General features: G+C 40.2%; 1 protein-coding gene across 3 annotated transcripts; it reads right to left on the bottom strand.

Annotated features, from left to right (window-relative positions):
* Positions 1-32,127: 32,127 nt before the first annotated feature.
* Tfap2d (transcription factor AP-2 delta) lies at positions 32,128-96,444 on the bottom strand. 3 transcript variants are annotated; one of them, NM_001401661.1, is made up of 8 exons: positions 96,174-96,442; positions 94,613-95,110; positions 91,104-91,164; positions 80,346-80,511; positions 80,061-80,179; positions 60,548-60,689; positions 55,730-55,843; positions 36,293-36,662 (listed from the first exon to the last, which is right to left on the bottom strand). In NM_001401661.1, the coding sequence occupies exons 1-8, from the start codon at positions 96,210-96,212 to the stop codon at positions 36,443-36,445; spliced, it is 1,359 nt and encodes a 452-aa protein (NP_001388590.1). In that variant the 5' UTR covers positions 96,213-96,442; the 3' UTR covers positions 36,293-36,442. The 3 variants fall into 3 exon arrangements, with proteins under 3 accessions (XP_038939117.1, NP_001388590.1, NP_001100365.1); XM_039083189.2 differs by lacking the exon at positions 96,174-96,442 and having other exon boundaries at positions 32,128-36,662; positions 94,613-95,343; NM_001106895.1 differs by lacking the exon at positions 94,613-95,110 and having other exon boundaries at positions 96,174-96,444.
* Positions 96,445-130,154: the final 33,710 nt, after the last annotated feature.

The raw sequence follows: 130,154 nt of genomic DNA, 5'->3' as shown, positions 1-130,154 counted from the left end.
TTCTTCTTATGGGGTCTTCAGCATCTTCAATCCTTTCTCTAAATCTTTTACAGATTTATCCAATGATTTATTCAATGATCACACGCGGTATCAGAGTTATTTTGAGAGTTTCAATAATCTTTATCATGACTACAGTAAGGACACACTTAATAGAGAAGCTGTCTGTGGTGGTTTAAATGGAAAATGGCTCCCATATGGAGTAGCATTAGGAGGCCTTTTGGAGTAGGTGTGGCCGTGTTAAGGGCAATTTGTCATTGTGTTAGGCTTTCAGGCTTCAGAAGCTCAAAACTGGTCCAATGGCTCACACACACTCTCTCTGTTTTAGATTTAGTTATTTTATATGTTAGTACACTGCCGCTGTCTTCAGACACACCAGAAGAGGGCATCGGATCCCATTACAGATGGCTGTGAGCCACCGTGTTCTTGCTGGGAACTGAACTCAGGTCCTCCAGAAGAGCAGTCAGTGCTGTTAACCATTGAGCCATCTCTCCAGCCCCTCTCACTCTCTCTTTCTGCTGCCTTCCTATTGGGATATAGAGCTCTGCTCATGTCTACCTCCGTGCTGACATGTTTCACACCATGTTGAAAACAGACTAAACCTCTGAACCTGTAACCCAGTCATAATATATATATATATATACATAATATACATAATATGTGTGTGTGTGTGTGTGTGTGTGTGTGTGTGTGTGTGTGTAAGAGTTGGCATGGCCACAGTGTCTCTTCATAGCAAAAGGATTATTAGGAAATAATCCTTTCTGTGCATTCTTTCACTGTAGAGGAACTTAAAGATTTCTTACACAATTTCCTTTCTCATTTATCAAAACATTATGAAGAATGTCACTTCCTCCTTAGTTGGAACATTTTGGTATCTTATCACCATGGCATAAACAGAAAAGTATACAATACTGAAGGGGCCCAACCAAGAAGAGATAGACAGCTCTTCATGTTCTTTCTGGCGTTCTCCAGCTCCTTTGAGCCTGTAAAGGAAAATGGAGCTTTCAGAAGGTAAGCTATTTGGGAGCCAAATGAAATCCCAGCATGAGTTATGTCACACCTCCAGCTTCAGATGCCCAACTGAGACCCTCTCTTTGAAGAAGTATTTCTCAAGTGCCTATTTTTCCTTTCTCAACGAATGATCCATGCTGTAACGGTAAATCAGAAATATTGCTTAAATATTCAAGTATCAGAATACAGCATTCATATATTCATATTTGTGAGCTTACCTTCTACTTTTCTATATACCCTTTCTTAGCGTAACTCCCAGGTGTGTGTGTATGTGTGTGTGTGTGTGTGTGTGTGTGTGTGTGTGTGTGTTGGACGTGTGAGTGTGCTTGTGCACCCCACCAGTGTACAGGAGTGTGGTTGTCAGAAACGATGTTGGAGTCCTGCACTATTGCTCTCAGCTGGAGCTAGATCTCCCACTGAATCTGCTAGGCGTGTGCCTAGCAAGCCCCTGTCAGTGTCACGTACAGTGCTGGAGTTACAGATTCAAGCAGCCACTCCAACCTTTTATGTAGATGCTGAGGATCTTAAGTCAGGTCCCCCTGCTTGCTCAGCAAACACTATTACATGGTGAGCCATCCCACCAATAGTGGGACTCTCTTTCATTTGATTTCATTTTCCTTTGGGATCTTTGTGGGTTTTTTTTCCAATATACATTTCAATCGAGGCACCCCAAGGGATTAAAAGAAATATTATGAGCGGTAAATGAAGTGAAGCATCACACAGTGCAAAGAGAGCTTGCTTTAGGTGGCATTGGGGTATTTTTGGTAATGAGCCTAGTCTTTAAATTCAGAGCCTTCTCTCTAGCCCTTCAGTGACATTCTGTGTGGGGCTTAGGTACTCTGATTCTGAAAAAAATGTTTTTCTCTTTGCTTATGAGTTGATGTTTTCTTAAATAAAAATAAAAATCCACATCACTAATTAGTAAATTAGTAATTTACTAAACATTTACATTATAATTAGCTTGCCATGCTATTAGCAAATTCTCAAGAATAATACATGTGTCCATGCAATAGTTTGTGTGCTCTAGGTTAACTGTGGCAAATTCTGCATCTTAGCAGGGACCTGTATAAATTTCTTAGTCATATCTTACACCAAGTCTTACCTTGATTTTTTTAAAAATCTTGATTTATGCACTTACCACTCATGGTTTCACTATGGAATTCTACTGTGGCACATGTACTTGAACATGTTACCAACTGGTGGCACTGTTTTTGCAGGTTGGGGAATGATATTTAATCCAAGGAGTTTTGCTGGAGGATGTGGGTTCCTGGGCACTCAGCACAGCTCTGTTTCTTACCTTATTTCTGCTTCTTGACTTGCAGACACACCATGACTGGGTACCTCATTGTCCTGATCCCATGATTCTCTTATTATAAGGTGCTGAATCCCCTTGAACTGTTTGTTTAAAAATATCATTCTCCTTTAAGTTGCTTCTTTCAAGGTATATTTGGTCATGACATCAGTGAAGTAACTTAATAGAGTGTTGTGCACACACAGCTTCAAGACCTCATTCCTTGTCACCTTCTTACCTTTCGGGTTTTGGTCTAAAGAAATCATTGTGATTTCAACTGATAAGACGGCTAAGAATTGACTGGATAGAAATTGGCTGGTCATTTTTAGCATTTTGACTCTTGAATTCCAGAAGCCTGCCTGCCTTCCTGCCTTCTTTCTCTTCTTTCCATAATTCTTATGTCAACACACTCCTGTTCAACCAGCTTACATTTGAGAATACATACATTTGCTCACATGTGAAATGGTTATACTGTGGCATTTTAATTAAATCAGGACTTTGCGAATTTAAATGGGCAGAACAATGTGAAGAAATGGTGCCATCAACTCTATGTTTTATTCAATATAAATGCTTTCTTTTAAAAATATTGTATTATTGGTTTTGGGAATTTCACACATGCTAATATATTTGCATCATTTCCTCCTCCTCCCTTACACCCTGTAACCCATCTCATGCTCCCCAACTCCGTTTCAACTTTATGACATCTTTATTATTCTGTTTCTGTCTCTGTCTCTCTCTCTCACATACACATGTAAATACAACCTGAGTCCAATTTTTCTGCTCATATGAATATACATGTTTATCGCTGACCACTTGGGAATGGTCAAAACCTTTGTCCCCAAAGAAGACTGATTCACAGTCTCTTAGAGGTCATTGATTGTCTATACCTCTTCATGTAGGAGCCTTGGGATGTTTCTCCCATCCACACTATCATGCTAACTGGTTTTGTCATATTTACTCTCTTGAGAAGAAATTAGATGACCTGCTTTAGGTTGCTGAGAGTGGCTTGGAACCTCTGGTTTGTCTAGTTTGCCTCAGATGTGCTGGGATTCTAGTCATGTGAGGGATCAACCCCAACCTAACTATATCCCCAATTCATCCACTGGTTTTAATAATGACCAATGACCATGATTTCAAAGAAGCACATTTACTTCTTTGTGACACAAAAGTCCATAGGTCACCATTGCATAGAAGGATGGTGATGCTGATCCAGGAGGAGGCATCAAAATGCAAGGTTTTGCAAGGTAGCCATTCTTCTGCTCCTAAATTGTCCAAGATTGAACTGTGTCTCCAGCCATCACAGCCACATCCAGGTAACAAGAAGGAATTGGGGGATGATGGAAGAGAGGTGATATAGCATGTGCCAGTTAGCTTTAAGGAAAATTTCAGTCTTAAAAAAAATTAATGCTTCCTTTTATTTTTTATGTGTACTGGTGTTTTGCCTCCATGTATGTCTGTGTGAGGGTGTGGTGTCCCCTGGAACTTGAGTTACAGACAGTTGTGAGCTGTTATGAGAGCTCTGGAATTGAACACGCATCCTCTGGAAGAGCAGGCAGTGATAATAACCTCTGAGCCATCTTCCCAACCCCTTAAGGAATATTTCTTGAAGTCATGTGATAAACTCTGTTGGAAAGAGTTCTAACTTCTGATATGAAAAAACTGCATCACACATTGGGGGCAACACAGCTTCCCTGTTTTATCAATATTTTGTTTTTTAACATGGACTCAACTCATTCTTAAAGTCTCTTTACTGAGATTACAATACAGTATCTTTATTTCTAGTAATCCAATAGTATTGATTAATTACCTGTTGATACCTCATTCTGGAAGTAAAGCTAATGTTAAACATTTTAACTCATTTAGTATTGTCTTCAAAAATTCTTTTTGCATTTTGGTGTGTGTGTGTGTTTGTGTGTGAGGCTGAAATCAAACTTGAAACTTGATAGGCTCCAAGTGCTTAGTCTCTCAACAGGCTACATCTTGCTTCAAATCTTAATAATGCGTTCTTAACACCCCTTACAAAACAAACAAACAAACAAACAACACCGAAGTATAATTACTTCAAATTTTCAGATCAGAAAATGAAGGTTCAAATAAATTAAATAACTTTCCAAAGTTTTGCTAGAAGTTTTAATAGCAGAAATGCAAATTCAGCCGTTCTCTGGCCAAAGGCCTCACGTTGGTTCCTTTAATTCCCATAGATGAGTAGTTTAGACAATGTCAATACTAACCGTCAGTAGTAGAGATAGGAAGAAGACCTAGAATAATAAAAGAGGGGATAAAGGGGGCTGGTGAGTTGGCTCAGTGGTTAAAAGCACTGGCTGTTCTTCCACAGGTCCTGAGTTCAATTCCTAGCACCCACATGGTGGCTCACAACTGTCTATAAACTCCAGTTCCAGAGGATCTGGCATCCTCACACAGATATACATGAGGAAAAACACCAATGCACATAAGAAAAAAAAAGATTTGAAGAAAAGAGGAAATTAAAAACAGATTGATGGGAAGGAGAGAGAGATGAATGGGAAGATGATACGTAAAGAAAAAAGAAGATTATAGATGGAATATGGGCTAATTTGTTGACCTCAGTGGTCATCAATATGGAGGATCACTGATCCCAAGGGGACCTTATGAAATAAATGTCTGAAGCATGTGGCACTGGTGATCAAACATGGAATCTCATGCCTGCAAACGTGAGCATTAGCACAAACAGAGCAGCATCCCTAACCCCTGCTGAAAATATTTTCAGCTGCCACAATAAGAGGCTGTGGGGTCCTGGCAAGCAGAAGCCTAGAGTGTTGGTAAGTTTCAAGCAATTTATTAAAGTGCCATCCACGCCAAGACTTGTCAGCATGTGAACAGTTTTGAGTTTGGGAAACTCTCGTTCAGCCTTCCCTAGCCATCACCTAGACATTCAGAGGAATTCCCTAACCATCTAAGGCAGTAGTTCTCAACCTCCTAATGTGGCGATCCTTTCAATACACTTACTCACATTGTGATGACCTGCACTATAAAACGATTTTCATTGATACTTCAGAACTGTTATGAATCAAAACATGTTTTCCAATGGTCTTAGGTGACTTCTGCAAAAGGATCGTTTGACCCCCACAAAGGGGTCTTGACCCACAGCTGGAGGCCCTCTGATAAAGTATCGTATTTAACTGTAACCCTTAAAACCTGAGTACACAAGACCAGGAGAGAAGACTTAGTACTATTAACATACTTTTTAATCTAAAATTCTACAGTGTTTGAGATAACAATTGAACAGATAATAGTTATTGAATATAAATTACACTCAACTAACTTCAGCCAACTCTTATGAGGCAGGACAGGGATGATAAGCATGTCTCACCTTTCTGTGTGAGGTTTTCAGAAACCTGGTACTAAAAGGCAGGTAGGTCTAGGGCTGGGGAGTCAGCTCAGGGGTTAAGAGTGCTGACTGTTCTTGAATAGAACCTAGGTTCAATTTCCAGCACCCTTGTGGTGGCTAATAGCTGTCTGTAGCATCATTCTTAGGGGATCTGAAGCCCTCTCCTGATTTTCTCAGGCACCAAGCACACATGTAGAATACATACATACATTCACTTATATACATTAGAAGTTAGGAAAACAAGTAACTCTAAACACTGCAAGCAAGTAAGCAAGCATCATACCAGGATCGAGGTTTTGTAGAGAAGGGAGTTAGGTCATGAAATGGAATGACCAAGGTTACTTAGTGACTGGGATTGACCAAAACTGCAGTTCCTAAAGCTTCTAACTTTTAGATTTGTCTCCATCAAATTGACTTCTGAAAATGTTTATCAACGGTTACCATCAGGAATGATTTGGATCGTTTCTTTTTAGTTTCTGAGGCCTATCAGTTAAAAATCACACAGACCCAAATAAATATCCTGGTATACAGATACTAAATTTATTGGGCCAAGACAACCATAACAGCCCCCCCCCCCCCGCTACGGCCCCTCGGCCTCCGAGAGATGACGTGAGAGGGTAGCGTAAGCTCAGTTGCTTGAGACTAGTTTGGGAAATGTAATGTGACTTCATATTGAGTTTTTAAAAGTCTCTTTTTTTAAGTTTTGTAATTGGGGCTGGAGGTGCGGTTCAATGGCAGAGTGCTTATACAGCATGTGTTGGGCTTATACTCAACTTCAGGGCAAAATAGAATTTTGTGATGATTGACAAGATACCCCCTTTCTTTTGAAGAAAAAAAATGGCCATGATATCAAATGAGAAGTGTGTTCTGTTGAATGTCTTGTAATTTTGCAAGTCATTAGTTTGTGGGTTTTTTTTTTAAAAAGATTCATTTTTATTTCATGTGCATTGTTATTTTGCCTGCATTTATGTCTGTGTGAAGATGTTGGCTCCACTGAAACTGGACTTACAGATTGTTGTGAGCTGCCATGTGGGTGCTGTGGATTGATCCCCTGCCCTCTGGAATAGCAGCCAGTGCTCTTCACCACTGAGCCATCTCTCCAGCCCTAGTTTGTGAGATTTTATAGAATCGATGCTCTATTTCTTTAGTTTCCTTTTTATTTAATACGTTTTGTAAATATATCTAACTTTCTCACCAGTTTAAGTAAAGAAATAATGGGAGCAAGATATCAGCCATTAAAATCAAATACAGGAAGGAATTACACGCCAACACATTTATTAAATGTCCAGTATGTATATTAAACACTGTCTGTCATGGCAGGGATGGCTAACATTTATTACCTGTACCAGGCAATGGTTAATGTGTTTTCTTAACTCATCCATTGCACTAGCTACACTGAGACCTGGAGGTGAGGATAAGAAAAGTGTATCCCTTCATTGTGGGAAGCATTGATTAACTGGAGAAGAGTACAGGAATGAAACCTAGTCGCTCATGATAATACCAGATCTAATTGTAAAGAGGAAAAGGGAAACTGCCAGTGCTCATTAGAGTGTGTTCCAAAAATGGTTGTGTAACCAAGGCTTCCCAAGGCACACCTCCAGGGCTCCTGGACCTGGCGACTGAAGGCTGAGATGGGAAGATCCAAGCTCTTGGGAAGGAAGAGTAAATGGCCAAAGTTGAATAGGCTCATCCTCCAAACTCTTCACAGCTTCCAGGATTCTGGCTATCCCTTTCAACAGAGCAGTAGGTAGCTGGAAGGCAGAGTTCTCCAGAGTTGTCACAGCAATTTTTGGAGTTCTTGGTCCTACTCACATGTGCTTCTCCTTCATTTCCTGTGTGTGTGTGTGTGTGTGTGTGTGTGTGTGTGTGTGTGTGTAGGAGGGTGTATCTGGATTCTCTCTATCATTGGGTGGGATTCCCCGGAGTATCTCTGAATACAACTGCCCGCTCCACTGGTGTTTCAGATGACCCTTGCAGCTGCAACAGAGAAATCTCTATAACGTTATTGCAATGCGTGCTTGACTAATGAGTGCTCTTCTGTAGTTATATATCACTGCAAATCTCTAAAAATGGTTAAACAAGTCAAGGTGAGATGAATGGATCTTGACTCACCTGAATACAGAACCTGAAGCCTTTGCATGCAAAGATTTTAATCTCTGTAGATGTGGAAATAAATGTGACTTTTCCTCCCAGGGTAGTTGTAAGGAGTGAGCCTCTACCACTAATACATAGCTAGCAGACATTTTTCTTCAATCCACCAATGATCTCATTCACTGTGATGTCAAAACATGAAGACAACAGCAAACATCACTACTCATTTTTTTCTTGTTGCTGTGACAAAATATCAAACACAAGAAACAACTTAAATAAGGAAGGGTTTACTTTGGCTCATTGAGCATGAGGCAGTTGGCTTCTTCCCTCAATAAGTAAGCAGAAAGAGATGAAGGGTACTGCTAAGTTCACTTGTTTCTTTTAAGTTGTCTCAGACCCCAGCCCATAGGATGAGTCTTAACTCCTCAGTTCACCTTCTGGAAACACAGACAGGCCCAGAAATATGTCTTCTCAGTGACTCCGATCCCAGTCATCTTGATCACAAAGAGCAACCAATACATAAATGGTTATTCTTATAGATGTTTAAAAATATGTATAGGATGAAAGATTAATTTGCTTACTAACATAGTCAACTAGTGTCTTTTACCCCTACTAGGTCTGGCACTGCAGTGCCCCAAGATATCTGCTAGATATCTCAATCTCAGTCAGCAAAACCTCTCACCCGCTTTGCTCCATCCCATATCACACTGTCAATAGCCTCTTTCGAGCCTGGCAACAATCTCTCTACCCATCCAGTTCTCAAGGCAGGCTGCCACCATGCCAGAAATATACATCTTAATTCCATGGTGGCTTAGTGTCCCAGCCACCACATACTCTCTTAAACTTAATTTGCCACAAGAAAGAACACATAATACAATAACCTCTGATCCAATTGATAAGATATAATTACCACTTAAACATATAAAGCCCTGTGCACATCCATCCTTTAAGAGCATTCATAACAAATAAGAGTGGAATCTTAACATCCACCTCCATGTTCTCTCGGCGGCTTCTTCCTCCAGTCTCCTTCCGTTCCAGTCTCCTCCTCTTCCCTCAAATTTTTCTCCCACCCATCCTTTCTCCTCATCCCATGACAGACCTCGTTCTATCTTCAGCTGTATGACATCACCCTACACACAGAGGCAATAAAAACCTGTCAATGGCATCACTTTTGATTTAACGTTAATAAAAACACGAAGATATTGTTTTAGAAAAATCAACAACAAACTGTAATAACTGCTTTTAGGGGAATATATAATTGAATTAAAACATGAAATCCTATTTTTCCCATTCTTTCTGTGTCTTTACGTTGTTTATGTATGTGTCTTGTGTTGGGAATTGATCTGGGGCATGGTATGCAATATGCTCCAGTCCAATGAAGGAAGACCTTGCTATGTAACTTAGTCTCGCCTTCAACTCATGGGCCGATGGCCTTTACCTTTACAGTGGTTGGAAGTACAGACATTCACTGCTCTAACAGGCTTTTATCATTGTATTTATTTTTGGATCATTATTTCTGTCTGCACGTAGAGAAAAAGGAAGAGAAATGTGAAAAGAGACTATCTTCGGCCTTCGATGTAAGGGAAGGACATGACCAGCTGGATCACCTCAGGGTAGCCTACTTGCTTGACCTGCATCGTGAGGATATGCATAAAAATAAAGAAAGGACCACACACAATTTTCTCTGCCTTTCCTAATTGCAGATATCACAGAGGTCTATAACCAATGAACTATAGATTTGACACTTTTGGAAGTATGTTCAATGGGAGTGTATTCAGCTAATTGCATCTCTGCCGAAGGAGGCAGGGCTTTTTCCTTACCCCATTTCTGCTCTCTGCATGGTGTGTATCATGCATCCATCTTTGACCTTGTACTAACACTGAAAGCCTGTACTAATCCTCAAACATCTGATAGGAAGCTCAAGGGCAGAGTGATCCTATACCATTGATGACTGGTGTCACTATATCAACTATCAAATATCCTTGGATTTCTTTTACACAATAGAAATATGTAAAACATTCATATTTTAAGTTTTCAGTTAAATCTCTTTTGCAATATTACCTTGAGAATGTAATAACATAGTTTTTCCAGAAACTTGCTCTATTAATATGAACAGTCTTTCAACTTTGGCTCTCCTGATGTCAAAAATTACTTAATAGACATAGGTTTCCCAAGAGAGGAAAGTTAAATTAAGAGTGTTGCTTCCTCTGTGTGTTCTCCAAGACAAGAACTGACAGGGGATCCAGAGGGTTAATGGTGAGACTTTTATTCAGGTACATAGGGGTAGTCAAAGTTTTCCATTTTCTTTAAAGACATTTATAATTAAGTAGACCTGGCAAGGGGAGACTGCTAAGTTTTTAAAGAGAGGAACTATGACAACACGTGTTCATGATGAAATAAATAGAAAATTGGCATCCTGGGTTGGCTCCATTCTAACCCTCTCAGCAGCTGAAGACCTCTGCTGATAGCTGTTATGTCAAACCTGTCTGCACGTCTGTTTTTCCTTGTCATTTGTTTATCTGATTATTGTTCCCATCCCTTATTAAGCAGCTCTCATCTTTGTGCCGTTGCTATTGAGTCCCATCTTGACGCTTTTCTTACTGTCATGATTTTTCTCTTACAGTAGTACAGATGAACCAGAAGACATTCCATTACTGAGCTACAACCCAACCTCATTTATTTATATATTTAGTTAAATATTTATTTCATATAGGCATCCATGCCTGGGTGTCAACGGGTGCACCATGTGCATCAGTACCCGTGAGTGACAGAACAGGGTGTTGGGTCTACTAGAACTGGAGTTGCACGTAGTTATCAGTCACCTGATATAGGTGAGTGGAACCAAACAAAGGTCTTTTGCAAGAACAGTATATTCTTCACTGCAGAGCCATCTCTTCAGTCCCTATCTATCTATCTTATCCATCCACCCATCCATCCATCCACCCATCTATCTATGTGTGGGGCAGTAGGTAGTGATCGGTACCCTGATTCTTGGTCGAGATAGGTTGAATCCCTGGGGGACCCTAAAAGGGATAGCAGGTGCATTCTCAATCTTTCAGGATATCAGGACCCCACATAACTGCACCCCCAAAGACCCCTGTAGAGAGGTTTGAGTCAGACCAGTCACATAGGACAATGTCTCAAGTCCCTCCTCCCCAGGTAAGCCTGTGACCACAGGCCACATAGGCTCAAGACAAATCAGACATCAGACCACACCTCCTTATATGTAGATAAGGTCTTCCCGCGCTCTCAGGCCAAACCAATAGGAAGTCAGACACTGACCCATCCAAAAAACTGTATTTAAGTGTTGTGTTCAGAATTAAAGGTGTGCAGGAATTATTCCATTGTGTGAGAGCTTCTGTCATAAGAGCTGTAGCACTGCTGCTTGGGGAAGAGATCTGCTCTCCCTAAATCGCTGCCAGAAGCTCCCCTACACCCCTCTCCAGCTAGTCAGTATCCTGCTGGCTCAGCACGGTGAGCTCAGCACCATGTGGTGGTAGAAGAAAGGAGAAGGACCAAAGCTGTTCCCCCTCCCTGTCCAAGTTCTCTCTGCCTCGCCCCAACGCCTGCATCTAGCAGGGCAAAAGATCACCATGAAATGCACCAGGCACCAGAGCCCTACATCTATGTATCTATGTATCTATGTATCTATATGTATCTATCTATGTATCTATGTATCTATCTATGTATCTATATCTATCTATCTATCTATCTATCTATCTATCTATCTATCTATCTATCTATCTTCTATTATTCTGAAGGTTGACTTGAAGTTCCCAATGCTTACTAGGCAAACAGACTTCCACCAACCTGTATCATTAACCCTTTCACGTTGCTTTCTTGAGATCAGACAGCCCAAGCAGGACTTCAAATTGATGGTCTTGCCTCAGAAGGTGGGATTACAGACCTGAGCTACCCAGACTGACTGCTCTCTCTCTAATCTTGACACTACTTTACCTAATTGTTCCCTGGTTAGACAAGGAGCACTTACTGATTTCTCTGGGAGTAGCTGGAGTAAACCACACTTGATTAGGATATTCACGTTTCCCAGCACAGCCATCTTCTTCATGATTAAGTCATCCTGGAGGATTATCCCTCAACATATGTGCAAACTGTCCTGATTTTGGGTATATCGTTGTCTGGTATTTTATGACGTTTCAAAACACTTAACTAGGTAGATAAAGGCACACAGAAATTGTAAAATGGGAAGCTATGAAGGCAACACAGGTGGATTAGATAATGGAGAATAAGTTGGAAAATGAGGACTAGAATCTAAGTCTTGTTTCCTCTATCTTCCTCCTGTGGGTAGTACAGGTTATAACGGATGCCTGGTGTGGATAGGGACATTTAGAATATTAAATTATATATATATATATATATATGTGTGTGTGTGTGTGTGTGTGTGTGTGTGTGTGTGTGTGTGGAGAGAGAGAGAGAGAGAGAGAGAGAGAGAGAGAGAGAGAGAGGCTGTGCACCATGTGCATGCTTTATTTCTGAAGAGGCCAGTAGAGGGCAGCAGAGCCCTGAGAGCTGGAGTCACTGATGTTTTTGAGCTACCAAGTAGGTACAGAAAATGGAATCCATCTGGCCAGCTCCATTGAGTTGTTTTTTGTTTTGTTTTGTTTTTTTTAATTTAATTGCATATATATTACCTGGGACTCAGTTGATTTTCCCTTAATATTTGCCGAATAGTTTTTGAACCTAAACAATTAACCTTTTTCTGATAATTAAAAGAGGGCTTGTATATGAAATTTCCAATGTTCTCACATCTTCAACATTCCAGAAGGAATTAGCTCCGTTTTGTGATGGGAAACATACACAGAAGGCATTTGTGGTGTGGGAGAGATGACTCAGCAGTTAAGAGTTCACGCAGCTCTTGCTGATGATCCTTGTTTGGTCCTCAGCACCCACGTCAGATGGTTCACAGTCACCGCTAACTCTAGCTCTAGAGGATCAGATGCCCTCTTCTATGGGAATCAATTTGCACTCATGCCACGTATGCATATACATGTACATGTTTAGAATGAAATCTTTAAAAATAACAGAAAAACTCTAAGTATATATACGCATTTGTTTATTTAAAATGTATTGTTCTGTGGCAGTGTATACAGTAAATAATAATGGTTTTCACTTCGGCATTTTCATGCATACTTTGCCCTTGTTTTCCTCCTCCTCCTCCATTCTGTTTTCTTGCCTACCGATTGTCCACTTTCTCTTTCCGTAGTCCCTTCTACTTTCATGTCGAATGCATTCCATCATTCTCTTTATCCTTCTTTCTCTCCTTCCTTAAGACCTTGTTCCCTCCTTCTCATAGTTTACTTTCTAGTTTTATGCCTACACCCCTCATACATACACATTTACTTACATACAAAAACTGCATCCAAGTGGGAACACACTGTATCTGTCCTTGTGAGTTCCCTTACTTAGTAAAATACTTTGCAGATCCATTCATTTTCCTGCAGATTTATAATTGAGTAAGATTCTGTTATATCTATCTATCTTATCTTTCTTTCTATCTTTCTCAAATATATATGAGATCTCTCTTCTCTTTCTATCTCTCTCAAATATATATATGAGATCTCTCTTCTATCTCTATCTATCTATCTATCTATCTATCTATCTATCTATACATTCATACTGTAATGATTTGTATATGCTTGGCCCAGGAAGTGGCATATTAGGAGGTGTGGCCTAGTTGGAGTAAGTGGGCTTTAAGACCCTCATCCTAGCTGTCTGGAAGCCAGTCTTCTGCTAGCAGCCTTCAGGTGAAGATGTAGAACTCTCAGCTCCTCCTGCACCGTGCCTGCCTGGATGCTGTCATGCTCCCGCCTTGATGGTAATGGACTGAACCTCTGAACCTGTAAGTCAGCCCCAACTAAATGTTGTTTTTATAAGAGTTGCCTTGGTCCTGGTGTCTGTTCACAGTCTATATACATGTTTTTATTACCCACTGATATGCTGATGGACAACTAGGTTCTTTGCATTTCCTCGTTAATTTGAATACTGTTGTAAAATATGTGGATAGGCAGGCATTTCCATATTAGAATGCAGAACTGTTTTGGGGGAAATATGCCCACTAGTGGTGTATCTGGGTCATAGAGTAGTTCAAATTTTGGTTTTTGAAAGAAACTTCCTTGGTGATGCTTACAGTCCCACCAACAATGAAAGGTAGTCTTCTTTCCCAAGTCCTCACCAATTTTGCGATCATTAGTTTTTGTGATAGAGGCCAAACTGAATGGACAATTTCTTCATGTTCTTAGTGGACAGAGTGATCCTTCAAGAAACTAGTTAATAAAGTGGTTATTTTCTTCGTATAACAATATTTATTTTAATACACTCTAACATTTCATTATAAAAAGAAAAATTAATTTTCTTAGAAAATAATTTTAAAATGTTCTATAATGTAACTCTACTCTCACCTGAATTTGGCCATGGTCGATTTAAAACATTAACAGGGTTTGAGGATCAGATTCTTTGACCTTTGAACTTTCTGCGATCAATTTTCTCGTATTAATAATTCATCATGATCGGCAAGCTGCAAAACACCTATCTGGAGATATTTATAGGGATAAGAAGTCAATGTTCCTAGGAAAACAAATTAAGACATCCAATGTAGGCTTATGAGCATCATGAGATCTGACCCAAACTGGTAATCCCCTCACAATTTCCAAGTTAGAGTCACAGAAACCTATTGCATCAGAGTTTACAAATGAATCATATAATTCGATGGCTAATAACTAATGTTCAGAAGGGACTATTTCCCACACACAAGGGGGAACGCTGGGTAAAGGGCGGAGCACTGGATTTATAAGAATTGGCTAGAGGCCAGCGTGAGTTATAGAGGGAATTCAGGAGTCATAGCTACGCAGAGAAACCCTGCCTCAAAATAAAATAAAATAAAATAAAATGGAAGGAAGGAAAAGATAGAAGGAAGGGAGAGAGAGAGAGAGAGAGAGAGAAGAAAGAAAGAGAGAAAGAAAGAAAGGAAGAAAGAAAGACAGACAAAGAAAGAGAAACTGGCAGGAGAACAACACTTGTTTCTTTGGAAGGTCTGTGACAAGTAGTTAAGACAAACAGGAGGTGTAAAAACTCTAAAAAAACCAGTCTGATGGAGGTGATTCCTCGATTCTTAACTGAAATTCCCTCTTCCCAGTAATGTTTACCTTTGTGCCAATCTGATGAAAAGTACCCAGCACAGAGAGGGGTGGAGAAGGAGAGAGAGAGACATGGAGAGAGAGAGAGAGAGAGAGAGAGAGAGAGTCTCACACACACAGAGTGGCAGATAAATAGAGATGGATAGAGATAGATAGATAGATAGATAGATAGATAGACAGACAGACAGACAGACAGAACTAGGTAAGGAATAGGAACAGATAAAATGAGTTAGAATAGACAAGAAAGAGTCAGGGCATCAAGACAGACAAATGTAGATCTGGGAATGCAGGCTCCCAAATGTGAAAATACCTCAGTCACATATATGAGTTTAGTATAAATTCTCAGCTTTACCTCCACAAATACTGATTCAGTTAATACGGTAAATCAGGAATAGGGTCCGGTGTTTTCCATTTGGCAAAGCTTTCAGCAAGAGCCCTGTGATGCAGTTTAAGGCTCATGCTTGAACCTCTCTCGACATAAATGCCATCCTTCTGGGGTTTAACAAGAGGGAAACACTATGTATCAGAGAAAGAAGGAGTGTATACACAATGCATTCAGCACAAGGAAGGGTGAATGTGCTAGGAATGAATCCACAAGGAAATGGATGTTAAATGGAGATGATTTTCTTAAATATAATAAACCAACCTAGAAAGAAAGACATCAGATTTTCTCTCATATGTGGAATATAGATTTCAAGAAAGAGACTCATTACAGTCAAAGGGGGGCCAATGGGAGGGGACAAGAGAGACTAAAAGATGAATATGCGACAAGCATTTTCTGTGAATATATAAAAATGTCACAATGAAATCCATTATTCTGTACAGTTAGTGGTGTGCTAATAAAAAGTTAAACGAGGGAAAGGCAAGCTGGGATTCTTCACATTTTTCAGGAGGCGGTAATGGCCAAACAGCAAGCTGTGTCAGTGGACAACATGGTGTGATGGAGTGACAAGCATCTGATGATGAGTTCTGGGGTCTAGTCTTTATGAGTTTTGTGGCAAGCCTTCTGCTCTTTAGCATTCGTGGTTTTACCTCTAAACTAAAGGAAAGGGAGAGCGGAGAGACAGTCTTCTGTTTTTCTTCTGGAGAACATTTAAGTGGGGGTTGCCACTGCTATGAAGAGACACCATTGGCAACTCCTACAAAGGAAAACATTTCACTGGGGCTGGTTTACACATTCAGAGGTTTAGTCCATTATCTGGTTGGAAGCATGGCCTGAAGCAGGCAGACATGGTGCTGGAGAGGTAACTGAGAGTTCTACATCTGGATCGGAGGCAGCAGGGAGAGGGAGTGAAACTGGGCCTGGCTTGAGCTTCTGAAACCTCAAAGCCCATCCCCTAATGACACACTTCCTCCAACAAGCACACACCTACACTAAAAGACCACACTTCCTAATAGTGCTACTCCTTGTGGACCTATGGGGGTTATTTTCATTTTTTAAAAGATTTATTCATTTATTATATATAAGTACACTATAGCTGTCTTCAGACACACCAGAAGAGGGCGTTAGACCCCATTACAGATGGTTGTGAGCCACCATGTGGTTGCTGGGATTTGAACTCAGGACCTCTGGAAGAGCAGTCGGGTGCTCTTAACCGCTGAGCCATCCCTCCAGCCCGGTTATTTTCATTTAAGCCACTACAGGATCTGTGCAGAAAGATTTCCTGGTAGCTCTAAGGATCCAGTTCCTGCTTCTAGAAATGCATTAGTTGTCTGGTAACACAATACTAATACCAATGCATAATAATTTCTAGCCCAGTGTCTGAGAGAACAATGCTGAGCAGGTTACAGCACTTTTTGCCTCCCCTTACCTCCCCTCCCCTCTGCCCCTCTCCCATCCCCTCCCTTCCCTTTCCCCATTATTTTCTATTTTATTTATGATCTATGTAGAATACAAGAATCAAAAAGTATATCTGGAGAATTCAGAGATGGCTCACTGGTTAAGAGCACTTACTGTTCTTGCAGAGGACCTAAGTCCAGTTCCCACCATAGTGGCTTGTAATTTTAGTTGCGGGAATATTGGCATCTCTGGACACCTACCGGCACAGGACTCAGAATATCCCCTCCTTTTCTTGTCCGTGTCCGCGCGGCATTGAGAATTGAACCTAGGTTAAGTTTTCACAGTTGACCTACATCCTGTACCCTGTCTGCCAGTTTGTCTGCCAGCCACCCTATTCATCCACATCAAGATATATCTTAGGCGATACATGACTAGGGGTGTTAATATCGAGCTGTTGAAATGTAATAAGAACAGCCATTTCTTCCACTTTAGCAATCTGCGTGAGAAGCGAGCATTCACCTTTTCTTCCAGCAGAGGGCAGTACAATACGCTCTGTAACTTAAACAGGCTTTGGGAGCTGTTGAGAAGCAAATCGTTATTTCCATTTCTGTTTGAACACAGAAACTTGAGAGTTTCTTGTGGGGTGAAAAGTTTAAGAAAAAAAAAGAGTAAGTAACATTTATTGTTGTTATGAATCAGGACAGGTTTTTTTTTTCATATTACTTTTATTTTTTTTAATGTACATTGGTGTTTCACATCAAGAGATTCCTTTAACCACACATCTCCGAAGAAGTCGAGTTGCTTTCATGTCTGGCTGAGTAGCTCACTCTAAAAAAACTGCCGTAATATGTCAGTGAAGTTTTGGGATGTTCCAAGAATTGGAAAAAATGGAAAAGACAATTGCTTGTTCTCAGGACTTTTCATTCTGCTAGGACTCCAAAGTAATGGAGAAGCATTATAAAGAACTACATTTCTGGGCATGGTGGCACACACCTTTAATCTCTGAATTCGGAGGCAGGGGAAAGCAGATCTCTGAGAGTTCAAGGCCAGCCTAGTATAGCAAGTTCCAGGCCAGCCAAGGCTACATAGTGAGACTGTCTCAAAAAAAATGCAGAAAAATTTATAATACATTTATAATCCAACACCTTTACTATCTGGCCAATATTTATTAATAGTCTAGTCCATGTTCCACCGTCACAGAAATAAAAAGTTACTAAAATGTAAAAAGCAATACTTCCAAAGAAAGCTGCAGGGGAAAGTGGCTATAGCAAGAATGAGGACCAGCAGGAAGGAGGTGCAGGGGTTTGAGGAAGGACCAATAAGAGCAAAGTACATATGAAAATGACATAACGCAACCTGTTACACTGGACCCTAACTTTAGAAAGAGGAGCAGACTACTTCAGGGAGTGAGCTTTGCCAATGAAGATGTCAACAGAGTAGCAGAATTTAGCAGAAGTAGAAGACAGCATTCAGTTTGAGACCAATCTTGATTTAGGCTGTACTTGTGGTATGATAGGAATATCCAGTGACCCCTATAGAAGGATCTGAACATAAGATAGGCTGAAGTTGTCATAAATGTCAACCCTGTATCATTCATGTGACAGTATTATGTTTTACTGAGCCCCACTTTCACAGCAAAAAACAACAGGAACCTTGTGCCTGGCCTGGAATGACTTGCACCAGAAGCAGATACCCTTCTCCAGGCAACATGTACACCTTCCCTTCCCTAACCCCTGTTTCAGCAATGATTACTACTTGTTTCTACATACAGGCTCCTCTGAATAAGAACTCTATTTGACCACTTTTCTGCAGGGCCCTGGGTTTGGAGCCATTCTCTCCTTGAGTCAAGAGCCCTCCTCTTCCTTTGCAGGGGGCCCTCTTCCCTTATGACATTGCTATAGGTAAATTAATGCTCTCAACAATTCAACTCAGGTTTGTGTTTATTAACACGTTTGATGCCTTATAGCATTCTTCTTTTGATCTTTTGATCTTCTTTTGATTCTTCTTTTGAAGCTATATTTGCACTTCATAGACACAGAAAACTAAACCGTTTAGGTGTGCTCAGTAATCTTGACTTGTGTTTCCTTCAAATATATCTAAAAGGCCATGTTTACTTTCTAAAGAATCCACAGAAGAAACATGAAGAAGCAAATCCTGCAAATATATTAGGTTTTTCTTTCTAACCTATGATGAACGAATGGCCTCTCCATGAGTGTAGAAACCTTGGCTTTCTGGCTCGGTGCTGCACTTTGGCTGTATGTCTTTCCTGAGGCCACAACAACGCTGCTTTTAAAATACGAGGATCATTTTTCTCATGGTTCAGTGTCTAGGGTCAAGGTAGAGTCTCGGGAAGGAAAGCTTACAATCTGCCCATTTAGTCTCTCTATAACAGCATCTTTCTAATAACGTCTTAAGATGTTTATTTCCTAGCTCCCCAGATAACTCACTGCTTTTCAAATATTAATGAGGGTAGGAGGAAAAAAAATGGCACAACTGTGAGTGTTAAGAGGCTTCCAGGTACAGCGAAGAAATTGGATTTCATCACTTTTGGATGCTAATGGCTTCCCAGCACCGTGGTTATCAACACTTCATACAGGATCCTCAGTTAAGGCCTTAAAACTCTGTTTTCTTCTCCATCTCCATTCCCCCACTTCTGCTCACACTAGCCTCTGAGAGTTCCATACACAAGAAGCTCTTCCCAGCTTCAGAGCAGATCTCATGATGCTTCCTCAGCCCTGGACTGCATGACCTCTATTCACCCTTCAGATCTTCATTCTATCCACTAGCAAGGTTTCTATTATTCGGTGTTTCTCATGCTTCAGCCGTTGCTTCACTGGATGGCTGGAACCTTGTCTCCTTTCTACAAATCCCCGTTTCCTCCAGCAGAAGAGCCCAGATATGTACCCTGGGTGGGTGATATGTGTGGGAAAATGAATGAGCAAGGCTGTCAGTGTCTCGTTTTCTGAGGAAATGTGGCTAAGTCCATGCTAATAAGGAAAAACACAGTGAAGTCATTGCTAAAAAAGGCAACATGAAATAGCAACTTACCTGTCACCCAGTACTTAGTGAAGCTGATAGGGGAACAGTGTTCTTAAGCTCCTGAAGAATGAGATTCAGTAGGGTGCTCTAACTGTGGAGTGCGTCAGGCCAGTAAAGGACTAAAGAATCAGATTATTGATCTTAAAAAATTGGGTCTTTTGTCACTAAAGACCTTTGATGTGATGTCATTTGCTTCAGAGACTGCCTCTTTTTAAAATAAAAAGAAGGCAGATCTTCCTGGTTGCTGCTGCTGCAGAGAGCTCGTGGGCAGCACCCCACGAGCAAACTAGAGCCTCGGGACCACAGGTAAGACAAACTTTTCTGCTGCAAGTGACCTGGCTGGTGAACTCGGGACACACAGAGGCAGAATTCCTCTAGGACCGGGCACTTCCTGTGTTTACCGGGAGCCCCAAACCCGCGGATCCCGGCCCGCAGCACCTCTCTGCTCCCAGACCCCATGGGAGAGAGACCTCACCGCCTGGTCAGGTGGGCACTCCTGAGGCTGCAGAGCGGAAGAGACCACCAACACTGCCCACCCCTGCCCACATCCCTGGCCCAAGAGGAAACTGTATAAGGCCTCTGGGTTCCCATGGGGGAGAGCCCAGGAGCGGCAGGACCCCTGCGCCTGAGACACCGCCATAATTTGAAGGAACAGACCAGATAAACAGTTCTCTGCACCCAAATCCCGTGGGAGGGAGAGCTAAACCTTCAGAGAGGCAGACACGCCTGGGAAACCAGAAGAGACTGCACCCTGCACACATTTCGGACGCCAGAGGAAAACACCAAATGCCATCTGGAACCCTGGTGCACGAAAGCTCCCGGAAAGGGCAGTGCAGATCTTCCTGGTTGCTGCGGCCGAGGAGAGCTCATAAGCAACACCCCACGAGCAAACTTGAGCCTCGGGACCACAGGTAAGACCAACTTTTCTGCTGCAAGTGACCTGCCTGGTGAACTCGGGTCACAGGCCCACAGGAACAGCTGAAGACCTGTAGATAGGAAAAACTACAGGCCTGAAAGCAGAACACTTTGTCCCCATAACAGGCTGAAAGAAAACAGGAAAACAGGTCTACAGCACTCCTGACACACAGGCTTATAGGACAGTCTAGCCACTGTCAGAAATAGCAGAACAAAGTAACACTAGAGATAATCTGATGGCAAGAGGCAAGCTCAGGAACCCAAGCAACAGAAACCAAGACTACATGGCATCATCGGAGCCCAATTCTCCCACCAAAACAAACATGGAATATCCAAACACACCAGAAAACCAAGATCTAGTTTCAAAATCATATTTGATCATGATGCTGGAGGACTTCAAGAAAGACGTGAAGAACTCCCTTAGAGAACAAGTAGAAGCCTACAGAGAGAAATCACAAAAATCCCTGAAAGAATTCCAGGAAAACACAATCAAACAGTTGAAGGAATTAAAAATGGAAATAGAAGCAATCAAGAAAGAACACATGGAAACAACCCTGGATATAGAAAACCAAAAGAAGAGACAAGGAGCTGTAGATACAAGCCTCACCAACAGAATTCAAGAGATGGAAGAGAGAATCTCAGGAGCAGAAGATTCCATAGAAATCATTGACTCAACTGTCAAAGATAATGTAAAGCAGAAAAAGCTACTGGTCCAAAACATACAGGAAATCCAGGACTCAATGAGAAGATCAAACCTAAGTATAATAGGTATAGAAGAGAGTGAAGACACCCAGATCAAAGGACCAGTAAATATCTTCAACAAAATCATAGAAGAAAACTTCCCTAACCTAAAAAAAGAGATACCCATAGGCATACAAAAAGCCTACAGAACTCCAAATAGATTGGACCAGAAAAGAAACACCTCCCGTCACATAATAGTCAAAACACCAAACACACAAAATAAAGAAAGAATATTAAAAGCAGTAAGGGAAAAAGGTCAAGTAACATATAAAGGCAGACCTATCAGAATCACACCAGACTTTTCGCCAGAAACTATGAAGGCCAGAAGATCCTGGACTGATGTCATACAGACCCTAAGAGAACACAAATGCCAGCCCAGGTTACTGTATCCTGCAAAACTCTCAATTAACATAGATGGAGAAACCAAGATATTCCATGACAAAACCAAATTTACACAATATCTTTCTACAAATCCAGCACTGCAAAGGATAATAAATGGTAAACCCCAACATAAGGAGGCAAGCTATACCCTAGAAGAAGCAAGAAACTAATCGTCTTGGCAACAAAACAAAGAGAAGAAAAGCACAAAAACATAACTTCACATCCAAATATGAATATAACAGGAAGCAATAATCACTATTCCTTAATATCTCTCAGCATCAATGGCCTCAACTCCCCAATAAAAAGACATAGATTAACAAACTGGATACGCAACGAGGACCCTGCATTCTGCTGCCTACAGGCAACACACCTCAGAGACAAAGACAGACACTACCTCACAGTGAAAGGCTGGAAAACAATTTTGCAAGCAAATGGTTGGAAGAAGCAAGCTGGAGTAGCCATTCTAATATCAAATAAAATCAATTTTCAACTAAAAGTCATCAAAAAAGATAAGGAAGGACACTTCATACTCATCAAAGGAAAAATCCACCAAGATGAACTCTCAATTCGAAATATCTATGCCCCAAATAAAAGGGCACCTACATACGTAAAAGAAACCTTACTAAAGCTCAAAACACACATTGCACCTCACACAATAATAGTGGGAGATTTCAACACCCCACTCTCATCAATGGACAGATCATGGAAACAGAAATTAAACAGAGACATAGACAGACTAAGAGAAGTCATGAGCCAAATGGACTTAACAGATATTTATAGAACATTCTATCCTAAAGCAAAAGGATATACCTTCTTCTCAGCTCCTCATGGTACTTTCTCCAAAATTGACCATATAATTGGTCAAAAAACAGGCCTCAACATGTACAGAAAGATAGAAATAATCCCATGCGTGCTATCTGACCCCCACGGCCTAAAACTGGTCTTCAATAACAATAAGGGAAGAATGCCCACATATACGTGGAAATTGAACAATGCTCTACTCAATGATAACCTGGTCAAGGAAGAAATAAAGAAAGAAATTAAAGACTTTTTAGATTTTAATGAAAATGAAGGTACAATATACCCAAATTTATGGGACACAATGACAGCTGTGCTAAGAGGAAAACTCATAGTGCTGAGTGCCTGCAGAAAGAAACAGGAAAGAGCATATGTCAGCAGCTTAACAGCCCACCTAAAAGCTCTAGAACAAAAAGAAGCAAATACACCCAGGAGGAGTAGAAGGCAGGAAATAATCAAACTCAGAGCTGAAATCAACCAAGTAGAAACAAAAAGGACCATAGAAAGAATCAACAGAACCAAAAGTTGGTTCTTTGAGAAAATCAACAAGATCGATAAACCCTTAGCCAGACTAACGAGAGGACAAAGAGAGTGTGTCCAAATTAACAAAATCAGAAATGAAAAGGGAGACGTAACTACAGATTCAGAGGAAATTCAAAAAATCATCGGATCTTAGTATAAAAGCCTATATTCAACAAAACTTGAAAATCTGCAGGAAATGGACAGTTTCCTAGACATATACCAGGTACCGAAGTTAAATCAGGAACAGATAAACCAGTTAAACAACCCCACAACTCCTAAGGAAATAGAAGCAGTCATTAAAGGTCTCCCAACCAAAAAGAGCACAGGTTCAGACAGGTTTAGTGCAGAATTCTATCAGACCTTCATAGAAGACCTCATACCAATATTATCCAAACTATTCCACAAAATTGAAACAGATGGAGCCCTACCGAATTCCTTCTATGAAGCCACAATTACTCTTATACCTAAACCACACAAAGACCCAACAAAGAAAGAGAACTTCAGACCAATTTCCCTTATGAATATCGACGCAAAAATACTCAATAAAATTCTGGCAAACCGAATCCAAGAGCACATCAAAACAATCATCCACCATGATCAAGTAGGCTTCATCCCAGGCATGCAGGGATGGTTTAATATACGGAAAACAATCAACGTGATCCATTATATAAACAAACTGAAAGAACAAAACCACATGATCATTTCATTAGATGCTGAGAAAGCATTTGACAAAATTCAACACCCCTTCATGATAAAAGTCCTGGAAAGAATAGGAATTCAAGGCCCATACCTAAACATAGTAAAAGCCATATACAGCAAACCAGTTGCTAACATTAAACTAAATGGAGAGAAACTTGAAGCAATCCCACTAAAATCAGGGACTAGACGAGGCTGCCCACTCTCTCCCTACTTACTCAATATAGTTCTTGAAGTTCTAGCCAGAGCAATCAGACAACAAAAGGAGGTCAAGGGGATACAGATCGGAAAAGTAGAAGTCAAAATATCACTATTTGCAGATGATATGATAGTATATTTAAGTGATCCCAAAAGTTCCACCAGAGAACTACTAAAGCTGATAAACAACTTCAGCAAATTGGCTGGGTATAAAATTAACTCAAATAAATCATTAGCCTTCCTCTACACAAAAGAGAAACAAGCCGAGAAAGAAATTAGGGAAACGACACCCTTCATAATAGACCCAAATAATATAAAGTACCTTGGTGTGACTTTAACCAAGCAAGTAAAAGATCTGTACAATAAGAACTTCAAGACACTGAAGAAAGAAATTGAGGAAGACCTCAGAAGATGGAAAGATCTCCCATGCTCATGGATTGGCAGGATTAATATAGTAAAAATGGCCATTTTACCAAAAGCAATCTACAGATTCAATGCAATCTCCATCAAAATACCAATCCAATTCTTCAAAGAGTTAGACAGAACAATTTGCAAATTCATATGGAATAACAAAAAACCCAGGATAGCTAAAACTATCCTCATCAATAAAAGGACTTCAGGGAGAATCACTATCCCTGAACTCAAGCAGTATTACAGAGCAATAGTGATAAAAACTGCATGGTATTGGTACAGAGACAGACAGATAGACCAATGGAATAGAATTGAAGACCCAGAAATTAACCCAGACACCTATGGTCACTTGATTTTTGACAAAGGAGCCAAAACCATCCAATGGAAAAAAGATAGCATTTTCAGCAAATGGTGCTGGTTCAACTGGAGGTCAACATGTAGAAGAATGCAGATTGATCCATGCTTATCACCCTGTACAAAGCTTAAGTCCAAGTGGATCAAGGACCTCCACATCAAACCAGACACACTCAAACTAATAGAAGAAAAATTAGGGAAGCATCTGGAACACATGGGCACTGGAAAAAATTTCCTGAACAAAACACTAATGGCTTATGCTCTAAGATCAAGAATCGACAAATGGGATCTCATAAAACTGCAAAGCTTCAGTAAGGCAAAGGACACTGTGGTTAGGACAAAACGGCAACCAACAGATTGGGAAAAGATCTTTACCAATCCTACAACAGATAGAGGCCTTATATCCAAAATATACAAAGAACTCAAGAAGTTAGACCGCAGGGAGACAAATAACCCTACTAAAAAATGGGGCTCAGACCTAAACAAAGAATTCACAGCTGAGGAATGCCGAATGGCAGAGAAACACCTAAAGAAATGTTCAACATCTTTAATCATAAGGGAAATGCAAATCAAAACAACACTGAGATTTCACCTCACACCAGTGAGAATGGCTAAGATCAAAAACTCAGGTGACAGCAGATGCTGGAGAAGATGTGGAGAAAGAGGAACACTCCTCCATTGTTGGTGGGGTTGCAGACTGATACAACCATTCTTGAAATCAGTCTGGAGGTTCCTCAGAAAATTGGACATTGAACTGCCTGAGGATCCAGGTATACCTCTCTTGGGCCTATACCCAAAAGATGCCCCAACATATAAAAAAGACACATGCTCTACTATGTTCATCGCAGCCTTATTTATAATAGCCAGAAGCTGGGAAGAACCCAGATGTCCCTCAACAGAGGAATGGATACAGAAAATGTGGTACATCTACACAATGGAATATTACTCAGCTCTCAAAAACAATGACTTTATGAAATTCGTAGGCAAATGGTTGGAACTGGAAAATATCATCCTGAGTATGCTAACCCAATCACAGAAAGACACACATGGTATGCACTCTTTGATAAGTGGCTATTAGCCCAAATGCTTGAATTACCCTAGATGCCTAGAACAAATGAAACTCAAGACGGATGATTAAAAATGTGAATGCTTCACTCCTTCCTTAAAAGGGGAACAAGAATACCCTTGGCAGGGAATAGAGGCAAAGATTAAATCAGAGACTGAAGGAACACCTTCAGAGCCTGCCCCACATGTGGCCCATACATATAGAGCCACCCAATTAGACAAGATGGATGAAGCAAAGAAGTGCAGGCCGACAGGAGCTGGATGTACATCGCTCCTGAGAGACACAGCCAGAATACAGCAAATAGAGAGGCGAATGCTAGCAGCAAACCACTGAACTGAGAATAGGACCCCCGTTGAAGGAATCAGAGAAAGAACTGGAAGAGCTTGAAGGGGCTCGAGACCCCATATGTACCACAATACCAAGCAACCAGAGCTTCCAGGGACTAAACCACTACCTAAATACTATACATGGACTGACCTTGGACTCTGACCTCATAGGTAGCAATGAATATCCTAGTAAGAGCACCAGTGGAAGGGGAAGCCATGGGTCCTGCTAAGACTGATCCCCCAGTGAACTAGACTGTTGGGGGGAGGGCGGCAATGGGGGAAGGGTGGGGTGGGAACACCCATAAGGAAGGGGAGAGGGAAGGGAATGTTTGCCCGGAAACCGGGAAAGGGAATAACACTCGAAATGTATATAAGAAATACTCAAGTTAATAAAAAAAAAATAAACAAAAAGAAATGTTTATAAGTGTTTTGCCTGCACCTGTATCTGTTTACTATGTGTGTTCAGTGCCTATTGAAGTGAGAGGAGTTCATCTGATCCCCTAAAATAGGAGTTACAGACTGTTGTGAGCTATTGTATGGATGCTGGACATTGATCCTGGGTTACCTAGGAAGAGAAGCTAGTATTCTTAACTGCAGAGCCATCTCTCAAGTCCCAAGATGTAGGAGTTAGGTCTTTCTTCCTCCCAGCCCCGTGTTCCCAGAAATAAGACTCAAACTTAAAATATATTTACAGATACTTTGGCCATATAGCTAGGTTCTTCTCTAATTATATCGTAATTTAAAATAACCCATTTATTTTAATCTACATTCTGCCACATGGCTACCTACCTGTGCTCAGACCCCATTTATCTGTCTTGTTATATCTTCTAAGGCAAATCTCCCACCTGGCACTTCTCCCAGAATCCCTTCTGCCTCCCGGATGTCCCACCTCCTCTTTCCTGACTAAGCCATAGGCTATCAGATTTACTACAGACAGGTGCCACACCCATACAGGCATAAGATATTTTCTCTGCACCAAGAGACAGTCTTTTTGTTGCCATACTGCATGGAATTATAGGGACATAGCTTGTTTCTCACTGGACAGCTGGCAATTGAACATTCAGTTGCCACAGTTGAAAGAGGGCTGCAGTCATCCGGTGTTCTTAGTGCACCATGCAGCCCCACAGGAATGACCATTCAGAGCCTTCCCATGTGAGGATCCAACCCATATTCATACAGCCACCAAATCCAGACAATATTGTTGATGGCAAGAAGTGCATCCTGACAGGAGCATGGTATAGCTGTCTCCTGAGAGGCTCTGCCAGAGCATGACAAATACAGAGGAGAATGCTTGCAGCAAACCATTGAACTGAGAATGGTATCCTCATTGGAGGAGTTAGAGAAAGGATTGAAGAAACTGAAGCAATCACATAAGAACAATGCCAACCAACCAGAGCTCCCAGGGACTAAACCACCATCCAAAGAGTACACATGGACAGACCCGTGGCTCCAGCTGCTTATGTAGCCAAGGCTGGCCTTGTTGGGCACCAAAGGGAGGAGAAGCCCTTGGTCCTGCCAAGACTGGATGCCCCAGTGTAGGGAAATGTCAGGTCAGGGAGGCAGGAAGGCATGGATGGTTGGGTAGGGGAAAAGTGGTAACATTTGAAATGTAAATAGAAAATATTCAATAAAAACTAAAAAAAGGTGTCAGGGGGACTGTAGCTAATGCTAATCTGATGAAGGATGTTAGGCTCAAGGACAACTATATCAGGAGTAGTTGCATTTTTGCCAAACTTTTTGGATTATTCTTAGACACAAACATAGCAAATAAAATAAATTTCCACTTTGCAATGGATATTAGAAAGCACAGAGTCATATTTATAACAGGGTCACCTATAGCACATTACACCCTATTCTTTTTTAATTTCTTCATATTTGGTTTCAGTTTGTAACTCATAATTAACGGGCCTTTGTCTTCTTCAGCTATTTCTAATTCATGATATTTTGTTCTTTTATAAGTTTCCGAAATTTTCCGAAAACTTAAATATCTTAAATAAATAAGTAAATGCACAAAATAGTTCTAACCTGAGACCAAGGACTTAATTAAAAATCAATACATAATGAAAGTTGCTAGTTGAGTGTGGTGGTGCAAGTTTATAATCCCAGCACAGGAAGCTGTCTCTGTTCTTAGAGTGCTTGATGTGCTCAATTCACAAATTGATCCTCCTTGCCAGAATCTTGCCCTTAACTTGCTTGTTTACAGTGATGCGCAGGGCATGCTGGGTAACATTGTAGACTCTTCCGATTTTGCCGTGGTAACACTTATGGGGCATTCCTTTATAAACAGTGCCCATTGCCTTGATGTCTAACAGTATCACCCTTCTTGTAGATTCGCATGTATGAGGCCAAAGGAAGAACTAACTATTGGACTGAGCACCAGGACCCCAATGGAGGAGTTAGAGAAAGGACTGAAGGAGCTGAAGGGATTTGCAACCCCGTAGAGAGAACAACAATATCAACTAACCAGACTCTACCAGAGCTCCCAGGGACTAAATCACCAACCAATGAGTACACATGAAGGAACCCATAGCTGCAGGTGCATATGTAGCAGAGGATGCTGTTGTCTGGCATCGATAGAAGGAGCACCCCTTGGTCCTGGGAAAGCTCATTTCCCTAGTGTAGGGGAATGCCAGGGCATTGAGGTTGTAATGAAAGCATCTTCATAGAAGCAGGGAGATGGGGGAGGGGATATGGGAGAGTGGGAAAGGGGGATAACATTTGAAATGTAAATACATAAAATGTCCAATAAAAATAAAAAGTAACAAAAAAAAAAAAAAAGCACGGCACAATTTAAAACAATGAATAGAACAGTGATGGTTTGCACATGCTCGGCCCAGGGAGTGGCACTGTTAGGTGTGTCCCTATTGGAGTAGGTGTGGCCTTGTGTGGGTGTGTCACTGTGGGTGTGGGCTTTAAGACTCTCATTCTAGCTGCCTGGAAGCAAGTATTCTGCTAGCAGTCTTCAGATGAAGATATAGAACTCTCAGCTTCTCTCGTACCATGCCTGCCTGGATGCTGCCATGCTCCCATCTTGCTGATAATGGACTGGACTTCTGAACCTGTAAGCCATCTCCAATTAAATGTTGCCCTTATGAGAGTTTCCTTGGTCATGGTGTCGGTTCACATCAGTAAAGCCTTAACTAAGTCAAACAGCAATGAATATAGTTAAGCATGCATCTCTGTGGTGGGATGAAACATCCTTTGGGTATAATGCCCAAGAGTGATATAGCTGGATATTAAAGTAGATTGGCTCCCATATTCCTGAGGTATGACCACATTGATTTCCACAATGGCTGTCCAAGTTTGCGCTCCAACAATAGATCACTGTTTCCCTTACTACATAGTCTTGTCAGAATGAGCTGTCATTTCCTTTATCAATTTTGTCCATTCTGATGTGTGTAGGATGAAATCTCAAGGGAGTTTTGGTTCTCATTTCCCCGATGACTAATGATTTGGAACATTCCTTTAAATGTTTCTCAGCCATTTGATTTTCCTCTTCTGAGAAGTATGTGCTTAGATCTCTACTGCATTTTTAAAACCTGGGTTATTTGTTTTCTTGATTTCTACTTTTTTAATTCTTTGGATACTTTGGATACTAAGCCTCTATTGGCTGTGTACTTGGTAAGATCTCTTCCCAATATGTCAGCTGCCACTTTGTCTGAATGATGAGGTCCTTTGCTGTGCCAAAGCTTTTCAGTTTCACGAGGTTCCATTTGTTAATTGTTGATCTTAGTCCCTGTGCTAAAGGTGTTTTGTTCAGAAACTCCTTTCCTGTGCCAGTGAGCTCAAGGCTATTCCCTAGTTTCTTTTCTATCAGAATTCAGTCTATCTGGTTTTATATTGATGACTTTGGTCCATTTGAAGTTGAGTTTTTTGCAAGATGGTAAGGGTGGGTCTATCTGGATTTTTCTACATGTGGCTATTGGTTTGGCCAACACCATTTGTTAAAGATACCATCTATATTCCAGTGTGTATTTCTGGCTTCTTTCCAAAATAAAGTGTTCGTATTTATGTGGATTTATGTATGGGTCTTCACTTTGATTCCATTCATCACCATGCCTGTTTTTTGCACCAATACCATGCTGGTTTTATCAGTATAGCTCTGTAGTATGATTTGAGGTTGGAGTTGGTGGTACTACCAGCCATTCTTTTATTATTCAGGATTGTTTTAGCTCTACTGGACTTTTTCATGTATTGTTCTTTCAATATTTCAGCAGGCTTCTAATTAGTTCTGCGGATGGGGAAACACTAGTTAAAATGGGGAAGAATGAGAGAGGGAATATATGATTCTGCCAGTCACCAATTCCAGCCAGCATCCAGCCAGAAGAAAAGGAAACTTAAGGCCGGAGCCTCGAGTGCTTTTACATATCTAAGAGCAGGATACTGTACTTCTTCACAAAAACCTTCCTCATAAATATTGATGTGATTTTCAGAGATTCACGCAAGGTCCACAGGTAAGAAGGTCTCTTTTCTTGAAGTTCCCAGATTCCACTCTTTACTTACACTCTCCTTTTATCCTACCTTGGGAGTTACTAATAAATGCTTGCTAATGTTGACATCTCATTTTCCCCCCTTTAGCCTTATTACATCTGTTTGTCATCTTTTTCTTATTTATGTCCTCTCTCTTTGAAATCCCAGAGGGGTTTCTAAATTTCCATCATGTGTTGGACACATGTCTGTAAATCCTTGTGTGCGATCTGTGAGGACTTTCCACAGTCCCTAGCTGTGTGGATTGATCCCTGCTGAGCTTGACATGGACGATGCAACTTCTCTATCCTTCTTTCAACCACTGTCATCTTCGTCTCCCTGTCCCATGTGGAGAGTATTTGGAGGGATCTCCAAGGCTCTGTAAGAACCACTCATCTAGACTAACACCACAACAGGCTATCCTTTTACTCTGCTTAATACAGGGCTTTTATTTTTGCTTGGTGCACCTTGACCTTTCCTTTGGGTGTAAGGAGTCCACCACCCCTGTATAAACTCACTTGTAGTTCATGGCACCATGTCAGAAATTCGTGGTACCTAAGCTGTTTAAATTTCTTCTTCCCTGTGGGGTTTCTATCCCTTTCAGGGCCAGAAATCCTCCTTCCTATTCTTCCATAAGATTCTCCAAGCTCCATCCACTATTTGTCTGTGGGTGTCTGCATCTGTCTGAGTCGGCTGACAGATAGAGCCTCTCAGAGGACAACATGCTCCTGTCTGCAAGCATAACAGAGTATCATTAATAGTGTTAGAGACTGGTGCTTGCATGTTGGGATGGGTCTCAAGTTGGGCCAGTTATTTGTTGGTCATTCCCTCAGTTTCTGCTCCCTCCTCTGTTCTGCATTATTTGTAGACAGAATAAATTTTTGGTTGGAAGATTTGTGTGGGGTTGGTCTCTCTATTATTGCACTGGAGTTCCTTCCTCACTACAGGGGGTGGCCTCTTCTAGACCCTTGGGTCTCTCAAAGTCTGATCTACCAACCAAAGAACACATACAGGCTGAACTTAGGCTTCCCTGCTCATATGTAGCAGATGTATAGCTTGACTTGAATGTAGGGCTTGAACAACTGGAATGGGTGCTATGTCAAAAGCTATTGCCTATAGGTGGGATATGTTCTAGTACCTGGGCTGCCTTATCTCCATTCAGTAGGAGAGGAAGTACCTAGCTTCACAGAGAGTTGAAGTGCCAGGGTTGGGGAAGGAGTCCCATGGGGGCCTCCACACACTCAGGGGAGAAGGGAAAGGGAGATGGGGAAAGGATTGTAGGAGGGGGTGAGTGGGAAGGGAGCAGTGAGTGGAATGTAAAGCGAATAAGTAATACATACATACATACATACATACATACATACATACATACATATATAAATAAAATAGAATTAATTTTTTTCCTTTCCCTCTTTTCCAAAATCACTAGGCTATTTTCTGGTTATGTGTGTGCACATGTGTGTGTGTGTGCGTGCATGCGCGCGTGCACCTGTGTGCATCTCCACTTGTGCACAGTATAACTAAATGTCCTTACTGATGAACGTTCAAACTGTAAGTCCCTGAGAGTCAAGGCTATATTGTTTTTTGGGGTTTCCGAGATCTCTCTCAGTGCTTCTGAGATGGGTAGTCAAGAGCCCTAAGTCTGAACTGTATCTCCTCTCTGCAAGGCGAGGGGTTGCTTCAGTTTTGAAACTGAAAACCTATATAAAAGTTTCTGTCTTGTTGCCTGAGTGCTTTGTGTTTGGGTCACACTTTCTCTCTGGGATAGTGTGGTAAAATCTTTATCACTGAAAAATAGAGGAAGCAGGAAGGGTCAGCCTGAAGTAGAAAGGGGATCTTCTGGGAATTGGCACAACACCCTTCCCCTGGTGGTTTAAGCTCTGCCACAGCCAGCATTTCTCCTTTGTCCTGATTTTCACTTTCTTCCTTCACCATTTACAACCTTCTTCCTTGAATTTGCTTCCTGGCCCCAGCTCCTGTTTTCTAGATGCTAGTCAGGTTTGCACCGTAGGTTTCCGTGTTTGTTTGTGCCATTGTACTTCCCGTATCTCAAAGACTGGTATCAGTTATATGAACTGGGATAAAGTTATATTTCCTGCTGCACCACTATACTTAATTTGGAAATAGTTTGGTATAGAAACTCCACAGATGAAGAAGAAGCAGATCTCTAGGTTAAAAAAAATCAGTTGTCTGAATTTTAAGTATTAAAGACAGTAGCTAACACTCACATAGCACTAATGTTTTCTTGTTCAGAGATAGCAATTCTGATAGTAATTTTTCGAGTAGATAACTAGCATTGTTTTCATTTCATAGAGGGGATGAGTCCATAAGAAAGTCCAACTATTTTTTTAAGATCACACCATACTACACACACAAAAAAAATCATCATTTGATCCCAGGTAACTTGATCTCAGAGTGGTACTGTCAGTCATTGGGTCTTGTTGCTTCTCCAACACTGCTTTTGGTAAGAAGAAAGCACACTCATTGTCTGATCCAGTTTACAAAATTCCAGTCATCTACCATGCGCTTACAAAGAAGAACAAAAGGAAGCAAAGAGAAAAACAGATTGTAGTTTTTCATTCATTATTAGTAAGGATAATGTATTGACTTATTTCTCTTCAGAGAACCAGGTGGCAAAGGGTCAGATTGTTACCACTGTCACCTTTGGATTAGGGTGCTTACAGCTTCTCCCAGCCAAGTTCAGTCTTATTGGTTATATATACCCCCAATTAAGGGTGAGCAGAGAACCTGCAAGTCCAAGGAGGGATTACTCCCCATGATAAGAAATCTACAAAGAAGACAGAGAGGAGAAAGATCAGTGTCTTTCCATGGCCCGAACTTTCAACAGAAGAGAGTAATTCAGAGTTTTTGTTTATCTTTCTAGAATCACCAAACGTCAGTCTAATTGTAAATCTAATGAAAGCCATGACTATGGCATCTAAACAGCTGTAAAGTAAGCATGTCTTCATATAGAAATTTAACTTCACCAAGTTTAAATAGTCTTATTTGCCTTAGAAATGTAGTATGCTTGTACAGTTGCTTTTGTAAGAGTAACAGGTAATCTGAACAGGCTCATATATTACTTATAACCTGGAAAACCATACCCTTGTCAACTATCTTTCTTTCTTGTAAACTATAATAATATTCTAGCTTCATTTTTATTAAGATTTTGATATCTAAGCACATTTTCAAATAATTCCATATTAAATATGTCTATATGCAACTAATGTGCTATGATGAAAAAATTTTCTTTATCCAAATAAAATTTAACCACAAATTACCATGGAAGGAAAGAAGCAAGCTCAATTGAAACATTGAGAAGAGAGAGAAAACATAAAATGTTAGAAGGTCCTTTGGCCCACGTTGGACAAAGAACAAACACACATTCATTTACTCATTTATTTAAAAAGTGTTGAGTACCTATTATATACAAGGCAAAAGCTGGTATTAACAATGTATATTAGAATATGATAATAAATGATGATTCTAAACAGGACCAGTCCATCAACTTGATTATGTTCTAATGGCTGGTAGAGTGAATTGGTGGGCGCTGTCCATGAAGGCTCTTGAAACACCCCCAATCCTGGCAAATAATATGCACTGTAGTTAGAGTTACACTTTGTTTCAAGGCTAATAAATAATGAACACCCCCCACTGAGGTGTTTAGAATCCAAACCAGTTACAACTAAGGGTGAAGAAGTCGACTTGTAACATAAGCCAGATCTAGTGTCCCATCTGAATATTTGTGAACATTTGACGTGGTTATAACATCAAGTACCTAGCAGTATGCATCATAAAATGCCATATTAAATACAAAGGTATTGTTAATAATAAATGGAGTAAAGAACAATTGATGTGGAAATTTCCTTGAGGATATAGTAGTCCACATTATCTAGATGTAACTTTCCTACCACTTACTAAACTCAAATATTATTTTTGTTTTGTGTGCATATTTTACAATATGGGAGACTCGTAACATGGTATCACTCACTTTCTGATGAAATTTGGAACTGTGGAAGAATGTTGGCTTCGTTTTATTTTATTTAAGAAATTAAAGCCTTTAATAATGATAAAATTGAAAAATGGAACTAAACACATGGTATCATAATTATTTATTTTTTTTATTTCAAGCTCTTCTACTGTATTACTATAATATCCTATTGTTATGGAATTCTTCAAACATGTCTCCTGTTGAATAAATTTAATCTAAAAACTTTAGGATTTCAGTGGTTATGGTTCATTTCTGTACAAGACTCAAGATAATGGTTTTTAAGAATTATTGTCAGGTAAAAATAGCTTCTTTGATTCATACATGAAAATTCCAGATATTTCCTCTCATTAGCTATAATGCTAATATTCTCGATAAAGTTATAATATGGCAGAGATCTTTAAAATAGTTGAAATATGCAATGAGAGGGTAATATTTTCATGCTAAACTAAGCGTTGAATATCCACACATGAAAATAATTCCTTTATTAGATAGTGACCTATGTTTTTATTTGCCTACATAGAAGTTTAATTGTTAACAGTAGAAAAGCTAGAACAATGTGTGGTGGCAAACAACGTTGTTGACATATACAGGCTTATGTGGACGAAACATTCTTTCAACTATCCCTGGCTTTTGCAGTCAGGAACTTCTTGTTTGTAGTGTCTTAAATGAAAGGTAAGGAAGTCATAAGAACAAGCTATGGAAAAAAGAAAACATCTGAAAAGCAAAGGTCTTCTCTAATTATTCTGTTTGCTTTCTTTATTGAACACAGCCTGGGTGCTTTTGTGCCTCTAGAGGTTTAGAACATATGGAACAGGAAGAAATAGCACAGAAGCGGGAAAACATGGCTCTCACTTCAACCACACAACCACTGCCACCAGCACTTTGAAGGGGCCCCAAGTCTTACAGGCAGGACTGCTCAGAAATACTACTGCTCCTATTCTTGTCATTTTCAGGCAAAATAATGTCATTGCATTTGACAGAGAGCCCAATAATGGCAAAGCTCTCCTCTTCTGCATCTTTATACCCCATCGACTAAATTCAGTGTTTCTTTGAACTGTGCAGTTGGCCTGGACAAATTCATCTCTTACATCTACAGTGTTGTATAAGTCTTCTGAATATCTTCTTAGAAATGGGGCAGGGGGGCCTAAGAGGAAATGAATGGTAGATAGAAGGGAGACAGTTTCTGGAATTTTTAAACACCACCAAGGCACGGATAATTCAGTAATCTGGGGTGACCAAGTATTTAGAACTGCTGTCAGCTCAAAGAGTTTGTGACTGTCCTTGTCAGTTCCCCAAACATGTACTAGTGGATATTTTCATATTGGCCTATTTAATGGAAAGAGGCACTGTTGAGTGACAGGGAGTTAAGTCAGGGAAGACTAGAGCAGCAGCCATTGGTGACAGACTCCAGTTTGGTCATGCTCTCTGACTGACCCTTAACTATAGACTGGATAAGAAAGTGCATCAGATATATGTGAGAAAAAGCATGTGCTGCCTCTCCAAAGTCCAGAAGGGCTTGAGAACTGTGGTGTATATGATTCAGAACGATCAACTACGTGCACAGAAGGAGTTTTATCATAGCAAAAAAAATAATAAAAAGTGACAATTTTTCATCACACAGTTACACTGCTGTTTTCCTTTTTCTCATTTTTTTTTGTTTTTGGATCTGTCATTTTTTTTGTTTCCTTTTTTTTCCTTTTCATTTCCACTTTTGACTTTATTTTATGGAGGGCTCGGGAAGGGTAAAGATTTGGTCCACTGAAGATTAGTCACCCCCAATGATATATATATTAGAAAAAAAATATGAGCAGCAAGACTCTCTAGAAATAGATTCTGTTTGATGTAGCTAGTCTGTCTTTTCTGTTTTGCCCTCTTTCACAGCAGCCTCTGAAGCTTTCCGCAGCGGGGCTTTCTCCGAGTTGGCATGTCCTTGGCCAGAGTCTGCAGCACCACCGTTTTTGTGAGTCGTGTGTTTTTCCAAGTAGTTAAGCATCTCACTGAGGACTGTTTGGAAAGTGCTTAGGGCTGCACATATTGCTGGTGTCCCAAAACCATGAGTGATCAAACTGGAAAGGAGAAGAAGTTGGAAAAATAGGTGAATACTTAGGAACAGAAAAATCCCTTTATTTAATCTAGAACATTCCACTGTGACATTTTCTGCTTATTACGGATACCATTCAATGCTTCCCCCTTGGCCATAAAAAGCTTAAGATCGATTGAGACAAAGGGTCATGCTGACAGACTGAATGAGTACAAATTATTAGCAAGTCTGAGTAACACATGGTTTCTCATCTCCTTAGGAAGTAGGGAGCAAATACATCTCTCTTGAAGCAAGGATCATCTTGCTTCCCAGCACATGTCACGTAGGTCTGTGTAGGCATAGATCACACTTGAGGAAGTCACTCTTGGAGACAAGCAAGAAGGCTGGCAGACGGTCACATTCAAGGACTGGACATGATTAGTGCATGTCATATGGATCTATGATATTGCTACAATAAACTATATGTCATTTTGTATATCTAAAATGACTCATAAGAAAATCAATGTCGGTTGAATGTGCCTGATAGCTGGTTCCTCTTACTTTCTCATTTCTTTGTTTCTTCCTTCCTTCCTTCATTCCTTCCTTCCTTCCTTTCATTCTTCCTTCCTTCCTTTTTTTCTTTCTTTCAGGACAATAGTGTTTTTCTAGGCATAAAATAATCCACCTATGAATTTAATTATTAGCTTCTTTTTCCTTCCTGCTCAGATAGACGACTAACCTGTCAACAGTAGAATAAAAACTAGATATAGGCAATTTTCATTCTTATATAGAAAATGATTGCCCTCTATTTCTTCCCAAAAGATCTATCCATCACACAAGTGAAGAGACTACCTTAGCGACAGAGACAAGTGGAAAGTCAGAAAGAAACTAGACTCCGAGATATTGAGGAATAAAGTTCTATTGTATGCAAGCTTTTTGGTCTGTCTTGGAAGATAACTATTAGACACCAGCAAGTGTATGTGGAAAATGCTGTTGGAAACTCAGCATCAGTAGGACTTGCAATTATAAGAGACATTTCTCATTGAGCAAACATAACTATAGATTAACCCTCTCATGAATAAAACCACCCACACTGCTCAGTTTTGTCAAATTGTCTTGAAATGATACTGTCAGGTTTCATTCCAAAGCTTGTATCTTGTAATAAAGAAGACATATGTGATGCATGTTATGCATCTAACATAGAATACAATATTCTGTGTATATATGTTCTATTCCAATAAGAAAAGCTACTGTGTAAAAATAAGGCTTGTTAAAGTAACAATAATAATAGCTTTCTGTTAGCCGCTATCATCTTAGTATGTTATCTGATACCAGATACCACATTTATAATATGTAGTCTTCATCATCAAAAATAATGAGATTTTAAAACAATGCAAACAAGGAAGGAGTACAAGTTAGCCTACAGAAACACCTTAGTGAAAGTCTAATAGGATTAGCCTATTGGATTTTGATGACATCAATGTATCAGAAAAGTAAAGATGATATTCTACTACAGTACGCTGTCAATTATAGGTGTTGACAGTTTAGATATATTCATTGAGGAAGAGTAAATATTTTGCATGTTCTTCATTCTGTTCTAGAGATTTCCAGCATCTTTAGGATAATTTACAAAACTTGTCTTATCCCTGAGCTGACATTAATGTATGTTTAAAAAAGCAATACTTCAGTCACTGCTAATTTAGTAAATAAAAGTAGTCAAGATTTAAAGATACTGTTTGCTAAAAAGTACTAGTATAACGCACAACCACAGTATGATCATATATATATGTATATATATATATGTATATATATATATATATATATATATATGCTTTTATGTTGAAAACTGGGAGGGTTTATTTAATTCCATTTCTATAAAGATTACATATGATGACTTGAATATAGCACCAGAAACACAGATCAACTACTAAGGCAAAAGTAAGCAAGTGGAACTGAGACAGCAAAATGAAAAGGTAGCCATGTAGAAACTATTACCAAATCATGAATGCAATGTGTTAATATCCAAAACATGTAAGTAGTTCATATACCTCAATCAAGGCATCCAAGAAATCTCATTAGTAGGAAAAGTATCTAAGCAGACATTTCCCCAAAGATTAAAGAACAATGGACAATAGGTTTGTGGAAAGACAACTCTATTAATGGAGATAGAGACATAGTCTCCTTCCCCATTGCTCTTTAGAGGATCTGAGAAAGTGGATCCTAGCATCCACACTGAGTGTTGTACAACCTCCAGTGACATCAGCTCCAGGGCTTCCAATGTATTTTTCTGGATTCTGTGGGCACCTGCACACATGTGCACGTGTGCCCATACACATTCATACATACATACATGCACACATGCATACATTCATACATACATATTTTTGTAGGAAAGTAACGCTACTCAAGATAACCCTGGCGGCAGTGGAGTGAGTTCTTTGCTATCTTCCCCAATGTTCTGGATTGCCAAATGAAACACACATATATTCAGCCTTCTATTTTAATATGCCTTAAACAGCTCAATGGCTGAGCTACTCCCAAACGTCTACTTTGCTAACATCTCCCTTCCTATACTCCTGAGTTATTACTTATTAAAACGTATTGCCCATACACATTCATACATACATACATGCACACATGCATACATTCATACATACATATTTTTGTAGGAAAGTAACGCTACTCAAGATAACCCTGGCGGCAGTGGAGTGAGTTCTTTGCTATCTGCCCCAATGTTCTGGATTGCCAAATGAAACACACATATATTCAGCCTTCTATTTTAATATGCCTTAAACAGCTCAATGGCTGAGCTACTCCCAAACGTCTACTTTGCTAACATCTCCCTTCCTATACTCCTGAGTTATTACTTATTAAAACGTATATCCTATATTTGCTACCCTACATCCAATGGGGGTGGGGAGACTTGGGTCTGCTCTTCCCCAGCTCCTACATGATCGGTTCTCTGTCTTCTGAAGCTCTAGCATCTTGTTCCTTTCCCAACATGGTGATGTTCCTTCTTCTCAACTTGTTCCCTTGCCAACAAATCCTAAAGTCCCAACTCTGTCTCCCTGCCCAGCTACTGGGCACTGGTAACTTTATTTATCAATTGAAACCAACTGAGGGCAGAGACCGTCAGTGTCTTACATTAGGATTTTTGTGCAGTCTTGGGAACCCAATTAATATAATACAAGTGTTAAGCCAAATCTATAACACATACATACATACATACATACATACATACATACATACATACATACATACACACACATAAATAAAAGTTAAAACAAAACCTCAAAAACTGTAACTAATCTGTAGCCTGCAGAAGCTAGAGGTGTTGGATTCTCTCTGGACCTGGGGTTAGAGGACACTGTAAGCCACCCAACAAGGGTATGGGTGCTGGGAATGGAAGTTGAGTCTTCTACAAAAACAGTGTAAGCTCTTAATTGCCAAGCCATCTTTCCAGCCCTTAGGTATGGATAAATTAATTAACTGGAGGTTAAATGCTTCTTGGTTTCATTTGGGACTCTCTGGTCTCTAGAGTAATCAGAGTGAATTTAAAAATACATTCTGAGAACAAGGATGAGGAACAACACAGAAGTAGATCCGGTGCTGGAGGCTGGTAATGAAAGCAGGTGATGGATTAAATAGTAATTAATATACTTTGCTTTCTTTCCAAAGAGCTTAATTGTGAAAAGTGTCAACAGTATAATTAATGGGGCTGAAGCTGTGTTAGAGTTAGGATAAAGAGTTACAGGTAGCCAAGTGTAGTAGTACATTCCTTTAATCCTTACACTTGGGCAGCAGAAGCAGGTGGATCTCTGAATTTGGGGCCAGCCAGCTCTACATAGCTTCAGGCTAGCAAAGGCCAGCCAGCTCTACATAGAGAGGGTCAGGCTGCAAAGTGATACCCTGTCTCAAAAACTCAAAACAACAAAAATTATTATTGTAGGAATTTATTATAGCACTTTCTACATGTGATTTAAAACCTGTATTTTCTAAAAGATCCCTTCTTAGCTGCTAAATCATGAGCATCTTTTCTTTGTTTTCCTTTTCCTTTTTGAAACAGGGTTTCTCTGTTTACCAACTCTGGCTGTCCTAGAACTCACGTTGTTGAGGACCAGGTTGGCCTTGAATTCACAGAGATCCACTTGCATCTGCCTACCAAGTGTTGGGATTAAGGGCATGCACCACCATGCCCAGTTTGTGCTTATCTCTTTTCTGTCTTCATAATTTCTCAAGGATGTCCGAGCTATTTCCTTTTCTTCATAACAAGTATCTGCATTTTTTCTCTCCCTCCCTTCTTCCCTCTCTTCCTCCCTCTCTCCTTTTCTATTTTCTTCCTGCCTGCTGTCTGTCTTTCTTTTTCTTATTTTTTTTGAGTCAAGGTTTCTCTGTGTAACCCTGCCTTCCTAGAACTCAGTCTGTAGACCAGGTTGACTTGATTCCACAGAGATTTGCCTGCCTCTTCTACTACTAATTTCACAGTGAGAAGAAAAAGGGCCTGACAGTCAACTGTGAATGATGTAGCCCTCTGCTGAGCAAACACAGATAGTTGTAGCTTATGGCACCTGACTTGGGGTGGGTGTAACATATTTAACAGTCATCTTCTTAATTTTGTTCATGGTTTTAAAAGCTTCTATTTTGCTCTACTTTCCAACTAACATTCTCTAGAACTTCATTCTACAGCCCAAGAAACCTTTCCCTGTCACTCAATTTCAAAGAAAGTGGGACTTTTCTGGATTCACAGGTAAAGCTCCATTTCCACTTTCCCTTAAGGATTAAGTTACCCCACCCTCCCAACCAGTTTCCATACTTCAGAGATCAGAAGGACACCACCAAGTAAAGTGGTATTTTCTAGAAACTGTGGTTTTGTGTGTGAGTATGGGGCAGATGGCTCATGTCTGCCCATGGATATGTCATATTTCTGTCCTCTACAAATTTGCACCTGAAGCTGATGGTGTATATTAGTGGTGGAATTTTTATGCCTGGCCCTGGGTTTGATGCCCAGCATAGTACCAATCAATTAGTCAGCCAATCAACCTTTCAATCATTCAATCAAAAAATCAGTCAAGCAATTCTTTACATGCCATCATCAGGTGAGTGGGATTGGCCTGATTAAGTTCTAATGATAGAACCTGTAATTTTTTTTAAGTAATTTATTTTTCGAGACATTTTACTATTTATCCCTGGCTAGCCTTGAACTAACAAAACTCCTCCTGCCTCTGTCTCTGCCTCCTAAGTGTAAGGAATAAAAGCTTGAGTGCAAGCTAGTAGTGACTTTGACATTTTGAAGAAAAATATATTTAAACACTGTAATTATTATTGGTTGTTTTGTTTAGTTTTTGGTACTGGGGCTCAAATAACCTGGGGTGACTTCAGATTCACTTTTTTAACTTTGGTTAAAGCTGACCTTGAACTCTAGATTTTCCTGTCCTTACCTCCCAAGTACTGGAATTACAGGCATGTGCCATTATGCTTGGTTCAGTAGTTTCTAACAGCAAAACAACAACAAGAAAAACAAAACACCATCATCAACAACAAAAACCAAACAACAAAAAACAGAACCAGAGACTCAGAAACAAAAGAAAAAACAGACCTTGTGTAGAACAGACGCGTTTGAGACAATAAGTTATAGTTCTGTTAATAGGACGGAAGTGACAATCCATGTTATGGCAGACACTGTTTACATTTATAATATATCTGAAAATCTAGCAAGAAACAACTATATAATAATTTTCTTCATACTTTGTATATTGATTAGTTTTTGTGTGTGTGCCAAATTGACACAAACTAGGGTTGCCCGGAAAGAAGAACTTCAATTCAGAAAATGCCTCTCTCAGATTGTCTATAGAGAAGTCTGTAGGGGCATTTTCTTGACTGTTGATGTGGGAGGACCCAGCCTGCCATGGGTGGTGCTACTCCTGGACAGTTTGTCCTGGATACTGAGCAAGCCATGGAGAGCAAGCTGGCAAGCAGCAATGCTTCATCATCCATGCTTCAGTTCCTGCCTTTGGGTCCCTGCCTTGATTTGAGTTCCTGCCTTGGCTTCCCTTCATGATGGACTATAATCTGTAAGCCAAATAAAACCAAGTTGCTTCTGTTCGTGACATTTTATCATAGAAAATTGACTATAATTCTTGATTAATTTTTTTACTTGTGTTCAAAGCCTTACCCACATTTTTTTTTGAAATATTGAAAGCTTCATTGCTTAGTCAGAATGTTCTCAAATCTAGGTAACGTAGTAGATATTTATCAGAAGAACCAAAGCTAATTTATTTTCCTTAGTATAAGTAAGTATGGCTACATTCTGCTAGTCTATGCTAGATCCATGTTACCAAGCTGGTTCCACATTTGCCATATTGTTCTTCAGAAATGCTGTGTCTATGCATGGATGTGTCTAAGCACCTCTGGGATCTCTCATCCCTTTCTGTCTTGAAAAGAGTTGGATCTGCAACCTAGAACTTCACATGTACCAAGAAAACACTGATTTAATATGTATTAAAGATAAAGCAAAGTGATTTTGCTATTTTTCTGCTAGACACTGGGCCACAAAGTTGTGGCTGCCAACCACAGATGGGTTTTCCCATTTTTTCTTCAGGCTACAAAATTGCTGAAAACAATCTATATCATTAGGCTACACATCAAAAAAATCTGAACCAAGATGGGAAAAGCAACCATCACTTAGATAGATGAAAGCTAATTTCATTTTGTAAAATTTTAACTTTTTCTTTTTTAACTGCACTGGGAATTGAATCTCAAACACTGCAAATGTCAACGAAGAAAGTATCTGAACAGGAGCTATACCTGCACTTCCAAATTTATACATAGACAATGTTTGGATGCTTAGGTTTCTTTCCTTCCATTCTTTGGGTCCATGAGAAGATTGGAGTAACTTGGAGGCTATTATTACTAGTGTTTTGTTACATTATCTTATATTGCTCATGAGTGGCTGCTCTCCTAGATCTTTTGATTCTTAGTGCTGTTCACAGGGGCTTCTTGTGCTCACCTCAGTCCTGCTCTTTTGCTTCTTGGAGACATACAAGCAGCAAGACTCCAAGGGAGAACCAGCTTCCCATTTTGATCCCCCCCAACCTACTTCCTCATTGAAAAAAGAAGATTGATCTGAGGCTCTGTGAGTGTCCTTACCGTTAGGATTAGGTGATGTCCACTACAAAAGTGTATTCTTGCAAGCATGAAACAACAAGAACAGATGTCTAGGAAATAAAATCCAGAAGACGCCTGTAAAGGGTTCTGTGTGTCTTCTCTGTCAAGTTTTACTTTTCTTTTTTTAGCACTTCATAGATGAGGTATTTTAGCTCCTGGATGTGGCATAATTTTTAAATACAGGCTAGGGGGAGAGACCCTTACCCTGGGGAAAAATGGGAAGCTTATTTTTTGCTATAATTTGAGAGATATCTATGTTTCATGGACTGAACAAGGAAACAGAAAAAAAAAACAGGAACCAGCTGAAGGTGCTTATTCCCTCCATACATTATCTTATCCTATGGCCCCAAGTGCTTTGTAAATGGAATTTAATTAAGGTACATAATGAAAATGTTTGGTTCCCTGGTGGCCAGTGGTGGGAAGTCACCCAAATCTGCTCATTGGAGTGGCCTTGACAGCACTCAAATATTCCATGATTTGCTAAGCTTTTTTTTTTCCCCTCAACCACAAACACACATTAAAAAAATCACCTCACCAAGCTTATTTCGTTTTGTGGATCTTACCCTAGAGATCCTGACTTACTGGTTTCGGACAAGATCCCTAGAATCAGCATTTAGAAAACTATTCCCATGCTTAAATGTATTCAAGGAATTAGGCTTATCTCTCTAGGGCCAAAGAACACTGCTATACTGCTTGAATGTCTTCATCACTTTAACAAGCACAGCGGTAGAGCTTCAGTTCTAGAGGAAGTTAGTATAATGAGATATAAAAAGTTACCGTGACCGAGTTTTATAAACACAAAGCTAAGCAACATTTCAGCTCCAGAAAGGTCCAGGAAGCCAACTGGTGCAACAGCCAAATGTCCTTCAACCAAAATGCTTAATCAAAAAAAACAAATGTTCAACGAAAACAAATGAGATGGACACTGTAAAATCTGTTTGGAGAATGGTGCCTATAATGTCCCCCTGGTGCTCTATCATGTTGGGAGATGGAAGTCTCTCTGCCACTGAAAGTCCACACTTCTTGATCAAGTCAGCCTCGTTGAGATCCCAGAGGGACAGGGTCTTTGCGATCTCAGATTATTTAAATCTAATTTATTAGCAAAATTGACTAAGAGTGAACAAAATATTGTGTGTACGAAGGGAGACCCAAGCGAGTCACAGCCTCATCTCATTTTGAAGGTGGTAATACCTTGACATCAGCACTGAACTTTTCCTTTCTTTAGGATCAGAGTGCCAGAGGCTAAAAACAATTAGCTATTTCCTTAGATTCATCAACCCAAAGAACATCACATTTTCTTTTTTTTTTTCTTGGTTTACTTAATTTTTATTTTTAATGAAAATGAAGCGTGCCTTCAACATAGTCATTGAATGTTACAAAAGCTAAACATTTGTATTTCTTTTATTAAAATACCGTACTCCTCAAATCATGAGAGATTACTTCTATTATTTGCTTTCATGTGATATTATAAAATGCCTCATATTTCTTATGTTTATATCACTGTGAAATTTCACATTGAAAGAAATAACAAATAACATCTTAAAAAGTGCCTCCACTGACAATTCTTCTCCAAACTGTAGGTCGAAGAAAACACAGTACTTTGGAAAAGAGGCAGGATAACTTTAAAGTTAGGATATGAGCCTTTGAAAGTGAAAGTCGCTGAACTTCCATTCTTAAAAAAATGTCTCGGGGTTGGGGATTTAGCTCAGTGGTAGAGCGCTTGCCTAGCAGGCGCAAGGCCCTGGGTTCGGTCCTCAGCTCAAAAAAAAAAAAAAAAAAAAAAAAAGTCTGCATTGGCGAACTAGAAAGAGAAGAAATAAGAACTTATGGAAATAAAGCATGAGGGGTGATTTTAAGTGGGACAATAACTCAAGAGTGGGAAGAAGTATATCATTATCTGGAGGGAGACTAAGACAACGTGCAGTTTGGCTCCATCAACTTCCAAAGCAACGTACAGAGAAAGATTAAATGGTTGTAGCGTGCTCTAAATCCAAGCATCTGGCTAAGGGTCCCAACTTAGAACTCTAGTAACCTTTCTCCTGCTTCTGGTCATACATGCCACCTCCCTGTGGTCATCTCTTCTACAGAAACCCCAGAGAGATATAAAAAATTTCATTGAATAAATGTTATAAATTTCCTTCAACGTATCCATTGTTCAAAGCCTTTTATTTGCACTGGCTATGACATGACCACAGAGACAGACTCTTTTCATTATAAACAGCTATCTCTAACGTTAGCCGTTTACATTATTCAATGTCCTACATGACAAAGACAAGGATCCATAAAAAAAAATGTAAGCAAGGAGCTGTAGAGTCGATGTTGTTTTTGGTTTGGGCGAGGGGTAGTGTGCGAGTGTGCATGAGTGTGAGCATGTAGTACACATTGCACGGTGCATGCAGGTGGGGTTTAGGGTAGGAGCGCCCGCACATACACAATGTGGAGGCCAAAGGACCACTTCCACTCTCTTCCTGTATCTCCTTTTTGCCTTCTTCCTTTAAGATAGGGTCCCTCACAGAACTAGAAGCCCTTCATTTCACTTAAGCTGTCTAGGCATTGAGTTCTGAGGATCCATCTGTTCCCATACCCCAAGACTGTGATTACAGGGACACGTACCACACCCAGCTTTTAATGTGGCCGCTAAAGATTTGAACACAGATCCCCATGCTTGCATTCCCACTCACTGAGCCATTTTCCCATTCCCTTCAATAAATATGTCTCCTGGCAAAGGTATTTTTGCTCGATCAAAATGCAGTCTCTTGAATTCTCTGTAACCATGAGCTCTCTCATAAAACCAAGTTTTAACAAGAATATTATGTTACTATATCACATCAGGAAAGCTCCCTACCTGGTATTTAACCATTGTTGGTACCTGATTATATTTTCTCATTCACCATCTTTACTCTGATTACCATAGCCTGTCGTTAGCAAGAATCCTGTTAGGTAGGCTTAGCTAGAGTCCCTTTACTCTGATGTTTCCTTCTAGTAACCTTTCGCCCACTGATTCCCATGCATCTCTTGTAGTAAATTACCACCGGTCCATGCCATGTTTCCATGTGAGCCATCCCCCTCCCCTATTGCCAGACCTTATTGAGATAATCCCACCACCCACTGCAGATATAGTGGCTATATATCTTGGCTATATAGTGCCATCAAATGCTTTACCTGTAAGATTTGGGCATGCCTGGTTAGATGCCACACAGCTTATACAGAATGATGAATACTGACAATAAATTTACTTTTCTTGATTTTCTACTTCATTTTAGGGAAGTGCAAACGATTTAACATAGATTAATTAAAGGCATCATGACTGCTCTAAATAAACTGAAGTCTTTGCCTGCTTTATGTTCACATTTATATTTTTGCTAGTAAACATTTTTACAAGGGAGGCTTCTTTTAATTGTCACAATCCTTACAGGCTTCTTTCTCTTTGCATTTGGATGCGACCTTCATTTTAAGAGTTTAAGTTATAGTTAAATGTCACCTTTATATGGATTTTTTATTGGGGAAACAGGATTTTTTTTCCTTCACGATTCACACTGACAATTTCTAGTACTCTTTAAAAATAATGTCGGGCTGGAGAGATGGCTCAGTGTTTAAGAGCACTGACTGCTCTTCCAGAGGTCCTGAGTTCAAATCCCAGCAACCCCATGATGGCTCACAACCATCTCTAACAGGGATCTGATGCCCTCTTCTGGTGTGTCTGAAGACAGCTACAGTGTACTCACATACATAAAATAAATAAAATCTTTAAAAAAATAAATAAAAATAATGTCATAGACTAGATGACCATTTATCCCCAAAGAACTAACTAAATATTTTGTGTATGTGTGCACATGTGCTTGAGTTCACAAAGCCACAGCACAAGTGTGAAAGTCAGTTCTTGGTAAAGTCAGTTCTTTCCTCCCACCTTGTGGGCTCTGCCAATGGAACTCGGTTCTTCGGGCCTGGTGAAATGTCTTCTTCCCCACTGAGCCCCCTGAAAGACCCAAGAATTCTTGGAAGAAGCCTTGAGAGTTTTGTCTCTTATGTGCTGAAATTAGCTGTTTTGCTTTCAGATTAAAGATTTAATCAAAATCTTTATTTTCTTGGGCAGGAGAGATGACTCAGTGCTTAAGAGCACTGGCTGCTCTTCCAAAGGAACCATGTTTAATTCCCAGCATCCACATGGCAGCTCCTAAATGTCTGTACTCCTGTTCTGGAGGGATCTGACACCATCACATAGATATAATACAGTCAAAAGACTAATATGAGACAAAAATATATAAGTTATAAAAAATGTGCAAACTGAAGGCTCCTAGGATGAGAATAAATATGCTCACAGCAGGGGTGGAATTTTTCTCTGGCTCTATTGACAAGGACAGAGCACTTAGAACCTCCCAGTGCAGTTGCCCAGAATGCCTGTCTTACGCAGGACACAGAAAGAAATGGAAGTGAATAACAGGAGGAGAGGAAGCTGGGGACATGAGAGTTGACTGCCTTTAGAAACTGGAAACAGGAGGAAATTGACTGTGCTAAGCCCTCAAGGAGACAGATGTTAGAGACAGAATCCTATCAATGGGAGGAAGACATTTCTAATAGGCTTGTTACCGATAGAAGAGCAGGCTGTCACGAAAAGGTTTCAAGCCTGGAAGACGTGACAGCTTGGCAGCGATGTGAGGCAAAAAGATCTGAATGTCGAAGAAGAGTCAGAAATGGAAGAAGCCTCCCAAAACTGAGGCTCCACCAGGAAATGAGAGTCACCAGCAAGTTTGCCTATGTAGTTCTTAGTTCCAAAGCCTGACAGCTATGGTACAAGAGACAATTTCTAAAGACAGAGAGGTATCAGTAGACCTTTTGACTTATGCTAGAGAATTAAGCAAGCTTATCAATTTCCTTCCCTGGCCCGTGGCCCTGGACATGGGGGTGAAACAATACAAGACGTAGCCAAGACTCAAGTGAAATATGATCATAATATCATTTAGTATAGATTAGATACAACACATACAAAGATGAAAGATTTTTTTGTTTGCCTCGGGTAATTATCAATACTGTGTCTATTCTTTGTCTTTATATGTTTTTGTTTTGATCGACTCTCTTTTTTGAGACAGTGTCTTGCTACGTAGCCCTGGCTCACCTGGTACTCATTATATAGCCTAGGCTGGCCTTGAATACTTGGCAATCTCTCTGCTTCAGCCTCTCAAATGCTAGGATTATAGACTAGAGCCACAAAACCCATTAATACATAAGTCCCAAAAGAATGTGCCAACCCCTCATCCTTATATTGGCCAAGTGAAAGAGAGAACTAAGTCTTCTGAGGTTTGTGATGAAAAAGAATTCTGCTTTTACTGACAGGTCCATCCTCTCAGAGTTGAGCATTAGTGGTGTTCTGACTTATTATTTATATGGACCCATGTGCTCCTGTGACCTCATACTCAAGATTATGAGAACATGAGATGCAAGGAATGGACACATTTTTAAAATCTCTTTGAATCCCAGAAAAGGAACTGTTAAGAGTTCAGACAATTAGGGCTGTGGTTTTGAGGTGAGTTATCTGCCCTCTCTTCTCCTCCTGCCTCATATCATCCTGCAGTAATTGACATCACCAGGTTCAGAAAATGTGAGTGCAGGGGAGCAGCCTGCAGATTTCAATCATATCTCTTCCCCTCTCCTGGTAGGTGTTGTGGTGTCTGCTGTGTTTGCCATGACAATTCTTACTGTCAATGATACTCAGTAAGGGATAAATGATGAATAAACCTGCCTTCTGTCATTCTGGTGGAAGCAAGCATCTCTGAAGGCTGTGCGTGACTCCTAAGAGCGGTCACTACTATTGTCAGAGCTTTCCAGAGCACAAGCATATGTCATCTGCAGTAAAAACTAGAGAGAGTTATTTTTGCTTTACAGGGCCAGGTCACCCCACCCATCATTGTTTAAACACAATCAGTCTGCCGAAAGTAAGTAACAATACTTAGTCCATAATCCTGAAAGGTATAATGTCAAGCACTCTGCACTCTGAAGACTTTGATTAAACAAAATAGTAACACAAATGGAAGTTACTAATTACAGAACCTTCTACACATATCCAGTCACGTTCTCTTTACACTCCTTGCCCAGCTAGTGCCCAGCATAAATTGTAGAGAATCCAACTCTTCCAATTGTTTGTGTTAACTGGAATGCAGGCTAGAGTGCTTCTCTTGGTCCTCTTTCCACTACAGTCAGTGGCCATTGTCAGCAAAAAGTATCAGCAACAACAAAAATGAGACACTCGTATCTAGTGCGTTTTCACCCACATTATTAACAAAATCATATATGAAAACCTTTTAGGGGCTAGAGATATGGCTTAGAGGTTAAGGGCACTGACTGCTCTTCCAGAGGTCCTGAGTTTAACTTCCAGCAATCACATGGTGGTTCACAAGTATCTGTAATGGGATCTGATGCCCCCTTCTGGTGTGTCGGAAGTGTACTCATATACATCAAATAGATAGATAGATAGATAGATAGATAGATAGATAGATGATAGTTAGATAGAGAAATGAAAGACCTTTTCAACATATCATTATCTAAGTCACGAATTCGCACAATTTTTTAATTGCCTCTTCTGAAAAATGTATTTGTGGGCCAGAGAGATGATTTTGTCAGCCAATGCTCTTGCTGACAAGCCTGATTTCCATTCTGAGTAGCAAAATGGTAGAAGGAGAGAACTGACTACATCAAGCTGTCATCTGACCTCCATGTATGTGATAGCATGTGCACACACATGTTTTAAAGCATCAGAATCACATTTTCGTTCAAAGGATGATAAGATTCTGAAAGCTGGGAAGGTCTTAGGACTATGTTTAAACCTAGCTACCAGAAATTGGAAACTAACATAAATTCCAGAGCCCCAATTTTTGGTACATTGACTCTAATCATTTAGGTTTGTAAAAGGGTTTCATCAATAATTTTGCTATGAAGCCAAATTTAATCACCACACTTACAAACTATATAGTCTTTTCAATGTTGGCCAATACACCACCATTTACTAACCTCCTGTTAACAGAGTTATTGTTAAAATTGTGAATTTGTTCAATTGTTACATTGGTAAAAATGCTATTGTTGCCTTTGAAATGCATGCAGAGTGAAATCGTGTATACATTGAAATCGTAGGAAGGTGCATCAGGAGCCTTCAATCTGGGTTGTAGCAGAAAATGACAGCTATGTTTAAAATGATATAATTTTGACATGGGAAAGAGAGAAGCTGCACACTCTAAATTATTTATAGAAATTAGCACAAAAGGGATCAAAGACCTAAATATAAGATCTAAAAACTGTAAAACTCTTAGAAGACAACATAGGAGAAAGCCTTGAGACATTGGATTTAGCAAGTATTCTCTGATGTGTGGCGGAGAGTGTAGACAATCATCGTAACAGTATACAAATTAGTCTACAACAAAACTGTAAAAATTTGCTTCGAAGACGCACATTCAAGAGAATGAAAAGGCAACCTTTTCAAGATAAGAATTTGCAAATTGTGAATCTAATATTTAATCTAGAGGGTTGATATAAAAAAAACAAAAATAAACAATGGTGCACTACAGCACCCAAGGAGGAACTTGAGACTACTGAATACGTGTCCTTGACGAACGACTAACAAACCTACAAACTCGTGTTCAAAATCATTGGTCTTTAGGAAGACGCAAAGTAAATGTGCAGAGAAAAGTGGGTCACTACTATTTTTTAAAAGTCAGCAGGAAGTGTTGGAGAGGATGTGGAGAAATGCAAATCTTTGTGTAAGCTAATAAATATAATAGAAGTTATACTGGAATATTATATGGTCTTAAAGGGAAAGGAACAATGACATATGTGACAACAGTTGTGCACCTGCAGTATATTGTGCCTGATTAAATAAGTAGTCATAAAAGACAGCCATTGTATAATTTGCAGTCCGAGGCCAGAGAGCCAGAGAAATATGGAATTGTTATAAGCGGATATGATGTGTAAGTTTTGTAAAATACAAATTCTAGGAATTTTTTCACAGGAAAATGTAAATATACTTAGCTATAGAGCTGAATTCTATTGAAAAAAAAGGGAATATTTTATTTTAGTACAGTTTACAAAACACAGACTTTAGGGAAATTTTCTTCAAAAATGAATTTTAACCCCAGTGACTTCCAGAATCATGAGAAATTAGAGGACTTTATCAAAATAAACAATCTGGAATGTAAGGAAAAATAAATGAAAATTCTGGTAAAAGTTTAAAAAGTAAAATAAACAAGAAATCACAATGAGATATTCAAAGTCCTCAAATATAAATACTAAAATTTAGAGATACTATTATTCTAAAGGTACTATTAATTACTATATTTATTAATTAACATTAAAACTGCTACTATACATTTAGTGTAATTAAATATGAAGTTTAGAACATTTAAACAGATAGCTTTATCTTTGAAATTGTGACTCGACACAATTGAGAATTGACAGCCACATATTTTGAGAGTTTTGAATCTCACCCATTATCTCGTTTTTCCTGAGAGTAGAAGCAGCCAGTTCCCTTTTTCTTTTGAGACAGGATTTCTCTGTGTAACCTTGACTGTCCTGGAACTCTGTAGACCAGGCTGGCCTTGAACTCAGAGATATGCCTACTCTGGAGAGCTGGGATTAAAGGTGTGCTTCACCACTATCTGGCTATTTAGTTCTTTAGTTCCTGGATAAACACCACCTTGTTACCATATTCTAAGTAGGGAGGTAAATAAGAGAATGTGAAGCTCAGAGGAATCCTGCTTACTTCTTATTTTAGAAATCAGAGTTTGCTCTGAAGAGTTCTGTGGATTTGGGAGATAGATGGCTTATAGGCAGAGTGTTTGCTTGAAGAAGAGAATGAGAAGTTTGATCCCCAGTACCCACATAAAAAGATATAGGTGTCTGGGCTCTGGTCTGTAACTTCCAGCACTGTGAAGAATGGAGACAGGAGGACAGTCTAGCCCAAAGGAGCAGGCTGTGAGTTCAGTGAAAGACTAGATCTTAGAGGTAGAGCTTGAAAAAGCAGGAGCCTAGACATTCTCTTCTGTCTCCCCCCTCCCCTGCACATCTGCACATAGAACACACACACACACACACACACACACACACACACACACACACACTTTTGTGACATTATGTGTATAGCTTGTAAAAGTATCAACAAGATAGCAAGCCTGTGCTAAATATGCAAGTCTTCTACCTATTCATTTCCTTCAGAAACTGATATTCAGGTTAAAGCCCATTTTTGCTCTTAGCTAGAAGAGATGAGGTCACTGTCAGATGATAGCATCAGGATGCCTAATTAGAAATAGACTCATCCTATGGCGTAGGCTCCTGCTTCTCTGCATCCTAATAGTAAAATCCTTGTAAATTTGTAACTTTGCAAACATCATTAATCACAATTTAAATTAATAATAATAATAATAATAATAATAATAATAATAATAATAAACAACTCAGCATGTGAATGCAACAAACCCTTTAACGTATACATAAACCAAACTGTGGCAATAACCCTGGGAGCAGCAATTTTTTTCAAGCTCACATCATTGGCAGAGACAAGCAATACAGCATTTACTAATTAGTGTTAAATTTATATCCTGTCTCATTTCAGCTCATTACTACGCATAATTATTACACAGAGGTTTTATATAGGAACCCAAGCAAAAGTTTGAAAGTTTCCCCACACAACCCACCTCATATGTAATGGGACCTGAGTTTGAAAAATAGCTCTCATGATTCCAAAATCGTGTGCTCTAAAATGTCTAGACTTTTTTAAACATTCTAGATTTATTGCAGTTTCTCCTGATTCTTCCTTTGAGAGGCAGATAAAATTCTGAGAAATGTATACTATGTCCTGAGTCATTTTGAAAAATAAATTCTAGGTAGAGTATGAAAAGATTGTGCTTATGGAATCTTGAGTAGAATTGTAGCATATTAAGAGAAAATACTGCATTTAGAATACTCTGTGCAAACAAAATTACTTAAGCATTTATTATGTAGATAATTGTGTATCATCTTCAACAGCCTTATAATCTTAAGCAGTTTTTCTGTTTGTTTTAGCCTAGGCTGTTTTGATTTTATTTATTCTTATTAAGTACTATTAATTATCTAATAATATAATTAATGCCTATTTGTATTCTAATGAGAGAGAAAAAGTGAATCTGGATAATTGGGGAAGTGGGGAGGATCTGGGAGGAGTTGGAGGAAGGGAAACAATAATCAGAATATGTTGTAAGAAAAAAAGCTTATTTTCCAGGTCCCCAGCTCCGAAAAAAAGAACCAAAAAAAAAAAAATTAAAGGAAATTTATTCATAGGTTCATTGTCTTGGACTTTTCCTTTCAAACGCTAATAAATAGTTCTTAACCTTCAAAAAAGAACTTAAGCAGGTAATGGAAACATTTTTTTTTTTATAATCTTTTTTTTTTTTTCCAGAGCTGGGGACCGAACCCAGGGCCTTGCGCTTGCTAGGCAAGTGCTCTACCACTGAGCTAAATCCCCAACCCAACATTTTTAATTCTTTACTTTTCGTTTGCTCATTTTTGAGACAGTGGCTCTCTATGTAGGCCATGAGCTGTCCCTGAATTCTCTCAATGCTTGCTGCCTCGGAATGCCAAGTATTACACGTGTGCTCACCATCCTAACTTGTGAGTTAATCTCTCATTAACGTTGTTTATACTTTCCAACAAATGATAACTAAAAAGAAAATGAAATGTTTTATTTTTTGTATAAATGAGAAATACTGTATCACACTATAATTTTAGAGTTTTGAAATGGAAAATTATTTAAGCAGCGGCTATTTTCTTTCTCTTAATAATCTGGAGAGTAAGTTAACCAAAAAGATAGTCTATTTATTTTCAAAGTGTCCCAGAAATGAAAACTTAAAATATGCTTTTAATATTTCATTTTAGTGTCCCATGTTTTAAGAACCATTTTTACAGGACTAGAGAGATGGCTTGGTGGTTAAGAGCACTGGCTGCTCTTCCAGAGATCCTGAGTTCAATTTGTAGCACACAGTGGCTCACAACCATCTGTAATGGAAATTGTTGCCCTCTTCTGGTGTGTCTGAAGATAGTGACAGTGTACTTACATACATCAAAGGAAGAAAGGAAGGAAGGGAGAAAGGAAGGAAGGGAGGAAGGAAGGAAGGAAGGAAGGAAGGAAGGAAGGAAGGAAGAAAGAAAGACAGAAAGAAAGAAAGAAATTTAAGTAAAAAGAATCATTTATACTTCTAAGTTTATAGAAATCATCAGTGCATTCCTAAAGATTTAGTCGTTGATATTTAGTTAGCTTCAATCAGATCTGATTTAACAATTTACCCTATCAACATAGTAACTGTTTTAAAAAAGATTTTAGAAACCTGGACAAAATTTCTTAGTATTCCTGATTTAATAATACACATTTTCATGAAGCCATAGCTTCTTGATGAATATAAAAAGATATTACATTTTCTGATCTAAAGTGCCTCAATCACTATGTTTTCTTAAATTGATAGTCTCAAAAATTCAGGCCGTCACTCCTGTGATCTGAATATTTGTTTCTTCTTCTCCTCAAATTCATACACTGAAACTAAACCTCAATACAGTAGTAAAAAGAGAAGCCTCAGGAGGTGATTAAGTTTTGAGAGGTTGGATTTGTGCCCTTAAGAAGAGTCTTTTGGAAGTTTCTTGGCCCCTTTCATCACATAGTACTGAGTTAAAGGATCTGAAGAGACAGAGCTCTCAAAAGATACTGATTCTGTCAGCACCTTGCTCTCAGATTTCCCAGTCCCGGAATCTGAACTACACACTTATATCTTCTATACATTATCGAGTCTAGAGTATCATAGCATTCCGAACAGAGTAGAACAGTCATTATTTTATTAACATAAGGATATCTCTAACTGGAATTATGATGACATCACAAAATCCTAGAGGATTGAGTGTGGTTTAGCTGCCCAGAGTCTAAGCAGCTGGGAAAAGCTGTCTTACCTGAAATGTGTTAAGTGCCTCTGGATGTCAAGGTCTAGAATGGGAGTCGGTCGGGAGGATCCCAGTGGTGATCTATCTTGACTCAGGAGGTCTTGGAATTCTTTACAAATTTGCCTACAACAAAAGGGTACAAAATTGAAATTGCACTCTCGAAACGGACTTATTTTAATTTCACGAGATATTATCTATCAAAGTCTGTTTCCCCTTAAAAGGAGACCAGGAGGATTTTTCTGTCAGCAGTCTCAAGTTCCATTGGACCGATTTTGCAGGGCCAGAGGACGATAGTAAAACATTTTTCGAGACACTCACCATGTTCATTTTTAAAGAGCATCTTTAGATGTTAATCTCCGGATAGAAGAAAATTCACGTGAGAAAATTTGTCCTTAAAATGTCTTTAAAAGGATTACAAATGCTGTTTTTTTTTTTAGAACATCACATCTATAGACAATTTTAACTAAAGTTAGAGGTTTACATCACTCAAAGTCGTAATACAAGCTAACTTTGGACAATTCTGTCACCCAGTATGGCAATATTTACTTTCTGACTATTTTCATGCTTCGGCATTTGGAGTCAATGATCTCTTATTCCCAAATTATTCCACCAGTCCTAAAAAAAAGTCGCTATGCACTGTTCCCTTCCAGCTGCTACTTTGCATACCTTCTCCAGCTGTTCTTTTTTTTCTAACATGGTTATGGATTTTAGCCTATGTATAACCAAAAACATTGCGGTGCGTCATGACTACCAGTTAATCCCTTGCAGTGTATAATTTTAAAGAAACATAACAGTTAAGAAAATGCTATTTTATTGTCTCTCTCTGTGTGTGTGTGTGTGTGTGTGTGTGTACATGCACGCACTCACGCATGTGAGCATGTGTGTGCACATGTGGGTGTTTTCGTGTGAGTTTGGGCACACACATGCCATGGTACACCCGTGGAGGTCAGTGGATAGCGTCAACTTCAAACTTCACCTTCTATTTTCATAAGGAAGTGCCTCTGCTGTCTTGCCCCTGCACACACCACAGTAGCTGGCCCATGATCTCCTGGGATTGTCTTGTCTCTGCGTCCTATCTCACTGTAGGAGCAATGGGATGACAAAACCAGTACTTGGACTTATGTGACTTCTGGGAATTCAAACTCAGTCCTTTGTGATTGCAGTGCAAGTAATTTTTATCCACTGGACCATCTTCCTGGGCTAGAAAATATGTTTTAAAAATATGCCTATAGTGAAATGAATGTAGCAGCTACAGAATGAAATCAATTAACAGGAAAAAATTTCCTAAAAGCATTCTTCATATATGGAGGAAATATCCGATATTCAATATAATATAGTTATTTTGTATGTATATCTGTTACTGTATGTAGGTTGTTGGAAAATACAGCAGTTAGGCTTTGCTTGTCATGATGAGCAAATGTAGAAAGGTCAAGTCACCCCAAATGACTGTGTGGGTAACAACAGCTAAAGCTGCTTGCCTCTGAGCCTTAGGGGTCAGTTTCATTTCCTGGATCCACTTGGAGGAGGATGAGAGCCAACTTCCTGAAGGTTGCCTTCTGACCTCCACTTGCATGCTTGGCATGTATGCACACATGTATGTATGCATGTGTGTGTGTGTGTGTGTGTGTTCGCGTGCACACACACACCATTTATTCAGTTCTGTTCACTGTGGCTTTATTCATAATTACTAGAAACTGGAAACAACCTAGATGTCTCTCAACCAAAGACTGGATAAAGAAACTGTGCTGTATTTGCACAATGGAGTATTACTCGGCTGTTAAATTTGTAGGCAAACGGATGGAACTAGAACAATAAATCGACTCGAATGAGGTAACCCAGACCCGGAAAGACAAACATGATATGTACTCACTTATAAGTGGATACTAGTCGTTAAGTAAATGATAGCCAAGCTGCAATTCACAGAGGCTTAATAACAAGGAGGGCTGTAGGAAGGATGTATAAAACTCCTGGCCAAGGGAAAATAGAGTATAAATTGTGTAGATGGACTGGAGGTGGGTGGGGATGGGTACAGGGTGGTGGTGGTGCTATGAGAGAATGCAAGAAGAGACAGCTGGAGCTAAAGGGGTCTAGGGAGGGAGGAAGTATGGAAACCTGGAATCTATGAGGTGACCCTAGTGAGGACTTTGAGTTATGGATGATTTGAAATTTGAACTGGACTTTTTTGTATGAAGGCAAGATAGTGATGGGCAAGATAGGGTTGCATTAGATTGAGTTGTTGGCTGAGGGGGTTTTATGGAGATCCTGAAACAACTCAGGTTGGTGCTAAGACAGACAATAACAGACAGAAAGCTGTCAAGAAGGCCCCATTGTTGACAACATCCAAACAGCTCATTGATCATAGAGAGGTAGAACAGGTGCCTTTATGAATCCTTCACCCCTATATTCTAGTCTCTTTGGTGCGGGAAGTTACCCTGCAGGTTAAGGAAAGTGTAACCTGGAACCCAGCAACAAATCTTATCACCAACAATCGGTCCTGTCTGCAAGATGTGCTGGGGAAATGTGGTGCAGAACTTGTGGGAGCTGCCAACCAATGTCAGGTTTAACTTGAAGCTGATACCACAAGAGGGAGCCCATGTCTGTCACTGCCTGGATTACCAGGGCTAGAGACTTGGACAGTTCAGAGACCTAGGATAGGTATCTTGTCTAGTTGTCATCAGATATGCTTCCTCTTGCAGTAGACTGAAGTGGGTGCAGAGACCCACAGACAGACATCATTTGGAGAGAGAGTCTAAATTGCACATCTCTGTTGGATCCCTCCCCTAGGAACTTAGGCACCCAATGGGAAAAGGGGAGGAAAGATGGTAGGAGTCAAAGGGGATGGAAGACACAAGGAAAACATGTTCCAGTGAATCAACTATGCAGGGTCTTACGGGCTCACAAAGACTAAAGCAGCAAGCACAGGGCCTGCATGGTTCTGCACCAGATCCTCTGTGTATGCTATGACTCTTAGCCTGGTGTTTTATGGAACTTTATGAAGTGGGAGCAGGTGTGTTTCTGACTCTTTTGTCTGCTCTTAGGACCTGTTTTCATGGATATTGAGACTCTTTTTTTTTTTTTTTTACTAAGTGTATGGTTAAAAATTTACTTTATTAATTTTAATGGATTCTGTCTCTCTGAAGTGAAACTGGATAGCTTTCAGGATAGTAATTGAGTGGTAGTAGTTGAGTTCAACTTTACTTAAACATTTAGTAGCATTTTGTGGTGCCACCATCTCCAGGGCTCCATGTTATATAAGAGCGATACATTGTTACATTTGCTTTAGATTTCTAACTTAAAAACATAAATATAGCCTATGTTCCAGATTTTTGGACAAATGTTATGAACTCTGATGAAATATTACATCATTATTGTCTCCCCCCACCAAAGATTAGGCTGGTTTTAAGTCTTCATTTTTCTCTCAGATTGAAACACATTTTAAGCAAATAAACACCAATAATTTTTTAGATCATTGAATAAATCAATTTATATTTCTGCAGACTGGCCTCATTCTTGTCCAAACAGGAATGCAAATTCTAGTCAAATTGGTGAGTGAATAACAAAAAGCAAAACTTGGCAAGCTTGAACTCTTGCTAGATAATTCAGCATAGGACATCGCTCTCTTGCTACCAATTGGATTTTATAATCTTGTCATTTGTTTCGAGGACATGGGACAGCTTATGTCCTTAAATGAAATATGACAATCCTGTAGGATTCAGTGGCAATTGCCACCCTCTCCACAGGACAGTTAGGGAATTATTATTCAGACTACTTTCATTCTTATTTAAATTCTTCTTTCTGAAGCTGAGATATGAAAAGACTCTTTTGTCTCAAAACAAAATGTCATATTATGAATTATGTAACAAAGATGATCTTCAGTGACTCACAGCATTCTAACTTTGTCACTTACGTCATTGTCCTTAAGGAGGTTAAAAATTTTAGTGGATTTATGGATTTAAAGTTTGGTGTTTCTACTAGTGATCGCTAATAAAGCAATATTTAATTAAGATCACTAGCTGTTCTGGCTTACCTTAGCGTGGATCAAGTGTTAAGCATATTTATTTCCAATCCAGTGAGGAGACCTTTCTGTGTTTTCTATCAATCAGTAACAAGTATCATGTCTAGTTCAAGATATGTCTAGTTTCTATCTTTCTGCCTAAACAATTTTCCTAATTATACCAAAATATTTGGTTAATTACCAACACTAGAAACAACAGTGCTTTGAGGAGGGTAACTGAATCTAACCAATTTTTTCCCCTGTAATTGTGTATTTTACAAAATATCCTGAAATACAGCGAAATATATTATTTACCAAAGATGGAAATCAGTAATTGGTTATGTCACTGAAGGAGTTTTGCATTTCATGTATATTTGGAACTTTTATTGTATTTTACTCTCTCTCTCTCTCTCTCTCTCTCTCTCTCGTGTGTGTGTGTGTGTGTGTGTGTGTGTGTGTGTTTGTGTGTGTGTGTGTGTGCATGTACATGTGATAACATATAAGTAGAAGTCGAATGGTAACTTGTAGGATTTCTTTCCATTGCATGAGTTCTTGATATTGAACTCAGGTTTGTGAGTACTGGTAGCAAGTGCCTTTAGCTGTTGAGCCCTCTAGTTGGCCCAGTTTCTGCATATTCTAATCATTGTCTTGATAGTCCTCTTTCTAATCATGTAAACTTTGATGCCTTGGTGCAGATGGTAGAACTCTGGGTTAATCTATTTCATTGCTGGAATGTGATCCCCCTTGCTTTTAGAGAACTCATGCTCTCCAGCCTGTCGTTCAAAGAAGAAAGGAAAATTGAAGGTGCATGGAGGTGTCCCTGCAGCTCTTACTTGGTCGCTAGGATCATCTTTTTCCGTGCTGTCTGTTCTTTCTGTTCCATATGTTGTCTGGCGAGATGTTCTCCTACTGCCTTGGCTGGAAACTCTGTTTCGCATGTGTAGCCAAAATCCCTAGCCAAGTGCAAAGCCTCTCCTGTTGGCAGAAAACATAAGTCACTGGTTTATCCATATCTGACCTTTCAAGGGCAACTCTGTGTCTTCTCCAACTCTCAAACATGGCTGGGGTCATGTGAAAACATTTTGATTCTATCTAATTTAAACAATGTTTCTATCTAATTTAAGCAAAGTTGGGGGGCAGGGATAGAATCTGTGAGGAATGGCAATGAAAACAAAGGAACGGGAACTTTACAGGTAAAATGTTGGAAATCTGAGAAGAAATGAGTACAAATCAGTAACTCAGGAGTTTTGACTCTTTTCTTTGAATGTCTCACTCCATTACAGAAGAATGACTTCCAGAGTTCTATTCATAATCACCAATGGAAAAGCTACACACACACACACACATTATATGCATATATGCAAATATAATATAAAATGTATATGCAAATATATATGCTTGTTGCTGCTAAGACCGATGTCTCTAATCTATAGACAAGCCATTCTGATGATTTTTTTCTGTGAGACTGATCAAAATATACAGCAATAGTCTCAAATACTTAGAAAGTTGTTATCACTTTATAAAATGAAGTACATGAATTTCACACTGCAGTGTTAGAGTTTATTATCTGACTATAATACTATCAACATCAGGCCTTCCAGAAGGCTCTGGTGTACTGTACTGTTTTGGAAAATGCAGAACACAGCAGAATCATAAACAACTTCTGCTTGTCCACAAAATATGGAGTGCAAGTAAAATTTTAATAAGTGGGATAAAAATATCTTAGTAAGAAAGTAGTATTTACTAAGGAAAGTCAGTCTAGAGCATATTGGTCAACATTTTTAAATAATGCTTAATCAAAAGTCTTATCTGACAAGTAAAATTTATTTTAAAATCCAAGTTTCTCAGTGAAAATACAGTTAGATCTTAAGCTGCCTGCCTAGAAGGCCTGAGATTTAATTTCTAGAAACAAGAATGCCTTTGTGAATAAGTACTTGTACACACACAATATATAATATATAAAGCATAGAAACGTATAAACCAATATATAAATCAAACCATGCTGTATATGTACTAAGTGACTACTTTACTCAGGGGAATCTTTTTTTAAACTTTTTGTTTTATTTTTCTATTTGCATTGGTGTCTAGCCTGACTACATGTTTGTATGCGAGTGCCCGACTCCATAGAACTGGGACCACAGGCAGTTATGAGCTGCCCCGTAGGTGCTGACAATTGAACCTGGGTCCTCTGGAAGAGCAGCCAGCTCTTAACGGGCGAGTCATTTTCGGGGCCTTCTTAATCAGACGTAATAGATGGAATAGAACTTTAAATACTGGTTTTCCTTGCTTGGGGATGGGATTAAAGAGCTTGCTTAACTGGTATGAGACCCTGGGTCTGATTGTGAGCTTGACACAAAATTAGAAAGCTACAGAGGGAGTTTGAGTCCAACTAGACCATGAGACCCTATCTAAAAGCAAGGCGTGGGGAGGATGACTGCGATGGTAAAATTCTTGCCGTGTAAACCTGAACTGTAAAGTCAATCCCTGAACCAACATGAAGGTGGAAGTAGGAAGAGATTTCCAAGGTTGTCCTCTGACCTCTATTTAGCACCTATTCACACATGTGCATAGACACACATGCGTTATGCACGCGTGTGGCATGCACGCGCACGCACGCACGCACATATACCCACACACACACACACACACAAATTGGGATGTCATAGCAACACGAGCAGTCATAGCAACAAGAAGAAATTAAATACTACAATAGCAATTTAAGATTTTCGTTGCATCGTTAGAAGCACCATATAAAATACCTACCCATGTGTATTGTAGAGATAGGAGATGTGGTACTGCAAACGAGAAATTATTGTTGTTAACGGGTTTTCCAGAAGTAAGGGAAGGTGGGAATCATGGGGCAGAGGTGACCCAACAGCCACAGCTAATCAAACTTTCCCATGAAGAAGTAAAAACGATTCAGACTTGATGACCACATCATGTGGTCCTTGTTTCATAACTGGCCAACGGAGCACTCTAAGAAGTTACTGTATTTGATGTTGCTGTCCACTCATAGAACAGCAGACTTGTTGATGGGTGAGCACCAGGAGGGCATCAAAATAGATAACAGGAAAGATTAAGAGGGGGGACAATCCAGTGAACTAGACTGTGGGGGGGAGGGTGGCAATGGGGGGAGGGTTGGGAGGGGAACACCCAAAAGGAAGGGGAGGGGGGAGGGGGATGTTTGCCCGGAAACCGGGAAAGGGAATAACACTCGAAATGTATATAAGAAATACTCAAGTTAATAAAAAAAAAAAAAAAGAGGAGGGACAATCAGACATAAAGAGGTGTACACAAACAGATTTGGCGACATCAATAAAATATTCTAAGAAAAATACTGTTTTTCTACTAAAAATAGCCTTTTAGTTTGAAAAAAATCAACCAAGTTAACAGCTGTAACGAACAGGAAGTCCATTTAAGATTGCAGGAAGCTGAGCAACTGGTGTTCAGGAAGTAGTTCCCCCTCCCGCAATGTTCTGTTAACCTTTCTTACAAGTAAAAGCTCTAGTCAAGATTTTTCTCAAACACATTTTTAAAAAGCATACAGGAAAGCTGAAAGAACTGTACAATAAAAAGACATATATCTATTCTTCATATACTAAGTGTACTCTCTCACACGCTGATCAATTATACTCCAACTCTATCCGCGCTATTTTCGGAGGAAATTCTAAATTTCATGCCTTTGTCAAAAGTATCAGTTTGTATGTAACTAACTGGGGTTCTACCTTTAGTCTCTTGAGCTCGCCCTCCACTATGCTAAATAAGAGACACAAAACTGGGGACACTTCGATCATGACTTGTTGGTATGGTGTGTATGAATGTTGGGTGTGAACGAAGGAGAGTGAGAGAGGATATCAAGTGAGGTTTGGGCACATGCCAGGCAAGCATTTATTCCACTAAGATACACCTTCGCCCTTATTTACATACTCCATAGCTACTGGCTACACAAGGCCAGGCAGAGGTCTGGGGGAGTGGCAGAGGAGTTGAGCCTTGGCTTTGCTCTCACAGAGGGTGGCAGTCCCTTTCTCAGCATGGGGTGGTCCACAACTGCAAACAACTTCAGCCCTTAGAGCCCTGCTCCATTCTCCTCAGACACCAGTGCTCATGCGCACACCTGCGCACACACAGAACTCAAACTGAAAATACATATTTTTTTAAAGGATTTTTTTGGGAGGGGGGATCGCTTTTGTCTATTTCAGAAAGGAGCATTTGGGCAACAGGGTAACCTGCTGATCTGATTCCCAGCCGTACTTGGGAACCTGCGTGGAATTTTCAATGTGAATGAGTATCAATCAAGGTTTAAAAAAAATAGCATGCAGAAGAATGCAGATCGATCCATGCTTATCACCCTGTACAAAGCTTAAGTCCAAGTGGATCAAGGACCTCCACATCAAACCAGACACACTCAAACTAATAGAAGAAAAACTAGGGAAACATCTGGAACACATGGGCACTGGAAAAAATTTCCTGAACAAAACACCAATGGCTTATGCTCTAAGATCAAGAATCGACAAATGGGATCTCATAAAACTGCAAAGCTTCTGTAAGGCAAAGGACACTGTGGTTAGGACAAAACGGCAACCAACAGATTGGGAAAAGATCTTTACCAATCCTACAACAGATAGAGGCCTTATATCCAAAATATACAAAGAACTCAAGAAGTTAGACCGCAGGGAAACAAATAACCCTATTAAAAAATGGGGTTCAGAGCTAAACAAAGAATTCACAGCTGAGGAATGCCGAATGGCTGAGAAACACCTAAAGAAATGTTCAACATCTTTAGTCATAAGGGAAATGCAAATCAAAACAACCCTGAGATTTCACCTCACACCAGTGAGAATGGTTAAGATCAAAAACTCAGGTGACAGCAGATGCTGGCGAGGATGTGGAGAAAGAGGAACACTCCTCCATTGTTGGTGGGATTGCAGACTGGTAAAACCATTCTGGAAATCAGTCTGGAGGTTCCTCAGAAAATTGGACATTGAACTGCCTGAGGATCCAGCTATACCTCTCTTGGGCATGTACCCAAAAGATGCCTCAACATATAAAAGAGACACGTGCTCCACTATGTTCATCGCAGCCTTATTTATAATAGCCAGAAGCTGGAAAGAACCCAGATGCCCTTCAACAGAGGAATGGATACAGAAAATGTGGTACATCTACACAATGGAATATTACTCAGCTATCAAGAACAACGAGTTTATGAAATTCGTAGGCAAATGGTTGGAACTGGAAAATATCATCCTGAGTGAGCTAACCCAATCACAGAAAGACATACATGGTATGCACTCATTGATAAGTGGCTATTAGCCCAAATGCTTGAATTACCCTAGATCCCTAGAACAAACGAAACTCAAGACGGATGATCAAAATGTGAATGCTTCACTCCTTCTTTAAATGAGGAAAAAGAATACCCTTGGCAGGGAAGGGAGAGGCAAAGATTAAAACAGAGACTTAAGGAACACCCATTTAGAGCCTGCCCCACATGTGGCCCATACATATACAGCCACCCAATTAGACAAGATGGATGAAGCAAAGAAGTGCAGACCGACAGGAGCCGGATGTAGATCGCTCCTGAGAGACACAGCCAGAATACAGCAAATACAGAGGCGAATGCCAGCAGCAAACCACTGAACTGAGAATAGGTCCCCTATTGAAGGAATCAGAGAAAGAACTGGAAGAGCTTGAAGGGGCTCGAGACCCCAAAAGTACAACAATGCCAAGCAACCAGAGCTTCCAGGGACCAAGCCACTACCTAAAGACTATACATGGACTGACCCTGGACTCTGACCCCATAGGTAGCAATGAATATCCTAGTAAGAGCACCAGTGGAAGGGGAAGCCCTGGGTCCTGCTAAGACTGAACCCCCAGTGAACTAGTCTATGGGGGGAGGGCGGCAATGGTGGGAGGGTTGGGAGGGGAACACCCATAAGGAAGGGGAGGGGGGAGGGGGATGTTTGCCCGGAAACCGGGAAAGGGAATAACACTCGAAATGTATATAAGAAATACTCAAGTTAATAAAAAAAAAAAAAAGAAGCAAATAAATAAATATTCGCAGATTGTCACGTCGCCCAAGCACAAGGCAAGTCGCAAGGACAACAAAATGAAAATACAGCATAAAACAGCCACATTGATGGGTCAGTCAGAGTTCTGAAGACACAAGGTCAGAAGATTCCCTCCAAATTGTAGTCCCAAAGGAAAGAATATTTATTATAACTTTCAAAAACCATCAGTATCATTTAAGAGGAAACATTGGCCAACCCTAATGACCTGAGTTCAATTTCTGGGACACATATGGCGGAAAGAGAGACCCGACTCAAACACAAAATAAATGAGTAAAACAAAAATATTTTGTTTATCTTTAAAAAAAAAATAGCATGCAGCTTCATCGGTGCAAATAGGTTTAAATTTTATTTATCAATAAATGCTACTACTGTTAGTGCTTTTCTCCTCTCATCCTGCATTTTATAAATATATCTCTCCTTCCTACAATATAAGACTTTGCAAAAGACCCTGACTCAATAGGAAAAAAAAATCTCAATGAAGTAAAAGCATATCATTGAGGTAACAGATAGCGTTTTGTGAATTAGCTGACTGAGGCATGCCCCACACACTACAAATGAGAAATGCTGTGACTCGTGTGTAGATTTTTTATTCGTGTATTAAAAAGTTTCAAGTCACCTCCATTTAAAGCAGAGATGATATGACTAAATGTGAAGGGTTTCTTTATTCTCAATATTCAATATTTTGTGTATTTAATTTCATTTATATTTAATTGACATGTAGTCAATTAATTCAATTATTAATCAATTAATTTAGTTACTATTTAATTATTTTCAGTAGTGTCATAATGAACAAGCAGCATTTAAAAAATGTTGATTTCCAACAGTTTATCACATGAAGATACAGGAAATGAAATATTGGTTTAAAAAGACATAGCAATGTCCTGTAGAATGCTTCCTTTTGCTAGAAAAATGACAAAATGGATTACTTGTGAAATTTCACATTTGAAGATAGAAATGTCAAAGTGGGAGCCAACAAATAAGGCTATTGCACCTGACCAGAAGATAAACTTGCAGTTTTTTTTTGAAATTAGATATATTCCTTTATTTACATTTCAAATGTTATTCCCTTTCCCGGTTTCCTGTCCATAAGCCCCCCATCCCCTCCCCCATACGGATGTTCCCCCCATCCATACCCTTTAACCCCCCCCCCCCCACGACATTCCCCTGCACTGGAGGTCCAACCTTGGCAGGACCAAAGCCTTCCCCTTCCACTGGTGCCCCAACAAGGCTTTGCACTTCTTAAGAAAGATACAAAGGTCATCTTTCAAACCAGCACAATGACCGTGTAGGTAGGCTGTCTTCCAGCAATATATACCAAGCAAAGTTGCATGCGTCAGATTAGTCGCACAGTTTGTCATTCCCACAGAAGCAGATACTTAAGTAATGTTTTAATACACTATTTCATACACCAGTGGCTCGCAACCTTCCTAATGCTACGATCCTTGTGTTTGTGGTGACCCCCCCCAACAAGAAAGTTATTTTCGTTGCTGTCTCAGAACAGTAATTTTGCTACTGTTTTTAGTTGGAATGTAAATACCTACGTTTTCCGATGGTCTTAAGCAAATCCTGTGAAAAGGGGTTAAATGGAGTCGCGACCCACAGGTTGAGAACCATTGACACAGGTAACTAGGAAAACTGCAACATGCCTTCTAGAGTTCTGTGCAGAGACCTGACTCTATGACGATTTATCTCATTTCATGCGAAGCTCAACCCTGTGGTAGTTTTAAAAAACAGTTTGAGAAGAACAGCTGGTATTTACATTAACACTGACAGCCAGATCCTCCCTTCCCCCACTTCTGTTTACTGCTTTCCATGGCTTGCAGTGTAACATTGTCACAGGATGTATAGTGATGCTACATCAAAGACGTGGCAAGTGAAGACATTCTGATATGTAGTTAAAATGTGTACATCACTGCAGAAAAGCTTTGTGTGTGACAATCCAAGAATCAACAAATAATGGATCGGTCCATTAAAACACACAGTCTTCTAAAACAAGAAAACCTATGAAGTACAATTCTTTCTAGTGGATGCCTTCATGTCTATGGGCTTAAGGAAAACCAATTTTAGGGTAGGAAAAATGTATGGATAAGCTTCTCTGAATTTTGATTATTTGTGCAAATAACGACATGTTTCTCTGAGTCTAAGCAATGGGCAGTTATCAGTGGTGTAAAGAGAATTCTAAGAAGAACCAAAACCATTTTCCCTCCTATTCTTATGGCCAAAGGATGAAATAAGTTGCCGTAGTTCTGAGAGGACTTAAACTTCCTGCTTATTTTATTGTGTCACTTGGATATCAACCCTCTAAGTGCGAGCAGCGAAACCGATAACTTTAAAACTAGATTAATTTCATTTCATATCAAAAACTTCTCAGTTTAGAAGTCTACGCTGATGAGACTAATGTTTACGAAAAACGCTTCAGGGTGCATGTGCCAACCAATAACTCATGCCCATCTTTAAAATGGGAAATTGCAGAGCAATGATTCAATGTTTTAGGTCGCAGCTTATTAGATAATGGTCTTAAATGATGGTCATTTACAAATGAATTCCAAACCCTGGCAAGGACATCAGCATGTATCGTGCTCGCCATGCCTCTGGGGATTCAGGTTTGCAACATACACCACAGCAAAAGTAAAATTTTCGGAGAAAACATTAGGAAAAAAAAGTGGAAAGTTAATGGCAAAGTATTTTCTGATGAAAAGTTAATTGACTGTTGTCCTGAGATTTGGGTTACAGAAGGAATGGGTCTAAACTTATTATTTTTAAAAATGTATTTTCATTCTCTTCCATGTGCCTCCGTGTCTTTGTGAGTGAATGCCATGTGCTTCTGGGAGACAGGAGGCCAGAAGAAGGCACAGGATGTCCTGCAGCTGGAGTTATGGGCAGTTTTGTGATACTGGAAACAGACCTCTTGTCTTCTGGAAAAGGTGCATGTGCTCTTAATTGCACATCCATTTCTCCAGCTCCTGGAGTTACTTTTAAGTTAGAAGTAAATACACCTGATTTTTCAAATGTGGGTACTTGTGAGGAATTTTTGTTTTTGCCTTGTAATTCCTTAGAAAATCTTTACCACTTGTCATTGTAATACTATTACCCCAATATTATATTTAATTTACTATTGCAACATCTAATGGCATTAAATAAAGGCAAAAATTATGTATTTTAAATACTGGTCATAAATCTATGATTTCAATGTTATTTTCACGTGTGACAAAAGAGCAGATTAAGCAAGGAGTATCTATTAGTAAATTTAACAAGAACCAAATCTTTACATTAATAAAATTAATAAATTCTTCTCTCTCTCTCTCTCTCTCTCTCTCTCTCTCTCTCTCTCTCTCTCCTGCAGTACTGGAGTTTCAACCTGAGACCTTCTGCATTCTAAGAATGTATTCTAGCACTGAGTTCTCCCCTCAGCCCTCTTCCAGTTTCCTTTTTGAGATGTGCTCTCACTGAATTGCCCAAGCTGGCCTTGACTTCTTTCTGTATCCACGGCTGGTCCTAAGCTTTGTCACTCACTCTCCTGCCTCAGACTTTTAAGGGGGCTGTGATTGACCATCTGCACTGCAAAGCTCTACAAATAAATTTTTTCTTTCTTTCTTCCTTCCTTCCTTTCTTTCTGATTTACTTATTTCATGTATGTGAGTACAGTGTAGCTATCTTCAGACACACCAGAAGAGGGCATCGGATCCTATTACAGATGGTTGTGAGCCACCTTGTGGTTGCTGGGAATTGAACTCAGGACCTTTGGAAGAGAGCATTCAGTGCTCTTAACCACTGGGCCATCTCTCCAGCCCCACAATTTTTTTCTTTTTTTTATAATTTGAACTTACAATTAGATCATAGAGCTGAAGCACCAAGAAACATGTTTGACTGTGTTCAAGCTTTTTCTGACAGGAATGCAGTCTACAACACAACTTCACTGGCGTAGTTACATGTCTCATAACTTGGCAATTCCACCAGGTAAATTTTGATTGTTTTCAAATATCTACATTGTGTTTCCCAGAGGAATCGTTCTGCACCCTTTTCAATGCCCCATAACTATCAGAAAACCTGATCTGTCTGTGACAACCAGGCTCCCAAGTATCATAACCGTCTTGTGAGGTATCCGAATAAATAAGGCACAAAGACAAAGAGAAACTTGCTAAACATTGGTTACATATTACAAACTAATAAATAAAACTCTATTACTATGTCAATGGGGCCATTTAATAAAACAAAGTACACTTGAAGACACAGTTTCGGAACAGTTCTAACTCATCTTTTTGCTTAAAAGGGGGATAAAAAACAAAACCACTAGATTTCACAAATATTAGTTAATCTCTGTTACTATGGCTTGAGCTTTTTGCGAAAGCTTCTGAAGTAGTTCTCTTCAGCTGTGGTTAAAAATCTCTCTCCTGGGGCTGGAGAGTTGCCTCAGCTGTTAAGAGCGCTGAGTGCTCTTCCAGAGGTTCTGAATTCAATCCCCAGCAACCACATGGCAGCTCACAACCATCTGTAATGGGATCTGATGCCCTCTTCTGGTGTGTCTGAAGACAGTGTACTCACATATATAAATAAGTAAATCTAAAAAACACAAAATCAAAAACACCTCTCCGCTAAGAGGTTGAGAAAGTTTTACACAGATATGTATATCTATATGTACATATAGAATATGTAGTCACACATATTCTCCTGTAGAAGAAGTCTGTGGGTTACATCAGGGGAAGGCAGAAGCCACTGAGTTACTAATAAATTATGAGTTCTATCTAGCTATATGTTCACAAGGGACTGACATACTTGGCTAATATAATATCAGTTCTGGAGACAAGCAAGGACACATGGTAGTAGGAACAAGAATAGCATGACCAGGAAAACGAAGACATCGCTCTACTCAAACAGTATACTCATGTTAAGAAACGTAATTGGAAGATGTAGCTTGTTTTTCAAATTAGTAGGGAAATGATGGATTATCAATAAAAGGTGTTGGGACAACTGGGTGGCCATCTGGAAAGAATTAAAGTTGGATCTATACCATAGATTCAAGAACAAAACAAATCCCAGATGGAACAAAGACTTAAGTATAAAAAGTAAAACCACAAAGTAATTTATAAAAAATGGGATGATGCTTTTGTGATTTTTTTAAACTAGAGGGGTCTTTTTAATATACTAAAGTCAGAACTGAAATTTCAAAAATTTCATGAGAAGTATGATCATATCATCAGGCATGCCAAATGCCTGAACATGGCTAGAAGAAAAGAAGATAATGGCATAGGGATTATGGTTAAAGAACACTATGTACACATATGCCTGAAACAATACCAAACAATAATTAATTTTAACGAAAGATCTAAACAAACAAAACAGCCCTGTAACTGTGAACAAGTGAAATCTGGAGGGCGGGCTGTAAGAAAGTTTGCAACAATAAGAAACTTAGCAACAATCAACTTCGTTATATTTTAAAAATATAAAGTTACCCTATATGTTGACTGTCCTAGGTCAGTGTATAGAAAGTACGGCTCATAAGTCTAAGCCTGTATTGAACCTAAATTTTAAGAGAGAGATTTTTGTCAAATCATCAAATTAGCACACACTAAAAAGTTGAGCTCACCTCTTTTATGTAAAAGCACAGAGAAGCGCTACCATGCAAACATCTTACCCACATTATGATAAGACTACACATTTACAACAATGACCAAGAATAAACTGCTTACAGTTTAGCAAAACCGTAGGCACATTATCCTGTGAAACACTGCTATCTCTGAAACACTGTTCCTAAGAATTTATCATAAATGTTCTTGGGTGTCTGTCTAAGCATACAAACAGGAGGTTATTCGTTGCAGCACTATTTAAATGCTCAAAACTAAAAATGCTTTAGGCATATTAAGTAGAAAACTCATTAAATTATTGTGTGTGTGTGTGTGTGTTTGTGTGTTTGTGAAAGACAGCAAGGGGAAGTATACGGGAGAGCTTGGAAGGCATAAAGGAAAGAGGGGAAATACTGCGATTACATTGTAAACTCAAAAATAAAAGAAATAATTAAAAATAAAAATAAACTGTCATGTTATGTCATCAATGTAATGTTACTCAATGTTATGTCATCAATGGTTAAAAGATTCATTAGCAATTCATATGTACTAGGAAAAAGAATGCCTAAACACTAAAACATAAAGCACAACTTCATGTCATAGAATATAATTAGTTTATAAATGAAGTAAATGCATACATACTTATATTTTTGGAGTGAAACAGAGGGACAAGTTGTATTTGTTTTCTTCTGTGAAAGTAAGTAGCTGCCTTGAAACAGAGTATATATCCCCGTGTAACATTTGGATTTTATATAATTTGCATGCGTTGCCTATTTTAAAATATATTAATTAAGGAGAAAAATCCTGCTCTTAGAAAGACTTCATTTTGAACGCAATGATTTTTGTTATTATCAAATTTAGACAATTTTAAGATTCTGTTGCTTCAATATAATCTACGATTTGATTAAAGACCAATGACTTTTGATAAATATAAGGAATGGAAAATAATCAGAAGTTAAGTGTTTGGACAGCCCATTATCAGAGATACAGTCTCTGAAAAGCAGAATTTTTAAAAGGAGGAAAGAAAAGAAAACCAAGAAACCATTGTTGTGATGGTTTGTATATGCTCAGTTCAGGGAGCGGCACTATTAGAAGGTGTGGCTCTGTTGGACTAGGTGTGTCACTGTGAATGTGGTCTATAAATAAGACCCTCACCTTAGCTGCCTGGAAGTCAGGCCCCCACTAACGGCCTTCAGATGAAGATGTAGAACTCCTGCACCACGCCTGCCTGGATGCTGCCGTGCTCTTGCCTCTATGATAATGGACCAAACCTCTGAACCTGTAAGCCAGCCTCAATTAAATATTGTCCTTAGAAGAGTTGCCTTGGTCATTGTGTCCCTTCACAGTAGTAAAACCTTAACTAGGACAATGGTAAAGATGTGAGTTTCTCAGTAAGCCTCACTATTTACAAGAGTGTTAATGACCGACCAATGGCCAAAGACTGAGGCCAAGAACTTCACACACACATTGACATTCTCCATGAGTAGGAAGGGGAGTCCAAAGGCCTATTGTACATGTTTCAAGCACAGATGAAATTGTGTAGCATCCTGTTTCTCCTGTCTATAAGCAAATACCTTCCCTCACCACGAAACTGATAATGTATTGAAATGAAGAGGAGTAAAAAGAGAAACCAGGGAAGTAGCAAGTCAGGAGACATTTCAGGACATAATTTCCATGTGATACCTGTGTGCTCATCACATCCTACCGAGAGACAGGTTTACTGAGACCAATTAATGAATCCGGAGAAAAAGTCCTGAGATATTACATAACGATATTTAATTGTTACCTAATTACCAGTTATTAAAGCAGAATCTATTTTTTTAGGATTGCTCTTGTGCTACAAAGAAATTTATCTGTAATTTTCATTGGCCTGGGAGGGAAAAAGAAGCCAAAAGAGGCCTTACAATGAGTGACTAACCTAAGTTCTGTTATAATTAAATATATTGAGGTCAGTTCCACTGTTGGCTTTGAAATGCAAAATTATGCCCCCAAAGACATGACAATGCTATATTCTCTATGTGCTAAAGGGAAAACTAGGGTCCCTTCCTTACTGCTCTTCCTCTTGGTTGTGTAACTAAAGTGAACATCAACCAGAGGTATTACCGCCTCGCTTTCCACAACCCATGAAGCTTTTGAATGAAGGTGACCACATGTATTGCAGGGTGTGACTAATAGGGATCGTTCAAAGGCCTGAGAAGAAGCTGGCTGGCACATGGTCACCCTTTTAGACATACACATATATTTTGGTCATTCCTTTTAGCCTTTTTTATCAAAATAAGTCTGTGGGACATATGCCACTCTTATACTCCTTAGGTATATGATCAGTGTTGAGCGTGGATTGAACAAATGTTATCATTAATACCCAGGCACAATGATTCTAGAGGGTTCTTTTTTATTAAAGTCACAAGGAGTGGTTCTCTCTAAAGTAAAACATCACAGACACGAACCCCTAGACACTTTACTGGCCAGCTCTCCTGCCTACAGGAAAACATTTTCTACTATGTAGGTTATGTTTCCTGCATTACTGGAAATGGAGTTACATAGGCTCAGGATCAAAGACAGAGTAGACAAGATATCGATGATAAGTTAGGTCTATTAGGCTGGGCCAATACCTCAGTTGGTATAGGGATCACTGTGGGAGAGAAAAGATAGGAGTTTGGATGCCCAGAAGGGAAATAAAGGCAGATAGTGCAGCACATGTCTGTAATCCCAACATTCCATGGCAAGAAGGGAGGTGGAAGCAGGAGAATATTTGGAAGCTCATTGACCAGGTTGCAAACAAGCTGGAACATGAGGAACACACACACACACACACACACACACACACACACACACACACACAAATGCGCCCGCGCGCGCCTGCACACACATATGCACAGGCATAAAAAGCACACACATGCATACACAGCCACATACAAGCACACACACACACATATACACACACATGCATACACAGGCAAATACAAGCAAACATACAAGCACACACACAACACACACACAAACAATTTTTTCACTTATTTTAAAGATACCCTTTTATTATATTTTGAGTCGAAGTGTTTTATAAACTTCATCTGTAATTCTAAATAATGCTATTGATTACTACAGATTAGAAGGACAAGTCAACATTAATGCTATTCTCACTTGAGGGAATTAAGTGGGAGAAGATTTATGAAGATTTTACAAGCTTATCCTTAGTAATGGGTAAATGAGAGGCCAAAATGCCTGCTTACGGTTCACAGGAATAGCAGGGGCACCGTGCAAGGTAAAAACAGACTGCGGCCTCTACCTGGCTCATTAATTCAAGTTAAGAATGGAGTCTGTGGCAGTTCACTGTGCCACAAAAACAAGTGAAAATGGAAAACAGACTTTGGGTTTGCCAAGCTGAAGAACTAGACCTGTATCCCTGTTGTCTACAACTATATGATCCTATACAGAACAGTTCATCTCTTAGCTTTAGTTTTCTTGCTCAGGCCGCTCATCATTCTCGTGGGTTTGATGTCATGAGTACGGTGTTACCACTGCTGCTGCTTCATATACAAGAGCATTATGATTACTGATTGCCTCTGTGGAGTAGGTGATAGGTAGATGTACGTTCACACTGGCTTATTCATCCCTAGAGGCCACACTCTTAATGAGTTTTGAGGTGTAGGTGAAGAAAAACTAGAGTGTAATATTTAATTAATTCTTCTTTAGGTTCTCCTGTGCCATCCTGGTGCCAAGTATTTAACTGATGTTAACGTCACTAACTATACAAAAGCCATACAATACAGTGTTGGATTCATATGGGGTTTGAGTATTGTCTTTTGAGAAGATATTTTTAGTAAAGGAATTTATTACATTGTAATGTTTTTATTTTGTGTGGGAGGGCAGGGGGAACATGGAAGCCAGGGAATCAAGTCATGTGTCTCAGTGACAGACTTCTCTATCTGCCATGTTACCAACCTTTGGTTACTAAGCTCTTTTCTTTGTATACTCTTAAGATATTTTGGAGACTTCTCAGAGAGACAACATTTAAAGCACCGCTCAAGCTTACCCCTACACTCAGGTATGATCAAGTGATGGATTTTCACAAATTTGGCAATAATAAACAGCAGACGGGGTTAAGATGATGGATTCCACTTCTTTCCTCTTTCAGGATATATTAACAAGACTCTTAGGACTGAAAGAAGTACGTAATTATAGACAGAAAAAAAAAAACACCTCTGGGTTCTTGGTCTCTGATGAGACTGATAGAGAGGAGGATTACTAATGAGGAATGTGTCAGACCATGGCCAGGACAAAGCAAGGTGCCATTGTGTTAGTTGCTAACCAGCAAAATGGAATACGGGGTGTAACAACTAGTATTCCCCTAGTTATCATTAGACACTGTGGTCTTTTGTTTATAAATGAGGAAAATGGAGCCCAGTCAGGTGAACTAACCGTCCTAACTTTAGTACCAGTCTTAATAATGAGATTATTCTTAGAAGGTCAAGAATTTAGTGCTAAATGTTAACAGGTCTTAGAGGTGGAACAGTAGTTCCCATTAGATAAGAAACAGGGCAGTCTGGAAATTTACAGATTTGAAGCTAGAAAAGTCAGCAACAGTAACACTGGGTTCCATCTGACAGACTGAGGCTCACTGTGGAGAGAGGTGGGCAGGCAGAAAGATGAGGAGGAGGAGGAAGAAGAGGGAAAAAGAAGGACTTGGCATCTTTAACCACTGCTCTTCTAGGCATTTATATCAAACAAACTAAATCAGTGGTGTTCCAGAACCCCAGAGGTTGCCCGACAAAACTACGTGAGGATTTGCAGAAGCAGCAAGACTGATGCATAAAGCCTTCCACTCTGGTAAACAGAACTTTCCTCCCACGCCAAATGCTGATGAGTGTAGAAAAGTGTAGGTAAGAAAAAAAAGCGATGGGCAGCAGTGACTACGTCACCAACTCCTTCTCTACTCTTGAACAGCTTGCTCTGCAAAGGCTGTTTGTTGTAAAGTGAACTTCAGGGACCACGCCTTGGAAGTTCCCATCCATAAGTAGCAGATGCAGAGGAAGATTGTCAGGACTCCAATGGTAAACCCATGGCTAAGGTGCTTTGAGTGGTTCCTAGAGACAGCAGACTCTGGAATTATTTTAGCATTTCTTCAGGAAGCCAAGCCCACCAGATTAAGTAGCATTAAATTCCTGCATGTTCTTGAGGGTAATATTGCTCTTATACTCTAGATACTGACATGGACAAACAAAAATTGAGAAAAGTATGAATAAAAAAGAAAGGAAGTCCAAAGGCCCATAACAGAGGCTAAAAGACATGTTTAATTCTTACGTGTGTGTCTAAATCGACATAGATATAGATATATAGGTGAAACGGGAACAAGACCTGGTCTCTTTTGTAGTCAAATATTATACCAGACTATGGGAGATGACTGACCTTCACTCATGTGCTGGATCACATGGGTGTCTGAAAACCTACTAAACTCAATTTTACTGCCAGCTATGAATGAGCTCCACACACAGTTTTAAGAGATATTTGCAGGAATCTAGGTGGTTAGCTCGTTGTCACTGAGGTGTCTACCTGGATAATGTAGAAAATCCTGAGGATAAAGGACAAATGTGAATTTAAAAAGTGGTGGAGAAATAGTGTAATCTTTTCCACAAATTCATAGGTTGAAAAGAAAGCCGATAGAGGGGCAGAAGAGAAGGGTCAACGGTTGTGAGAACTGGCTGGTCTTCCAGAGAACCCAGGTTTGATTCTTAGCGCTTTGGACAATTATTCATGACCTTCTGTAACTCCAGTTCCAGGGGATCCAATGCCCTTTTATAATCTCACCAGATACCAAACCACACACACAGCACACACATATACATTCAGGAAAGGCACTCATATCCATTAAATAAAAATAAGTAAATCTTAAAATAAAAGAGAAAATGTGAATAGACAATTCTAGGATAAGAAAATAGCTTGAAAATTTCTGGGAGCAGAATGAATTACTCATAGTCTATCATTTATGTGATTCTCAAATCTGTGGTGTTATATCTAAGTGTTTTCTCCCTTAATTACAACCCGCAAGCCAGGTGGAGGTGGAACATGCCTTTAACCCCAGCACTCTGGAGAAAGAGGCAGGCAGATCTTTGAGTTCGAGACCAGCCTGGCCTACAAGGTGAGTTCTAGGACAACCAGGGCTACACAGAGAAACTCTGTCTCAACAAACAAAAACAAAACCAAAGCCAACCAAACAAAAACAATAAGTAAATAGTTTTAAAAAAAACCACTTTTCTTAAAATGAGCAGGAAGCTATATCCATTTTAGTTCATAATTAGTCCCTTTCTTTCTGTTTGTTTCATTTTGGTTTGGGTTTTTTTAACCTCGCTCTACTCTCGCTAGCACATATATGTGGGTAATAAGTAAGATGTCTCTATCACAGATGAGCTTTCTGAGGCAGCAAATGCAATGCAAGAATCAGGATAAGATACAGGCCAACTCTCCTTTACCTACAACGCTGAGGTCCACAGTGTTTTGAATTTTGGAAGCTCCTTTTCAGATCTTAAAAAAGTAATTGGATGAAATTACTAATTGAACATCTCTAACCTGAAATTGAAAAAAACAAAAAAAATTCTGAACCTCAGACTCTTATCTGAGTATCATGTTAGAATTCAAAGTCTGGATTTTGGACCACTTCAGAGTTCAGGTTTATGGCCACCCTTTAACACTAACGTCGATTAAATTGAAATGCTAGCTGCCAAAGTCCTACGGCTGTGGTTGCTATTGCTATTACTGTTAACGCTACGAAGCTGAGCTGACTGACAGATACCTATATTGTAATCATTCAAGAGGTCAAAACAGGGACTGGAGAGATGGCTCAGTGGTTAAGAGCACCCGACTGTTCTTCCAGAGGTCATGAGTTCAATTCCCAGAAACCACATGGTGGCTCACAACCATCTGTAAAGAGATCCGATGCCCTCTTCTGGTGTGTCTGAAGACAGCTACAGTGTACTTATATATAATAAATGAATAAATAAATCTTTAAAAAAAAAGAGGTCAAAACAGGAGGGCTGATGTTTCGGGCTAGTGTTTCCTATAACATGTGACCTTGTCTTAAAACACTGAACCAAATAAAACCCAAACCAGATAATTAAGCAAAAGCAAAGACAATTATTGATAGCGGAAATAACAAAGCTATTTTGTCAAGACGAATGTTAAGAATACAGTCAATATACTTTCCTTTAAGTGTTGGTTTGTTTGTTCTGTTAAAATATTTTGCTCATCGAAGGGGCTCGAGACCCCTTATGAGCAACAATAGCAAGCAACCAGAGCTTCCAGGGACTAAGCCACTACCTAAAGACTATACATGGACTGACCCTGGACTCTGACCTCATAGGTAGCAATGAATATCCTAGTAAGAGCACCAGTGGAAGGGGAAGCCCTGGGTCCTGCTAAGACTGAACCCCCAGTGAACTAGATTGTTGGGGGGAGGGCGGCAATGGGGGGAGGATGGGGAGGAGAACATCCATAAAGAAGGAGAGGGGGAAGGATTAGGGGGATGTTTGCCCGGAAACCAGGAAAGGGAATAACACTCGAAATGTAAATAAGAAATACTCAAGTTAATAAAAAAAATATTTTGCTCAGTCACCAAAGGTGTATTGGAATTTACGATGTAGTCCAGGGCTGGCCTCCTTCCAGTCTCTTCTATGATCGATTACTATTGTGTGCTCAATGTCTGGCTAAGATCGTAGGCATTGTTAATGTTATACAAACAGATGCTACACTTGCATCATGGGGAATGTCAGTGTGGTATCTGATGCTCTCCACGCCCCGTGCCCCATAGCATCACACAGACGCTAACTGCTGCAACGAAACTGTCACACCTGAGCTCTCAGAACACTCGTCAAGGAAAGGAAGCCATCCACCATTTCTGTTTAAAACAAAAGTATTCCAGAACTTTGGAAGAGCTTTCCTCTGGCATTCAAAACCCCATGAAGCTGCTCTTTAGCAAAGGATCTTATGAAAATGCACGGTTTAGTCCATTCAGAAGAAACAAAGAGAAAAATATGAGAGAAACAGCAACTCTTGGCAGTGCGTCCCCACCTCCCTGTATGCGGTACTTCTTAATCTCAAAATCTGTCTGACTCAGTTTACCCCCTCACGGGCACGAACTTCAATGTGCTTTAAGAATGTCTACAAGCTTCTAGGGATAGTGGCCCACACCTTTAATGCTAGCATTTGGGAGTCAGAAGCAGACAGTTCTCTACTGAGTTCCAAATCACCTAGAACTACGCAGTGAGACTCTGTCAAAGTTGTCTATAGCGTTTAATGCAATCTGCTTTCAGGCCTAATAACGTCATCAATCTCCTAAGGGTGTTTATCCCACGGATCTTGTACCAAATTGCAATGGTTCAAACTAGGCTCATTCAAACCTTAAGCTAATAATGAAAAAAAGAAGACCGTGGCCAGGTTTTGCTGCTGTTATCTGAGAAATGCTTGGGGAAGTATCTCCCATCACCCATCCTTTATTCCTTCTTCCCCAGGATTGCCAAAATCAGTGAGGCACTTGATTGATCCCACGAGTTAGCTATATTTTCTATTGAGGCAAAGTTAATCCTTGTCAAAATTAATCAGGAAATTCTCTTATAATTGTCAAATATTACCCTTAACAAAAGCGCAGTAAAGCAGTAAAATTAACCAAGGCCTGTAGTAGCACTGTAACTAGAGTTTCATTATTTCCTCAAGGAACATGAAAGTCATACCTTCGACTAAGGAAGTGAGCAAGGTAACGTTGGCTGCTTTCCGTCTTCCGGCTGGCAAGTTTAAGCCAAGCCTGTCTAGTTTCTCTCTCAAGCAGCGACCACCATTCTTGGATTTTGCTCTGTCCAAAATCAAATAAAAATCAAGTTTGGTTAGACAACACTTAGAAGAAATTGTGAGACAGCTTGACCTCATGGGGGGGTATCACACTTGAAGGAAGATAAGAAGACAGAGTGTTATCAGGTCAGTTACCAGAGACATGATGGCAGGACACAGCTCCAGCTTACCTCCTCAGAATGCCTCCCAGAAGTGAAGCATTGAGGCACTCGGGTGGTGAGAGACGCCTCTTTACCTCAGCAATGGTCACCTTGTATTTGGAAGTAGAACTGAGAAGGGACAAACGACCAGGAACTGAGCAAAACAAGTCTGTGGGGTTGACCACACAGGTGCCACCTTGGGAAGGAAAAAAATGTATATGTTAGTAATAGTGAAAGAGTAAAGTTTTGTGTGAGGCAGGCACATCAAGAGATGCGTGGCAACAGTTGTGTTTACCCACCACTTATATCAAGTTACTCAGAAGATATCATTCTAAGTACTAGTTAGGATTTTGTATATCACCCAGAAAACAAATCTGTGTATACCACTGTAATTCCAGACAAAATCAGAACCTTCTAGAACATTGGTCTCCTCTGTAGTGTTACATCAAGGAGTGCATCAGGACATTAATACCCCCAAATCAAGACTTAACCTCAGAAAAGTAGTTACTATTGGTTCACAGTTACAAGTGATTGTGCACATACACCGAATAGACAGAAACTTGTGACATACGCTTTTCTTTTCTCAAAATCTTTATAAATTGTCTTCTTCCCTTACCTATCCATGAGCTAAAGTCACCAACCTTTATGTATACTTAAAAAAAAAATCACCTGCTTATCACCAAAAATGCAGGTGACAATCCCATCAAAGCTGGGCAGCATATTTCAATCTGCACCGTCAGCACAGGTAAGTGAACACAGTATAAGGTCCGGTGTTAGCTAGTGACCTGTGTTAAACATGCCTAATATGATTATAATGGCTGCTTTTTCACTGCCACTAGGATGCAGGACAACGGTAACCACACAGTGCAGTGTCATCAGAGCAGCTTTACCCCGATGGTGTTCCTGGAACTGGAGATTTCTATCTCCAAGTTTTTCAGAGCTTCTTGAACCTTACGTTCCCACAGAAACAGGATACTCCATTCCCTAACCCCAAGACCGCTCCCACTGACTCAAGGGTGAGCGTCACTGGTCATAGTTTCTTAATTAATAGCCATATTGCTAACTCGATGCCAAAATCCTCAGCCAACGCCTACCCTGCAAAGATGATTATGGGATTATGATCTTCGGATGGAAGGCTATCTTCATATCCTCCAAGACCTCTGAGGGCACGGTTTTCAGGGTTCATTGCCACATTCACATTCAAAACTGTTTTTACCCCTGTTTCATTTTCTTTTCTTCTTCTTGTTTGTTTGTCTTCTTGGTTTGCATTGGTATGGTTTTCTTTTGAGACAGGGTTTCTCTGTGTAGTCTTGGTTGTCCTAGAACTTTCTCTCTAGACCCGACTGGCCTTGATCTGCCTGCCTCTGCCTCCCAAATGCTGGGATTAAAGGTGTGCACCTCCACCTCCTGGCTCTGTCTTTTCTTAAGGGGAAAATTTTTTTTCTGGGTTTTTGCAGTATTCTGAGGAGGGAAGAAGATAATGTCAGATGCTGGGGCACTCGAGTCCCAGGTAGTTGTGAGCTGTTTGCTGTGGGTGCCAGAAAGAAATCCACATCATCTGTAAATGTTAAGCCACCTCCCCATTCCTTCACAGCTTTTCTGAGCATGCATTTTTAAATTTTCTCACTTTGGTTGCTGGTAAGCTTAAGTTGCTTGTCCAGAAACCAGACTACGAAGGAAAGGACGTGAGGGATACACAGTTAAAGAAAGAGGGGTGCTGACAATGTTGTCCAAAATCCATCTCCTGAGACTGAGATCGATATTGGATTTCTAAGAGGAAACTTATTCCAAGTGTGGGATCTTAGATCCCATCTTGGTTCCTGATCTGCAATCTATATTTCAAAGAAAGACAGATGATGCTCATACCCATTCAAGTCTGAGAAGTACTAGACTAGAATATGCCCCTATTATCTTCTACCAAGAAATACGGAGAAGCAGTTGCAGCAAGGAACCTCTCTCTGATTGTCAGTCTCAAGGGTATCCCCTGGACATGTCACGTAAAAAACTGGGAGGACACGAACTTATGTAAAAGGATCCCTACTTGGAGAAAGAATATTAAAATATTTCCATCCCTGTGATGTTTTAGAATTCTTCCTAGCTATTTTACAAATACCCCTGTTTTTCTCTTTTCCCAATATTTTTCTTTAACAGTTGCATGCACATTCATAATGAACTTTAGTCATTTTTTTGTCCCCATTACCTTCCTTCACCCTCTTTTCTCTCCCTCCTCTACTCTCTCTGTGTTACCCATTGAATCTAATATTTAATTATAGTTGCTTACATGAACATGGATAGGATGTTATTTACCCGAGTACAGGCAAAAGAGCAGTTCACGAGGTCTTGCCTGTCTCTAAGGAACTATTGTCAACTAATGGTTTCTGGGAAATGGACTATAGTCCTTTCAGTAGTGTAGACAATGAGAAGTTAGTTGCCTGTGCTCCAGTAAATAACCTAAGTTTCATTTGAAATTGCCAATAGTCAAAGGTCTTTCTCCCTTAACTAGTCTTCAAGCCCTAGTGTTTCTCTGATATAAAAGAGGGGAGGATACAATGTCAAGGAATCCTTAGCTGAGTCTTCTCTCCATTCCAACAATGCTACTTTCTGGAAACAAGCCCTGGGTTTTAACGGCTAAGAGGTCCAGAGGTCTGTCAATTGTTAAACTAAAATCCTGGTCTTAGAGTCAAAAACTGTAAACTATCTACTTTAGCAGTAAGAAACATGCAAATTTACTAATTCTTCCTCACTTTGAATTTCTACAGGGTTTCAAAAGTAATAGTAATAGCAAAAAATGTTTGATTTCACAGACTCTTAGCTAGTCCCTCATTCACTTTAATTAATTTTTATACTTTGTACTTATAGATACAAAGTGCCTCTCAAAAGAAGTGAGAATCACTTCTCAAAAGTTGAATGAACTGAAAACTTGTAAAATTAACTCAAGGTAATTTCAATAGAAATGAATGTGAATATACAATATTCATCTACAAGTCTCCTAAAAGAGGACCTCTATCTCCAGTCGCCATGAATCAGAAGCAGGCATATCTTAACATCAATCATCTCTCCTTGTACAGGAAAGAGGAATCTTTTTTCAATGCTTTAATACATATATTTTTCTATCTTTATTAAATTGGGTATTTCTTATTTACATTTCAAATGTTATTCCCTTTCCCGGTTTCCAGGCCAACATCCCCCAAACCCTAACCCTTCCCTTTTATATGGGTGTTCCCCTCCCTATCCTCCCCCCATTACTGCCCTCCCCCCAACAATCACATTCACTGGAGGTCCAGCCTTGGCAGGACCAAGGGCTTCGCTGTCCACTGGTGCCCTTACTAGGCTATTCATTGCTACCTATGCAGTTGGAGCCCAGGGTCAGTCCATGTATAGTCTTTGGGTAGTGGCTTAGTCCCTGGAAGCTCTGGTTGGGTATTGTTGCTCATATGGGGTTTCAAGCTCCTTTAGCTCTTTCAGTCCTTTCTTTGATTCCTTCAACGGGGGTGGGGTCCCATTCTCAATTCAGTGGTTTGCTACTGTTATTCGCCTATGTATTTGCCGTATTCTGGCTGTGTCTCTACATCTGGTTCCTGTCAGCCTGCACTTCTTTGCTTCATCCATCTTATCTTGTTTGGTGGCTGTATATTTATGGAACACATGTGGGGCAGGCTCTGAATGAGCGTTCCTTCAGCCTCTGTTCTAAACTTTGACTCCCTATCCCCCTCCCAAGAGTATTCTTGTTCCCTTTTTAAAGAAGGAGTGAAGCATCTGCATTTTGGTCATCCTTCTCGAGAAGAAAGAGGAATCTTAAAGAATTGGTCTTAAGTGTCTGAATATTTTTTCTCCTGCTAGGAAAGTATAGGGCCACACAATTTTAGACTTTTCCTATACTTAGTAATCTGTTAGTTACAAACCCGATTTAGAGAGAAAATATGGTTACAGATTTTGAAAAATGAGTTAAATCTAGTTTGCCTGCATTCAGAATCTACACCCTTTGGCTTGGTTGAATGCAGGCCATTCATTCCCTGCACATCCTTTGTGTAAGCTACATGGCCATCTGTAAACTCTACAGGACCTGAGTGGTTTTGCCCCTCCATCCATGTTGGGCATCTGGTTTATGCTAAAATAGGCATGTATTAGGTAAGTTACGCAGGCTGCATGTTAAGAATATGCTTTATGCGCACACACATTGCCTCAAGGATTTATTTTGTATTCAGGATTATCCATCAACTCTAGACTCTTTTATTTTTTATGTCACAGAATCTTTAAAGGGAATTTCTGTTGCTTTGATACGTGGCATCGTTGCAGCCTTGGGGAACTCTTCTTATTCTGGATAAAGATTGGGCAACTTGTAGAGTTTACATCAACTTGGGGAACCTTATATCTTTCTTCCCAGTGGGTTACTTTTCAGGAGGGCAGACAAAAAGTAAAGTCATGGTAATCAGGGTGTTGTATTTGTAAGGGAAATATCGATGTGGTGGAACCTAGCCAAGGGAACTGAGACCAACAGTGTTGAGGAGAACTCAGAGGACAATTAGAAGTGGATCTCACCAAGCCATCAACAACAGTCATTCTGTGTTCCCCATCAAGGTCATCCCTTACATATATTGGGAAATACTGATTTTTTTCTGTCCAGCAATCCAGCTGGGGATGACTTTGTTGACAGAGCCAGATAGGTCATTCAGAACTCCTCAGGAGTTCTCATCCTCTCCATAGAGAAGCAACGTACACAGAGAAAAATAGTACAGAGAAGTATTTCTACAGAGGCCAGTGCTTGTAAATTTGGAGAGAACTATTTCTTATGGATCTGTAAATTCTAATTCTAATAAGTAACTACATAAGCAGTCAAGAATTATCTCAAGAAGGCTTGGGGATTTAGCTCAGTGGTAGAGCGCCTGCCTGGCAAGCGCAAGGCCCTGGGTTCGGTCCTCAGCTCCAAAAAGAATTTTCTCAAGAACACTTGTCTGGGACTTGTTTTTATAATAAACAAACAAACAAACAAATAAAAGACACGGTTCTGCTGAAGTAACAGAAAGACATTAGCCACACCCTGTAGCTATGAGCACACTTGACACAGAACAACAGGTTTAGACTGTCCTTCATACTCTGTCCTTCATACTCTGGAAGATCCCGAACTGACTGAGGAAAGCTGGAACTGCATTTCTCTTGGTTAGCCAGGGGGATCTGTCCTTCTGCCTTCAAACCATAGGTTGATGGGACAAAAACACTGGTAATGAGGAGGAACTTGACCAAATTGCATGAAGAACACTCCTTTCTTAATCTGTCTCTATTCACTCCTGTTCCCCTTCCTGCTCTGTCTGATGAGGTGTCAGCAGCCTGAATAATGGTGCCCAACCTCAACTCTGTGGTGAGCAGCTGCCACATTACAGGATCAGTGCTATATTCATTTACCCATATATTCATTTACCCATAGTTTGTACCACAACTTAATGGGAAGCTAATCGCTATACACCTCTTCTCACCCCAGACTTGTAGAGCAGAGCAAAAGAGCAATGGGTATCTCTAAGGAGTTTCCATCCTACGGCCACCACCCCTAAGAGCACACCCAGTTGTGCCAAGAGGCTCCCTGGAGCCTCTGCAGGTGCGATCCATACTTCCTAGCCTGCTTAGCTCCCTAGGCCTCAGCAGCAGCTCTCAAAGTCACAGCACCTCAGCACTGCCCCGCCCCACTCCGCCAAACGTTGGTGTTGACATAATTAGACCAAATCTTAGGAGCTGAAATAAATGTTCTGTTCGCCTTACAGCCAAACAGATGTTTACAATTCAAATGAAAGAAATACAAACGGTAGGGATTTTTTTTCCTCCCCTTCTTCATCTCCAGTGATCGCTCTTTTTTTTTTTCCTTGACACATTAAAAATGTGTAAGCGGTTACAAGAGTTTCCCGTCCCTGTTTGTTTTGCGGTTTCATTTCCGCGAGGTACTCTTGTCCGATAGGTGGGTTAGGATCTTTTTGGACTGTTTTTTTTTCCCTCCAGCCTTTCTCCCTTTATCAGCTCTTCACCCCTGCTCCTGGGAAGCCCCTCCCCTATGGCGGCCGGTATTAATTGTATTCAAACAGCAAAAAGGTGGGGACTTAGCTCCCATCACGCAGGCCTTTGAGGGTGTGTCAGCAGCGAATTGTGCAATTCCGGAAGAAAGGTTGTGCTAGCAGTACAGGTGTAGCTACACCAAGCAGATGTAGCTTATTCCCGGAGTCAGTGCTACATTCCAGTAAAACAAAAGAAAGGGAACTGGGTACCAGATAGACCTCCCGGTGTCTCACAGTGTGTCCTGGTGTGTGCTTAGTGATTCAGGAATTAAGCATGAAGTACTTTGGGTCCTGGTGATATTCCCTGAGCAGGAAAGAATGAGGGGAATGGGGCAGGAGGAGGAGGAGGAGGAGGAGGAGGAGGAGGAGGAGGAGGAGGAGGAGGAGGAGGAGGAGGAGGAGGAGGAAGAGGAGGAGGAGGAGGAAGAGGAGGAGAAGGAGGAGCAAAACACCTTTCCTCGTGAAACTTAACTATCCAACAAACCACCAAGCTTCTAGATTTTTTGGTTGCATGCGGTTTTTGGAAGAGATTAAATTCAAGTCTAATTAGGTATGTGCATTTTAGCATTAAGGAGGCACATGAAGTTTCCAGTGTGTCATCTGCTCTATTTTCATTCACCAGGGTTGAAGAACCAAAGAGATGAGTTTGAGCCAGTGTAACTACAAGAGATTCAGGGTAACCCACTCACTGATGGGATTCTCTGACAAAGGAAAGGAGAGTAAGCTACCTTCTCTTTTGCCCCTTCCGGAAGCTGCTAGAAGGAGTGATCCCAAAGTCCAACCAAAGTCCCAGAAGACCAGGAGAGAACTAAAAAGCCAAAGCAAGGAGCATGTCCTTTCAAGGAAGGGCCAGAAAAACAAAGTCACTCTGTCCTATCCATTATTCGTAGAAAGGGGCGGCTGAAGCTAAAGCTGCATTTTGAAAAAGAAAATTAAATCAGATAATGTTTGCACAGCAGTATAAACGCCTCAGTCTTGGCTAGCAACTCACCTCAGCCGTCTGATATACCCAAGCTCCCTTAAAACTCGCAGAGTTCAAATCATATTAATTCCCCCCAAATGTTTTGATTCAAAGTAGTTTGTATTTTGTGTAGCCAAGGGCAATTGGGAAAGTGCTCCTGACTGCAAGTGGCCGGTGGGTTCTCTCTCTGCGTGGCCCAGAGGCTATAGGTATTTAAGCTTTGGAAATTAGCCTGGGGCTGCAAGGCGAGATGATCACAAAGCGAAACAAGGGCGCTGCCCCTCTACACTTTTTTCTCCCCCACCCCCACTTTTTTTTTTTTTTTTTTTTTTTTAGTTTGCCGTCCCGATTTCACAAGAGATCAGGGCCAAAATGTCACTTTCCACCCATATACAGGAATTCTGAGTGTTCGCATTTTCCTCAAGTATGTGAAGGGCAGAGGCCCTTTATCCAAGTGAACCGCGTATTGTGATTCCAACCTGACTCCATTCATGATTAGCTTAGTCACAGACTTGGTCCTCATCATTATTTTATTATTAAATACTCAGAAATAAAAGGGCTTGGGTGTCTGATAAAAGGGAGGGGCCCGAGGACGCCTCAGAAGAATCGCCAAGAAAAAAAGGACTGGGCCTTTCTTTCTTTCTTTCTTTCTTTCTTTCTTTCTTTCTTTCTTTTTTTTTAAATGATTAAAAACATAGGCGACTCCTGTAAATAGAAGCCCCGTTTCTTGGAGAGAGATGCCTTTTGAAACCCACTGTCTGAATATTCAACGAAGGCAAAGCTCCACTCTGTACGAACAACATTAATATGATCTCTGCAGAATTTGTTACTCAGAAATATTAACATATCAAAGACAACGCCCGAGGCCAAAGAAGCTATCGATACGCGTGTGCAGGGTAAAGTAAAGATTATTGGTTCTGATGGTCGGAGCGGCGGAGCTGCGGGCAAAATCGCGCACACCATTAACCGGGAGTGAGCGCGCAGGGAGCTGGGCCTCCGAGGCGGCCGCAAATATTTTATCTAGGTGGTAATTACCTCGCTGCTGCCTCCCCAGTCTGTCTACATTATCTTTTGGCTATCAGGCCTTCGTTTACAAGGGGAAGAAATGTAATTGACACTTAACAAAGTGAGTCTGAGAAATGACACTTCGTTCTTTACTACAAATTTGGGGACCAATGACTCCCCATCCCTCCACCCTTCTGCAAGCCAGGCCAGCTTCTTTCTATCCCCCTCAGGTAGCACAACTTGGCAGGTATCTTTGCTCAAGGCAGATCCTGAGGAGGAGTGCCTTGAGAAGTGAAATATATTTTTCCTAATATTGTAAATGCTGGATACCACAGGAATGTAAATATAGCCAAGAACTTAATAAAAGAGAGAAAACGAGGAAACAAAAAGACTACTTTAACAGAGGCCAGCCTGTGAGGGATAGATTGGAAAAGTAACAGATATTGTCACCATAGGAGGGATGGGAACTTAACACTTAACTGTTCTATTTCTGATGAACCTGAGAGAAGCTGAGTTAGCGATTTAAGAGTTCTCTGCGTGCAGTCATGCCAATAGAGAGACTTTTTTTTTCCTGGGTATTTTGACATGAGGGGACTTGCCAACACTGACAAAATATAAAAGTCCTTGCTATCCATTTGGAAATTGTGAACACTGATAGCTAGAGCACTCCTGTGGTCTTCCCCCATCCCCCACACTCATCTCTCTAGAGCGCAGATTGTTCCCGTCCTGTAAGACATGTAGAAATGGACAAAAATACTCAGATGCTTGGATCCGAACTACTCAGAGGTGGGTGGGTTACAGATTTTGTTGGTGCGTAACTCCGAAGTTCCAGGTCCTTTCCCTTGGGAATTGCACTTTTCTCCTACATAATCAAAGCTTGGTTCAAAATAACAGACCAAGGGAAGGATGCTAAAAGATGAAACAAATAGGTACTGAATTGTAAAAGAACAAGAAAACGTCACTTCAGGAGTTGTAATAAGGTAAGAAGTGTTTTCTTCCGTCTTTTAGACACCTCAAAGCTTAGCTCCTCTTGAATGGCCAGATGAAAGGGAGACGTTACCTTACTGTCCCTGGAAACTTTATTGACTCCACATCAACTATAGTTCCATCGCCCAGCCTGGAATTCATCCTGTCAGCTGTGCTACAATCATTTGGATGTGACAGTCAAGCATCGGGAGGGGTATTTTACCAAGTACCAACCAGAATATACAAACCGCGGCGGCGGAAAGCTCTCTCTCAGCAGCGGGCTGTTCCCTAATTAGTGGCGCTGTCCTTCAGCACCACGGTGCCTGTGCGCGCCCTGAGCGCTTGGCCTCACCTTTACTGTATTTTACTGTATTTGCTTCCCAACAGACTCCAATCAGCAAGACTTGACAAGCCCCCCTCTCACGGTATATGCTTTATTTGTCCAAAAGTTGTGAATAGTTAAATTTAACATTTATAAACCTGTCTCTGTTTCATGTCATTTCAATATGGCTGAATACAGACAGACCTGACTGGAAAGTTTAGCAGCATCCCTTTTAAATATATATATATGAAGTGATAACTATACGCTTTGAAACCTCAAAAGTGTGAAACAACAGATTCGAATAATCCTTTTAAATTTGACATACAGTGCAGTCACATGCTTTTTGAACAGCCAAGTTCCAAAAGATAAGTGCTCTTTGTTTTCTCTCTTACTGTTAATAGTGGATACAGGGTCATGAAACCTGTGTTTCAACACAAAATATTCCATTGTTTTCAAAGCGTGCATTTCTCCCTCCCAAAAAAAAAAAAAAAAAACAAATCATTCAACTAACTTTGAAAGAAATGGGGATGGACTAAGGGACCATTACTTGGTACCATCAGAAGTTTAGCAGTTTGGTAACTAGAGACAACTGTGGCCCTGAAGCAGGAATTAGTTTTGGTGAATAGGCTGTCTTATTAATTCGTAGGAAGTTGGAATAACAGCTGGTCCCTCTTGCCTCATGCGCTCCTCGGGTTACTGGGCATGCTAGAAAAATAAACTTCAGAGGCTCTGGGTACAGTTAAGCAGCAAAGCCAGTAAAAATCTGTACTGCCTTGAGGCCCTGTGAATGTCATAGTTCAAAACCTTTTGTCAAAATGGAACATCTGAGATACAGTCCCCTTCAGTGCCTTACCCCCCTTTCCAACGCTATGGGTAACTCTCTGGATTCAGATGTTTTCCTCAACAGATGGGAACAAGAAAGCTTTATCCAGTACACTTAACACTAACACTACCTCCTCCTCCCCACCCTCCTTTAAAGAAAGAAATGTTCTGGACGTTTCAAAAAATAATAAGGCAGCTACGATATTGGTGACTCATTAGCCTCCTGGAAAGCCTCAGTGATACAGCCTTTCACTGGGTCCCCTAAGGCCCATAGCTAACACCATCACCCCAAACACACAGGCTGTGGCTAGCACATTAGGTCTAAAAGAAACCAGAAATCCTGTTCCAGGATGTGGTACGGGTGAAGGGAAAGAAGTGTGAAAACTTTTTTTTTAAACCCCAGTAATTTTCTCCCTAACTTTGATGCTGTCACCATTCTGTGAGGAGTAGTAGAGAGCTCTCAGCATAAGTGGGCTCACCCAGCACTCAAGTGTCAATGGAAGAAAGAAGCCTTTTAAATGTAGATATGCCTGTGTGGACCAAGAATAATTGACTAACATAATTCTTTTCTTAATCATCAGGCAAAGAATCTGATGTTTACAAGTCTCCCCAGATCTTCAAAACAAAGACACAGATTAGAGACTAATATTTGAGGCCAAGACAGTCCTACTCACCTCTTCTTATCACACCCCCTTGGCCGTTGAGGACAATCCCACACTGGGCTTCCACAGAACCCTTTAGAAAAGAAGAAAGAAATAGAAGCATTCAAATATCGTAGGCATGACCCTGTGGATGAAGTATTTTAGACTAGCCTACCCCTGACTCCTTCTCAGGAGACCATTCGAAACACCATAGAGCTGGGACAAGCTTAACAGCAAACAGAATTTTAAGGAAAACAATAATAATAAAAATAAACAGCCCCAAACCCTTCAATCTAAAAGTTCTATTCATCTGAAGGTATGCATTTCACTTCCCTCCCCAATATCACACTTTAGAAGCCTTAAGAGGTTTTCCTTTGGGCACACAGGAACGAGAAGCACTTTGAGTCTCATAGACAGCGTATACTCAGACACATGTTCATCAAGAAAATTATAGCTTAAGTGTCAAGTGTGGGACGGGAGGGTAAGAGGAAGAATTTTCACATGGTGGAATCAGAATATCTTTTGAGGATTCTGTTTACCCCCAAAGCAGGAGCAACCACACAAGCCTATCCAAAATCCGCCTGGTGGAGGAAACAACTTCAGGCTCACTCCCCACAGATCCCTAGGTTCCCAAGGTGTTGAGTGATCATTTGAACTAGAAAACTGGAAAGGGTTTGCTCCCTTTTTATTAAAGAAAAATAAAATTTTCTCCCTTTGTCTGTCTTTTCCCCCCGTCAGAATCAAAATGTGTTAAAAGCTCATTTTCCTTTACAAACAAACGAGGTATTGGACATGAAAGAGGCCTTGAAGGGTGTTAACCTACCCAACAGCCCGTGAAGAGTTAAGTAAATGCGGAGAGAGTCGGTGCATAATAAAAACCCACTTTACAAAACAACCTTTACAGCCCTGGCTCCCTTTTGCCTCCCCATTTTCACCATATTGAGGCAGGCCTGTAAGACCCCCCTTTTCAACCTACTCACCAGCTCTTTCTTATTTTAAATGTTCTGCCTTAAAGTGATTATCAAATCAATATGAAAAAAAAAAACTTGGAGACTGAGCATAAATTAGAGCGGTGATGGGAAAAGGTGTGACAGTTTCCTTTGTTGGCCATAGCAAATCTTTTTAGGGGACTCAAAGATGGGACTGAAGCCACAGGACCGTTTGCATCTGTTAGGCAGACTTAGACCGCCCTCCAAACCGTTGGACTTTCACTTAAAATTCTGTGCAGGGAAAAGTATATTTACATTTGTTGCATTTGAAATGAGGCATATGCTGATGAATGTTTTAAAAAGGGAGAAATAAAAGGAGAGAGACAGGTTTTTTCCCCACACACTCCCTCCTCACTTCTTGTTTTAAATGTAGCCATGGCTCTTTCTTTCTCATTCTGCCAAGTACATCCAGAAGAGTAGAATAACTTTATAGATTTATAAGCTTGTCCTACTATTCATACACATCACAATCCACGCACTGGCATACACCTACAGAGAGGTCTTTATGACCATACGTGCAGACACCGAACAGCACAATCTTCCATCTAGGATTTTAAAAGTGTTTCCTTCCTCAGTAATGATTCATGTTACTCCAACAAGAATGGTACAAAGAAAAGAAATAATAAATGTATAAGAGATGGGCTGAAATAAAGATTTATAACAGATATTTCGAGTGTAAAAGGTAAAGAAAACCAAGCTCTCCAAGGAAGCGGACTAATTTTCCTCTCTCTGACGCACTGTTAAGATGCTTATTTTCCTAGAAGAAACAAATCTTGGCCTCATCACTTAACAAACTTTCCCCCCTCATAAGTAAAACATGTTGTTTGGTCAGATGACATTGCATAAATGACCAGTTGAATGGCACTAAGTCGAAAATTGGATAAACTACGGTGTCCTTTTGCACAGGATTCTGCCTTTGTCTGGTGCTTGCAAATGTTCTAATCCTCTCTTTTGAAAAATGCCCAGCTTTGTGCCTAGCACAGAAAAAAAATTTGTACAGATACAAAAAAATCAGCAACAGACGTGGCTATTAAAAGGAGTAAATAGGTTTTAGTTGAACTAAGCATTGAATGGCATATTTTTTCCCCTTCTGAGACATAAGGGGATCCTGGGGAAAATGTTAAAAAATGCCCTAAGCGTATAAAATTATTTTGTGAATATCACTGTATAAGGTCAAAGTTTTAGGAGCGAAATCTTTTTTCGTGTGCATGAATCTTGTAGTTCTGGCTCCTTGTTGGAATTGTTAGGGCTTCCACTTTAATTTAAAATTAATCTCTTGCTCAGGGGTAGAGGAAGAGGGAAGATATTCCGTGCGCAACAAGAGATCTCTTCAGTCTCCAAGTTGTGCTCCTGGAATATCTTCCCAATCTTCAGGAGAATGTGGTAGCAGATTTTGTGCAGACAGAAAAAAGAAGGACTTGCCCTGGGCAGAGATGTGCCTTCCACTAAAAGAAAGTTCCAGTTTGACTTCTGGGTTCTTACTCTAGATCTCAGAGTTTTCTTATTTGATGTGTGTCTAAGACAATGGGATCACTTAATTAAAATTTCTGTTGTTGGAAATGAATGTGGAAACCGGGTAAGAAAGTAGGAGAGTTGATTAAGTGGTGGACTCTGCGGTGTCTTAATTAGTTTACACCCTCTCTCCTTCCTCTCCTTCCTTTCTTCTTATCCTCCTGTCTTTCTTTTTCTCCTTCCTGCTTTTTCTCTCTTTGTCTCCCTTCTTTTGTTTACTCATTTTTGACAGCATAATGAGTTGCATCTTACGTAAGATTGTAAGATTGTAAGATAGAGAAAGACTAAAGCATTCTGTGGGGCTACAAGCTTGTGTATGCTCAGGAACAGAGAAACACAACTATACCTTGGCGAAGGGTATTGTGCAGATTATTTTATTGGGGCTTTTTTGAAGCTGTCATTGGTGGTTCCTTTCTTGACATAGCAATCTGATATGTTTGTGAAACTTTGGCTCAGGCTTGTGATTCCAACAATTTTCTGAGAACAAACAACTTCCCTCCCCTGAACTCACCCCGAGAGACTCCCCTAAAGGTTCTGTCTAGGCCAAAGCTGGAGACCCTGCAAATTATGGAAATTGAGGATACAATTGATTGGTCGTCAGCTTTTAGGAATCTTATTCTGGGACCTCTAGATTCAAACACAGCTCCACTGATCTCACACACCTATCCTCCCAGTGTCAGAAATGTAGATTCACAAAAGACTTCTGATGACTGGCTCCAGGAAAGGACCTCAGCTATTGATCCAATGAGAGGAACCAAGTGGGCACAGTCCTCCTGTAATTTCATGACTTTCACTAAGTCGTGTGTGTGTGTGTGTGTGTGTGTGTGTGTGTGTGTGTGTGTGTTCGCGCGCGCACGTGCCTGTGTGTGTGTGTGTGTGTGTGTGTGTGTGTGTGTGTGTGTGAGAGAGAGAGAGAGAGAGAGAGAGAGAGAGAGAGAGAGAGAGAGAGAGAGAGAGAGACTTAGAGCTAGAGCATTAACAGAGAGCGGGAGGGGGAGGGCAAGGGGAGGGCGCAGACAAATCCGCTGCACGCTTATTTACCTGCAAGTCGTCGGCTCCCGCGGCGGCCAGCCCCAGGCTGGGCCCTGGCAGGAGTCTTTGATCTGGGTGCATTCCATACTGAGAGCCATGGCTCATGAGGGACAGGTCGTGGCGGCGGTAGGCATCGAGGCAGCCCAGCTCCCGCCTCTGCTCGTCCAGGCAGGAGGACTTGAGAGCCCGCGCATTGTGCAGGTTAATAAAGTCGGTGGGCTCCCCGTGGTGAATCTGCTGGTAGTACTGTTGTGAGTGGTGGAGCGAGTTCAGAGAGTAGGCGTCGGGGGTGACCGCCGGGTGGCTGTGCTGGAACTCGTAATGGAAGGACTGGTGGTGGAGCGGGGTGTACTGGTGGTTAGTGGAGAAGTAGGGGGACGCAAACTCGGTGCCGGTGGTAGAGTAAGTTAAAGGAGAGGAGGAGGAATAGGCAACCGTGGAATTGGCTACGGACTCCAGACAGCCAAGCTGCATCAAACGGTAGCTGTTTGATCCGTCGTGACGTATCTGGAAGGAAGAGGGGGAAAGGGGAGAGCAGAAAAACTTGAGGTTTGTCATTTTGCAACCAAGGCGCCACTCTCCCAGAGTCAGGAGCTTTCCCTGGCTTTCCCTAGGAGAAGGAGAGAGCGTGCGCTGGGCTCCGGAGAGCAGCCGGACTCAGAGAGTGCCTTCACCAAGCAGACTTCGCTAACAGTTGAACTGGGGGTGGGCGGCCCCGTCTTCACAGTGGAGAGAGCGGGGTGGGGTGGGGGCAATCCCCCACCCTATATAGGTGCGGGAGACATTACACATGCACACACAGTTTCACAGACAGACAGAGAGACAGAAGAGACAGACTCACACACACTCACACACACACACACCCTTCAATTCCCAACTTGTGCCTGGAGCTAGGCTTCAGAGTCAGGTTTGCAGGTGACTAGGGGTTTCGGGGAGCCGGGGAGTCCACACAGAGAATTCTAGGCTGCATCTCGCTGCTCCAGCCAGACCCTAGCACCGAAATGCCTCCTGGCCATGCAGAGATGTTCAGCCTGGGCTGCTCAAAAAAGATCATCCCACATATATAAATGTATATATACATATACATTGAAAATCCCAGTCCGTGCAAATTGTTAAACTTGCTCGCCTCCGTAGCCACTTGTGTACCATTCCTCGAATAAATCCCTTCCGAAAGGGCTGCGTTGCGTTCTTCTCCATCCCCTCCTCGTCCACCTACCGCCCCCCATCAGTCCCCTTTCTTTGCTTTTTGGAGAATCCTTTCTGTGTCTCTAGCTTTCTCCTCTTCCCCACTTATTGTTAGGATTATGTTTCTCCCTCATTACGGCAAATAGTGCTTAACGTGGAGGAGAGTTGCCCTCCCTGGCGACAGATGTCATAACGAACTTTCTCCCGTTCCCTTCCGTAACTTCTCCGGAAAGCCAGATTATAATTAAACGTAACGGTCCAATATAGATTAGAGGCAGGGGAAGCTGCCACCACCGCCGCCACCACCGCCGCCGCCACACACTCACACACTCACACACACTCACACACGCGCGCGCGCTCACAAAAAAAAAAAAAGTAATAATACCTCGGCATCGTGGACTAGTCCGGGAAAGGTAGTTGACATGTTGGGTTTCTCCAAAAGCTTACGATGCAATTTCCCCCTCCAAAAAAAGAATCAGGAAAAAAAATCCAAAACTTCTTGTATTTTCCAATTTTTTTAAAGGAAGAAAAAAATGTTCCGTAGATAGAGATCTAAACTGTAATGGTTTTGCCCGGATCAGATAGCTCCTTGCCTCGTACCCACTTAAAAACCTGTAGGAACAAAATTTTCCCTCTGCACAAAAGCAGCTCCCTGGAACAGATTTTGTACTTGCTGAGAATTTCTTTGGCTGATGTCGTAGGTCCCTTGGTAATATAGAAGTTTTGAAAATTAAGCATCAGCACTGAGAACGGGAGGACAATAGGCAGAAGAGATTTATCCCATGAGACAAGGAATAAATATTGTATCTTCGCCTAATAAGGAACTGGGGGTTCTTTCAACATTTTTATCCATTTTCCACAACCTTTATCATGCTTTTCTATACCGACTGAGGTGGGGACGCTTCTCTGCAGAGAGCATTTACACATTTTTATTGTGAAGATAGAAATCTACCCCCAATACATGCAGGTTACAGACAGAAATATATATTAATTAAACCTTTCTTTTACATGACTGAGGATTTGTTCCTATTGGTTCCACTCCCTGGATGCTGAAAGCTGATTTTTTTTTTCCAACAGGCATTGGAATCAGCCTTGCCTAGTTGGGATGTCTGCCTTCTTCCAAATGAAAACAATACCCTTTTCCCCCTCGTATTTACGTTGAATTTCTGTTCTTCCTCCTTGAAAGGCAAAACCAGGTGGTGGCTAACATTTTTTAAACAGTTTTTAAGACAAATACACATGACGGACAGTCTTAAGTTTCTGTTGCAAAGAAGTGGGGCACCTGGAAAAATGAAAGAGAATAAAGCTATGGGAAGATACTACACACTTAAGCAAATGCCTTTCACTCCCCAACCCAACGTATTTTCCCCCTTTCGTGTTTTTTCCCTTTCTTGTAAACAGTGGGTTTTTTGTTTGTTTTGTTTTGTTTTTGTTTGTTTGCCTCTCTCTCTCTCTCTCTCTCTCTCTCTCTCTCTCTCTCTCTCTCTCTCTCAGAAGGTGGAGATGGACCATTCAATAATGGAAGCAGATATACTTTAACACCATTACTCCTAAGTAGCCCCTAAATACATTATGATTTACAAAGGGGGTGCTGGAAAGGGACAGCAACACACACACACACACACACACACACACGCACACACACACACACACACACCCCTATTACCATTTCTTGATAGGTTTCTAACTTTCAAACAGTTTTAGAGTTATACTTCATCCAAAAATTAGGCTGATCTACTGAGTTATCCAATGTTTTGAAGGTGTGTGTGTGTGTGTGTGTGTGTGTGTGTGTGTGTGTGCATACACTCGATGGCAACAAGCTCAAAACATAGAGGCTCTGCAAGGTTTTATCAACAAACTTGCCTGTGCAAGGGGGAAAAAAAATCCAAAACCTGGCGGGCTGGCTCGCCCCACTGGCTCATCTCAGAGATAGACAGGGTAATTCAGTCTTAATTGCTATTTCATTTGGTTCGCTTTTAAGTGTTTAAGCTGAGAAGGTGTCTTAATAACAAGCCGCAGGCAAACAGACATGTAGCTTTTTTTTTTTTTTGGTTGGGGGTTTGGGAGGGTTTATTAGGGCATGCACATGCAGGGTAGCTGGGGCTGTCACTCAGAGCTTTTGGCTCTATACAAATGGACAAGGACACATGACAAGAATTAAAATGCATTGTCTGCAATAGAGATCCGAGATGCCTCGCTTCCACACAGGATCAGCAGCCAATATTTGCTCCCCATGTCAAGATGGACTTATCCCCACTCCCCACCCTAAAATTCCACATCCTAGTCTATAGAAGGCTTTTCAGGCAAGGCCAGTGAGGATGAGAATGAAGAATATAGGACTTGGTCTTTAAGTAGGAGAGAAAGAGGAACACTGTTGGTACTTAGAGCCTGTGTCCCCAAACACTTGCATTAGAGTCTTTGTTTGCTAGTTCTGAGCCCAGTTCTCATAGCTTATCCACAGTGGACACAGATAATATGATCATACACAGTTGTCCATAGCGGCTGGAGACTGTTCCTATGACCTCACCTCAGATTTCTTGCCCCCGAGAAAGTTCAGCTTCATCCCCACTAAAAGAGTATGGAGGAGGACCTCCTACATACCTTGTGAATGATAAGACACTTTTGTTAATTTCCTAAGGAGTCTGCATTCAAATAAGAAAGGGTAGTACCTTCTCAGACAAGTCAAACCCATTTGTCCTCAACACTCCCAACTGCCAAGAATGTCTGTCGTCACTTAAGGTGAAGGGCCTTTTACTTTTAGCTTATGTCCAAGGAGAGGATGCACAACCTTCTCTTCTAGGACAACCAGGGGGCTCAGGAAAGCATGACTGCCTTAGCTTGCTGTGGAGCAACATTGATCAACTCCCAGAAACGGCGATCGGACAGCACCTCTCTTCAAAATGAGTCTCATGATGCTCTTGATAATGAAGTTTACAGCCTATCATGGGGTACCTTCTAGCTGCTTCTCCTGTCTGAATCCTTCGTGACGTTTCTGAATTGCTGGCAGTTGTAACTCTCTGTTGCTTTCCCAAGCAATACCTACACCACTTCCCTGAGTGGGTTTTAAGTAACCCAACAAAAGATATGCAGGGTTTCTTTATGTTAAGCTGCTGAACACTTTTGGGCTTAGGAGGAAACTGAAGGTCATAGAGTGAGAGAGATATTTAAATACACCCAAGGGAGATGCAACAGGGAGGAGAACATCTAGACTTTTTTTTTTTTATAGATCTATTTTGGCTCTGTTGGAGCTTGTTCATCTTCCCCCCCAAGTTCGCATTTCTTCTTCCATCAGCGTCATAGACGAATGGAACTTCAGTTGGTCAACTGTTTCCTCCCACCTACATCAACTTTAAATACAAAAGAGCGTTTTACTCTGAAAGCATAGTTGGAGAAATCATCTGTGCCATATGCACTAACTGGTCAGTATTCCCTCCCATCTGCTCTGGGGTTGCTCAGTGTGCCTCTTTTATAATTAAATTCATCGGGGCAGGTGTGCAGCCACTGGATTTGTTTCTGGCAGACATCTCCCCCCCTCCCATTCTCCTCTCATCCAATTAATAGTCTTGAGCAATTAATAAGTGACATCTTGCTTGACCCAGAGACTGGGCTTTTCAGCAAAGTTAATTCCTCTTTTTTTTTTTTTTTTCTTTTCTGGTTTTGCTCCTTTCTTGGAGAGTGATTGGCTACACATTCTCCAGGGGGTGTTATAATTGAATTAGCTGGCCACAGCATGTTGGATTCATGGTGACAGGCTGCCTGGGGCCCCTTCTAAAGGGAAACTGGTGGTGTTCATCCTGGTCTCAGCTAGAGGCCAGTTGCATACCTACTCAAAATAGTACACAAGAACATGAGACAATCTTGCCAGTTGACACCTCCTGAGAAGGAGAGATCTCTGTTAGCAGCCATGCTTTTCTTCCCCTGTCTGCTTCTCCTGTCCTGTCTCACGGAAGGGATTACCCAACAAAATCTTCTGTGTGTGTGTGTGTGTGTGTGTGTGTGTGTGTGTGTGTGTGTAAAAACCTTGGTTAGGAGTCAGAGTTGGAAGAATAGTTGAGGAAATTGAAGTTCCTTTTCCTGAGACTCTAGGAGATTACAATGCATTTTGTTTCAGTTTGGATCCATTCTAAAGCATTTTCATTGCAAGGATGTGTACCTCCTGTAAGTTTGAGGTTAGCAAGCAATTAGCAGTCCCATACCTCAGCTCCTATCCCTAATTTTAAAAAGTTTTTTAAGCTTTCTTTTTCTTCATCCTGCTCCCCCACCCCTTTCCCTACTTGGGGCTTTCTTAGCAATTTGTTTGGGTCATATTAAATAGAGTGATGATTGCAATTATTTAGTATGATTTATCCTGTGTGTGTGTGTGTGTGTGTGTGTGTGTGTGTGTGTGTGTGTGTGTGTGCTGGAATCAAAGTCAGGCTTTAAACTAAGTATATTGTCTACTACAGAGCCACAGTACTAACTTCTATTTGGGCAATTTCTACCACCCTCTCACACTCAGATACATTTACCAAAAGGATCTATATCTTCTTTTCTAGTCTGTCCCTTTCTATCTGCATTTGCCAGCACTGCTTCCCCCCTCTTTCTTCATTCCTTTCTCTCTTTCTCCTTCTCCTTCTCCTTCTCCTTCTCCTCCTCCTCCTTCCTCTTCCCCTTCCTCTTCCCCTTCCTCTTCCCCTTCCTCTTTCCCTTCTTCTTCCCCTTCTTCTTCTTCTTCTTCTTCTTCTTCTTCTTCTTCTTCTTCTTCTTCTTCTTCTTCTTCTTCTTCTTCTTCTTCTTCTTCTTCTCCTTCTCCTTCTCCTTCTCCTTCTCCTTCTCCTTCTCCTTCTCCTTCTTCTCCTCCTCCTTCTCCTCCTCCTTCCTCTTCCCCTTCCTCTTCCCCTTCCTCTTCCCCTTCTTCTTCCCCTTCTTCTTCTTCTTCTTCTTCTTCTTCTTCTTCTTCTTCTTCTTCTTCTTCTTCTTCTTCTTCTTCTTCTTCTTCTTCTTCTTCTTCTTCTTCTCCTCCTCCTCCTCCTCCTCCTCCTCCTCCTCCTCCTCCTCCTCCTCCTCCTCCTCTTCCTCCTCCTCCTCCTTCTTCTTCTTCTTCTTCTTCTTCTTCTTCTTCTTCTTCTTCTTCTTCTTCTTCTTCTTCTTCTTCTTCTTCTTTTGGAGGAAAGTAGAGGGAAGATTGATCCATTAATGTTATGCCTTAAGCAAGTATCCGTGTGCATTGTCTAAGAATGGAATTCAGTGTAATCTACTGCACTGGTGCATGTAGCCTCACAACCCAGGCATGCATGTGCACAATCAGAGACATTTTCCATTGTCACAGAGCCCCTGGCTTCTACATTCTTCTTGGTGAGAACAACAAGAGAACAATGTACCCCCCAAAGGTAGACAGGATGCTTGGCACACAAAGCAGCAGAGTGCTCAGTGGTTGAAATGTCTATCCCACAGCTACTAGCAAGAAGTACTTGTTTGAAATCTGTGGGCCCTCCTATTGCTTTTCACCTCTGTGATGCCTTGAGATGAACATAAAAATGGTCAATGTTAGAGCAAAGAACAGTTGAAAGACCTCAATGCCCTATCTTGCTCTGACTTCATTTCCCCATAGGAACTCCTCTTCGATGATTCCAAGTCCTTTGAGGAATTCATCCTGAGTAGGTTTATAACCAGAGCTCTGGAGTTTGAAGAGCTTCTTCTTAGTACTCCTGCTCAGGGACCCTAACTTTCAATTACTCAAGATTTTTGGGTTCTTTCTTGGTCCAGGGTCTTACAATGGTGCTTTTCTTCTCTACTTCCCTCACTGCAGCTACAGTGGGCCAGTGAACAGACTATTCCTTCAAGGGGTGAACAGACAAATACAGTGGACTTCCCATCCAGTGTCTGAAATCTCTGCTGGATCCCCCTTTTCTCCACTGGAAAGTTGGAAAGAAAAGTGCTTCAGACAGTTCAAAAGATGTTTTAAAATGACATGGACTCCATCTCTTAACTCATTTAAATACACCCCCATCTCTTGTCCCATTACATGAACTCCCTATCTTTTTGGGTCCCTTCACTCTATCCGGCCCCTTTCTAGTGAGTTACATGCTTCTCTTCTTCCTCTTCTTCCTCTCCTCCCTCTTCTTCCTCTCCTCCCTCTTCTTCCTCTCCTCCCTCTTCTTCCTCTCCTCCTCCTCCTCCTCCCCCTCTTCCTTCTCCTCCTCCTCCTCCTCCTCCTCCTCCTCCTCCTCTACCACCACCTCCTCCTCCTCCTCCTCCTCCTCTTCCTCCCCCTCCTTCTCCTCTCCTCCTCATTTTTTTTTTTGGGGAAGTGTGCAGCTACTTTTTCTCTCCCTGTACCTCACCACTTCACCTTCAGCAAACCAATGGCCACTTTACATAAAAATGTTTCCCAATTGCAGAGGAGAAAAGGCAGAGCATTTTTTTTTAAAAAGATGACTTTACAAAACGTAGGGGAAATTGATGTTCCTGTCAGACTCTCGAGTCATTTCGGTTTAAGGGCTGTCACTGATTTTTAAAATTTCCCTTTCCTTCTGTTTTCTCCCTCCTCTATCCTGACCCTCCCCTCTGCCCCCTCCCTCCGCGAGCTGTTTGTCAAAAGCCTAACACGGGTCTGTATTCTGCTTCAGCCTTACAGCCGACAGGCAACACGGATTCCATAATCGCACAGAGAAAATGCATTTGCAAAGCAATTAAAAAGCCTTGCGAACGTATTAGTCGAAAATTAAATAAGAAGACTCTTCGTCTGAAGTCTTCTCTTTGATAACAGTGAAACTAGGAGCCCAGGCTCTTGTCTGAGCGACTTCTTGTTCCTTTCAAACAGCTGTCTAGCCAAGGCTGGAGCTCAGACGCAGCCAAACTCGGTAACCCTCTTAGTGTCTCTCCGGAGCTGTCTGGCCTGCCCATCTTGTCCGGAGTGCGCACCCGCAGGCAGCAGGGCGCGGTCCCCTAGGGCGCGATGCCCCGCAGGCCTCCCGGCTGGCTGCCCTCATTTAGGCTGGAAGCCAGTTCTCTCGCTCAATGCCTTTTTTTTTTTTTTTTCTCCAGGAGAAATTTACTCCTTTGGGCCAAGAAATGCCTTCGTTCCAAAAGAGCTTGCCCTTTATCTACTCCATTCGCTTCCGAGGTTTAGAAAGTCCGTCTGACAGTCTCATGGTTGATTAAATCACGACTGTTTATCAAGCGCTTGAAAAAGTTTTATGCTCACCTGAAAAGAAAAATGTATTGGCTCATTTGATACCAAGGACAAGTCCCCGCCTGGGTACGGGGGTGGGGGTGGGGGTGGGGTGGGGTACAGAAGTTGCTGTAATTTTTTTTTAATCACCTCTGTATAGACGAAAGGATAACACAAACTGACAGTATTGCTAAATTTTATTGAGAGCATATCACGTGGCAAGCCAAGTTACCATTTTAAAAACATTATATTGTTTTATCTTTACAATAAACATGGGTGGGGTCAGAAGAACTAGAGGTTGATAAAGAAACGGGACTCCACTTTCCACCCCTCCTTAACCCTTCAGCTAGGCAAGCTCACAAGAGTGAGAGCTAAGATTTGCAAAATCACCCAAACTAGCAAAATCACCCAGGCTACACAGGACTTTGACCTTAAAGATTGTGACTTTATCTCCAGAGACTGACCCACTCCCTGTAATAAACTTTTCCAAAATTGAAATTTTTTTTCTTGTTTTTCTTCTCCATCCTTTTCCAAATATTTATAAGAAAACTCCCAAGTGCTGTTTGTGGTTTCTTTGCAGCGAAGGACAAGCCACTGCGAAGACTTCCGCTGGAAGACCTGTGAATTGTGACGAAAACTCAGCCCTCAGCTTCCCAATTGGTTCTTACGTTTTGCTTTTGGGATTTCCAATGTGGTCCCTCGCCACAGTTAGTTCACTACCAGCCAGAGGCTCCAGCAGGTCGTTCAGGTTTTCCCAGGATACTTTAGGGACCCGGGGAGAGCCAGGCACCAGGTAATCCGCAGCATCTGGGAGTCCCCTGGTACCTGTTTTCCAGCCTAGGGAGGATGAAGCTTTGGAACCCCACAGTGGCCTCTGGGAGCACCTAGAAACTGGGGTTTCAAGTAGAAAGACTGCAGTAGGAGAGCTCCTGGACCCATGGAGGCCAGAATCCAGTTGCCAAGATTGATTCTTTGTGGAATGGCTTATTTTCTTTACAAAATAGAAGGAAACAAAACAACTAACAAAATCCTAAAAGCTAAAGTAACTCTCTTCCAGTTGTTAAAAAACTTAAGGTGACTATTCTTAGTGGTAGAAGCAGGGCCCAACGGTGGGAAGTTGAGGTCCTATCTTCAATACCAGTGTGTGGGAGAAAGCATACGTGCTTGTGTGTGTGTGTGTGTGTGTGTGTGTGTGTGTGTGCGCGTGCGTGTGCGCGCGCGCACATGCTTGCGCTTCTTTGTGTGTGTCTGTTACTGTGCCAGTATGTGTCTGTGTGTATACCTGTTTGTGTGTGTGTCTATCTGTGTTTGTGTGTGTGTGCTTGCTTATGTGCTTCTTTATGTGTGTGCCTGTGTATGTCTGTGTGTGCCTCTGCGTGCATCTGTGTGTATACCTGTGTGTGTCTGTGCCTTTGTGTGTTGCCTGCATGTGTGCATTAGTGTGCCTGTATGTGTGCTTGTGTGTATGTCTGTGTTTGTCTGTATGTGTGCCTCTGTGAGTGTGCCTGTGTTTATGCTTGTGTGTCTGTGTGTATCTCTGTGTGAATGTGTGCTTGTAGGAGTGCAGGGGGTGGCATTAGATCAGTGTAGATTATGATTTAGGACTTGGGTTAAAGTTGATTGTTACCATAGTAGGAATGGTATCAATGAAGCTGCTGAAGAAGATATCCTAGTAGCAGGAACTTTGCATTGCTACTCCTTTCAGACAAATGACATGGAAAAAAAAATTCAGGTACAAGGTTACATGGGTCCACTCTAACTTTGGAGTTAGGATTCTGCTGTCTGCATTCATTCAGACGTAAGCAGGATCTGTAGAAGGGAGAGTTCAGTCATCCCTAATTTCCTCCATGCTTTCTCTTTTGTGACAATTTATTTTCTTTCTTTAGCATCTTGCTCAGAATATTTTTAAATTCCCTCTCCTGTTTCCCTCTTCACTTCCCCATTCCTCTCTCCCTCCAACTTCCTCTTCTTTCCTGTTACCTCCATCGTCAGTTCTTACCCTGCAGCAAGGCACCTAGGATTCCCTTCTGCTTTTGGTATCCCTTTGCTAATCTCTGAAGATTTCCATTTCACTTCTTCTGCCTCGGTGGTGTCCTGGGCACTGTTCCAGAGACAATGATGTGTGTGTGTGTGTGTGTGTGTATGTGTGTGTGTGTGTGTGTGAAGAGGCACTTCTCTGGTTTCAGGACTTCATGCTGTGGTCATCCTATTTCATACATAGATCCTTCCCTACCTTGCAACAACCCCCCTGGGGTCTAGCTACAGATCGTGAGTCCTTGCCTTTTCTCCCTTCTAGTAGCCTTGGGGAGCTCTGAGGCAGTCACAGCCTCCAGTTACTTCTTTTTCCTTGAAGAGCTTTGTCTGCATCTTCTGTCAATTACTCCAGTAGCCTCTCAGAGGCCCCGTTTATTTTTCCATTGACCTTTCCTTCCTTATGTACTGGAACAATGCCTTATTATTTTATTTATCTTAATCTCTTGTGCAATCTTCCTTTTATACTCCAACTTGACTGTGTTAGTGTCTGCCTTTACCCGCGCTTGACTTCATTATGTAATCTTGCCGGATCTCTGCGCTCTGTGCACGTTGTTTAGACCTCACGTCTGTCTTTTATTTACCCTTCAATAGTTTCTGTTTTGAAACTCCTGGCCCATCCATGTTTACCTTATTTCTTTGTTTCTTGCTATCTTTTTTTCCCCCTGACTTTTGTACTCAGGGATACATATGGTCCAGAAATCTGCAAAGATTCTGCTTTCTTACATATCTTGTCCAGTAGGACATTGCATTTAAAAGCATTTTTCCTGCTCTGGCAGGCTGTATTTCATTATGTCCCTTTCTCTGAAGTCAGTTCTGGTAGTCTCTGTTATAATTAAGCAGTCTGGGAGATTAATTCCTCTCTCTTGATTTCTGTCAGGTCAGGTGAAAGAAGGTGTCATCCATGGGCTTCGTGATTCTAGATACATTGTTTTTGCCTGATAGCTAGGCTGTATTAAGTGGAGATGGGGGCAGCATTCTGTAGGGAACACTTCCTCCCCCCTCCTTTTGTAAAGTGTTTTAAATTATTTGGGAGGTGGAAGTTGGGATATAGCATGGTGACATGGGCAAGGGCCTGCTCGAGATCCCAGTCCATACATTTACTCATAGGTTTTGTTTCTGTAACTCATCTTCATTCATAGAGATGAAGTCAATCAGGTTGACCTCATTGGGTTGGGTCACTTTTTGGTCATAATTCACCTTTGGCAACACTCAGTTGTGATCTGCTTGCCTTTAGATATTTCCATGTCAGAGGATTTTGTACAAGAGTCTAAACTCAGATTGGTCAGGATGTCTTTTCTGAACACCTTTCTACATTCTTACATTATATATGGCTTGAAGGGACCAAAGGAGCTCTTCCACATGCCTTGTCTGTTAATGTTCTCATACAGTGATTGGAATTACAAACCCAGAGACAGTCGATTGTTACTCTTCCCACTGTGCCATCCTCTCTGAATGTGGTTTTTCTTTTTACTCTTAATCACCCATGCATTTTTCTCTCCTTGTTTTCAGATATAGAGTCATTCCTAAGAAATTACTGGAGGAGAAAAGTAGAGGACACTATAATCTAGAGATTACTGAAATATTGGCACTCAGCACATCCCAGACACCTGGCTCCATGCAAGGTCCACTTTAAAAAGCTCAGCAAATGGAAAGTTCAGGCTGGTACTTTTTTACCTTCACAAAAAAAAAGAAATCACCTCTAGAGACCTGAGAAATTAGAAACTAAATATATCTTTGGAACTTTTCTCTAGTGCAAGATACTGGCATAGACTGTGATGAATTAAATATGCACAATATATTAGAAATACCTCTAATGAATGCTGACATTCTGATAAATAATACAGTGTAAGATCCTTTGTATGACTGAGCACTATCTACTTCACATATATTCATATGCAAACAGTTAGAAAGAACAGACTCTTTCCCTAGTTAAATAGGTGGAAAGAATCTTTCTGGATGTGTTGCAATCTGAATGCTAAGAATTCTATGGTGACAAAGTTAAGCAAATATAAGTGTGTTGCCCTGAATCTTGCAAATGCAGCTTAGAGGAGAAAGGTCCCCTATTGATTATTGGACTTTTGTGGAATCAGCAGGGGAGCCAAGGTGAAATGTTCAAAATACATCACTGCCATGCACTTCTAGATGACAAGTTCAAGTGAAATTTAGATACCGTTGAAAACAAATTTTAAAACATTGTGATGTAGAAATTATTTATCTTGGGATATAGTCATTGATTTTAAGACACAAAAAGCAATGGCCTAAATTATTCAGTCTGTGAAATGAGGATTTCAAATATTTTACTCCATTTTTCCATGATTTTCAAAAGTTGGAGAAGGAAAAGATTACTTAAAAGACTTTTTTTTCCCCCTGAGGACATTGCATCCACTTACAGATCTACAGATAAGACAGTCTATTGTCTTATTCTGATATCAGCACAGAAAAATGATTTTATTCCTCCAACTGTGGAATCATGGTGGTTTGAATAGAAATGACCTCTTCATCCTGTAGACTCATATGTTTGAATGCTTGGCCCATAGGGAGTAGCACTATTAGGAGGTGGAGCCTTGTTGGACTAGGTGTGGCCTGATGGGAGGAAGTGTGTCACTGTGGGGGTGGGCTTTGAGGTCTCATATGCTCAAGCTACTCTCAGTTTGACTCACTGTTGCTTCTGCTGCCTTAGGATCCAGATGTAGCACTCTCACTTTCTTCCCCACCATCTGCAAGCCACAATGCTTCCCACAATGATGACAATGGATCAAATCTCTGAACTGTAAGCTAGTCCTAGTTAAATGTTTTCCTTTATAAGAGTTGTGGTGGTCATGGTACCTTGTCATAATAGAAACCCAAACTAAGTGAGGAATATTTAACATAGAGGTAGAGGCTGTTAGGTTGGGACGATGCAACCTGATGACTTTGAGCAACAGTTAAGTGTCCTAAAACCCCCTCCCCCCATCTTTTCTTAGATGGGTGTGATATAATCTAAGTTCTTAGAATGTGGAAGCAGGAGGATCAGGAATTTAAGGCTAGCCAGAGTTACAAAAGATAATGTCTCATGAAAACACAACAACAACAACAACCAACAATATTCTTTTCATTTATTTATTTATTTTACTTAAAAAATTACACATGCACACATGCATACACACAGCATAGTGTTTTGCATGCATGCATGTCTGTGCTTCATGTGCATGCCTGGTGCATGTAAAGGCCAGATGAGAGTGTCAGATGCTCCAGGACTGGCATTACTGTGAGTTTCCATGTGATTGTTGGGAACTGAACGCAGGAAGAGCAGCTGATCTTCTTAACTGCTGAACCATCTCTCACGCCTCTATTTTTACTTTAATCTCTCTCTCTTTCTTAACCTCTTCACTACATAGTACACACTATGGTAGAATATAGCAGCAATAAGAGCACAATTCTTCTCTCAATATCCCTCTCTGTCTGTCTGTCTGTCTGTCTGTCTGTCTGTCTGTCTATGAGGTAGGCATATGCCCAGCTAAGGACCTGTATGCAGGGATTTTTCTTTTCTACCTCCTATCCTGTAGTAGAAGTTCTGAGGTTACAGACATGAACTACCATGTCAAAACGTTCTCACACTTGTGTGTCAAGTGTGTACACACTGAGCCAACTCCACAGCCCACAAACATCTTTTCTGAAGAAGTAATTCATTGACTAGACATGAGAAATGGATCAACCTAATGAAGAACATAGGGCTGTTTTAAACCTAATGCCAGCCTTTTCTTTTTCTTTTTCTTTTTTCCTGAAGGCAGTATACTATGGAGGAAGAAGATATAAAATAGAAACTGAAGATACTCAGAGCTTGTTCACTGGTATTTGGAACTGATACAAATTTGATTCTACTGAAGAGTTTCTCCATACTACATAAACACAGAAAATCAATATTAGGTTGTATTTAACTGTGCATTGATGCCAATTATCAGTCTATTCATGCATTGAAGCTCTAATTTACAATGTAGTTCTTCTTGAGATGGGACCTTGAGAGTGCTAGTTAAGGTAGATTGAGGGGGTAGGAGTGGGTTCTAGTTTACTCTTAAGATAATGGACATGACACTAGAGAAAAGCTTATCCTAGGCTACCACAGAGGGTGGCTACTAACAAGCCAAGGAAAGAAGTGTTTGGAGAAACAAGCCTGATGTCACCCTAATCTTGTAGTTATGGCAAATTAATGTCACCTCATCAATGAAGTCTTTAAGGACAATCTCACAACTGTCACAATCTTTTTGAGAGAAGCAATAATGATACCAGACCCTGATGTAGAAAGGTTAACCTGCTACTGTCAACTAGGCCTCTGTCTTGCTACACTCTTGCCTGGTACTCACAGTCATATTGTAGTGATCCCTTGTTGGGCATTCTTACATAACATCCCCATTAGGCCAGCCCACTCTGTGTGCAAAGGACCTACTCTATTTGCATCTGAAATAAGACTTTTGTTATATGAGCTATAAAATACCAGTTTTATTCCTCTCCAGCTAATAGGAAAAACTGATGCTCCTTTATCAATCATAGATTTATTCCCACACTATTTTATCTCTTTAAAGTTTCTTGAGATCTCCAATTTTAGCTCTCTTGTTTTATGAGACCACTCAACATAATGTGAACCATTTCTTCCTAGGTTATTCCCCTGATCACTCAATGAAATTTCAAATTATAGAAATACCTTTTTGTTTTGTTTTAAGGCAAACTCTCACTGTATATCTCTGACTATCCTAGAACTATCCATGTAGAGCAAACTAGCCTCATAGAACTACTTGCCTCTACTTCTTGGATGTTAGTATTTAGGCATGTACCACTATATCTATCTAGAACAGTTCTTATCAATGCCTTCGCTGAGGTGGTTCCTGATTTCCAAGACTGTGTGACATCTCTTATGAGAACAAGAAACATGTCTAAAAATTTCAACTCTAGGCATATGTTTGGTGTTCTTGGCTAGAATGTATTGGCAATTTGGAATAAAATTACTCAAAAAAATGTGTTGTAAGTACACAATACCTACTTGATTTCTTTATTTTTATATAAAAATGTGGAAAAAAATTTCAAATTTTCTATTATGGTAATGGTGATAATATTTTGGAGGTGTTGTCAATAAAATATATAATGAGAAATCATCTTGCTTTTGTATTCTTCATTTTAGGTATGAACATTAAATCATTTAAATTCTGCTTGCCATTTGCATTTAATCTATATTGAATTACACTTCGATATAAATCTCTCCCAATAACCAATCCCAGATAGCTCACATTACAATAATTTTTCTGTTAAGAGAGTTTTAAAGGCATATTAGAGGCCACACCATCATGGATAACAATAAGTCTCAAATCTCTGTGGCTTGAACCATCGTGGGTTTAGTGCCACAACCATCGTTGGCAGGTAGTGATCCTCTACCTGGAGAAGTAGAGCACTACAGAAACCTTTATGTCTTCTAATTTCAAGATGGAGGCACTCTCTAAGTACATTGGTCAGAGCTAGTTATGCGGCTCTGCTCAGCAAGGGGGTAGGTTATTCCCTTGTTCTTAGTAGAGGGAACTGAAAAGAAATAGTAGGAATGACACATGGCTTAAGATGAAAATGCACAGAGGTGCTAGAGAGAGAGAGCTCAGCAATGAGTACAGCTGATGCTTTTCCAGAGGACCAGCACCTACTTGGCAGTTCAAAACCACCAGTAACTTCAGCTCTGAGACCTTGGATGCTTCTGACCTTCAAGAATCCTTGTACCCACCCCACCCTTCTCCACACACCTGTGCATGCATACATGCATGCAGATACACCCACGAATACACACCCATACACACCCTCACCCCCCACATTCACACACACACACACACACACACACACACACACACACACTTAACAAATAATACAATGTTGAATTTGAAGAGATGGCTTACCACTTAAGATCTCTGGCTGATCTTTCATAGAATCCAGCTTCAATTTCCAGCATTTACATGTCAGTTCACTACTACTTACAGTTCAGTTTCAGGGGATCTGCTGCTCCCTTTAGCCTCTACAAGCACCGGACACATAGATGGAAAAGAGACATACATTTAAGTGTATAACCCTTATACACTTAAATGAGAAACTTAAAAATAATAATAACGAGAAGTGCCCAATTAGGTCTACTTAAACACAAATGTGGGGACACATTTGATATATGTGGTAGGGATTCCATTGAGAAGGTATGAACTCAGAGGACAAAAGTAATTTTGCATTGTTAAAAAGTTCTCATAACTTCCAGTGGAGGGATTGGGACACGAACCGAGTCTCAAAACCATTGACCTACTATTTGTTCTGCCTGTAAGTTGTGCTCTGTGGTAAGATGGCAGAGAACTAGGGGAAGTGGTCAATCAATGACTGATCCAGCTTGAGACCCACACCAGGAGAGGAAGCCCACTCCCCATATTGCCTGGAGGGCCAGTTACCAGAGGCTGGAGAGCTCAGAAACCTATAATATTACCAAATGCCAGTAAAATGATTCCTAATGATATTTTGCTAATTTGTAGTCATACCATAGTTGTCATCAGAGAAGCTTCATCCAGCAACTCATGGGAACAGGTGCAGAGACCCACAGCCAAACATTGGGTAGAGCATGTGGAATCCTCTGAAAGGGGGATGATGTAGTTGCCAAAGGGGCAAGGACTTCACAAGAAAACTCACCGAATCAACCTACCTGGGCTCAAAGGGGACTATAGAGACTAAACTGACAATCAGGAAGGTATAAGTCTGATCTAGGCCCTCTACATTAAAGTTAAGTTTGTGTAGCTTGGTGTTTTTGTGGGACTCCTAACTCTCTTGCCTGCTTTTGGGACCCCTTTCCTTCTATTGTGTTGCCTCTTCCAGGCTTAGTATGAGGGGAAGTGCCTTGACTGATAGCAACATGATGTTTGGTTGCTATCCCCAGGAGGTTTACCCTTTTCTGAGGCTTACCCTTTTTTGAAGATATATGGAGGAGGAGCAGATAGGGGGCTGGGGGTAAGACTCAGGAAAGGAAGGAGGGGAAGCAGCAGTCTGGATGCACTATATAAGAGAAAATACACTGGAAACTGATACTTATATATTTTAGTCAGTATTTCTATGACAAGGTATAGCTGATTATCCATTGTTTTTTTTTAACTGTGTGCGCTCACGCGAATGTGCTATTTTAACGCAGGTGCATTCAATGACTGAAAGAGAGCATTAGACGCTCTGGAGCTGGAGTTACTAGAGGTTGGGAGCTACCCAGGTGCTGGAATGATGGAATCTGAGCTAGGGTCGTCTTCAAGGGCAGCATGTGCTTTGAACTGCTGGGCCATCTCTCTAGCCCTCCATGATAACAACTCAATGGGTCCAGCTGCTTAAAGGTGATATATGGTTACTCATAACTCATAACTCTTTAAACTCTTCTCCAACATTTTAAAAAGCAACTTTGAGACAAAGTTCTAACATGGATCGAAGGCAGTATCATATCAAGAAAGCTATTAAGAATGTCTGATATTTTAGAATATTTAAGAAGGCCACATACTTTCTATGTGACACACACACACACACACACACACACACATCTATATATATATATAAAACATGTGAATATCTGTATCTCTATCTATATATCCTTTTCAATTTTCATCTCTCTTTATCCTGCTCATGCCCCAATGGGTGGTGTTGGTGTGGTGGTATTACTGAATTCACCAAGGTTTAATGATGCTAAAAACAAATTGTGATCCTGGAGATTTAACGAGTTAAAACCTTCCGATCAGCAGGCAAACCTAAAATTCAGGCGAACTTGCCTGTCTCATCTTCAAAGGTCTCCTCCTAGCATCAGAAAAGTTGTTTGTAGTAAGCCCAAGGGAGGAAGGAGGGCCTGACAAGCTTTCTCCTCCCCTTCTGTGGCTGAACTGAGAAGCTGCTAGTAAGACTAATTCTACCAATATCGATCAGTAGGTTAATTTCTAGAGGAGGAGAGGAGATAAGCCTATGGCTGTGTGCGGTAGAAGAAAGAGGGGGAGGTGCGACACCTGATCTCACTCTCCCACCCCCTCCTTCCCTCTTTCCTTGTCTCCAGGGTCTGCCAGTGCCCTCAGAGTCTGAGAGTCCTCTGTGCTCAGCCTAAGAGAAAGGAGCTGTCCGTTCAGTACTAGGGCCACGTGCAACCTGCCCGCCAAAACACAAAGAACTGAAATATTAATTAAAAAAAAAAAAAAGCCAATCTGTTCAATCCTCCGCCCGCAGGCAGGCTCTAACGGAAAACCACATATGCTTTCCCTTTCTCCTCAATAAATCTTCATGTGGGCATTAAAATACCTAAAAGGATTAGTCATTAAATGCTTGTACATTTGGCTTAATGCGCAAGAAACTGTATGTCACAGGGTTACATCAGAACTGCAGTTTAATCTAATTTGCAGTATTTGCGTAAATGCTTCATTTCGTCTGCTGATTGTTACAGAGGATAATATTAATATCCGAAGTATCCAGAGGGAAAAGGTTAACACGCCAGCACGGAAATAAGCCGGATGCCGACTGAAGTATCAAACTATCAAAGCTTCTTTTAAGGTGAAATACACACACATAAAGAGAATAAATGGGAGTGTGGCTTTTTCCTCCTCAAACTGCATTTACTATTATTATTTATCATTTGATCCTAAGGTAATAAGGATTTTTTTTGTTTTTTGAAAAGGGAGCTTTGCACTTCAGATAGATACGGTGTCCTACATATTACAGTCAAAAGCTGTCGATACAGCAACAGTGAGACGATCCTTCAAAGGACTTATAATTTGCAGACTCATTCTTATTTTCTTCTGAAGAGGTTCCTTTGTAGAAGTGATGCTCAGTCTAGTTGAGAACCACGCCCTGCACACCCCAGCAGCCAATGCTACCATTTCTCCCCCTACTGTGTTGCTAGAGCATGTTTTTATCCACCTGCATCTGGCCTAGATAACTTACTTTTTCGTTTTGTTTTGTGAATGATGTTTATATTTCAGAGTATAGGCTTCATGCAAAATGTGAACAGGGTCTCAAGGTTATCCTCATGAAAATTTTGCTTAATGATTATCTTGTGAAAGTTGTCTGCTGGGTTTTCTTGTAGGGCATTTATTGATTACATACTTTGGATGTATCATAGATCAATGAAAGATGCTGGCATCAATTCTTACCTCGTTTCGGCCAGAACATCAGGAAATTCAAGCCAAGTTCATTACAAGTAGATTTTTATAATAAAAAGTCCTGTTCATTCTAGCAGATTGGTAATTTAAGGAAATAGAGACATGGTTGAGTACACGTTACTCTTTGATGAAGAATAAATAGCATTAGACAAATGAAGGGTTCCTTCTTCTCCAAGCTTCTCCTTGACATGACTCTTGGTGTTACATCTGCATATTGATTTCCTCTACCAACCAGGCTGACTAACAACCAGCCCTATACTAACATGTTCTGCAGGTGGAGCAAAAACTAATAGACTATTTCAAACACTCATTGTAATGCCATGTGTGTGCATGTCTGTGTGGTATATGCTTGGTTCATGTGTATGAAGTGGGTAGGTCAGGGCATGCACCCATATGAAGAAGTCAGAGGACAATGGGTATCTTGATCTATTGTTTTCCTAATTTCCTTACCATGAGGTATCTCACTGAATCTGAAGCTGGACTTATAGTCAGCAAGTCCTCACATTGCTCCCCAAACCCATCCAGTGCTGGGGTTTTATGAGTGCTTGGCCACATCCAACCTTTTACATGGATGATGGGTATTTGAACTTAGGTCCTCATAGTTGAGAAGCCAGTGTTCTTATGCATAAGCCACCTTCCCAGCTCCTCATAATTCCTTGAAAGTTAAAAAGAGTTAGGGAAATTAAAAATAAGTGTTTACAAATGAACAAATCTATATTATTACTTCTTGCAGATGGGTGGATACTTTTACAATGTAAAGAGGACAATGGGAAATACTGATGCAATTTTTAAGTCCATTTATGATTTAGTCACTAATTTTCACATCCATAGTCACTCCCAGGAGTAATGTCGTATTGGATTGCTACACTGGTTCTCTCCCTTCCTTCCTTCCTTCCTTCCTTCCTTCCTTCCTTCCTTCCTTTCTTTCTTTTCTTCCTTCCTTTCTTACTTTGTTTCTTTTTTTACATTTGTTCAGATTTTTCTTCAAGATTTATTTGTTTTTATTTACTTTATGTCCCAATCACAGTTGCCCTCCCTTGTCTCCTCCTAGTCTCAGCCTTAAAAATCCCTCCTTCCCATTGACCCCTCACGTTTTCCTCACAGAAGGAGGAGTCCCCATTGGTAAAACTGCACCACAGGACATGTAGTCTAAGCAGGACTAAGCATATCTTCTCCCACTGAGGCCTAACCAGGCAGTCAAGGTAGTGGGCAGGGCATTCAATGGCAGGCAAAAGGGACCAAGACAATCCACTTGTTAGAGGTCTCACATGAAGACCAGGCTGCACAGTTGCTACAAATGTTTAGGAAGCCTACGTCCAGTCCCTGCATGCTCCCTGGTCAGTGACCTAGACTTTGTTAGCCCCCAGGAACCCAGGTTAGTTGACTCTGAGGTCTTTTGTGGTATCCTTGATCCTTCTGGGTTTTTCAATTCTATCCTCTGCTCTTCCATGAGACTCCCTGAGTTCCACCTGATGTTTGGCTGTGGGTCTCAGTCTTCTGTCTTCATCTGCTGCTGTATGAAGCCTCTCAGAAGACAGTTATGGTAAGGTCCTTGTCTGCAAGCATAGAAGAGTATCATTAAAGTGTCAGGGGTTGGCTCTCTCACATGGGATGGGTCTCAAATTACTTTTTAGTTTTGTCCTACCTTATCTTGCTATAATTTTAATCTGTGCCTGGAGGTTTCATTCTTCGTTCTTTAGTGCCATCCTTGTCTAAGTTAAATTCCTTGAGTCACTAGTTTTTAGTTTTCTTCTTTGTAACAATGAGCTATGTGAAAATTTTAGATGTGAAACAAACCTGAAATTATGAGACTTACTTTATAATCTCTCATTCTAAAAATACAGAGTCAGAGGCTGGAGAGATGGCTTAACAGGTAAGAGCAATGACTGCTCTTCCAGAGATCCTGAGCTCAATCTCAGCAACCACATAGGGTGGCTCACAACCATCTGTAATGGGATCTGATGCCCTCTTCTGGCATGCAGAGGTATGTGCAGATAGAGCATACACATACATAAAATAAATAAATCTTTAAAAAAACTTAATGAGTCTATTTGCTGTTTTTATTTGCCAAAACATAAACGTTATTACTCTCTTGCTATTCAATCAGTTGATGAATTGATTACAAATGATCTGCTATTTTACCCCAAAGAAGTTTACATAAGATTATACTCAATCTAATTAATTCTCAGTATTAGTGAATCCTACCATTCTTTAGATGTTAATAAAGGATGTCGGTTCTCTACAATTTGTTAAGTGAGATCAAAACAACTAGGTGATCACTGAAGTTATATGAAATACTGTTTTGGAGAGTGATGAAGACACTATGTATTTAGTGTGTAGAGTTATATTGGACAGGAGCTGGGGAGATTGCTCAGTGGTCAGCATTTTTATTCTTCTGAAGGACCAGCGTCCATGTTAGATGGCTCACAGCTTCCTGTACCTTAGTCCTATGTGATCCAATAGCTTCTTGTAGCTTCCAAGGGCACCTACATACAGGTGGCGCATGCGCGCGCGCGTGCGCGCGCGCACACACACACACACACACACACACACACAGAGAGAGAGAGAGAGAGAGAGAGAGATGTTAAAAAAATATTGAAGTATTATTGGTCATTTTAAAAGAGATCTGAACACTTTTTTTTTCTTTTCTTTTCTTCGGAGCTGGGGACAGAACCCAGGGTCTTGCACTTGCTAGGCAAGCACTCTACCACTGAGCTAAATCCCCAACCCCCTGAATACTTTTATATATTTTTATTAGTTATTTTATTTTATATTACATTTTAAATATTGTCCCCTTCCCAGTTTCCCCTCTACAACCCCCCTATCATACCCCTCCCCTTGCTTCTATAATGGGAGCTCCCCCCGTCCTCCCGTCCATTCCTGCCTCACTGTCCTAGCATTCCCTTATAGCCTCCATAGGACCAAGGGCCTCCCCTCTTATTGATGCTAGGTAAGACAATCCTGTGCTACATATGCAACTGAATCCATGCATCTTTCCATGTGTACTCTTTGATTGGTGGGTTAGTCTCTAGGGTGTCTGGTTGGTTGATATTGTTGTTCTTCCTATGGGGTTGCAAATCCCTTCAGATTCTTCAGTCCTTTCCCTAACTCTTCCACTGGTGTCCCTGTGCTCAGTCTGATGGTTGGCTGCACGCATCGGCATCTGTATTGGTCAGGCTCTGGCAGAGCCTCTCAGGGGACAGCCATACTGGGTTCCTGTCAGTAAGTGCTTCTTGGCATCAGCAATTGTGTCTAGGTTTGGTGTCTGCATATAGGATGGATCTACTCTTTGTGTCCTGGCATTTTCTTTAGACAGGAACAAGTCTGTGTTAACATTTTTGACATGGGTGGGTGACCCCATCCCCCAACTGGGGGCTGTGCCTAACCTCTGGATACGGTCTCCATAGGTTCTTTCCCCCCTTTGTTGGATATTTCATCTAATGTCATCCTCAGTGGGTCCTGGGATCCTCCTGGTTTCCTGGCATCTGGGACTTTCTAGTGGCTCATCCCAGTTCCCCATCCCCTACTGCTACACACCTCCATTCAGTTTCCTGACCCTCTGTACTCCCCCCTGCCCCGTCTCCTCCCACATATGATCCTGTTCCCCCTTTCCCTCTTCTTCCTCTAAGTGTGGATGCTTCAGTCGTACTTAGAAGGGGGAACAAAATAATCATGGGAGGTAGAGGGAGGGAATGGAATACTTTTAGCTGAGAACAGAGTTCACATATAAGATACAAGTTGAAAATACAAAATCAAACTGTGATGAAATATGGTTACAAAGCCTGACTTCTTGGAGTAAAGAGGACAATGGCGTAGGTTGTGTTTTTCTGGGACATGGTTGAAAGAAACAGTCTAAAACAGCACGAGCATAGCCTAGGGACTACTATGTGACATTAAAAATCAAAGTTATGGAATCATAATAATTTATTCATATTTTCAACTTCTAACTCTTCTTCCATAGATAATTTTTCTTTCCTCTTACTTTTCTACCAGGACATGCCACACACTTTGTTCTTTATAAAACGCCCCACTCCCCGCCCCCTGAACCTCTCATGTTTTCTCTGCTCTAAAGAAGGAAATGACACACTCAAAGCACAAAGCTGAACTTCCCACGGGACGACTTGGATGGAACCAGATGAGAGAGTTACATTAGGGCAGAAGTGTGGGTCAGAGATATCAAACTGAAAGCATGAAGCTAGAATCAAGTTTGGAGGCTATTGTTTGTATCAGATCCTTTAAGGCTAGCCCTACAATTCAAAGGCTTCCTTATATAAGGAAAATTTTCTAGCCAATGAATAGTAGTAAATTGAGTGCATTTTAAAGTAATCTAGCATGGGTGCAGACTGACAAATTAGACATGATTAGAAATAAAATTGGGTAGAATAACTCTTATATTTTTGGTTGGGAGCATGGCATTTAACGACTGAGGCATCTCTCCAGTCCCATGTGAAATAACTCTTAATCTAAATAATTGCAATTAAAAACATGTGATCCATGAAACAATAGTCAAGTGAGATACAGTTTGTTCACAAGTGTGCTGTTTCTAATGCACTAGAATTGTAAGCAGGGAGGCTTAGGGTAAGTAAGTCTAAAAGCTCATTTAATATTGTCTGCACTCTATGAAAATAACATGGCATTTACATCTAATTTGTATTTTTAAGATTGTTTTGAGAAAGCTGCTGATACCAAACACATTTTTATTAATACATTTTGTTATATTTTCAGCATATTAGCAAACTTTAAAAGGAAAATTTATGTTAAGAATGTAACATAAATGTACATATGTATTATATACTATATTCTATTGTAATAGCTTTGCTTAATGATGTTTGAATTTCCATCCTAGCTATTCAAATATGTGGTGCTCTCTCTCCCTGCTTCTCTCTCTCCCTCACTCATTCTTCTGCCTGAATTAAAATAGAGCAGATAAAGCTTAACTTCGAAATCCTTCGGTCAATTCCAAATGTGTCTGTGAGTGCTCCCGAATCATAAATTGAGAATGGTCTTGATTCTTTTGAAGTACACAATTTCATAAACAGGATACTGAATGGCTTCTAAGAATTTAAAAGCTGCTTTTAAAATGGGGGATATTAATGTTTGTAGCAGTTTTTTTTTTGGTAGAGTTTTCTTAATTGTAATATCTTCATGAAAGCTCATCTCCCAGGGCTCAGGGAACTATGTGGGAAAGAAGGTTGAAAGATTGTGAGAGTCAGAGGTATGGATGACTCCAAAGAAACTGTTTTCCAGCGTGAACAGGACTGATGAACATATGAACTCACAGAGTCTGTGGCCACATGCACAAGATCAGTACAAGGGTCCCAGGACCAAGAGTGGGAAAGACGCTATCTTCAATATTGATATCCCTCAGGAAAGGAAAATTTAGTTATCTCCAGTAGAATCTCACTGCGTGCACAGCTCATCTTATGTCAACTTGAAACACCATGTAGAGTTACCTGAATGGAGAAAACCTTAACTGAGAGATGTCTCTAAGGCTTTTTCTTGATCAGTTATTGATGGGAGACAGTCCTGTCCATTGTGGCATGCTCCATCCCTGGGATGGTGGTCCTAGGTTCTATAAGAAAACAGGCTTGGAAAGTCAATGGGAGCAAACCCTAAGCAGTAACCCCTCCACCCTCCCTGTGACCTCTGTACCAGCTCCTCGTATTCAGGATCCTGCCCTGCCTGAGTTCCTGTCCTGACTTCCTTCTTTGAGCAGCTGTGATACAGAAGTGGAAGCCAGATAAACTCTTTCCTATCTCACTTGCATTTTGGGCATTTTGATATTTCATCACAGCAATAGTAACTCTAAGTCAGATAACAGGCATATTAAGCACAAATTCAAGGCTAGGTATTGTGTCCAGGAATAATTAGCCAACAGGACATGAAATCAACGCTACTTTTGTAGATTTTTTTTGTCTCATTTTGTTTTGTTTGGACATTTTTGTTTTATTTGTCTTTTGATTGTATATTTTGGTTTCCAGAGAGAAAGGATGTGGAGTTGGGTGGGTGGGTAGGTGGTGAGGACCTGGGAGGAGTTGGGGAAGGGGGAAAAGTGAGATTAGAATATACTGTTTGAAATTCTTTTTCAAGAGTTCATGCATAGCCAGCCGCTTTCCTAATTGCCCTTCCACAAAACTGTGAATGGTGAAATACTTGTAAGAAATTTCACTCTTCTGTTTTTTATGGTGCCCTCGGTCCACAAGCAGCTGTTTGATTCTATTTTTTTCCTTCTGATTGCTGTTACTTTGTTGAAACGGATGTTTTAAAATGAAGCCTAAATAAGATACCTATCATTTTCTTAAGAAATAAATCAAGGTTAGAGTGTCAATACGTAACCTTGGTTAACCTGGAATTCACTAGGTAGACCAGGTTGAACTCAAACTCACAGACGCTCATCTATCTTTGTCTTTTTGATCCTGAGATTAAAGATGCATACCAATAAGCTTGATTTGGAGCATTCAGAAATAGAGTTATTTAGTTATCATTAATTATAAATATGTGCATGTGTTTATTCATAGGTTTGTGAACATGAGCACTGTGTGGAGGCCAGAGGCATTAGATGCCTATGGAACTGAAGTTATAGGCAGTTGTTAGCCACATGATATTGCTTCAGGGAATACGACTCTGATCTTTTCCAATAGCAGTATGTGGTCTTAACCTCTGAGTCACCTCTTCAGTTCACATTTTAAAATATAATATTTTATTATTTTCTAGAGTACATCCATATAATATATTTTGATCATATTCACCCCTTATTCCTGTACCTGACTCCTCCCAGATTTATCCACCAGTCCCTCCCCTTTTCTTACAATGCATTTTGTTCATCTTGTGCCGCCCATGTATTCATGAATATGAGGCCATCCACATTCAATTAAGAGCACAATTGACCTATCAGAGCCACAACCTTAAAGAAGACTAACTCTCCCAGGTCTACCAGCTATCTGCTATCAGTAGTTCCACAACTGGGTGCGGGTTTCAATATTTAAACAAGCAAGCAAACAAACAAGAAACTAAAGAAACCCCAGAGTTCTCTAAAGTCTTTGAAGTTGATGGAAATACTGTTCGATTGGTATATGGTTAGATAGTGTTTTCCAGTTGAAAGTTTAAAGTTGAACAAGGTGGTTGTTAGATCTATTCCTGCTTTTCCAATTGTGTATCCGTATCTTTCATTTGATCCCTTTCACAAGATTTCATTAAGATCCTATTTAACCTTTAGTGGAAGTGACGGTGCACCAAAGAATATGTGTTCATAAGGTTTAATACTTTTTAGCTACTGATACAGCAGCCGGTGAGATGGTACCTACCACACTATGCCTCTTTCCTTTCTGGAGCTATCATTAGACTCGCTGTGCTTCATTTAGGCCTCACAGATATGCAGTTGTTGGTACCTGTTCATTTGGCATATATTATATATCAGAGACTATGTTAATTATTTAATGTGAAGTTTTTTTAAACCATACAATGCAGTCTTCAAAATACACTCAATCTTAAATGGACAAGGAAAATCCTTTACACTTGTATATCATGGAAAAGACAAAGAAATGATGCGATTGTACCTCTTAAGCACTAGGAAAGTCTATAATGTATTCTGCTGACACATCATTCACCAAAACACAGAAAATGAAGATATCCGGCTTCAAAGGATGGTTGATAAACATACTTTCATGTGGTAAAACCATAAAACCAATTGAAATTTTTATTGCTATAATGAAGAAGAGAATGGGTATTAGAAAGATAGCTAGCATAGGACACTTGGTTATAAAACCATCAACTAACTTTTCCTGTGATTTCCAAAATACAGTAATAAAATTGCAATGACACTGGTTTGTAGAGCAGGGTCTGAAATTAGAGTTTGGGGTTTTCTTTCTGTTGAGCTCGAATGAGAACTTCCTAGAGGAGGTAATATTTGAATTAGATATTTAAGAACAGCAAGGTTGTGCATTAGAAAAGAGTGAGTGCACTCTAAGAAAAATGAGAGAGAAATCTCAAAAGTGATAGGTATTACAGAGCATTTGGTTAAATCGAGATATTTTAGCAAGTCTACCATGCAGACTTGCCTCCATACAAATGAAACACAGATGAATTAGGGGGTTGGAGGTAGGTTTTGAGGATGTCTGTCATATTCAGGTCATATTCTATCACTTAGGTAGGTCAGGCAAAAACTACCAAAAGGAAAATTTGTAACCTATTGAACACCTTGACACTTAGTATCTTCACCATATTTATAACCTTTTAATCTGCAATGACTGCTTTAATTAAATTAAACAATTTAATTTTAGCTAAGAGGAAAATTGTGGGTAACAGGGTTAGTAATAAAGATAAAATGTTCCATGTTTTTCTTATTTGAGGAATCTAGGTCGAAACACACAAATGGAACATGAAAGCAAAAGGGATACTATTTATGAGAAGGTAGGAGAATGGTTAAAATATTTAGGGGTGAGGATTAATGTTTAAGTATTTATAGCCTGACTGCAGAATCAAATAATTTTATTTTCTGTAGACTGGGCCTTTCATATGGCATCCGTCTCCTCTGTCATGGACCCATGTCTTGGCTTTTTACACTGACACAGGGTCTTAAGTTACTGAAGTTGCTCTTCAACCTATGACATTACTGTCATGTGGATAGCTAGATTGTAGACCTACAATACCAGGCCTAGCAAGAATTTAAATCTTATTAATTTTACAGTGTCCTTATGTCCTGTATGTACAGTGTCCTCTGTCTTGTATGTATGTATGTATGTTGTATGTATGTCTTTGTCTATCATCTACCTATAGACTGACTACTTACATCTATGTATCTATGTATCTGTCTGTCTATCTATGTATCTATCATCTATCTAATATCTTGGTGAAGGAGGCTTTCACTTTAACCCTTCTGCCTCAAATTATCAAGTGCTGGAATTACAGACATTAGCCACTCTGCAGAGTCATATGAAGCTTACATTCACAAAAGGGACCATACTTGTAAAACAATTTGACTTATGAAAACACTCAAGAATTTGTTTTCATACTCATCTGATAATAATTTTACAACAAAACCATAAAAACCTCATAGAACACAAAGGCAAGAAACAAATAACCCAGTTAAAAATAGCAAAGGTCTTGGATACATTTTTATCATAAGAAAATATACAAATGTCCAAACGGTTTATGAAAACATATCAGGGGTCAGGAGATGGATCAGCAGATAAAGGAGCTTCTTGTCATGTCTGACAACCTGATTGAGCACCGGAACCTACACGGTAGAAGGAAAGAACTGACTTCTGAAAAGTGTCATATGACTTCCAGCTGAACACCATCTCATGGGTACACACACACACACACACACACACACACACACACACACACCCCAAATAAAAAAGAATAATTAAAACATAATAGAATAAAAATATATGACTATTTTACCATGTTGGGCAGCACAAATACATATAATTTCTATACACAAATCAATAAATATATGGGCGGAGGATATACCTCAGTGAATAGAGTGCTTTCTTAGCATGCATGATTCCCAGAATTCAATTATCCGCACCCCAAGAAACCCAATATGGTGGCATATACCTGCAATCTCAACCTTTAGGAGAAAGAAACAAAAAGAGTCTCCGTTCAAAAGAAAGGAAAACACAACACCAGGTAAACAGAAACGTAGAATATTTGGATATGAAAAAATATATTTCCAAGTGAAAAAAAACACATTTTGAAAGGGTATATATTGTAGCATTCTAACAAGGTGACGTTCCAGAAAATAATTCAAAACTGTATGGTTTTAGGGTAAGGTTTTGAGGGCTATAAAAAATGTCAGCGATTGCTAGGTATTATTCCGGGAGGAGAAGGTGTGAAGGATAAGAGTGCAGATGATTCTGAGGACAAAGGAACTACTCTGTATAACATATTGAATATTCTCTGTGTTTCTCAAAACCCACAATGCCATCTAACGGAGAGAAACCTCAGGTATTAACAATCCATCTGTTCTAACAAATACTCCACTCTATGTTAGAATCATAGTAAGGGGGGAAACTGGGGTTAGGGGATATGTGGGAAGGTGCACGTAACAACTTTATGCTTGATAGTAAGGGTTTTTTGTTTTGTTTTGTTTTTGTTTTTGTTTTTTGTAAGCTTACATTCAACCTGGAACATAAAATATATTTTAGAATGCTTGTTTTTGTTATCAATGTCAGGATAGGGCTAGGATGGTAGATTTTATAATTTCAATATGAAGCTCTGCTTCTAGTAGTTTTAAACACAATGGAAGAATGACATAAATCATAGTCACAAAGTTCTTGATCCTTACAAATGGCAGCAAGCAGTTTTGCAAGGCAGAGAGGAGCAGATGGCTCTCTGTGATTAAGTGGCATACATTAGACTCAGGAAATAATATAGGAGTTTTCTGTCTTGTAGGGGGAACTGTGTGTAATAACTTTTTTATGGCAGGGAATCTCTAGCATTATGAGAAAACAAACATGAAGAGTCAGGAACCTAATATTTATTTGCTACTTAGTACAAGCCACTCTGTATGTATTATCTTTTAATCATCCCCAGGACATCTTTTATGATGTTCCTTCACATGCATTATCTCTTATCTCATAGTTCTATATTGATACTGCATATGGCTATCCAGATGGAGCCCTCATTTCCTGCCTCACTGGCAACTAGATGTGGCCGCATGATTTTTTTTTGCAATGAATATGAGTAGAATCGATGTGGCAGATTCTATGCCGTCATTTAAAGGCATTCGTGTGCTTTTGGATAACTTCATTTCCCATTTGTATAAGTGATAAATAACCAACTTTGACAAAGAAGATAAGAATAATCGTAGCATATTCAACATGCAATGTTATTGACATCATATTGCTCTTTTATACCCAGCAGGACTATGCATACTCATTAGGAGCTGTGGTCAAGGTGAAGACATCAAAGAGATTGTGACAGCGTCATCATCCACTGGTGAGTCAATGGGACAATTGGCAAGGAGTCCAAATGGTTGAATCTGTACATAATTCTTCTGAGACATTAAAGCACAAAAATGTGGAAAATGTCTTATTTTCTCACAGGAAGCTGATGATAAAATCTGCATATTTAGAGTTTATATAGAGTATAATTAGAAGGTAGTAGTGAGAGAGAAATTACATGTGTAAGTAGATGCATGTTATTTCTAATTTATGAAATATATTTTGAATGTCTAAATTTTATATAAAATCTAAACTTACTACTGAAGAAGATGAGAAGTTAGAGTTGTCAGTTAATTTTTTCAGTGAAAGAAATTTGTTCCATATTTAAATTTTATGCGGCCAACTATCAATATTATATCAGAGTAATTCTGACGATGAGATGCATTATAATTGCATCAAAAGTTATCATACCTTATATATGCCACAGGACATCTTGAAATCCCTAATTTTTCATTATTCACAATGATGTGCTTAGTTAAAATTACAAGCAACCCAGCCTGATTTGAACCGGTTACTAAGAGAGTAGAGCTAGTAAAATATTTTGAGTTACTTATTAAATAGTCCCAAGATGAGACATTCTCTTGGATGACTAATCTGCTAAAAATGTCAAAAATATCAGGAATGTCAAGCATAAAATCACTTTTCAGGAAAGTTCTGCTGAGTATAAGCTACGTTCTCCTTAGTCATTCCTGGCTGCTCTCCAGAGGCTGTAAGGTCTGGCTCAGGTCCTCCGACACCTCTGCTTTTGTTCTTGCAGCTCCTGAAATGAAATCTTTGAACTGACTCTATGCTTAATTTGTGTTCTTGGTTAATCTGTCATGAAGCCTGGGTTAGTAGCTAGTTTTTTTTTTCTTCATACTGGAAGATAAATTCTTTTTTCTACTAAGAACTACAAAATGTGAGAAATTCCCTTTTTGTTTTTTTTTGCAAATGATTCGTTTGACTTTTAATTATGTGTCTCTCTGTGTGTTTTTATGTAGATTTGCATGTGTATGGGGAAGCCAGATGAGGTTTGCAGCTGCAAATACAAGATGTATCCCATCTGACCTGGGTGCAAGGAATTGAACCAGGGACTTTGAAAGAGCAGTATGCACTCCCAGTTGCTAACCCATCTCCTCAAAGTGAGGAATTTCCAAAAAATACTATGATTAAAACTTGGGGTCACTCACATTAATGTCCCCCTGTATATCAATATATCAGGTATATCTATGCCTATAAGGTGTGGTGATAAATGATTAGCTCTTATATGTAGGAGTCAGTGACAGCTATTGATTTCCTCTGACTCTACATGTAATATTGATTTCTCAATGGCCAGGTAACTTATTCAAAAAGTAAAAAAGGTAATGAACATGAGGGAAAAATGTAATAATTTAATACTTACATGAAGAAAAGGGAAAAAAATAGAAATGAGACTTAGGGCCCAAGGGCCACACTTAGTTTAAAAAGCCTTCAAATCTTATTTTTAGATCACCAAATCATGAATTTAACCAACAATATAAGCATTGGGTTTTAGATCATACAGATTACATATTTCATACTGTTGAAAGACATATATTTTTATGTCAATTTCACCTTATCAAAAGGCCCAATGAACAGAATGCCAACAAAATTTAATTTATTCTTTAAGTAGAATTTATTATGGTATAGTTTGTCTCATATTATCCCACAAATTTTAGAGCCCCTGACTTTGATTCAAGTATTTATTTTTGGTTTGCTTGAAGGGGCAGTAACGATTCTGTGCTTTTCCTGTAATGTGAAATGTTTTTCCCTCTTTTATTAAAAGCCAGTTCTTTTTTCATAACATATCCTTTATTACAGTTTCTCCTCCCTCTTCGCCTCTCAGTTCCTCCCCACTTCCCTTCTATCCAGATTCACTTCTTTTCTGTCTGTCACTAGAAAAGAACAGACTTCTAAGAGGTAACAACAAAACATGATAAAATAAAATATGAGAAACTACAAAAGTCATCACATCAAAGTTGGTCAAGGCAAACCAACAGATGGAAAGACTAAAAAGATGGCACAAAAATCAGAGACCCATTCACTTACTCATTCACACACTCAGGAGTCTGACAAAAATACTAATATATAATATATATATTTTATATTATATACTATATATGTATGTATGTATATATATGTATATATATATATATGAGAGAGAGAGAGAGAGAGAGAGAGAGAGAGAGAGAGAGAGAGAGAGAGAGAGAACCTGGTGAAAACCCATGGAGGCTCTGGGTTTTTGCTTCAGTCTCTGTGAATCATGGGAACTCTACTCAGAATATTTGGAGAACCTTGTTCTCCTGGTGTCCTCCATCTTCTCTACCTTTTATGAGTGTGAAACTTTAATTATATTCTCTAGTTTTCGAATCGCAGACTGTGATTGGATAATCAGAGAAGAAGTTTTTGTTTTTATTAGCATAGACAAGGCTTAAATTTTAAAATTCCGTTTAAGCCAACATTGTACTACATGAAGAACAGCACAGATACAGACACTGCATGTCAGATAGTTTTCATGTTTAATTTTCACACAGAGCAACAAGAAACTCTACCTTTGAGTCATGATTCACAAGTGATTTGCTTGCTGAAGAGACCGCGGGCTTCAAACATATGCTATTCAAGGTGAGAATCATTCTCAGAATCGAGTCTTAAATTATTTCTGAGAAATTCTTGTGAAAGGAAAGTGAATTAGTTGAGGATGTGATGAGAAAAATTCATTTGCTCTCCATGTACTGGGAAAGAACTTGTTGAATAGCATTTAAAAGAGGATTAGCGCTGATTTCTTACAAGCCTTAGGATTATCAGATTTGTAAACTGAAGCAGAATTAGGAGTTGCAATTCATTTACAAAGTAGCTGATATCATTGGCCTTGGGCCTCACAATGCATTTGATTCTGGACACATGATCCCTGTGGTTTTTATATGCATTTAGGCATGGCTTTTTCTTCCTGACATATTTCAATAAGAAGGAACTAAGAATAAGTTGCTGTTCAGGTTGTTGATATATGAACTCAAGAATGGTATGTTGCAGCAAAACAGAAATCAGATACGGGCATGTTTCTAGTGGCCTCATTACATTTATTGCACAGCACAGAATGTTTAATGAATGTTAGTGTGATTTTAGATGTAAGCCTCGCCGAATGCGGGTGCTCCTTGAACGAGTAATAACATGAGCATTAAGAAAACACATAATGATGCATGTCTATAATTTCAGCACTCAGGTGATGGAAGCAGGATTACCAGAAGCTCAAGGTTATCGTCATGGACACCGAGAGTTCTGGTTAGCTTGAGCTATCTGGGCTCTTGCTTCGTGCCTTCCTCCCCTTAATCCCTCCAAAACAGTGCGTATTAATTATACAAACTAAGAGGTTACATTGTGACATTTTCCCAAATGCATATAAGGTGATTTGATCATTTTTACTTCCATTGTTTCATTGTGTCCCCTCTTTTTTTTTCCCTCTCTTTCCAGTCTATTCTCTACTCTTGCCTCTTTTCTACAATCTAGATTCTGCATCTGAAGGAAATCACTCACTATGCATCTGACTCATCTCACTTAGCATGATTTGCAGCTGCGTACACTTTTCTACAAATCGCATGAAGATGATTCAGACACTCTCGCTCTGACATCGCACCATGCACTTGGAGACCATGTTATTATTTCTTTGCGATCGCTGCGTGATGAGCTGTGTTGGATCTCCTTACAAACCATCTGCCATTGGCATCTGCATCGACCCCTGTATTTGCAAAAGATCATTGTTTATTGGGAAGCTAAAAAGGTGACTTTTTGAGACAGAAAACTTGATTGACTTCAAACTCATTGTTCTCCAGCCTCAGCTTCTAAACTATTAGAATTGAAGACTTATGCTATCACACTTGGCAAATTTGGATCTCAAGATTTCTTCCTATCTTCTTTTCATTCAGAACCATCCCTTATCCCTTCTGTACTTAAAAATTCTACTTGACTATCTCCATTTGATAACCACTTGCAAAGGAAGAATTAGGTAGTGTAAGAGACTTCTCAAAATACAAATCATTGCTAATATCCTTGATTTCATTTCAGAAGTTGAAGGCAAGTGCCTACTACTGAAGACACCCCATACTTTGGGTACAGGATTTACAGGATTTGAACTGGAACTGACCTAAAAGCCTCCTCTCTGATAACTAGCTTTCATTGTTCCAAATGCTGCTATGCAAGCTGCTAAGGCAGGAAAGCAGTCAATAGTTCTACCCAGCTATGACATTTATGAACAATGACTAGCATGGCATGATATCCCTAAAAGTACAATAGCAAAACTTACATCTTGGTTGTAACCAACCACTCTCTAAGTAGATTTCATTTACCAAGAGGAGAATCATTACAAATCTAGCCAGTTTTACATCTGGCTAGTGAGGTCATAGATCTTAGAGGGGGATCTATAAGTGTCACAGTCCTAATATAATTCCTAACTACATTTGAAACATTTATCTTTATACTGATAAATAAATGTAGATCTTACCCCTCATCAAAGAAGCTCCTTTTCACAGTATAAGGATATATACAATATAAGTTACAAATAGCCACAACCAGTATACCCAACATAGTGTCCAGCCTCAGTGGATGCATCTACAACACAATTTCTGAACAAACAGAAGGATCAAGGGACATCAGGGAAGAAGAAATAGAAAGATTTTTTAAGAGCTAGAGTACCAGGAAATCGATTGTGATATTGTGCCTTCTAGATATAACAGAAAAGCTAAGACCATGAAATCTCAACAACATGGCTGCCTAAGCAAGACTCAAACAATTCTAACCACGGTTGTACCTCCCAATGTACATGGAGAGAATCTGCAAGGTTCCATCCATCCCTAGAAAAAGATTTGCAGTCAACTAACAACTGCTGTGAGGAGGAATTTGTCTTTATCAGGGTTGAGTCCTCTGGTTATGCAATACCAAGTGGTCAGGTGTAGAAACACATACAGGTGGGTAACAGTAAATGTATTCAGTAATATCTATCTATCTATCTATCTATCTATCTATCTATCTATCTATCTATCTATCTATCTATCTAGGATAGTTAAAGGGAAGGAGGCTGTAAGTTTGGG

Source organism: Rattus norvegicus, chromosome 9 (assembly GCF_036323735.1).
Source record: "Rattus norvegicus strain BN/NHsdMcwi chromosome 9, GRCr8, whole genome shotgun sequence".
NCBI classification, from domain to species: domain Eukaryota; kingdom Metazoa; phylum Chordata; class Mammalia; order Rodentia; family Muridae; genus Rattus; species Rattus norvegicus.
The sequence above is the reverse complement of the archived record's forward strand: the minus strand, read 5'-3'. Positions and strand labels throughout refer to the sequence as shown.

Bases quoted from the DNA above. Each gene is read 5' to 3' on its own strand.
- Tfap2d (XM_039083189.2), bottom strand. From the start codon at position 95,161: ATGACAAACCTCAAGTTTTTCTGCTCTCCCCTTTCCCCCTCTTCCTTC. The intron at 91,165-94,612 runs GTAAATAAGCGT...TCTTTTCTAAAG, and splicing joins CGGGAGCCGACGACTTGCAG to GGTTCTGTGGAAGCCCAGTG. The intron at 55,844-60,547 runs GTAAGAGCTGCA...CTTTTGTTGTAG, and splicing joins AAGATGATCCTAGCGACCAA to GCAAATTTGTAAAGAATTCC.